General features: G+C 51.0%; 7 protein-coding genes and 2 long non-coding RNA genes across 14 annotated transcripts; 3 read left to right on the top strand and 6 right to left on the bottom strand.

The window, feature by feature from the left end:
- Positions 1-8,902: 8,902 nt before the first annotated feature.
- Prcd (photoreceptor disc component) lies at positions 8,903-9,884 on the bottom strand. Its single transcript, XM_090351503.1, has 3 exons — positions 9,811-9,884; positions 9,488-9,557; positions 8,903-9,013 (listed from the first exon to the last, which is right to left on the bottom strand). Exons 1-3 carry the CDS (start codon positions 9,882-9,884, stop codon positions 8,903-8,905), a joined length of 255 nt encoding a protein of 84 aa, XP_090207629.1.
- Positions 9,885-11,700: 1,816 nt separating this feature from the next.
- Positions 11,701-22,204, top strand: Cygb (cytoglobin). 2 transcript variants are annotated; one of them, XM_090350373.1, is made up of 4 exons: positions 11,701-12,143; positions 18,301-18,532; positions 18,659-18,833; positions 21,022-22,204. In XM_090350373.1, exons 1-3 carry the CDS (start codon positions 12,001-12,003, stop codon positions 18,824-18,826), a joined length of 543 nt encoding a protein of 180 aa, XP_090206499.1. In that variant the 5' UTR covers positions 11,701-12,000; the 3' UTR covers positions 18,827-18,833; positions 21,022-22,204. The 2 variants fall into 2 exon arrangements, with proteins under 2 accessions (XP_090206499.1, XP_090206498.1); XM_090350372.1 differs by having other exon boundaries at positions 11,702-12,143; positions 18,659-18,822.
- A 66-nt stretch (positions 22,205-22,270) lies between these two features.
- Positions 22,271-32,455, bottom strand: LOC150051441 (uncharacterized). Its single transcript, XR_016538326.1, has 3 exons — positions 32,123-32,455; positions 26,598-26,796; positions 22,271-22,340 (listed from the first exon to the last, which is right to left on the bottom strand). It is a non-coding gene; the product is annotated as an uncharacterized LOC150051441 (long non-coding RNA).
- A 13,805-nt stretch (positions 32,456-46,260) lies between these two features.
- Positions 46,261-57,363, top strand: Rhbdf2 (rhomboid 5 homolog 2). Its single transcript, XM_090350370.1, has 18 exons — positions 46,261-46,337; positions 48,534-48,696; positions 49,416-49,540; positions 49,982-50,177; positions 50,261-50,464; positions 51,002-51,130; positions 51,494-51,612; positions 51,730-51,933; positions 53,204-53,315; positions 53,511-53,585; positions 53,771-53,932; positions 54,200-54,309; positions 54,447-54,510; positions 54,604-54,698; positions 54,917-54,992; positions 55,130-55,230; positions 55,398-55,551; positions 56,199-57,363. Exons 2-18 carry the CDS (start codon positions 48,547-48,549, stop codon positions 56,616-56,618), a joined length of 2,496 nt encoding a protein of 831 aa, XP_090206496.1. The 5' UTR covers positions 46,261-46,337; positions 48,534-48,546; the 3' UTR covers positions 56,619-57,363.
- Positions 57,364-57,711: 348 nt separating this feature from the next.
- On the bottom strand, positions 57,712-60,134 carry Aanat (aralkylamine N-acetyltransferase). The gene is made up of 4 exons (XM_090350371.1): positions 60,102-60,134; positions 59,519-59,737; positions 58,892-59,046; positions 57,712-58,660 (listed from the first exon to the last, which is right to left on the bottom strand). The coding sequence occupies exons 2-4, from the start codon at positions 59,679-59,681 to the stop codon at positions 58,355-58,357; spliced, it is 624 nt and encodes a 207-aa protein (XP_090206497.1). The 5' UTR covers positions 59,682-59,737; positions 60,102-60,134; the 3' UTR covers positions 57,712-58,354.
- A 1,016-nt stretch (positions 60,135-61,150) lies between these two features.
- Positions 61,151-64,407, bottom strand: LOC150051438 (uncharacterized). Its single transcript, XR_016538325.1, has 3 exons — positions 64,355-64,407; positions 62,560-62,643; positions 61,151-61,270 (listed from the first exon to the last, which is right to left on the bottom strand). It is a non-coding gene; the product is annotated as an uncharacterized LOC150051438 (long non-coding RNA).
- Positions 64,408-68,923: 4,516 nt separating this feature from the next.
- Positions 68,924-118,852, top strand: Ube2o (ubiquitin conjugating enzyme E2 O). 3 transcript variants are annotated; one of them, XM_090350368.1, is made up of 18 exons: positions 68,924-69,383; positions 105,287-105,346; positions 105,469-105,579; positions 107,321-107,418; positions 107,807-107,870; positions 108,641-108,784; positions 109,128-109,237; positions 109,368-109,443; positions 109,769-110,259; positions 110,590-110,744; positions 110,904-111,016; positions 111,107-111,235; positions 112,046-112,135; positions 112,766-113,462; positions 113,728-113,864; positions 116,293-116,496; positions 116,582-116,639; positions 116,780-118,852. In XM_090350368.1, the coding sequence occupies exons 1-18, from the start codon at positions 68,961-68,963 to the stop codon at positions 117,448-117,450; spliced, it is 3,831 nt and encodes a 1,276-aa protein (XP_090206494.1). In that variant the 5' UTR covers positions 68,924-68,960; the 3' UTR covers positions 117,451-118,852. The 3 variants fall into 3 exon arrangements, with proteins under 3 accessions (XP_090206494.1, XP_090206493.1, XP_090206495.1); XM_090350367.1 differs by having other exon boundaries at positions 109,368-109,518; XM_090350369.1 differs by lacking the exon at positions 68,924-69,383 and adding an exon at positions 69,697-69,820 and having other exon boundaries at positions 109,368-109,518.
- Positions 118,853-119,627: 775 nt separating this feature from the next.
- Positions 119,628-121,891, bottom strand: Sphk1 (sphingosine kinase 1). The gene is made up of 5 exons (XM_090350366.1): positions 121,685-121,891; positions 121,217-121,369; positions 121,037-121,131; positions 120,838-120,953; positions 119,628-120,582 (listed from the first exon to the last, which is right to left on the bottom strand). The coding sequence occupies exons 1-5, from the start codon at positions 121,692-121,694 to the stop codon at positions 119,817-119,819; spliced, it is 1,140 nt and encodes a 379-aa protein (XP_090206492.1). The 5' UTR covers positions 121,695-121,891; the 3' UTR covers positions 119,628-119,816.
- On the bottom strand, positions 121,806-125,705 carry LOC150051435 (uncharacterized). 3 transcript variants are annotated; one of them, XM_090350364.1, is made up of 5 exons: positions 125,607-125,705; positions 124,494-124,556; positions 123,376-123,570; positions 123,144-123,299; positions 121,806-121,891 (listed from the first exon to the last, which is right to left on the bottom strand). In XM_090350364.1, exons 1-5 carry the CDS (start codon positions 125,609-125,611, stop codon positions 121,870-121,872), a joined length of 441 nt encoding a protein of 146 aa, XP_090206490.1. In that variant the 5' UTR covers positions 125,612-125,705; the 3' UTR covers positions 121,806-121,869. The 3 variants fall into 3 exon arrangements, with proteins under 3 accessions (XP_090206490.1, XP_090206488.1, XP_090206489.1); XM_090350362.1 differs by lacking the exon at positions 125,607-125,705 and adding an exon at positions 124,966-125,102; XM_090350363.1 differs by lacking the exon at positions 125,607-125,705 and adding an exon at positions 124,966-125,102 and having other exon boundaries at positions 123,144-123,296.
- Positions 125,706-136,305: the final 10,600 nt, after the last annotated feature.

Below are 136,305 nucleotides of genomic sequence, written 5' to 3'. Positions count from 1 at the left end.
AAAAATCCATATGAACATGAATCTTGGAAAAAAAGCTCCACTTCTGATTTTGTGTGTATGTGTGTGATTCACTGGAGAAAAGAGTCTCATGGCCTTTTCTACCCAGGAGGGCTTTAACTTCAGTCTTCAGATTTCAGCTTTTTGAGTAGCTTAGATTATAAGTATGAGCCCCCAGCCTAGCATGACACCTTTCTGTGGTGGGTGGTTTAGCACAATCCCTGCAACCACACCAGCCAGAAGCAGAGTCCCAGCTTGCTGCCACTTTGTACAAATGGCTTTACCTGTCTTTCAGTCTCCTCATTCTCATCTGTAAAATGAGGAGCTGACGAGCAGTCAAACCTCCCAGGACTGTTTTCAGACTGTGCAGTGCATGGCAAAAAGTAAGCAGTGTACCAATGGGAGCCCTTGTTCACACTGATTTCTAATTCCCACCCCCCAAGTTGTTTGTTGTTTTGTTTGTGCCAATACTGATCTTTGAACTCACGGCCTAGGTGCTGTCCCTTAGCTTTTACACCGAAGGCTCTACCACTTGAGCCAAGTAACACTTCTAGCTTTTTCTGAATGGCTTACTAGAGATGTGTCTCATGGACTTTGCTGCCTGGGCTGCTTTGAACCACTATCCTCGGATCTCAGTCTCCTGAGATGTGAGCCACCTGTATGGGTTTCTTTAATGGTCTGTGCTTTCTGGATACCATTGAAAGGTGCTTTCTTTCTCTTTGTTTTATTCAGGGATTCTGGTATGATGGAGTCTCAGTGTCTCCTCCTCACCCACGTGGCTGTCTCCCCTCTGAGCAGAGGCAGGTACCTGTTTCTCTTTCTCCTGGGGTCATTCTCCTGTGTGCTGCTCACATCAAGCGTCTGTCTCCTATAATTCTCAGTTTCTGACTGCTAGGTATTTTTTTAACCAGTCCTGGGACTTGAACCAGTCCTGGGAACTTGAGCACTGTCTTTGGGTTTTCTCAAAGGCTACCACTTGAGCCATAGCCCCAATTGCTGCTTTTTCTGTGTATGTGGTACCAAGGAATCAAACCTGGGTCTTCGTGCATGCTAGACAAGCACTCTACCACGAGGCCACACTCTTGGCCTAGAAGGTTTTCTTAATCCATTTTTATGTCCTTGCACATGGACACTCCATAAGTGGTTGTCACATGGACAGGGCTTCATCAGCACCTCCGGACGTAATCCATTTTAGTCTTGCTGGAAGAAAATCTCTTGGGTCCCTGGAGATAATCTGGTGCACCACTTCATTTTACCAGACCAACTGTTTCCTGTGGAGGTCATTAGTCTCTTCCATCTCAGTCCATGCAGGTTGTTGAGCGGGGAAACTGAGGGCCAAAGAGTAGAAGATCACATGAGCAAGTAACTCTTGACTGGCCAAGCCCAGTACCTGACACAGCATTTGTCATGATAGTCTCCCCTTCCTCCCCTCTCCATATTCATTCTTGCAAACCAGCAATCAAATAAATACTTTTCTTTTATTGTCTCATTTGCTTTTCTGAGGTAGGGTTATACTGTGTAGATTAGGCTGGCCTCAAATAAGTGATCCTCCTGTCTCAGCCTCCTGACTTCCAAGCCACTGTGTCTGGCTCATTCACTTCTTTGAATACTTAGTTCACATGACTTCTGTCTCTGAATATAATATTGTGTGTGAGTGAGTGAGTGTATGTGTGTGTGTGTGTTTCTCGTGGAAACAGGACTGGCAGTGCCCACCCTGGCTCCATATACTCTCAGAAAATCTTTTTCTTTTTGTTCTTAAACATTTTTAAGCTACTTTCTGATCGTAATCCCCACTAGGGGGCGCCTGTATCCTTCCAAGACAGTCCGTGGTCCTTGCAGACCAGGACTAGTTTCTAACCGTGGATCCCTCTGGAAGCTACCTCCTTGGGCTCTGCACCCTTCCCCCTGCAGACACAAACACATCAGAACAGCCTTCCTCCTCTCCAGCTGGCTGTTGGCCTTTCCTCACCCCAGGGTCCTGCCCCTGACAGAGGAAGGCAACAGAGTGGCAGTGACGGTGACTGAGAGTGAAAGCCTTGCTATCTGTCATCCCTTGCGCCACGGGCTGTCCCTTCCTCCTGAGTGGCACTGATGCATGCAAGGAGGCAGTGCTCCTCACTGGCTTTCAGGACCACAGTCGGCTGGCCTTGACTGAGTGTCCCCGATGAGAACAGTGGGGATGATTCCGGCTAGCCGCAAAGCCGGGGCGGGGCAGGCTCACAGTTCCCACTCCTGTAGCTCATACCTTGAATTTCCTCACAGCCATGGATGCCAGACTTGGGGCATCAGATTTCCCGGCTTCGCCCAGCTGTGAGAGTCCTTGAACAAGTCCCTGAACCTCTCTTGCTTTATTGGGTAAATGAGGATAAGGACAGTTCCTGCCTCATAAATGAGACAGTACTTATAAATAATGCACTGGGCACTGGGCCTAGCATGTAAGTATTTGGTACAGATTAGCCTTTATTAATAGTATTATTAATGTCATTATCATTGGATGAATGTAAGCTTCAGCATTACCATTCTGCCATTCTCCTTGTTCTGTGACTCATAAGGAAACATTACTCTCCTCTAGCTCAAGGCTTTGGCTTTTTCCTAGCAGTGAGCCCCCCGCCACACACACACAGAGGGCTACTGGGTCCTGAAGGACAAGTGGGGTACACTGCTCTTGGCTGTCTCAAATTAGACCCTTCTAGTCTTAGACCAGGGCCTCTGCAGCATGTACCTCACAGGATTGTCCCATGGCACATACTCCCCCAGATCCACATCTGTTATTGGGGGGGTGGGGACAGGACCAAAGCAGCTGTAGCAGCTGCTGCTGCCCGCCACCTAATTCATTCTCTGGTCATGTTCCAGTCTCTAGGAGAGACTGGCAGTGATCCGGAGTGGCAGCCACGGAGGCAGCAGACAGCAGCACCTCCTGCTCCGGCTGCTGCCCTTGCCGGCCCGCCTCGCAGCTCAGCTGGGCGGCAGCCCAGCCTTTTCCTTGTCACTCATCCTCTCCTCTCACCAGCCTAGTATTAGCATTCAGATGAGGGGGAAGCATCGGGACAGCCAGCGCCTGGCTTCTCCAGCAGCTAAGATTCACCAGGGAAGCACCGCTAACTAGAGAGAGGTGTTCAGGACAAGGCCCTCCTCGAAACTTACACACTAGTGGGTATCTGAAGCCGCCCTGTTGGTCCTCTCTGACCCAAGCCTGCTGGGTGTTCTCGCCCGGCCCAGCAGACCTGGTCTTCTGCCTTCATTTGTTTCAGATTTTCCCACTATGGTGTATGTGGAAAGAAGGGGCAGGGAGGACCTTGGGTGAGGAGGGAGCACACCATCTGCTCTCAGTCGACCATTGTGCAGTAAATTTGCATTTCCCACCGGGCTCCTCACGTAGAGCGGATGGAGCACTTCCAGGCGTGCTAGCACTTTCCACACAGGACCCACCCCTCACAACACCTCAGACAGGTAGCTATCCAACTACTGTCTCCATCTCATACGTAGAATAACAGATTCAGGGACACGCCATAACCTTCCCAAGGTCACCGAGGTGGCAGCAACGTCAAGATTCAGATGAGGGGCTCTGAGTCTGGACTCTGTTATTACATAAAAGCCTGCACCCCAGGCTAGCAGCAGCCCAGCTCTTCACCTCCACCCTGCCTCTCCAGCTGCCCCTAGCTTCCTGTCTACCAGGCTTCCTAGCATCTCTGCTCCATTTCCAAGTAGTGACTCTTGGGGTGGAAAAATGGGAAAGGAAAGGACTCGGCCTCCATATGAAATCATGCCAGGATTTAAGTGACCCCCCCCTTCAAAGGCCCCTCAAGCCCACCTTTACAGTCACCCTGTGGTGGGAGCTAGCAGCCAAGGAAGGGCGCCTGGGTCCTGGGATCCTTCTGGAGAAGTGTTCTCCGCAAAGCTGCAAATGTGCAGATTCTGCAGAGAGCCCAGGGGTGGGAGAGGCCCTGGGAATCAGCCGAGCGTGGGCTGGGTGTGGGGGGGAGGTGTAAACACAATCTGCTCCCTCCAAAGCCAGCCTGCTCCTTAGGGTAGAGAGCCCCCCCAGCCCACATGGCACCCCAGCTGCCAGAGCCCAGGCAACCCTCAAGCCCAGGCAGGCACATTGCCCCCCCCCACCTCTAGCAACCCCTTTCTTCTCTCCATCCCACCCTTCATCTGGAATGGCTGTAGTGGGGAGCCACTTTCTCCTGCATGGGAGCTGTCTGTACAGGACTGCTGCCCCAGAGAAGTGCCTCTGGGCTAGGAGCAGGTCTGGCCTGGTGCTGCTCCATGACCTTGGCCTGACAGTTCCTCAGACCATTAGAAGGAGGCGGGCAACTCAGAAATGGCAGAGAGCCGAGGAGGCAGCTCAGATGAGATGACAGGAACATGGAAAGCAGATTAAAGAATGAATGCAAAGTGGGGTCCCATGAGCAGTGCCGCTCTGGCCCTCGTCTGACAGCTCCATCACCAGAAAGGTTCATGCCTTCCCCGAGAGAGAAAGACAGGCTGACAGGAGCTGAGGCAGGTGGCCACGGCTCTCCTGGATGGGCTCAGATGGGTGCTCAGCTCTGGTGGATTCCTTCCCCTGGCACGACCTTCCCCTGCCTCCTCCCTGCCCTACTTTGAGAGGCTCCCACAGGGCTCCACCCCTGCAGGCTGCGGCCTCCTCCCCTGCCTCCGAGTGGGTTCCCTTAGCTCTTCTCCTCCACCTTGGATGTGGAGAGGCACTGGGTGCTGCTGACTACAGCACCAAGGACAAGAGCTAACCAGGCAGAGCTGGCACTGCTGGGCCAGCAGTGGGGGTGCTGGATGGGGAAGAGAGATGAGTGTGGAGAGCAGGGTGAAGATTAATGATTGGGAGACAGTTAGGAGCAGCTGCCTGCAGGGTCTGTGCCTGGATCTGGGAACAGAAACGGAAATCTGCTTTTATCTCTGCTCAGGATCAGGCAAGACTGTAAAGAGAAATGGCAGAGCAGCTGGGGGCAAAGGAAGCTGCCACTTCACTGACAAAAACAAGTGCCATGCTTCTTCCCACACACAACTGCCCCTTTAGAACACACACATACACACAGACACACACAGACACACACACACAGAGCACATCGGGAGAACAAGCTGGTGGCTCCTCTCCTCCAGCTGCAGGCAGACATGTCACAGACACAAGTGGCCTTCCTTATTGATAATTTCAACAAAGCCGCCAACAACAGGGGACTGAGAGAGGCAAATGCTGCAAGAACGGATGCCACCCTGGCAAACACCAGCACAGCTCCAGAGCACACGGAATAGTTCCTAAGTGAACGAGCACAGGTGGCTGGGTCAACAGAAGCCCTTTTCCATCATGCCCTTGCAAGCTGGGCTGGGCTCGAGAGCATCAGGTGGAGCCTTGGGCTCCTCACTTCATAGCTAGGTGGTACTGGCAAGCCGTTTGGCCTAACTGCTTTCTCATTCCTGAGGTGTGGGTATTACGGCCAGGTACAAGTGGCTCATGCCCGTCATCCTAGCTACTCAGGAGACTGCGATCTGAGCATCAACTTTCAAAGCCATCCCAAGCAGCAAAGTCTGTGGAGACTTTTTTTTTTCCCCTTTTGGGCCAGTCCTGGGACTGAAACTCAGGGCCTGTCCTTGGGTACTGTCCTTGGGCTTTCTCAAGGCTAGCTCTCTACCACTTGAGCCACAGCACCACTTCCAGCCTTTTATGTATATTTGGTACCCAGGAATTGAACCCAGGACTTCATGCATGCTAGGCAAGCACTCTACCACTAGTCCAAACTCCCAGCCCCTATGAGACTCTTTTCTCCAATTAACCACCAAAAAGCCAGAAGTGAAACTGTGGGTTCAGTCTTAAGCAAAAAAAGGACAGTGCCCAAGTCCTGAATACCATCACACATTAAAAAAAATGAAATGTGGGTCTCCATGGGTTACAGGGAGGATTGAATCCCACAATGAATGGAAACCAATCTGTTTCGTTGACCAGGAAACCTGTCTATTGGCTATCCTTTGGTTCTGGATCCTCTCATTCCCTGCTTACTCCTTCTTCTTTTCTAGTCTGCTGGGCTACTGCTGTAGTTAAGCCTGGAGACCCCAGAAAGCCCCTTTCTCTGCACCTTCTCCAGCTCAGCAGTCAGAGGAGACAGAGGAACACAGGGAAGGCACTCAGGAGCTCTGAGCGTCTCCCTTCTTCCTGTCAGCCCCAGCTGGGCTTTGCTCTGGAGCCCCACGGCCAAGGTCTGTCCAGAGGTTGAAGACCCCTAGCTTTTCAACTACTGCTGCTCCCATTCTTCTTACTGCTGCTCCTGGTCCTGCGACATCCTTCTGGGCTAGGAGGTGAAACAAAGCCAAAACAGATGGCACTTGCTCCTATGTCCAAGGAGCTCCTATGTCTAAGAGCTCCCCCTTAGAAGTCTCCAGCACTGCCCTGAGGCCCCAGTACAACCACCACCTCATCCCCAAGTCTGGAAAGTGTGTCAGGACCACACTTTGCCACTAGTTTTTAGGAAGCTCAAGACAAGAACTGAATGAATGAGTCCAGCCTCATGCTCAGCCTTCACCCTGACCATAGGAACTTGGAAGTGGCCTGTTCTCTCCTAGCTCCATGGCTAGGCCTTGTCTTTCTTCCTCTGTGTCCCCAGCCCTGCTCTCTACCCATCTGGGCCCCTGGCCCCATCCTACCTTCCTGTTCCAGCCAATCCCAGGTCCTGGAGCCGAGCCAGTCCTGGAGAGCTGAAGACTCACTTCAAAGGCTCTTTCTCTCTAGACAGAGGAAAGCACTGAAGTTGGAAGATGGAAGGACATGAAGGTTCTGTATTTCTGCTCTCTTCTTCCTCCTATCCCCCCCCCCCCACCTTAGGAATATGTAAGAACCGCTAGAAAGCCAGGCATGGTGGCTCACACCTGTAATCCTAACTACTCAGGAGGCAGAGATCTGAGGATTATGGTTCAAAGCCAGCCCGGCACTGAAGTCCAGGAGACTCTTATCTCCAGTTAATCATTTGAAAACTGAAGAGGCGATGTGGCTTAAGGGATAGCCTTGAGCTGAAGAGCTCAAGGACAATGCCGAGGCCCAGAGTTCAAGCCTACAACAGATTAAAAAAAAAAAAAAGAAACACTAGAATTCATGACTGTGAGGTTGGGGAACAGAAACCTCATCCCTGAGCCACCTAGCTAGCCCTCTGTGGCAGCTCCCCTCTATACTTGGATCCTCTCTGTCAAACCAATCTTTGCAGGAAACTGGATCCCAAAGAGTTAACAGACAACTGCTGCCTCTGGCTTAGGCACATCAAGCTAGGCCTGGCTAGCTAGAAGGGGCTTTCCTCTCCTACCAGGGAGGGTTACCTATTTAGGTGAACTAGGATAACTAGAAGTTAGGGGACCTCACATTAAATTGTCCTGTCCCTAAGTTTTCTCAACTCTTAACAAGTGACTTAAAAACACATATCCTGGGGCCAGAGGCATAGCCTAGTGATAGCATGCTCGCCTATCATGCACAAAGCCCTGGGTTCAATTCCCTGGGACTACATACACAGAAAAGGCCAGGAGTGGTGCTGTGGCTCAAGTGGCAAAGTGCTAGCCTTGAACAAAAAGTGTCCAAGGACAGTGCCCAGGCCCTGAGTTCAAGTCCTAGGACTGGAAAAAAAATGAAAACAAAAACAAAACAAACCTCTGAGGTGGTTGAGACTTCACAGTGAGTTACTATGTGAGAAACGGGGAGAGGGGGGAGAGAAATGCACTCACCAAGAATAAAACAGGCAGTTAGCACTTACTAAACAGTTACTCTGTGCCTTCCTCTAAATCTCAAAGCCACTCTGTTATCAACCGTAGTCCACAAGAAATAAAATGGGACTCAGAGCCAATGACTCACATCTGTAATCCTAACTATACAGGAGGCTGAGAGCTGAGGATCCAAGTGAAGAGACTGGTGCAGAAGAGTCCATGAAACTCTGTCTCCCAGATAACCAGCTAAAAGCAGGACTAGAGGCATGGCTTGAGGGATAAGTAGAACAGAACACCAGATGTGAACAAGAAAGTTGAGTGAGTGTACATGGCCCTGAGTTCAAACCTCTGTACTGCCAAGAACTTAAATGGAAAAAAAAAAGACAAAATGCCTACATAATTTGTCCAAACTCTCTCATAAAAAGGGAAACTTGGGCCAGACACTGGTGGCTCATACCTGTAGCCCTAGCTACTCAAGCTGAGATCTAAGGATCTCTAATAAACCACCAGGAAACTGGAAGTGGCGCTATGGCTCAAAGTGATAGAGTGCTAGCTTTGAGCTGAAGAGCTCAGGGATAGTGCCCAGGTCCTGAGTTCAAGCCCCACAAGCCAAAAAAAAAAAAAAAAAAAAAAAAAAAAAAAGAGGGGAACTGGGATTTAAAATCTGGCAACCAAATAATAGTGAAGACTGGTGATCATGGAATTGTCTTCTACTGGAGAAGTCCAGTGGTGATCCTTTCATGTGCCAGCCTGTTCAATTCATAGAAGCAGTCAGCCACTCTATGGCTAGTTCAACTAGTGGTGGCCTTAGGAAGGTGGGGGGGAGGGACAGAAATGCCTCTGCCTCCTACATGTGTCCAGGGCTTCCTATTGGGCCACACTCCGGCCTAGTCCTTTAGCTTCTATAACTTGAGCCACACATCCACTTCTAACTTTAAATTTTTCTTTTGGGGCGGGGTGATTAATTGGAGATAAGGACTTTCCTGCCTAGATTGGGTTTGAACTCAGCTCTCAGACTTCTGAGTAGAATTACAGATATGAGCCACTAGCACCTGGCTAAGAATATCTTTATACCTAGAAAACTTAGCAGACACTGTGTGACTTTTTTCAATGTTTTGATAAAGGGGCCTGGGCTCCCCAGTTACCAGAGGGCATTGGTTAGCAAATGACATCTACAAATGCCCACAAGTTTGCCCCCAAAGACCACATGGCTTCAGCCTAGGGAAGAGTTAACTTTGTGGCCACTGGAGACAGTGTCCTGCCCGCAGGGGCTGCCCAGCCAATGGCACTCGGTGCTGGTGATGTCATGCGCCTCCTGCGCCTTCTATTGGGGAGTGGACAGCAAATAGGGCAGGAGGCTCAGGCGGTGGAGCCCAGGCAGTTGGGGACGGAGGTAGGCAGAGGGGGGAGGGAAGGACAAGAACAGAAACGCACAGCAACACAAGAGCTGCTTCTACTGCCTCCTCTCTACTTCCCTGCGCCCTCCTACAGGAGTGCCTCCTGGGGACCCCCCACACACACTCACATTCGGAGAAGCAAAGCTGTCAGCCGGAGAAGGGGGGCTCAGGAGCTTCCATTCCTACCTGGTGAAAAATATTACCTAGCCTGCCTGCCATACAATGACTGGGTGACTAGGTTGAGGGCCAGGATATGGTGCACACATGTACTAGATCACACACACACATGCACACGCACGTGTGTATGCACACACACACACACACACACACACACACACACACACACACACAGAGTGATAGCTTCCTCCCCCCACCCCTGACCCTTTTCTCCTTCACCTGACCAAGGAAGAAGGCTGGAGGTCTGTGTCCAAGCTGCTGCCCATAACTGCAGCATCAGCTCGGCTGGGCTCCCTGTGGGAGGAAAGAGCAGGCAGGAAGAGCTGTGGCCAGGGCAGGGGCTTCCCACCGTAATGCCGCATTGGGTTGTGGGGCTGGAGGCTGCAGCCTAGGGCCCCCTACTCTGAGAGTGAACCTCTCCAGTTTCCCTTCAAATCCCCTTGTCCACCAGCGCAGCCGGACGTCCTGGCAGCCCCTGCCCATCTTCCTGCCCTGGCTGATTTCCTCCCACCTCCCAGCCCAATCCATAACACAGGCAGTTTCTCACGGTTGGACCCGGTTGGCAAATCGGCGACGCCAGAGCATGGCCAAAGTGCTGAGCAGGAAGAGGGTGGTACACATGGTTCAGCTGCCCCATCCCCTCAGGCCCAGTCTTCCCACAAGGGCACAGGCAGGCGAGGGGCCAGGATGGCCCCAGACAGCTCTTGCCTCTCCTGAGGCTCCTGCTTCAAGGATGGATTAAGAGGTGCTCAAGCTGATTAGGGGTTCAGCAGTCCTGACCTTGTGGAGACTGATTAGCCTCTGGGACCCAAGATCTCCTTTGTAGCCAAGACCTAGACTGTGGATCTGATTTCTGATGGTGCCCGGGCCTTGCCCACAGTGAGAGGCATACGGTGGGTGGTGGCCTGGGGCCATGAAGGGCACCTGCAGAGCCCCAGTAGCAAGTATCGGAAGCTTTAGGCAGGAATCAGGGCGTCTGAAAATACAGGTGCTCTGAGGGCGGTTCCCTGCCGGCTGCTGGGGCAACTGAGGTTAAGAGGCAGTGGAACAAAGATGTCACCCATGGCATCGCGGGAAAAGGGGAAGAAAGGGGAAAAACGTGGATGATGAAGCCCAAAGACAAAGGAAGCCAGAAAGTGAAAAGCTGGCTCAGCTCCATCTTCTGGACATCCCTTCCTGAACTTTTCTGATTCAACAGCTCCTTGGCAGAGAGAGCCTGAGGAAGAGGGGGGGGGGGGGGAGAGAGAGAGAAAGGACAGCATTTAAGTATGCATTCACCGAATAGGGATGAATTATAAATTTTATCTTATATAACCATATTATGTAATTTATATATAAATGATAAACTTAAGAATTATATACTAGATTACTGTAGGAATTGCATCCTTCCACTGTAAGACATAAAATCTGAGATGAACAGCAACAGAAAGATTTCTCTTTGTCTCTGCATCCTGGGTAGATCTCTTGGGCAGTTACTTTGGGGAAGTTTCTCCACCGGCTGAGTTTAGTGCCAGCAGAGATAAGATCTGTGATGTAAGCCCCTGCTTCCCCTCACTCCCACGGCCCCTCTCCCCACAGGACCCACAGAAGGCATACATTTTTCCTTCCCTAACTGGGGTGCGAGGCAGTGTCAGAGGCCTTCTGTCCTGCAATCTCATCAAGCACCTGAACCCTGAGCTCCAGGAAAGGCCCTGGGCTGGCTCTGGGCTGGTTCTTGCTGCTTCCCTTGGCTCTGCACTTGGAAACTGGGATTGGAAGCTGAAAGATCAAAGTTGAAGAGTGGCCCCGAGGCAATGCTCGGGACAAGTCTAGAGCAGGATGAGGATTATTCCTAAGGAGCCCTTGGGAGAGCCGGAGACACCCCGACTGTAGTGTGACAGCGGGGTCGGATTCTACGGGCCTGCACCCGGAATCCGGGACCCCGAGACTGAGCGCAGATGGAGACTTGGGTGGTGACTGAGATGTCCCCGAAGTCCTGCGTCTTCCAGAACACTTCCCGGGCCCCAGGTCTCCGCCTCGGCAGCTTCTGGGAGCGGCGCCTCGGCTCCGCAGCTGGGAGGCGCGGGAGCCCCGTTCCGCCGGCGGCGGGGATCGGCTTGGCCCCCTTCCCCTCTGGCGGATGTCCGGGAATGCTTGACTCAGTCTGTTCCCGGCCGTGTGCGCGGTGCACGGACGGACGGACCGCGCGCGCAGGGACCCAGCCCCGCGTCCCGAGCCGGCCGGGGCTCGCGTGACCCCCCGGAGACCCGCGCGAGGCCCCCGGAGACCCGCGCGCGCCCGAGCCACACCCACCCGCCCCTCCCGCCGGCCGCGCCGCCCCGCCCCGCCTTCACCTTGCCGGGACGCCCCGCCCACACTGAGCTGGGGGTTTGGGGCGCGCTTATTTATTTATTTTTGAACATTCATCCAACAGACCACATCCCCGCCCCTCGTCGCGGCCCCCGCCCCCTGCACATATAGCCTTGCGCACGCACGGCCGCGCACACAGACACGGACACACACTCGGCGCGCACACTCGCGGGGCCGCGCGCGCGCGCGCGCGCACACACACACACACACACACACACACACACTCACACACTCGCACACCCGGCGCGCACACGCGCTCCTTTGCCTCCCTCCCGCGCTCGGCCCCTCGCCCGCCCTCCGCGCACACAGCCGACCCCGCGCCCCGGCTCCCCGCGCCCCTCCGAGCCGAGCCGAGCCGAGCCGGGCCGGGCCGGGCTTGGAGCCGCTCATGGCGAAAGTGCCCGGCGAGATGGAGATTGAGCGCAGGGAGCGGAGCGAGGAGCTGTCCGAGGCGGAGAGGAAGGCGGTGCAGGCGACGTGGGCCCGGCTGTATGCCAACTGCGAGGACGTGGGGGTGGCCATCCTGGTGAGGTAGGTGTCGCCCCGGCCCGTGGGCCCAGGGCAGGGACGGCGGCAGCGGCTCACGGCAGAGGCGGGCTCGGCCCGGATCCGAGCTCTGGAGCCGGCCACCTCTCCGGCTGCGTCGGGGGTCGCATTGGGGTGAGTCCTTCCAGGCTCAAGGCTTGGGGCTCACCACGAACTAGAAAGCAGCTACCGGAGGGCACCCCGTCTCCCTCCCCTCCCTGGCCCCAGAGCTCACCCTGGCTCAGGACCCCAGGATTCCAGCCAGCCGGTCAGGCCAGATCCGGGGGGGTTCTTACATCACTGACAGGGGCTCTCATTTTTAGAGAGGTGAGGAAACAGACTCTGCCAAAAAGGGGCTCAAAGAACAGCAGTCTCCCTTCCAGTCTAACTTAGCTGCTGAGCAAAGAGCAGAAGAGATCGGGGGCAGAGTGAGGTCTAGCTCTCTCATGGCCCTTTCCTGCCTCGAGGGGTCATCCAGAAGACCAGGCGATGCACAGGTGAGTTCCATAATGGGAAGGAGAGAAACTTCAGGAAACAACGCCCTGTCCTGGGACTCCTTGGCTAAGGAGGAAACCGAGGGCCTCTGGCTTGAGGCTCATTCAGGCACTAATGTCCCCTAGGGCACCCCACCCAGGCCCCTGGGGTGCCCACTCCAGCTAAAGACCAACTACACGTGCTGGATGTGGGGTGCAGGAGGAGAGGCTGGGGCTCACTTCCTCAGCCTCTGTCCCAAGTGCAAGGAAGCTGGCAAATCTGGGGCTGATCAAGGGGGCCTGAGGGTGCAAGCATGGGGAGAAACTTCCCTGTGGAAGGGCTGCTACCACATGTCTGCCTCTAGTCCTGGACCAGCCTCTGATTTCCTTCTCCCTTCTTCCTTCTGCCTCCCCCCAAACCTGAACTCAGCATGGATGGGCCAGGATTCCAACTGAGAAACAGATTTGAGAGAAAAGAGTAAGACGCTCTCTGGGAGACTTGCTGAGGAAGGGGTGATAGGGAGTGAAGAGGTGGACTGGGACCTCAAAGCCTGAGACATTCAGGATGCGTTTGGCATTCCCACAAGCCCACAGACGCTGCTCTGTGTCAGCCTGTACCGCCCTCTGGGCTCGGATGCATCTGGGGGCACACATGGGTCACCAAGGAAATGAGGCAGCCGCCACAGAACCTTGAGATTTACCCTTTGCCAGTGAGGGGGATCCTGGGAATGGTGGGAAGGGAGTGGGTGGATCCTCTAGGGGAAGGCTGACTCTTGGGTCTGGGTTCTCTGAATGATTTTCTTTCTCCATCCTTTTCTGGTGGACCATTCCTACCAGGTCTGGCTGGGGGAGGCATTTATCAATCTTTCAAGTGCTTAGACCAAGAAGAATCAATGAATCAAAGCAGTGGCACTCACCTCTGGCTTTCTAATATCCTGACACCACCCCTGGTCAACCGGAGCCTGCTCAGGCCAACCTGGGCCAACCCTATCTCAGCCATACCCTGCTAGCTCCCCTGGCCACTGACTTCTCCTTGTCTTCTTCTGCTCTCTGCCTTGTGGCCTGTCTGGTGATAGGGGGTAAGGACAGGACCCATTAGCTCCTAATGGCCTCCCGGATCCCCAGATTCTATGTAGTCTAGACTTATCCTAGCTCCCCCCACACAGCATGTCCACCAGCCCAGAGTCTAGCCTTCTGACCATCACCACTACCCTGTGGACCTGCTGAGAAAGAGGAGGCAGGGCTCTTTCATCCTCCACCTTGGGAAGTGAGTGTTCCAGGCGGTAGGGAAGGAGGAGCTAATATGGGCCCAGGCAGACCCCACACCACTACTCCCTGCCAGGAAGGAGTCTGAGACACACCTCAACCCATCCTCCCTCCTGGTTGTAACTGCTGATACCTTCCCCCTCACACTCAGACAAGACTATTTCAGGCTCCTGGAAACCCAGATGTCTCTGGAAACTGAGAAACTCCCCATGGCTGGCTGCCTGGCTCCCTAGGCTTCTCCCTGGCAGCAGGATCCAGTCTGGGAGGGTCTGGAGGAAGCAGAGTGAAGCCAGGGTGATGGAGAGGGGCTGACAGGGCCGCTCCCCCCCCCACCCAGTCCCCCGGCTGAGAAGCACAGCTCTGGGATTGTCATTCTTGAGTCCCAACAAGGTGCTGGGTATTGAGGCAGCAGGCTTCCCTCACAGGCTCCTGCCCACCAGTAACTCCAGAGACTCTGGGAGAACCCATCAGAGCTTGGCTCCTTCGCGATCACTCGAGCAATGTGGGCATCAGGCCATAAGATGGGGATCCAGTGCCAACCTCAGGAGCCCATTTAGTAAGTGCTCAGCAGTGAGTCCTGTGACCATCCCAGTGGTGAAGTGGAACAGAATCCTGACTGCTCAGTTGTGGGGTGTGTGTGTGTGTGTGTGTACTGTGGTTTCAACACAAGGCCTGGGTGCTGTCCCTGAATTTTTTTCCTCATGACTACCAATTAAGCCAGTTTCTTGGTAGTTAATTGAAGAGAAGAGTCTCACAGTCTTTCCTGTCCAGGTTGACTTTGGATAGTGATCCTCAGATCTCAGCCTTCTGAGTAGGTGTGTGAGACACCGGGACCTGGCTAGGTTGAGGTAATTAAGAACAACAGGAAGGGCTGGGAGTTTGGCCTAGTGGTAGAGTACTTGCCTACCATGCACAAAGATCCGGGTTCAATTCCTCAGTACCACATACATAGAAAAAAATCCAGAAGTGGTGCTGAGGCTCAAGTGGTGGAGCTCTAGCCTTGAAAAAGTCCAAGGACAGTGCTCAGGCCCTGAGCTCAAGCCTAGGACTGGCAAAAAAAAAAAAGAGTAAAATAGTAAATCTGTTGTCTTGGTGGCAGTTTAAAAAGTCTTTAAAGAGGGACCAGGAGTTTGGCCTAGTGGTAGAGTGCTTGCCAAGCATGCGTGAAGACCTGGGTTCGATTCCTCAGTACTACATTCCTAGAAAAAAGCCAGAAGTGGTGCTGTGGTAGAGCTCTAGCCTTGAAAAAGCCCAAGGACAGTGCTCAGGCCCTGAGCCTACCAGGACTAGCAAAAACAAAACAAAACAAATAAACAAACAAAAAACAGTGAGAGATACTTTGCAAATCTGAACATATCCATTCAGCTCAGAAATCATTATTTGTAATCTAATTGTGACCCCCCCCCCAAAAAAAAAAGAAGTCTGAGGTGCTCACTTAAATCCAGATTGGATTTTTCCATTTTGGCAAATTTTTCCAATTTTCTCAGTAGACGAGTCTAGCACATTGGTAGACTTCCTCTGTCCTCGTGTGTCCACAGGAGTCCTCTAAGGCTCCTCCAGAACGTCAGCAAACAGGGAGGTCATGGAATGAGCCCACACTCACATCCAGCCTCCAGGAAGGGTCCTTCTTGTCTCCACATGGACTGTGCCCTGGCTACTGTGTGAACTTTGCCCAGCCAAAAGCAAGCAGCATGCCAGATGCTAGCCAGATGCCTGCTCTGCACCCGTTCAGCTCTCACATCTGAGCCCTGGCTAGAAGCACCGGCTCCACAGATTATCAGCTGGCTGCCGTTACAGTGGGAAAGGGGCAGCCAGACGAGCAGGAAGACCCAAAGGACAGGTCCAAGGCAGTCCATTGGGTGGTGACGCTTTGCTGGAGTCACACCATGTCTGCACGGGAGCCAGCCCCTGCAGAAGAGGAGGTGCCCATGTCACCACTCTGTATATCAGACTGTGAGGGAGGAGGCAAGGAAGGCCACATAGGTGGCACCAAAGGCTCTGAGGATACATCAGTGGTCCTGGCCAGCCCACCCAGTCAGGGAGGGACAGGTCTGCCTGGGGAGTGAGTCAGGAGGCATTCCACTGCATGGGAAGGAAGGCTGGCCAGGGGTTAGGGCGGCTTTTGAGCTGGGCCAGAGGTGACTCAGGGCTGGGGTCAAGTGGATGTGGATGTGGGTGAGAAATGAGTGGATAAGAAGCCTGGAAGGCTGAACCAAGTTTTGATTTGGACTCTGTGTGTGTGTGTGTGTGTGTGTGTGTGTGTGTGTGTGTGTGTGTGTGGCCTGGGCGCTGTCCCTGAGCTTTTTTTTTTTTTTGCTAACTCTCCACCACTTTGAGCCACAGCACCACTTCTGATTTATGAGTAGTTATTTAGAGATCAGAGTCTCACGGAGACTTTTCTGCCAAGGCTGGCTTCAAACCGCGATCCTTGGATCTCATCCTCCTGAGTAGCTAGGATGACAGGCCACAGGTGACAGGCACCAATTGCAACTTTAATTAACTCAACCAGTCAGTGTTTACTGCAGGCTGAGGAGATGAGCTGGTGGGGGTGGGGAGGACTGATTGAGCTTCTGTTTCATCTCTTCACTGGTTAAGTGACCTTAGGTAGGTCACCTGGCCTCCTAGGAAAGCTTTAACTTTACTGTAAGATGGAAATGCCTGTAATCCCAGCTACTCAGGAGACTGAGGCAGGAGGACTAAGAGTTAAGAGACCAACTGGGCAAAAAGTAGTGTGATCTTGTTTCAAAAACAAAACACAAGGGCTGGGGGTGAGGTTGAAGAGATTTAGTGCTTCTTGCCTAGCATGCTGGAAGTCTTGGGTTCAATTCTCAGTTCTGCCAAAAAAGAGAGAGAGACAGAGGGAAACAGAGACAGACAGAGAGAAAGAGAGAAAGACGAAGGGAAGGGAAGGGGGGAGGGAAGGGAAGGAGAGGGGAAAGGGAAAGTAAGGGAAGGGAAGGGAAGGAAAGGAGAGAGGGAGGGAAGGGAAGGGAGATTTACCAAGGCCTGCTTGTCTGGGGACACTGTGTTCAGCAGGACATGTAGTTTCTCATCTGTCTTCACAGCAACGTATGAGATAGGAACAGCAGGGCCCTTTTTGTGAATGACAATCTGAGGTTCAGCTAGGTTGAATAACAAATCAAGTGCAAATGTTGTATGGCTATAAACCACACTGAGACAGGAAGGATCTTTGTTGTCGTTGTCGGTCGGGTGACTTGAACTCCAGGTCTGGGCACGTCCCTGAGCTCTTCAGCTCAAGACTAGTGCTCTACCACTTGAGCCACAGCATCACGTCCAGTTTTCTGGTGGTTAATTGAAGATGAGTCTCACTTTCCTGCCCAGGCTGGCTTTGAACTGTGATCCTCAGATCTGAGTAGCTGGGATTATAGGTGTGAGCCACCAGTGCCTACTTTTTTTTTTTTTTTTGGCCAGTTCTGGGGCTTGAACTCAGGGCCTGCACACTGTTCTTAGATACTTTTTGCTCAGGGCTGGCACTCTGCCACTTGAGCCACAGCACCACTTCTGGCTTTTTCTGTGAATGTGGTTGGTACCAAGGAATTGAACCCAGGGCTTTGTGCATGTTACACAAGCACTCTAATTCTAGGTCAATCTCCCAGCCTCCCCCCCTTTTTTGATGCTGATCCCGAGACTTGAACCCAGGGCCTTCTCACTCTTAGCTTGTTCACTAAAGTTTAGCACTCTACCACTTGAGTCACATCTCCAATTGCAGCATTCTGCTGGTTAATTAGAAATGAAAGTCTTTTGGATTTGAGCCTCAGCTCAGTCTTCTGCAGAGCTGGGATTGCAGAAACCCAGCACCTGGTTTCCAGGAGACTCTTGTGAGCCCAGGAGTTCAAGGCCAGCCTGGGCAGCAGAGCAAGACACTGTCTGTAAAGGAAAAAGCAAACAAAAACCAGACAACTACCAAGAAAAACCCCACGAGTTGAATAACTGACCCACAATTCCAGAACCCAGGTTCTTGTGATCTCAGTGGAGACTAGAGCCAACCTGAAAGGGTGAATAAGGCTGAGAGAGAAGTCAAGACCAGGTTGAGACCTGGGAGAGGATGCGATGTCCTGCAGCTCAACCTGGCGGCACTGGCCAGTGGAGGCACATGGGTTTGAGAGGTAGGGTAGTGAAAAATAGTGAAAAGAATCCTTGGAGTGGCTGGGGATGTGGTAGAGTGCTTGCCTAGCATACATGAAGCCCTGGGTTTGGTTCCTCAGTACCACATACACAGGAGTGGCACTGTGGCTCCAGTGGTAGAGTGTTAGCCTTGAGCAAAAGAAGCTCAGGGACAGTGCCTGGGACCTGAGTTCAAGCCCAAAACTGGAGGGAAAAAGAATCATCAGGGTGAGGCTGGCTCCTGCTTTCCTCTCCTGGCCAGCCCCGCTTCTTCAGTGCCCCTCACCCTCTCTCACCAGGTTCTTTGTGAACTTCCCCTCGGCAAAGCAGTACTTCAGCCAGTTCAAACACATGGAGGAGCCCCTGGAGATGGAGCGAAGCCCTCAGCTGCGGAAGCATGCCTGCCGGGTCATGGGAGCCCTCAACACCGTGGTGGAGAATCTCCATGACCCTGACAAGGTGTCCTCTGTCCTGGCCCTGGTTGGCAAGGCCCACGCACTCAAGCACAAGGTGGAGCCAGTGTACTTCAAGGTAGGTAGCTGGACAGGCCCCACAGCCTGCTGGACTTCCCAGGCAGCCAGGGACCCCTGGGGTGAGGGGGGACAGAGGGAGGTGGGGCATCCAGGCGTTTAGTCCTCCTTCCTCCTTTTGCCCCAGATCCTCTCTGGGGTCATTCTGGAGGTGATCGCCGAGGAGTTTGCCAATGACTTCCCACCAGAGACACAGGGAGCCTGGGCCAAGCTTCGGGGCCTCATCTACAGCCACGTGACCGCTGCCTACAAGGAAGTGGGCTGGGTACAGCAGGTCCCCAACGCTGCCACGTGAGGAGGGGGTGAGGGCGGGCTGGGAAGCCCCCTGTTGTGTCCTTTCCCATCCCCTAGGCCTCCCATCTCTCTGGGGACCGGACCACCAGGGTAGAAAACTGGTAGGCTGGCTGACTTCAGAGCCTGACAAACTTTTAAGACTAAGCATCATTGGAGAAGTCCATGGGACTGGAGGCCAGCTCCTGCCCCAGCCCTTGCTTCCTCCCCAGGCAGAGCCATTCCTAGAGCAATGGAGGCTCCTGCCTGGCAGGAAGGCTCAGAGGCGGCCCAGGTCAGCTCCCACCACTTCCCCTGGGCCTTTAGTCATCTAATGCTGACCAGTGTCCCCGGCCACCCTCTGCCTCAGTGGAGCTGGGGCCAGGAGGATCACAAGGATGTGTACACACACATGCGTGCCAGGGTACATGGCTGTCACATGCCTGCTACCAGGGAGGTCGTTTGCACACTGACCTGAAGCCAGTTACAAGCTCTGGGGTCCTAGGAGGGTGGCCAGCCTCAGTTACCAGGGAAGCAGGCCCCCAGACACAGCAGCTGGGAACACTCGGCTCCCTGGGGCCCCCAAGGGTGGAGGCAGGGCTGGTGTAGGAAGGACAGGGCTTGCGGAGGCGGGAATGGGAGGCAGGGGTCAGCCAGCGGCTGGGACACACATAGTAGGGAAGTATTCCCAGCAGTTGCCCAGGAAAAGGCTGCTCTTCCTGGGCCCACCCCTCCCTTTGCCGGCCCAGGGAAGGAGGTCCCCCAGGGCAGGCGGTAGCCAGGACAGCCGGCCTTCCTGCCACTGACCCAACTGGTGGAGCTGCTGTCCCCTCCCCCCTCCCAGGAAAGCAGAGTTCCCAGGGCCGGCTGCAGCTGTGCAGATGTGCACAGCTGGGCCCTGGCCTGTCCCCAATGCAGACATGGATGGAAAGCAAGCAGAAGACTTTTACCTGCCAGAAGAAGGCACTGGGAAAGCTGGAGTTACCTACCCCTACCTCAGCCATCACCCCATGGGAGGGAAGACAGAAGAGGGGTACACTCTCCCTCCCACCCCTCCCCTCGGGCAGGCTTCCCTGCCCTGTGATGATTTTGTTTACAGCTGGGAGACAAGACTTCCTGCTTTTCGAGAAAAGGCTGTTTTACAAGGGCCTAGAGGGACTGGGGGGGGGAAGCTGGCGGGGTGAGCCCCAATGAATCAGAAACACATGGCTGTTGGCCCCCGCCCCCCACTTCTCCTGGACCTCAGGGACTTAGATCACCATGCCAAACCTCAAACATCAGGAAACCACCACCACACCCTTTGCCTTTCTACCCCGGGTGGACCAAATGGAGATAGGCAGCCTGTCATGGGGTTGTCCCCCACACCCCACATCCCAGAACCCTTTGCACTCAATGGGTGGGCTGGTGTTCCAGAGCTGTCTTAGAAGGTCCATCCAACTTCTCTTATCAGGGCTGTAGTACAGGCCAGACTCCAGTATTTACTCAGTCTCTGCTTCATGGTGTGTATCTCTGTGTGGGTGGAGGGGCTGTGGAGTAGGGGACCAAGAACAGGCAGCCAGTGAGTAACCACAAAGGGGCCCCCTGGGTGGCCAAGGGAGGGTCCTGACGTGAAGGGACAGAAAAGGATTTGTATAAAATACTTCTGTAGATTGTGTCACTCGATTCTGTCATGCAGGCGGGGAAAGCTGGCACCTCCACCTTTTAGGGGAACAGGTCTTGGATTCCGCAGTCTGCAGGGTGGCCTGAGGTCACACAGTGAGTTGTGGCAGACACCTTAGCTCTCACCTGTAATCCTAGGGATGCAGGAGGCTGAGATCTGAGGATGGCAGTTCAAAGTTAGCCAGGCAAGAAAGTCCATGAGACTCATTTCCAATTAACCACAAAAAAAAAAAAAAAAGGAAAAGAAAGAGCAGAAATGTAGCTGTGGCTCAAGTGGTAGAGCAGCAGGTTTGAACAATAAAGCTGAGGAACAGTGTCCAGGTGCTGACTTCAAGTCCCAGGGCTGGGGAGAGACAGACAGAGAGACAGAGAGACATAGGGAGACGGAGAGAGGGGGTTGAGAGGAGAGAGAGGAAAGAGGACATGAACTCGAGCCTAAGGGTTGCTACCATGCTGGGTGCCCTGCATCCCACCCCCAGGCCCCTCTCCCGGTGTCCCAGGGGCCTTGCTCTCCCTCTAGACCCCCATAACCTATGACTCCGTCTCCTATCTTGTCCACAGCCCACCCACCACGCTGCCCTCTTCCGGGCCATAGGACCCCTCCCAGCTACCCCCTCCCATGGCAGCACCTTGAGCAGAAGGCCAAGTTCTGAAGACCCTCCTTGACCCTCCATGTTGGGGTGCCAAGGAAGCTGGAGGAACCCCGAGTTGTCTTCCTGGAAGGAGGCCTGCGCTCCGCATGAGGCTCTGAGCTGCCGGGAGGCGGCGCTGGCTACCTGGATGTGGACCCCAGCTGGTGGGCAGACAGGCGGGTGGGGGGACCCTCCCGTCCTGCAGAGGGGTCCACTCTTAGCTTTTCTATTCACAGTGAGAGAGGGACCAAGCCAAGCGGCTGGCGGGAAGTGGAGTCTACAAGTCACTCTGGGAAAGAATCGGCCCACCAGCATGCTGGCCTCTGCCTCAGTATCTAGAGTTCCGCACACACATCTACCATAACTACAGATATATTCTATATACGATCGCTATAGAAATCTCTATACATATATATATATATACATACATAAATCTATCTATCACGTGTATCCGCAAGCTTGGAGGCCTTGCCTTCCCCCTCTGTGTGGGTGCGGTGGGGGGGGTCCTGGTTATGCCCTGGCGCTGACAGCTGAGTTCTATACAGGAGGAGAAAAATCATAGGACAAGCACCATATCAGGCTGGCTGGGCAGAAGAGTTGGGGTAACCCAGCTTGCAGGCCAAGTCCAGCCTACCCAAATCAGCTCCCTGCCCCCCCTCATTCCTGCCTTCTACCTCTAGGCAAAGAATGATTTAGCATTCCCACCCTTCCTTCCCCAAAGAGGCTGGGCTCATGGACTTGTCCTAGAACAGGCAAGGGCGAGGGCAGGCCCAGAGGCCCACAGTGCCCCCCCCACTGGATGACCATGTGTGTGTGTGGGTGCTGAGTTGGGAAGGCTGAAATGCCAGTCTCACTGCTCCCTGGCTGACAGCGCCAGGGTGAGTGCAGAGCCCGGGGCTCACCCCCTCTGCCCTCCTCTCCTCTCTACTCATCCACGTCAGCCTCCCTGGGGACCCCCCATGTGCACCCTTGGTCATATGATTGTCTTGAAGGAGGTTCTGCCTGCATCTCCTCCTGTCCCACCCTCCTGCAGCCCTCCTGTACACCTTTTGTAGTCTCAGATGTTTGTAACCAGACCCAGCTGTGTCATTAAACAGATCCGTCTTCGTGTACCCGAGTAGTCATTCCATGTCTCTCCTGCCACCTGCCATCCCCTCCACCCCAAGAGACCCCCTTACCTGTGTCTTAGTCATAGCATCTCAGGACCCATCTTTTAACTGGACTGAAGATTGCTATGGCGGCCCTCACCTGTAAGCCAGGAACAGAGGCTACAAATGAGAAACCCGGAGAAAAATCTGTCCTTATCAAACAAAATCAGGGTGTTTTTGAGATTTTTGTTCTGGAAGTTGCCTCCTCACAAGGCCAGATGACAGGAAGGAATCAGCTGAACACTGGAGACTCAGGCCTACAATCCTAGCTGCTTGGAAGGCTGAGATCTGAGGATGGAGGTTTGAAGCCAGCCTGGACAGGAAAGTCTGTGAGACTCCACTCCAATTAACACCCCTTCCCCCCAAAACACCCCAAAGCCAGAATCAGAGGCATGGCTCAAATGATAGAATGACAATCTTGAGTGCAAGAGCTAGGGGACAATGCTCAGGCCCTGAGTTCAAGCTCCAGTACTAAGAACAAAAGAAAGAAAGAAAAAAGAAAGAATACCAGGTGCTGGTGGTTTATACCTATAATCCTGCCTACTCAGGAGGCTTAGATCTGAGGATCGCAGTTCAAGGTCAGCCTGGGCAGGAAAGTCTCAGAGAGACTTGGCACTAATTAACCATCAGTAAACTGGAAATGGCTCTGTGGCTCAAAGTGGTAGAGTGCTAGGCATGAACAGAAAAACTCAGGAACAGGTGGGTGCTGGTGGCTCACACCAGTAATCCTAGCCACTCAGGAGGCTGAAATCTGAGTTCAAAGCCAGCCTGAGCATGAAAGTCTGTGAGTGTCTTATCTGCAGTTAACCAACAGAAAACTGGAAGTGTTGTGGTGGCTCAAAGTGGTAGAACGCTAGCTTTGAGCTGAAGAGCTCAGGGACAGTGCCCAGGCCCAGAATTCAAGTCCTGCAACCGACGAGAGAGCCAGAGAGAGAGAGAGAGAGAGAGAGAGAGAGAGAGAGAGAGAGAGAGAGAGAGAGAGAGAGAGAGAAAGAGAGAGAGAGGGAGAAGGAGATGGATATTAGTAGCTAATGACTATAATCCTAGCTATTCAGGAGGCTGAGACTTGGTCTCAGTTCAAAGCCAATCCCTGAAAGTCTGAGAGATTCATCTCCATTTAACCACCTAAAAAGCAGAACTTTTTAGGAGTGGAGTTATGGCTCAAAGTGGTAGAGTACTAGACTTACGCACAAAAGCTCAGGGACAGTGTTCAAGCTCCGAGTTCAAGCCCCATGACTGGTCCCTCCCTCACCCCGCCCCCCCCCCCAAAAAAGAAGAGAAAGGGAATCTGGAAAGAGAGAAACCCGGCTCTGTTTGAGTGTTGTAGCAAGAGTCAAGGACTGAACTTGACTTTCTAGATCTGAGCACTGACCTTGGGCAAATGAGGGGGGCAGGGGGACAACAGAGTGCAGAGCCTGCTCCAATGACATGTAGTACAACAGACCTGGAGTGCATAGTCTCCAGACCCCCTTTCCTAAGCCCTGGGGGACTAGGCTGGCCCAGCCCCCACCCCATGGAGGCGACAGTCAGTGGCAGCATCAAATCCCTAGGAGAGAGAAACAGGAAGCAGCCTCTGCCCCTGGGGAGGCTTGGGCTGCCTGGAAGGACTCAGCTGACACTGGAAAAGTCTTGTCTGGCTGACCCGTGAGCTTGAACTCCATCTGCGCCTTCATGGAATACTCCATGGAAATCCAAAGAATAAATAAATAGCCACGGCTCTTCGAAAGCAAGGCAAATACACAGGCCAAAGAGTCCATTGCAAACAGGAGGCGCCATGCAAGGCAGGGCTCCAGGCTCACTCAGGATCTATCACCTAACCTTTCTGAGCCTTAATGACTTCTAACTTAAGATGAGGCTTGCCCTGGAAGGCAGAGAGGAAGGAGCCCAGACATGTGCTCAGGGAAGTTGAGGAGGAGGAGAGCGGGTAGAATCCTGAGGGAGAAGAGGGGAGAATCAGGTCACTTCCGGAGACCAGGACAAAGCAGCAGCCTGGAGACTTTCTGAAGTTCTGGGCTCCATGGCCCCTTGGGGACTCAGGCAAAGCCAGAGCTGGGTGGTGCTCATTCAGCCACCGTGGAGGTGGTTGGTGGGGAATAGTCTCTGGGAAGTAAGATCCTCACCCCCTTTCACTCTGAGTGGCATGAGAATGGTGGTGGAAACTGGACCCACCCTGCAATATGGCCCTTTAGAATGACCCTCTCCTCCCCATCCCCTGGACCCCAGCTAAGGCTGCTGAGGGAGGATTGGTTCTGTGCTCTGTCTTCTCAGAACAACTGGGTCAGCTCCCCCTGGTGAGCTCTGCCTGAGAGCCATGGGGTGTCAGAAATGGGAGGGCCAGGAGGCTGAGGCACCGGGTGACACTGCCCAGTGTGCAGTCCCACAGCGCCCCCTGCGGGCCACAGGGCAAACATCCGGGTGTGCTCTGCCAGCCCCACCAACTTCACTTCTAAGGAACCTAAAGGACCCTAACCTGAGACAAAAACAACAAATGCACAGCTCTAACAGCCTAGGGAAATGTCCTCCCACGGTGCAAACCATGTGAAAAAAGCCAATAAAAGCTAGATTGTATTAAAGATGCATCCAGCAGAAGTGGTGGGATCAAGTCTATAATCTTATTTCAGAGACAGGAAGATCAAAAGTTCAAGGCTAGCTTTGAACACTGTCTCAAACAAGCAAACCCCATTTGTCTCCAATTAATCACCTGAAAACTGGAAGTGGTACTGTGGCTCAAGGGGTAGGGCCATAGCTGAAGAGCTTAGGGACAGTGCCCAAGCCCAGAATTCAAGTCCCATGACCCACAAAAAAAAAAAAAAAAAAGATTTTGAGTTTTTTGTTTTTATTTTTGTTTTTTTTTTTTTTGAGGGGGTGGGTTCATGGGACTTGAACTCTGGACCTGGGCACTATCCCTGAGCTCTTCAACTCAAGGCTACCCCCTACCCTTGAGCCAAGCCCCACTTTCCATTTTCTAGGGGTTCATTGGAGATAAGAGTCTTCAGGTTCTTTTGTGCCTGTGCTGGCTTTGAACCATGATCCTCAAGATCTCAGCCTCCCTAGTAGCTAGGATTATAGGTGTGAGCCGCTGGTGCCCAGGTAAATATTTTCCTCTTAGGTCTTAAGTCCTAAGGTAAGCACCGCACTGGATCCATTCCTGGTCCTGACACTGGGACTCAGAGCTGCTTTTCCCTCAGCCTTTTTAGTGCCTGGCTGGTACTCTACCATGTAAGCCACACCTCCAGTTCTGGCTTTTTGCTGGTTAACTGGAGATAAAAGTCTCAAAGTTTTATTTACACAAAATGAATCTAAACAAAGATTCTCAGATCTGAGCCCTCTGAGTAGCTAGGATTATAGCTACATAGGGCCAATATGTAACCCAGACTGGCCTGGAACTCATGCCTTGGCCACCCCAGTGCCAGGAGCCCAACCCTGTCACCAGGCCAGGCTTCCACTGCAGTTCTGCTTTTTGTATGAAACTCGAGATCTCCAGAGAAAACAAGACTGGGGTCTCAATCACTGAAACCAAGACCTGATGAGATCCTCCAGGAGCCAGTGTGGGGAGCCAATGGGCTCTAGGCCCGGGAGTGAAATGAAGGAGGGCTGGTGGAGGAGGCGGAGCAGGCAGAGGGAGGGACCAAGAGGCTGCAGGGGTGGTGTTTGCCAAGGCCACAGCCGGCAGTGTCAGTCAGTCCAGCTGCAGGTACAGAGCCAAAGGGACAGAGGGCAGGACAGTGCCTGGAGACCTGATGAGGTAGACTAGAGCTTCTGGAGCAGAGAGTAGGCTGTGGGAAAGGTCAGCTGGAGGCAGAGATAGAGCCGAAGAGCAGGTAGATGTGAGGGGAGGGCAAGGCATAGCCAGATGATCCCTCCAGTTTGGAGAGAGAGACAGACAGACAGACAGAGACAGAGAGAGAGAGAGAGAGAGAGAGAGAGAGAGAGAGAGAGAGAGAGAGAGAGAGAGAGAGAGAGAGAAGGAAAGAAGAAAAGAAAGAAGGAACCAGGCAGTTTATAATCCTAGTTCCTAGAAGGCTGAGATTGGGAGGCCAAAGGTTCAAGGGCAGCCTGGGCAGAAAAACTGACAAGACTCCATCTCAGTGAGAGAAGTTGGGCGTGGAAGTATGTGCCTGTCATCCTGCTATGACCAGAAGCAGAAGGTATAGGCAAACCAACATTCAGAAGCATGCTCAGAACAAAGTAGGACACTATCCCAGAAATAATTAATGTAACCAGGAGCTGGTAGTTGATGCCTATATTCTTGGCTACTACAGAGGCTGAGACCATTTGACACCAACCAGGCAGAAAAGTCTCGAGACTCTATCTTCAATTAACAAGCAAAAAAACCCAGGCTGGAAACATGGCTCACATGGTAAAGTGTCAGCTGGGAGCCAGAAGGCCCAGTGAGAGCATGAAGTTCTGAGTTTAGACCCCAATACCAGCAAGATCTTCATCACTATTGGATGCTAGCAGTCATCACAGTGAACAGTTGGGTGTGGTGGTACATGCCTGCAGTCCAGCCTTGGGAAGCAGAGGCAGGAAGACCAACAGTTCAAGGCTAGTCTGTGCTGTGACAGAAAAAAAGAAGAAGAATTACCACTGGGTGTGTTGCACTGGGAGACACTGGGAGACAGAGACATGCCCCTGAAGGCCCTGGGCCCGTGGAAACGAGAATGAGGCTACCCCAGGGCAGACAGTGGTAGCCTGCATCTCACACATGGGCCCAGAGAGGCAAGCTGAAGTTTGACCTTTGACTTTCCTCTTCCCTTGATGACTTGTACATGATGGAGAGACTCTCACAGAAAACAGTGACTTCCTACTCTTCTTCCTGAGATTCTTATCTCCAATTAACCATCAGAAAGCCAGTGCTTGGGGCCAGGAGTTTGGCCTAGTGATAAAGTGCTTGCCAAGCATGCACGAAGACCCGGGTTCGATTCCTTGGTACCACATACTTAGAAAAAGCCAGAAGTGGTGCTGAGGCTCAAGTGGTAGAGTTCTAACCTTGAGAAAAATCCAAGGACAGTGCTCAGGCCCTGAGCTCAAGCTCAGGACTGGCAAAAAAAAAAAAAAAAAAAAAAAAAAGCCAGTGCTTGTGGCTCAAGTGGTAGAGCACTAGCCTTAAGGAGCTCAGGGTCAGAGCCTAGGCCTCGCGTTCAAACCCCAGGAGCAGGACACACACACACACACACACACACACACACACACACACACACTTACCATGAATTTTACTGTCATCTTTATGCTGTGCAATGCATTTTGGCTGTGGAAGCCACACCACTGCACACGTTTTCTTTTGTAACCTGCATATCTGTGTCTCTGGGGATGATGGGCAGGCAACCAGTACCTAGCCACTGGTTGAGATGGGGTCTCATCAACTTGTTTGTTTAAGGCCTCAAACCACCATCCTCTAAGTTCTGCCTCCCAAGGAGGATCACAGGCTTGAGCTACTATACCCAGCTTTCACTGGCCTCGTCTCATGTCTGCTTGAATCATATTCTAGGGAAGCCAGCTCCATGAGGGTAGATTTGTCTGGAACCTGGTTGCCGCCCATGCCCTGAGGGTCCCCAGAGTACTGAGCTCATAGAGTGCCCAAGAATGATGGAGCCCTCACTGTGAGCCTCTCGGTCTCAGCCTGCACATGTCGTGCCCCAGTGGTCTTCTTTTACAACACACAGGTTCAAAGGTAAAATGATTCAGAATCTCAAGGTAAGGATGGCATAGGTAAGGTAGCCTTCTGAGCCTGGACGCCATCTAGGCGACACTGCAAGGCTGTGTCTGATCTGGACAGGAGTCATGGGGAACTGAATCCTGCCACCACACAAGCTAGCCTGGGAAGGGATTGCCCCCACCGAACCCACAGATGAGCTAGCCTGGGAATGGACTGGTCCCACCAAGCCTCAGGCCCAATCACTATCTCTCACTTAGCCTAAGAGAGACCTTGAGGACAAGGACCTGGCTAAGCCAGGAGGGGGTAGAGGAGTGTGGGGGGGGGGGTAGGGGGAGTAGAGGTGGGATGTGGGCAGTTCCCAGTCCCCACAATCCATGAGATCATAGCTGTGATGTTTTGGGGCTTTTTGTGGGAAACTCTTTCTCTAAACTAGCTGGCTATTTGAACTAGCTGTGGTGGGCAGGCAAGATGAATGCTTCTCTCTTCCCCTTGAGGCCTCAATTTTAAATGCACCACACTCGCTTTCTAAGTGCCTAATAAATATGTTCAGTGACTATGTGTCGATGTAAAAATAAAAATAAGCAAGAATTAAATTGAATGTGGGAATCACATTAAGATGCCTTTTTTTTGCCAATCCTGGGGCTTGAACTCAGGGTCTGGGTACTGTCCTTGAACACTTTTTGCCCAAGGCTCAGCACCTCTTGAGTTTAGTACCACTTCTGGCTTTTTCTGTGTATGTGATATGCGGAATTGAACCCATAGCTTCTGCATGATAGGTGAACACTCTACCACAGGGCTATGCTCCCAGGCCAAGATGTAATTTTTTGTGTGTGCCAATCCTGGGGCTTACACTCAGGGCTTAGGCACTGTCCCTGAGCTCTTTTGTTCAAGGCTAGAGTTCTGTCATTTTGAGCCATAGCTCCACTTCCAGCCTTTTGGAAGTTAATTGGAGACAAGAGTCTTACAGAATTTTCTGCTCAGGCTGGATTTAAGTAATGATCTTCAGATCTCCTCCTCCTCAGTAGCTAGGATTTTAAGTGTGAGCTGTCAATGTCCAGCCTAAAATCTATTTTTTAAATGCCTCAAGGTAGTTCTCTGGGTTTGGTGTGCGTTCCTCAAGAACACAGGCAGGAGTCTGCAGAAATGGAGTGCATCCTGGTCACTTACAGTCATTCACTCCTTTTGATGTTCAGGCTGTTAGCAATTGGCCAGTACAGGTCTTTCCGCTGGCTCTCGTGTCGTTGGAGCCTGACCTGATTAATCATTGACACCTCCTAGCTCCCTGGGGATTGCTTGCTAGTCAGACACAGAGATCCAACCCACGTTCCTTCAAGACTAGTGTGGTTGGCCAGTGGCTCACTGATTCTTGATATATTTTGTTTTCAGGTCCTATGGCTTGAACTCTGGGCCTGGGCACTCAAACTCAGTACTTGATGCTTTTGTTCATTGGCTGGTGCTCTACCAACTGAGCTATGCCTCTAATCCCAGGATCTCTTTTTTAGTTCTCCATATTGACCCTTGATCAGCTACACTGCCTTAGAAATACTTTCTCTCCTTAGTCCAGCAGGCTTCAGCATGCCTTTTATGGCACAAAAGCTTAAACTTCTATGCTTTCTGATATGTTATCTATGGACCCAAGGCATCTAGATGGTGGGGGGTCTCTACAGAGGCCCCAGTACCCCCAGTTAGGTCATTTGTATGACCTCATAAGCTAGTCTGTGGTAAGTCAGGGAGGAGTACCGAGCATTGAGCTACCTCTGAAACCAGTGTGCTTCCCCCAGGCCAGGCTGCTTTCTTGGGGTGACTGCCACCTCCAGGGTAGGGGGAAGGGGTAACAGTGGTGCCTGGGCTCTGAAGATTTGTCCAGCCAGGGCACAAGAGGTGATGGACCCTGCAACAATATTCAAGTCCACACCAAAGGAGGCATGTGCAACCCTGGCTGATAGGGAGGTGATGCAGGGGAGGTTGGCGAGGAAGAAGAGTATGTGCTAGGAACAGGCTGAGGGGAGGGGGAAGTGTGGAGATTACTTCAAGGTCACCTTGGGGGAGGACAAGGAACCCAGTGGACAGGGCTGAAAACTTTCTCAGGATTCCAGGAGTTTGATCACATCAGCTTTCGCCTCCTCTCTGGCCCTCTGGGATGCCCGACACTCCAAGTCTTCCCCTAGGAGGCAGACAGCTCTTGGAGTGCCCAGGGTCTTAAAGTGTACGAACATCTAGACAGATTGTCACTGGAATCCTGAGTTAGAGAGGAGCTGGAATCTTACTAAACACTGAAAAGCCTTCCTAAGAGTAAGCCTGTGCTCCCTCCCCCCCCCCCTCCCCCTAGTCCTGGGCTTGAGCTCAGGACCTGAGCACTGTCTTTGGACTTTCTCAAGACTAGAGCGCTACCACTTGAGCCTCAGCACCACTTCCAGCTTTTTTCTATATATGTGGTACCGAAGAACCAAACGCAGGGCCTCGTGGATGCAAGCCAAGAACTCTATCACTAGGCCAAACTCCTGGCCAAGCCTGTGCTTTTAACCAGAAATCCAGACTACTTGGTTTTCTGGTGGAGGGAAGGAGCAAGGAGACCTCAGGGTCACTTGATTAGACCGGGCTCCTCCGGGCTCCACCATGCAGTACCAAATGTGACCACCAGAGGGAAATGATGCACCACTGACACCACTGCTGCTGCCCTCTCCTGGAGGTTGGGCTTTACACCTAGGTCGTCTTACTTTGCCCTCTGGAGCCCCTGGGGTGAGGGGATGTCTGAGTACAAATGCAAGGAGGAGTGGGGGCCTGCCTGCCTTCCAGATGCTGATGCCCAGGGGCCTCCCCACACTCAATCAAATCCATGTATGGGTGGCTCCATACTGTTAATTCTAGCTCTTCAACAGGCTAAGATCTGAGAATGGAGGTTCAAAGCCAGCCTTGGCAGGAAAGCCATTGAGGCTCTTATCTTTAATTAAAAACACCAAAAAGCTAGATTTGGAGTGAGCTGTGACTTAAGTGGTAGAGTGCTAGCCTTGAGCAAAAAAGCCCAGGGACAGCTCCTCAGCCCTGAGTGTATTGTATTCCAGTACCACACCAAAAAAAAAAAAAAAAAAAAAAAAAGTTTTGTGGCTCTGTGTGTGTTGGATTTAAAATTAGGTACGTTATACTAAGCACAAATTTTGCTTTCTTCAGTTAATGTATCTTGAGATAATTCTATCAGCACTCAGAGAGCTGCTGCCTCCTTGTTTTTAACAGCAACTGGCGTCACCCACAAATGACAGCCCTGGTCTGTTTCTCCTCTCCTCCCCTCCCTTCCCTTCCTCTCCCTAACAGGGCTTGTACTAGGTAAGGCTGGGATCTGTATCCCTGCATCTACCAGGCTTGTCAGCATGCCATATTTCTTTTTCTTTTCCTTCCTTCCTTTTCTTTCCTTCCTTCCTTCCTTCCTTCCTTCTTTCTTTCTTTCTTTCTTTGCCAGTCCTGGGGCTTGAACTCAAGACCTGGGCACTATCCTTGAACAGTTTTGCTTAAGACTAGTGTTCTGCCACTTAAGCCACAGTACCACTTCCAGCTTTTTCTGTGTATGTGGTTGGTACGGAGGAAAGGAGCCCAGTGCTTCCTGAGTGCTAGGTGAGCCTCTACCGCTAGGCTATGCTCCTGGCCTAACCAAACCTTTCATAGGTTTCTGGAATAAATATTATTCTTCTAGGCATTTTCAGTGCCTTGCTTTAAATGATAAGCTACATGAGCTGGCACAAGCCTAGGAGTTAGAGTTAGTATATAGTATGCCACATTTCCATGGCCAGGTCCTTGACATCAGCTTAGAAAACATCCTGCATCTCCCCTCATGGGGGCTCTGACAGAGCTGACCTTGAAACTCCAGGAGTGAGAACACAACGTTTGCTCAAATTTAAAGTCAGATTGTTCCTGGCTTCTGTACAATCCCAAAGCTGCCTCAACTTTTGTTTTTTCTTTTCCACCATGGCAAGGAAGGATACTAATGGCATTCACTTCTTGGATGTGTGCCAGGGATTCAGCAGGCCAAAACGTTTCACACACACAGACACACAGACACAGACACACAGACACAGACACACACACACACACCCCGTAGACAGTCCTGTGGTCATGCCCAGGGAGGACAGCTGAGTCTAAAGAAGATTTTGAGGGATTTGTCCAAGGCCACAAAGGTGTTAACTAGCAGGGTGAGGATTTGAATCTCCACCTGTTTGTTGCTAACATCACCTTACCTGTGCTTCTCCTTGCATTTATGCATCAGCTGCATGGAAGGCTCCTAATCTGCAACTTGGCAAATTAGGATTAGACCAGGAACTGGGCCCTGGTATCTCCAATTAACGGTCAAAATACAGGAAGTGGAACTGTGGCTCAAATGGTAGAGCACCAATCGTGAATGGAAAAGGCTAAGGGCCAGCGCCCAGGCCTTGAGCTTAAGGGAAAAGGAGCTGAGAATGTGGGCGCTTGGAGGGAGGGAAGGGGAAGTTAGGTCACTTTTTCCTGAGGAGGGGGCGTTCCATCCTGGTGGCAGTTCAGACTTAAGTTAGGCTTCGTCAGGGGAGGAGAAGGGGAGGAGACCGGCGGGGGTCGATGGGGGAGGGGTTGGGAAACAGATCCGCTGAGACAGGCTCCTCGCTGGGCCTCCCGGGGGAAGCCGGCCAGGGGAGGCCAACTGAGCGGCCCCGCCCCGCCCCGCCCCGCCCACCAAGACCACGCCCACCACGCCCCGCCCCGTACGCACCCCGGGCCCCGCCCCCCGCCCAAGCCCGCCCCTCGCCGCCCAGCCCCGCTCCAGCCCCCACGCGCAGGTAGGGAAGAGGCGGAGCGTCCGCAGCGCCCGGGAAAAGCCACCGCCCCGCCGCTTGGCAGAGCCGCTCGGAGCTGCGTCCCGGGACCCAGGACCGGCGGGGAGGTGAGCGCGGTGGGATCCGACGCCAGGCCGCCGGCGCGGGGAGGGCGGCTGCCGGGTAGCCAGGCCGATTCCAAGTTTTCCCCAGCGTTTGCGCGGGGGGTGCGCGGTGCCCGCCTCGCCGAGCGCCCGGAGCGCCGGGTGCCCGCGTGGGCCCTCCGGGAGGCCGGGGCCGGACGCGGACGGCGCCCGCGAGGCCGCTGGACCCCGTCGTTCGGGCCTCGGCCCGGACTGGACGCCTGCGGGAGTCCCCGAGCCACGCTCTCCAGACGTGGGAAGGCTCTGCTGCCTGGGCATGTGAGCAAGAAGTCTTTAAAAACCAAACAAGTGCCCATCCTGCATGTTGCTTATTTCCTGGTATTGGTGTTTCCTGGAATTATTTGCTTTCTGACAGAAACCGTAACTGTTATCTGTACTGTTTGTGGTGTAAGGAGTATGGAATTTGTGTGGAAGGAGTTAAAAGAATAAACTGTTAATTGCCAGGTGCTAGCCCTGTTAGGGAGAGAAATCTTTATCAGTGGAGTTAGAAAAGGAATGAGACCCCCCCCCTTTTGAGTGGGAGCTCTCCACTAACTTTATCAACTTCTCCAACTGTATTTGCCAGCCACCCTTTCCCAGCCTTGCTCCAGCCGGCCGCTAATCCCGTCTGGACTGGGATAAGAACCTAGCAAAGTGCCGAGGAGAGAGTAACGGTATCTTTCCTGCTGAAGTAAATTGCCTTGAGGAAATCTCTGTGTATCTATTCGTTTCTGACAGCAAAGAGTCATGCATTTCTCACAAGCAGAAGTTGGAAGCTGAGGGAGAGAGAGACTGAGAGACTGCCCAAGGTAGAGGCCTGCAGTCCAGCCTGCAATTCAGAACCTCCTTTCTTTCTTTTTTTTTGGGGGGGGGAGCGGGCTCCAGGGAGACCCTGGTCTCAGAGGTTTGCATGTTGAGCTTCACCCAGGTGGAAACAGGTGCTGGGGGCCCAATGTAGGAGGGGGCAGTCTTACACCACCAGGTTGAACTGTAGCTCGGAAAGGGGATTCAGAAGTTCTGAGGTTTGGGGCTTGGGAAAGTTCCCCCCTCCCCCCACATATCCCACAGGGCTTAGGGTGAGATGTTGGGGGGGAGGGGAAATCCTATACGGTCTAGAGCCCTTCTGGAAACCAACCAGGTAACCCAGGTCTCTATCCCTGCCCAACAGATGAGAAACTAAGGGAGAAGTGTGAATGTAGGCTTACTGCTTGGAGGTGAGGAAATCAGATAGAAAGGGGGTGAATGGCTGTCTACCAATGGCTAGATTTAGGAACCTGGCTTGTGTGACATTTGCCAGAGGCAGTGTCTGTGTTAGGGGCTGTGTTCTAGCTTGCTGTAGGAAGCGATGCTTGCCTCACTTGAAGTAGTAGGGTTTTTGATTAGGAGGGAGGGAGGGAGGGGAAGGTGCTTTTGCTACCTAAGAATGTTGTTTTGATTTGGTGGTGGGCAGAGTCTCACCCTCCTTTTTCTGCTCTAGGTTAGCTCTTCCTCTGGAGCCACACCTCTACCTCTGGCACTTTGTTGGTTAACTGGAGATAGAATTTCTAGCCACACTTTCCTGCCCCTGCTAGCTTCAAATCACATCTTCAGATCACATCCTTCAGAGAAGCTAGGATTACAGGCATAGCCACAGGCACCCCTGCTGCCCTTGAATGTTTAACAATATCTAGAGTTATTTTGGATGTCACAGACTGAGAAAGAGGAGGGAGTGTTGCTGCTCTGGGCAGATAGTGGATAAAGGCCAGAGACACTGCTAAACATTATGCTGTGTATAGACTCAATCCCTGAAAAGAACTACCCTGCCCAAGAAGCTGATGGGGTTGTGTTGGCATTGAGAAACTACCAGAGTACCCGGTTCATGGAATAGCTTATTGATCGCTCCTTCCTGCCTCATTTGCCTCAGTGGTTATAGGAAGAACGTGGAGTAAACCTAAATGAGAGAAGTGAGGAGTTCTGCTTTAGTGCTGTGAGCCTGCCTCTTCCCTGCCTGGCCCCTGCTTGTCATCTCAGGCCTGGGACACCTCAGGCCTGGGGCACTTCACCCCAGGAACACCTGGGTCAAAGGATGAGCCAGAGCAGTCCTGGGTCTCAGATACACTGAAAGTTTTTTCATAGCTGGATGGCTGAGACCTGGGTACATGTGTGATATCTTGTGACCATGTGGAATTTTCCACACGTAACTCCTCCACCCAGAAAACAACATCCAAGGAATTCCCAGGGCCCCTATTTCCTCCTCACTGTGGCTTCCTTTTCTTCCCTCTTGCAGTCCCAGTGCCCTCAATGATGGTGAGCACCCTGGCCCACAGTGGGCTTGGCTGCTGGTGGATGAGGTGGATAAGGTAGCCTTGCTTGTGGCATGAGCTGAGCCACAGGAAGAGTCTGTGGTAGAAAATGTCTCAGAATGGTTGGGTGAGAGGATGTGACTTCTAGCTTTCTGGGATGAGGAGGGAGTAGCTGGTAGGGTGGAACAGGAATGGATGACACAGACACACCTACATGAGGGAGTCCAGGCCACCCCCAGATCTCCACTTCTTGAGGGTTCTGCTTGCTGCTTCATTGGCCTGGACCCACTCTTGTATCTGGATTACTTGTCTCGGAACCCTGGCCAAATAAGAGGGCAGATAAGAGCGTTGGGTTGTATAAAAAGACCTGAGTGAGCCAGGCACTGCTGGCTCACACCTGTCATTCTAGCTGCTCTGGAGGCTGAGATCTGAGGATTATGGTTTGAAATCAGCCCAGGCAAGAAAGTCCATGAGACTCTTATCTCCAGTTAACCACAGAAAGCTGGCAGTGGAACTGCGGCTCAAAGTGGAAGAGCAGTAGCTGAACAGAAGAACTCAAGAACAATGCCCAGGCCTTGAGTTCAAGCCCCATGACCCACTGCAACAAAAAGACTTCCCATCTTTACATTGAACAGAACTAGAAATAGTGTTCCCCAAGTCAGCCTCTTGATGCACAAGCCAAGTACCCAGGCCTGTGCAGGCTAGTTATCCCCAAAGCCTACTAAAAAGGCCATGTGTGTGACTCCTAGCATGCCTACATGTTCCTGAGCCACCACTGCAACTGACATGTCACACACACACACACACACACACACACACACACACACACACACACACGCTCACCCTGTTTCTCTGTCTTTGTCTCAGCTGGCCAGGAAGAGGACTTCCTCTGTAAAAGGAGGAACAAGTCACCCACAGATGTGCTGGAAGACCATTGGGTTCAGTAGTGTGTGTCTCCCCCACCCTCCTCCCCGGCCTGAACTCTAGAAAGTTCTATGGCCCCCAATGAAATTCTTATTTTACTTGTACAAACTGTTCCTCCGACAGACAGAGGAGAAGCCAGACAGACGTCAGAGCAGGAAGAGGTCAAGAGGCTTGCGCTGGGTACCTGATCCTATCTGAGTTATTTGGATGAGCCACTTAGCCCTTTTGCCTTCGCATGTCCGTCCCCCCACCCCCATCTCTATACCACCCACTTTGGAGTAGGCCTAGGTGTCACCCCAACGCCAGAGGGGCTTTCCAGAATGAGCTCATTCTGCATTGCAGGTCAGAAGCTGCTCCCAGTTTCCTTTCCATCCAGCTGAGCCAGGCTGGGGGAGGAGTGGCGTCACCATGTCACTGAATGAGTGCCAGCTGACCTCAGTAGTATGGTGTCTGGGAAGGGGACACGGCCAGGCCAAGAGAACTGTGTTCACTTGGAGTCACAGGAGGCGCCACCACCTGCCCCACTGTCAGGAAGGATATGGGTCTTCCCAGGACTTTCCCTGGGACCCCCCCCACCACCACTTGGTGGTGGTATAATAAGGAATACCCATCATACTCTTATCATCTTCAGGGAGGTGCAGAGGGCCGTCAGTCCTCTATCTTTAAATTTTTCCCGGGGAGGGGGAGCGGTGCTGAGTTTGTGACTTAATGGTAGAGTGCTTGCCTAGTATTCATGAAGCCCTGAGTTCAATTCCTCAGTACCACATAAGAAGAAAAAGCTGAAAGTGGTGCTGTGGCTCAAGTGGTAGAGCACTAGCCTTGAGCACAGAGAGGATCAAGGACAGAGCCCAGGCCTCCTGAGTTCAAGCCCCAGGACCAATACCCTTCTCCCCCCGCAAAAAAAAAAAAAAAAAAAAAATTATCCAGGGCCTAAGCACCAGTTCTTGTGGTTCAGTTGCTCTTGGGAGGCAGTTCCAGCCCCATCTGCCCCAGCCCCTCTGGGGTGATGATGTATGTGAGTCAATGGATATTGGCCTGGTCATGTGATGGCCTTGGTGACCACAAAAGGAGGGACACAGGGACTCCAAGCTCATAGTCTGGCAGGCAGTACTTAGTAGATGGAAGTCACCTAAACTGTCTGTGCCTCTGTTTCCCCACCTGTCTGGAGAAAGGCTGTGAGGTACAGGTGGCACACCACCTTCAGGCAGGCCTGGCTGTGGTGGGATAGGGTCTGGCTGTTGGTCTTATGAGCTGTTGGGGTAGAGGGGGTGCTGGATGAAGGCATGCATCCAGAGTGGCTAGACCCTAAAATGGCTGTGTCTGGGGGCAGAGGGGAGAACTTTTTGATTGATCTCCCAGCCTGTGTGACACAGATGGCACTGGATCACAGAGGGGCTGCCCCTCCCACCCAAGCTGTCAGCTTTTGTTTTTCTGTGCCTCCTTGGGTGGTCCTGGAACCTGGTCCCTTCCTCTCTAGAGAGGTCCTCCAGAGTTCTTGTGTGACCACTCAGAGGCCTAGAAGGGAAGGCTGGAGACCCTCAGTGGGAGTCTGAGTGGGAGCAGGACAGAAGCCTATCCCTTTGGGACATTATCAGGCAGAGCCCTTAAATGATAGCCGCCTCCCACCTGGGCCTCAACTAAATGAGATATTGCCAATTGGAGCCTGTGATAAGCTAAAAGGTTGTGGAAGCCTTCAGTGTTGACACCTCTGCTGGAGAGGTTGGGGTTCAGGAGCCAAAGGTCTTTCCACTTCTACTACTGAGCTACCACCCTAGGTGTGGCCTTTTTGCCTCTTGGCCCCTGAAGTTCCTGAAGGCCACACCAAGTGTGGGTTAAGAATGTAGGATGGAAGGTTGGAGGCCTGGCTCAGTTGGTAGAGGGCTAGCCAACGAGCGAAAGTGGTGGCATGTATTGAGCTCAAGTCTCTGTCTGGGACCAAATTGGGGGTGGGGGGAGAAGGGGAAGGAGGGAGGGAAGAAGAGAGGGAGGAAGAGAGCCAGGATTATAGCCTAGTGGTAGAGTGCTCACCTAGCATGCCTGAAGCCCTGGGTTCAATTCCTCAGTACCACATACTCAGAAAAAGCCAGAAGTGTGCTGTGGCTCAAGTGGTAGAGTGCTAGCCTTGAGCAAAACAGCTCAGGGAGCCAGGTGCAGGTGGCTCATCCTTGTGAACCTAGCTACTCAGGAGGCTGAGATCTGAAGATTGTGTTTCCCATCTGGGTAAGTCCATGAGAGTCTTAAATTCTATAAACCATCTCCCCTCCCCCACCACCTCACACACAAAAGAAAACCAGAAGTGGAGTTCTGGGTCTAGTGATAGCTCTAGCCTTAAGCAAAAAAGCTCAGGGACAGCACCCAGGCCCTGAGTTGAAATCCCAGGACTGACACTAAAAAAAAAAAAAATATCCAGGAATTTGGACTAGTAGAGTGCTTGCTTAGCATGCACAAAGACCCAGGTTCGATTCCTTGGTACCACATAGTTAGGAAGAGCAAGAAATGGTGCTGTGGCTCAAGTGGCAGAGTGCTAGCCTTGAGGGGAAAAAAAAGCCCAAGGACAGGGCTCAGACCCTGAGTTCAAGCCTCAGGACTGGAAAAAAATAGGAGGAGGAGGAGAAGAAGAAATCATAGGACTGTGGAGAGACCACAGCCCCACCTGACTTCCTACCTGACTTATCCTTCTGAGCCTCAGTTTCCCCACCTGTCAAGTAGAATTGTGTCACCTCTAGAGCACTGGACTAAGATGTAGAGGCCATGTGACCAGTGGTGGAACACCTTAGCCAGGGACAAAAGGAGCAGGAGCCTGCACTTGACATTGGTTGTTTTTCTTTTCTTTCTTTTTTTCTTGGGCACTGTCTCTGAGCTTTTCTTGCTCAAGGCTAGCATTCTATCACTTGAACCACAGTGCCACTTCTGGCTTTTTTTCTGTTTATGTGGTACTGAGGAATCAAACCCAGGGCTTCACGTATGCTAGGCAAACACTCTACGATTAAGTCACATTCCCAGCCCTTGACAGTGCTACATGCAGGATCTGCTACCACAGCTGGCTCTCTCTATGGTGGACATCACCTCATCACAGCTCAGGGAACCACTTACATTGGCACCGGCCTACAGCCTTCCAGTGGCCAGATGACCAAGCCAGATGCAATCCTTGTCTGTGGCCATCAGCCCCTCTCGCTCTCTCTCTTTTTTTTTCAGTCATGGGCTTGAGCCCAAGGCCTGAACACTGTCCTTGGATATTTCTCAAGGTCAGAGCTCTACCACTTGAGTCACAGCTCCACTTCAGACTTTTTCTATGTATGGGATACTAAGGAATCGAACCTGGGTCTTCATGCATACTAAAGCCTGTCTCATTCTTCAGTAAGAGAACACACAGCGTCCCAAAGTGAGGTGGCAGGCATGCAACCTGATCAGCCCAGCCCTCCTGGTGTGGGCTGTGTCCAAGTGCCCTGGCACCTACTGGGGCTTGGGCCAGTCCCTTCTGGGGAAGTGGGGAGCCCCAGGGCAGGATTCTGGGAAATCAGGTTTATTATTCCTTAATGAGTGTTTACAAGCTGAAAAGTGTTTGTGTGGCATATTCCCTCCTTGCCGGGGGCTCTAAGCAGACTGAAGCTGATCTGGGCCTCTGCAGGCCCTGGTCTGAGCGTGGAGGAGACACACCCAAGGTAACCTGTAGCTCCTTGCAGCTCTGGTCTTCACAGCCTGCCAGCTCAGGGCCTGTCTGGTTCAGTAACACAAGGCAAGGTGCTTTTCCTCAGTATGCTTGGTCCCTTAGCTGAGCCTCCACTGGGCTAGGCCTTTGCCAGTGAAGAGACAGATCTGAGGCCATTTATCAGGAAGCTATACATCTTATGCACAAAGCTCTGTGATACTGTCCACAATTGCACAGTAGTCAGGGTCCAGCCTTGTGATCCTGTTTTCCCCAAGCTGGGCGATGTTTTCACTCTCTGTAGCTAGGCCCTGAGGACATGGGTGGTATTAGATGGGTATTTGGGATGTACTATGCCCAAGACAGAACTCAGGCTATGTGCATAGGGATGTCAAAGAGCCAGTGGGTCCTCTCCACTCGTCCCCATGCTGTACCCCTAACTGGTCCCAGCTATTGGGAGCTGGGCCTCTCCTGCGCCTGAGAACTAGCAGAAAGCCAGTTCCCTAGAGATGCAGGTCTTCAGGATGAGTACTTCACAGCACACACCAAGCTGGTGTTGGTATGGTATGGCTTCCTCCTGTGTCCTGCGATGGAGCCTCCTTAGGAAGCCAGGCTACTGGGTAAGCATTTCGGGGTCTGGTCATATATTTGCTCTCTTTCCACTGCTCTAGCCCCCCTCGTTTACCTACCCCTGCTGCTATTTGCCAGGATTGGAAAGACATCTGTTGTCCACCTGGCCTGTTGTCACCAGGAGCTTCTGGGGTTGACATTTCCAGGGGTCTCAGTGACCATGTCTATCCAGCTGGTGAGACCTGGCTGGGTTCCCACTTCCCATGGTGTCTGCCCGTGGTATCTGGCCTCTGGAACACAGGGTTGACACCCCAGTTCTGCCCAGTCCCTGGACCAACTGAGGAGAAAGGATTTTCATTTGCTACCCCTACTGGCAAGTGGTTTTTGGAGAGCCCAGATGGAAAGGGCGGAAGGATCAGGGGTTGCTCTGCTCTAAGGACAGGACTTCCCCTCCCCCAGTGTATGGCTCAGCTTCATCCTGCTCTCATGGCACTGGAACCCACTGCCCGCTTCCTGTATCTGTGGCGGGCTGTGACCAGGCTGTGATGACTGAGCTGTTCCAACTGGGTCAAGAGAGCCCAGAGCCTGGAGTCTGCTGGGGAAAAGCTCAAAAATGTCAGCAGCTCTCTGGTTCTTTTTTTCTTTCCCCCCTTTGGTTCTAGTCCTGGGTCTTCAACTTGTGCTGTCTCTGAGCATCTTTATTCAAGGCTGGCACTCAGCCACTTGAGCCACAATTCTATTTCTGGCTTTTTGGTAGTTAATTGAAGTTTGAGACTCAGAGGCTGGGTGCCCGTGGCTCAGACCTGTAAATCCTAGTTACTCAGGAGACTGAAATCTGAAGATTTGGTTCAAAGCAAGCCTGGGCAGGAAAAGTCCATGAGACCCTTAAAGACTAGGTCTTTTTATCTTATGAACCGAGTTAGGGTCAGGCCCTGGGTGAGGAAAGAGAAAGCCCTGGGATCTGAGGAGGGATGTGCTGTTTCTGTCATCAGTGGTTACCAGGCAGCTCAGGTGCCAGAGAACAGTGCTGAATCTGTGTTGGTGATACCAGCTCCTGGCCTCTGGGAATGTGGATGCTTCCCCTATCATCTTCCCTGTTTTTTCCAGAGTGTCGCCAGGGCCTGTTGCTTCCTCTTGTACTTCCCTGTCTCTCCTGGGTCTTTCCAGGCCCTGTCCCCTGGCTGCCCAGCCTTCCTCTCTACCTAGAGCTCCATCCTTATTGTTCCTTGCCAGGGCCAGGGGGTGTGTAGCAGTGAATCACCTCTTCCATGGACCGTCCTTCCTGGCCATCAGGGCTAAAGTACTCCCTCAGACCAACAGAACTGGGATCTGCCTGGGGATTGTAGCAGGTCAGCACCCCCCCCCAACACTTCCTCTTTGCTGCTTTCTAAGCACCACCCTAGTTCCTAGCAGGGCCAGGGGAAGGGGCAAGTTTTGGTTTCTGTGGCTGGGAAGCAAAGAACAGAGCTACTTCTTTACCCCCTGCCCTTGCTGTGTCACAAGCCTGTGATCCAGCAGGACACTGACACAGAGAGCAGGCTGCCCACTGCCCCTGCCTACTGTCTACCCTGGAAGCTTAGCCACAGGGCCAGAACTAGACATTACTTCTTGCCAGGTCTGCTTTCTTTTTCTTTCTTTTTTTTTTTTTTTTTTTTGCCAGTCCTAGGCTTGAACTCAGGGCCTGGGCACTATTCTTGAGCTTTCTCAAAACTGTATCTGGTACCAAGGAATGCTAGGCAAGCACTCTACTGCTAGGCCAAACTCCCGGTCCGCCAGGTCTGCTTTCTTCACTTTTGCCATCCACATGACCTATGCCACTCACTCCTGATCATACTCAGAAGTGTCCTGTGGTCCCTACTTCTGGTCATCGCCAGAAGTGACTAGTGGTCTCCTCCTGTACTCTGTGTGGGGGAGGTGGCTGCTGACACCTGTCCAAGGGCCCTTCCTTTCTCTCTGTCCTCATTCCCAGCCACGCTTGTGCTTAGCCCTTGCCTGTTGGGGACCACGCTGCCATCTGCCTCAGCTGGTGGAGGCAGTGGTGTGGGAACTCATCTACCATCAGCAGGAACACGAGATCCTCCAGTTCTTGCCAGTGTAGGGCGCATTGGTGGTGGGCAGAGTGAGGGGGTGGGGACTCAGGCTCTATGGGCACAGGTGAAATGGCACTTAAGGCAGGCTGGGAGGGGACAGGAAGCTGGCCCTGTGTCAGAGTTTGGATTTCTGCCACCTGTGTGGTGGGGGAGGGCACCTACCATCCCAGCACCCTGCCTGGACTGGGCTTTAGCAGTGCTTGGGGGGGAGGGGGGCGTCCTGGGGTGGCTTGGCCTGGCCTACCCCAACCAGGCTTGGCTGGGAGTGCCTGACCCCGCCCTTTGTGGGGAAACCGGATTCTCTGGGCAGTGGCTGAGGTTTCTGAGTCTGCATTTCTGTGCGTCTGCCCCTGGCTGCCTGGGTGGGTGGTGGTTGCTGGAAGGCTGTCTGCAGAGGGGTGCTGACCCCAGGCAGCGATTATGGGGTACTCTGAGGTCCCAACACTGTATTTTACTTTTCTCTGGCATCTTCCCCACCCACAACCATACCAGGCACCACCCTGAAGAAAGAGTGAACACTCAGGGGGCCCCAAACTTTTCCTGGGTAGAGCTCCTCCCCCTAATCCAGGCCAGCTTCCAGTTTGGGCAGGTGGCTGTGGCCCTGGCCTGGGCCTGGCAGCCTGCCTCCCCCTCCCCACCTGTGGGCCAGCTGGGAAGACTGGCAGGCTTGAGGGTCTTAGAGAGCATGGCGTATGTGACTGTGGGCAGGAGGAAGCCAGCTCCCAGGATGTCACAATTTCCTCCACAGTGAACAAGCATTCCAGGGCAGGAGATGCGTGGTGGACAGGACTGCCAGGCCTCTGGTGCTTTCTCCCGCCTGGCCTCTGCCCCAGGCACCTGCCAACCTTCCCTCCTTCTCCAGCCCATACCCTCACTCTGAGGAAAAGGCCAGGCTTGTGGTCACCCATTCTCATGGTTTGCAGAGGTGAGCCCCTCCACTCCACAGGGGCATGTCTGGGTCCTCACCCTGTCCACCTCCCTGATTAACAGAAAGAGAGGCCAGCTTGATGATTTAAGTCTATAAACCTAGCTATTGGCGAGACTGAGATCGGGAGGATTATGGTTCAAAGCCAGCTTGGGCAAAAAGTTTATGAGACATCTTCCCTTCCCCGATCTCAGACAGTAGAAAGAGGACGGTCGTGGACATATCTATCTACCTGTCATCCCAGCAATGTGGGAAGTGTAACAGAACTGAGGGCTGGGCCCAGCCTGGCTATCTAAAACTTGAAGATTGTCAGCAGGAAGAAAAAAATAAAAGCAAAAAGGGTTGCGGGGACATGAAGCAAATGGTAGAGCTCTGCCTAGCAAGCAATAATAAGGTCCTGAGTTCAAAATCCAGTTTTATAAAACAAAAACCCAACACAGAGAAGGAAACTGAGGCACTGAGGAGAGGCCCTGAGCTCTCCTGGGGTTCCATGATGCTCTCTGCAGGTGATGGGAGCAGCCTTGTCCCTCACTAATCCTCCCCCCTCCTACAGTCAAAGGACTCTTTTGGGGGCCCCCAGGGTTGTCCTGGGCTATCCAGCATTTGCTCCTGTATCTTCTCTTCCCATCTGGAGACTGGCACTGGTGCCACCAGCGCAGAGAGGGTCCTCAGGGACATGACCTAGCCTCAGGATGGAGAGGGCTTGTTGGCCAGGGAGCTTGTGGGGGGAGGCGCGGGAACCCGCTGGGACCTCCTCTGCAGCCACCAGCATCCAGCTCTTCTGCCCAGGTTCTGCAGTAGGCAGGAAAGCACTGGGGAGCCCCACAGAAGGGACAGGACTTGGGTAAATGGCTTCTGCCCTGAGTCTATGTGGCCTGAGCACCCCAGCTGCATTTACTCCCACCTTCCCATTAGACTCATTTGATACCCCGAGCCACTCAGAGGATTCCGGCCCAGGCAGATAGATGGGAATCTGTGACAGCAGGGTAAGAGAGTGGTTGATTTTGGTGGTGACCAGGTAGGCTTCTAGGATGAGGTGGCCTTCCTTAAGGAGCAGAGGTATTTGGTCAGGCAGAAAAGAGGAGAGCCTGCCATGGTCCAGGGGTCAGTGGGGCTTTGGGAATCTCTAGCACTCAGCCTGTAGAACTGACCCTGAAGAGAGGGTCCAGTTTGGATTCCAGAAGGATTCTCCCTGCCGTGTAACCACAGCTAAACTGGAATCTGGTCTCTCCCATACCCTCACCTGCTTCTCTCCCCCTTGCTGCCAGTTTCCCAGGGTGATGGCTGCCCGATGCCCTCTCACTGTGCCCTGGTCCCAGAGGTGGCTGAGCTAAGAAGCTCCGTGTGAAGGCCCCAGGGGAGGCTGTTGCCTTGGAATGGTCCCCACAGGGTGTCTTCCTGCGACAGCCACCTGGAAAGAACTAAGCCTCCCCTGGGGCCTTGGTGTCTGGGAGGGTTTGGTGTCTGTACTCCCAGCACTTTTGATAAAGGCTCTTGGTCATCCTGCCTCAAAGAAGTGTAATGTCCTGGGGCCAGCTCTGCCTCAGTTACTCTCTTAGGAGTGTTTTCCCTATCTAGAACTCACTTGGGGTTGGAGCACTTTCAAACCCAAAGGCTGTGTATGTGTATGTGTATCCTGGGGCTTGAACTCAGCCTGAGCTGCTTTTGCTCAAGGCTAGCACACTGCTACTTGGCTTTTTCTGAGTAGTTTATTGGAGATAAGTCTCACCTTTCCTACTTGTGCTGTCTTTGAACCATGATCCTCAGATTTCAGTCCCCTGAGTAGCTGGGAACACCTGGGAACACCAATGGACTTGGATCCATTGCTGGGTGTGGTGGCTCACTCCCGTAATCCTAGCTATTCAGGAGGCTAAGATCTGAGAATGGAGGTTCAAAGCCAGCCCAGGCACTAAAAAGTCCCTTGAGACTCTTATCTCCAATTAACCACCAGAAAACTGGAAGTAGCATGCTGTGGCTCAAAGGGTAGGGCAATAGCCTTGAGCTGAAGAACTCAGGGACAGCACCCAGGCTTAGAGTTCAAGTCCTACAAATGACCAAAAAAAAAAAAAAAAAAGACTTGGATCCAGAAGGGGAAGAGTAAAGGGGCTCTGCCCATGGTTCCCTGGGGTAGCACTCCAGGCAGCCTCAGGCCTCGGCCACTGTTTCCTTCCTTTTGTATTTGACGTTGCCCCAGCTCCTTCAGAGGGGTCGTCCAGTCGCAGGTATACCCCAGCTTTAGGGGAGGAGGGTTCCTGCACCCCTTCCTGGCAGCCCTACCCCTCTGTTTCTCTCAACCAAACAGAAGCAATGGTAACTAGAAGGACCAAAGCATGTCGAGTCCCACAGGAGCCACTGGGGTAGGGGGCGCTGTGCTCTGCTGCGCCCCCAGTGTAGACCCTGTGCAGGACTTCCTATCAACCCAGGGGTGCTGCTGCTGAGTTCTCTTCACGGTGGCTGATCCTCAGTAGCTTTTCACTCAGTAAGTTAGGAATGAAAGCAGAATGGCCTCCATGCAGGACACTGCCTCACACATCAGTCTGGCTGTCATGGAAAGCAAACCGCAGTTGGAAGGCAGCCACCAATTCCTGGGCTTCCCAAGTGTCTCTGTTGATACGGAAACACAATAAAAAACTGGGGACTGTCTTGACTCCTGCCTGCCTCCCCAGAACCATGGGGGGTGAGGGAAGGAGATAAAGGCTGAGGCCCCTGGCCACCGAGGTGGGAGGTGCCAGGCCTAGCACCACAGGGGTCTTGCTCTGGCTCTCCTCTGGTCCCCCTTCTCAGAGACAGGTGCAATTAGTACCTTGTTTTAAAAAAAAAAATATATATATATATATATATTTTATTGTAATTAATAGGAGGGTTACATTATATTCGCCAGATAGAAGGTACATTACTTTTATTTATTTTTTTTTTGCACAGCCCTCAAGCTCATCCTTTCACAGGCTGACAGTGCTCGGGAGCCACCCGTCCAACAAGTGTCCACTGTCCATAGCTGAGCCTTGACTATGACAAGGTGAGGAGAAGAATATGCTCTAGACACCACCCAGCAACCAAGAAGCCACAGGCTGAGCTCTGAGTACAAGGTAGGAAAACCCAGCACTTGACTGGTTTGTTTAGTTATTTCCGGTATCTTGGGTTTTTTTCTTCTTCTTTTCCAGCCCTGGGGCTTGAACTCAGGGCCTGGGTGCTATTCCTGAATATTTTTACTCAAGGCTAGTGATCTACCACTTGAGCACAGCCCCACTTCCAGCTTTTGTTGTTGTTGTTTTGGTAGGTTATTGGAAATAAAAGTCTCTCATAAACTTTTCTGTTGTGGTTGGCTTTGAACCACTATCCTCTGATCTCAGCCTCCTATGTAGCAAAAATTATAGTCACAAACCACCGGTGCCCCAACTGTTAGTTGATTTACTGAGAGAGGAAAGGAGGGAAAGGACCAGGCAGGTCTCAAACTGGCAAACGCCCTCCCTCTGTGTCCTGAGGGCTGAGATTAAAGGTGTATACCACTATGCCCAGCTTGCTTATTTGTTATTTTTTTGACACATAGGTAGTGGTGGCCGCACTCTTCTGGAAGCATTAAGATGAACAATTCAGAGAGCCACAGGGACAGCCAGCCCAGCCATGGCTGGGGGCCACCAGGGAAATGGGGCTGCTCAGGTGCTCAGGTGGTGAGAGAGGGCAGCAGAGGGGTGGGAAGGGGCCACCATCTCTGCCACAGGATGATTAGGGGTGAGGGGTGAGGCTCAGCATCTCTAGAGACTCTAGGTGAGGTTTTCTTTTTTTTTTTTTTTTCTTTTTTCTGTCAGTGGGGTTTGAACTCTGGGCCTGGGCGTTGTCCCTGAGCTCTTCAGCTCTTGGCTACTGTCCTACTCCTGGAGCCACAGCACCACTTCCAGTTTTTTGATGGTTAATTGGAGATAAGAGTAACAAACTTTAATTCCCTGGCTGGCTTTAAATCATGATCCTCAGATCTCAGGCTCCTGAGTAGCTAGGATTACAGGAGTAAGCCACCCAGCCCAGCTGAGGTTTTCTTTTGAGCTACTGGGGCTGGAAGTCAGAGCCTACCACATGCAGGACAGGCTCCTCCACCGAGCTGTACCCTAGCTGTAGTGGTTGTTGGGTTTGAGTAGCTTTGTTGAGATCTAGTTCATATCAGCTATAGTCCATGCACCGAGCTCTTCGTAGAAACATCACCAGTGTTAGCATGTTCTCATCACGCCACAAAGGATCCTTCTGCCCACATCTTGCCCAACTATAAACAGCCCCAATCCATTTCTCTCAATCCCCACACCCCCAAATACGCAGCCCAGCACCCGCTGAAACCAGGCCTACTGTCCATGGCCTGGTAAAAGAGGAAGAAAAACTAAACCTACCCCAGGCTAGGAAGTAGAAGAAGCAGCTGTGAGGAAGAGGATAGACAGGGGCTGTCCCTCCCTTACTCCCTCCCTTCTCTCTCTCCTTCCCCCTGCTAACCCTCTTTGGTCTCTTCTCTGTTCTTTCCTTCCTTTTTTTTTTTTTGTGTGTGTGTGGGGGGGGGTGGGGGGGTCATGGAGCTTGAACTCTGGCCTGGGTGTTGTCCCTGAACTCTTCAGCTCTAGATCACCGCCCTAGCCTTGAGCCAAGCCCCATTTCCCATTTTCTAGAGGCTAATTGGAGATGAGTCTCAGGTCCTTTTATGCCTGGGTTGGCTTTGAACCTTGATCCTCAGATCTCAGCCTCTTGAGTAGCTAGGATATGGGCATGAGCCACCATGCCCAGCCCTTTCTTTCTTTCTTTTTTTTTTTGCTGGTCCTGGGGTTTGAACTCATGGCTGAGGTGCTGTCCCTGAGCTTCTTTTGTTCAAGGCAAGCATTCTACCACTGTAGCCACAGCACTACTTCTAGCTTTTTCTGAGGAGTTTATTGGAGATTAATGAAAGTCTCATGGACTTTTCTGCCTGGTCTGGCTTTGAACCATGATCCTTGGACCTCAGCCTCTTTTGTAGTTAGGATTCATGATGTGAGACACCAGTGCCTGGCCATGGTTTGGTTGTTGCCTGAAGCAGAGACAGAAAGTCTAGGATTCCTGACCCTTGCTGGTCTGGAGTATATGTGTAGGTCAGAAACAAACCTCAAGCTACTCCACCCAGCCTGGGTTTCAGTCCCTTCAGCTGGTTTGGCACCCATGTTGGGCAGGTTGGTTCTGGCCTTGGTTGGCTGCCTGCCTTGCTGCCAGGGTTCCCACACCCCTGGAGTCCTGCCCCCATCCTCTCATCTGTGCCGCCTTCCCTGTCTCCATTCCAGCCTTCTGCCCACCATGGCCTCAGCTGACAAGAATGGCGGGAGCCTGTCCTCCGTGTCCAGCAGCCGTCTGCAAAGCCGGAAGCCACCCAACCTGTCCATCACAATCCCTCCCCCTCCCCCTGAGACCCAGGCCCCCAATGAGCGGGACAGCATGCTGCCTGAGGTGAGGGCCTGCCCAGAGCTCACTGCTCTGCCACAGGCATCTCTTGATTCACTGCTATTTAAGTAGCCTCCATTCCACCCTCTCCCCTGTCTTCTTGGGCCCAGGATATGGCAAGGAGCAAGGCTGGGGGTTTGGAACTCCATTGCTGGGAGTGCTGCCTCCCCCTCCCCAAGAAAGGCAAGCCTGGGCCTGGCTGCCTCTGAGGGGCTGAGCAGGACACAGGGTCCTGCATTTCCACACACCCTTGCTGCAACTGGGCTGTCATGGAGGAGGGAATGAATGCATGTTTACAACCATCTGGATGCCTGCCCCATAAAGAGCTCATTGAGAGCAGGACCCAAGTAGCGTGAGCTTCCCACACAGCCCAGGACATAAAGGGGAGCTGTACTGGTGCCCCCCTCCCCCACAGCCCCCTCCCAGAGCTCCATAGAACGTAGGAAAAGCAGGCAACAAGGTCCTGCATAATGGAAAGTTCTGGATGCTGAGAACATGTTGAGGTTTGCTGGAGTCATCAGGAAATGTTTTTCATGCTGCAGGGTGGCTCCAGGGTAGAGCACTCGCCTAATATGTGTGCCACGCAGGCTCCAGCTCCACGATGAGTCAATGGATGAGTGGAGTGGAAAGAGAGGCTGAGATTGTCCTGGGGCTTTCCAGCTTGGGGTCACCTGCAGTCAGGGCTGTATGTCACCTCCCATCCTGTCCTCCCTGTCTCCCCACAGAGGCCCAAGAATCCAGCCTACTTGAAGAGTGTCAGCCTCCAGGAGCCACACGGACGGTGGCAGGATGGCACAGAGAAGCGCCCAGGCTTCCGCCGCCAGGCCTCTCTGTCCCAGAGTATCCGCAAGTGAGTGCTCCGTCCCCAGCCCAGCGACCTGGACACTCTCAGGGCCTGGACCCTGGGTCCCCGTTCTGCAAGTAGACAGGCATTCATGAGCCACAGCTCCCTACAGAGATAGAGTGTGAGAATCAAACAGCATGACATGGATGGGGAAACTGAGGCCCAAGGGTATGCACAACAAGTCTGAGCTGCATCAAGGCTGGCACTGGGCTCTTCCCCTCCTGCTCCAGCCTTCCGTTCCCCTCTGGTCCTCGATTCCCGCTGGGGCTTGGGAAGGTTTGATCCCCTCTCCTGGGGGCACAAGTACCCACTCAGTGCTCATGTCAGGCCAGGTGACATGCTCCCCCCTACCCCTTGCACACTCACACAACCCCCTGTCATGCATGCACACTCATGGGAGCCTGTGCAGCCACCTGCATGTGCCTACCCCCCCACTCTGCGCTGCAGGGGCACAGCCCAGTGGTTTGGCGTCAGTGGCGAATGGGAGGGCAAGCGCCAACACTGGCAGCGCCGCAGCCTGCACCACTGCAGCGTGCGCTATGGCCGGCTCAAGGCCTCGTGCCAGAAGGACCTGGAGCTCCCCAGCCAGGAGGTGCCCTCCTTCCAGGGCATCGAGTCTCCGAAATCCTGCAGGATGCCCAAGGTGGGCTTTCCCCAGGGGGCAGGAGGAGGCTGGGTAGCTCCCCTGAGGCCCAAGCCCTTCTCCTCACCCTCGGACTCTTCCAGATCGTGGATCCACTAGCCCGGGGTCGGGCCTTCCGCCACCCAGATGAGGTGGACCGTCCACATGCCCCTCACCCACCGCTGACCCCGGGGGTCCTGTCCCTGACCTCCTTCACCAGCGTCCGCTCGGGCTACTCCCACCTGCCCCGCCGCAAGAGGATGTCTGTGGCCCACATGAGCTTTCAGGCTGCTGCTGCCCTCCTCAAGGTGAGACCCTCCTCCCCAACTCTCCTCCTCCCCTCTTCCCCTCCATGCTTCTTGAATCCCCTGTGAGTGAGGCATGCAGGCTGCCCAGGCTGGTGGTGTTACCCGGAGGGGACCGATATTCAGCTGATCTCAAGAAATACTCTCCATGCTCAGTGAAGGGAACAGCCTGTGCAAAGGCCTGGAGGGGCAGCAGGGCACCTTGAGGAGGCCATCGTGACCGAGGCTTTGTGAAGAGGGATATGGGAGGAAGGGTGTGGAAATCGACTCAGGCAGGTAGGTAAGGGGCTGGTGTGCTTGGCCAAGAGGAGAAAGGTAGGGAAGTCTTGGAAGGGAGATGACTCCAAACATGGAGGCAGTTCAAGGCCAAGGGCGGCTGTACCCCATGTTGCCCTCCACTCCCCAGCAGTGTGCACCTCTCAGACACTCCGGGCTTCAGACAGGATCTTGCCCATCCCACCCACTAGGGAGCTGCCCCAGGGGCGGGGCTGTAGTCTCAGGATGCTAGTCCTGATGCCCGGGTCTCTGCCCCACACCCAGGGGCGTTCGGTACTGGATGCTGCTGGACAGCGGAGCCGGGTGGTGAAACGCAGCTTCGCCTACCCCAGCTTCCTGGAGGAGGATGCAGTGGATGGGGCAGACACCTTCGACTCCTCCTTTTTTAGTAAGGCAAGCATGGAGTATGGGCCCTTGGGACAGGGCGGGGTAGCCTGGGGTCCTTGAAGTATCCAAAGACCCCTTGGCCATTGATGGGATGGGGTGTCTTTGTGCCAGTCCTGAGACTTGAACTCAGGGCCCGGGCACTGTCTCTGAGCTCCTTTTACTCAAAGCTACAGGTCTACCACTTGAGCCACAGCTCTACTTCTGGCTTTTTCTGAGTAGTTTATTGAAGCTAAGACTCCCACAGACTTTCTTGCCCAGACTGGCTTCAAACCATGGTCCTCAGATCTCAACCTCTTGAGTAGCTAGGATTACAGGCCTGAGCCCCCAGCAGCCTGGCCTTACCCTATCTCTTTGGGTCCCTTACTCTAGGAAGAAATGAGCTCCATGCCTGATGATGTGTTCGAGTCTCCCCCACTATCTGCCAGCTACTTCCGAGGGGTCCCACACTCGGCCTCCCCCGTCTCCCCTGTGGGGATACAGCTCAATCTGTAAGCGTGTGGGAGTGGGTCCCACCGGGTGGGTCTCACCCTGCCCCTGCGGTGTACCTGGTGTGTGTGTTGGGATTTGAGAGAGTCATAGAACTAAGATGTACCATCTCTGGGCAGGAAGGACGGAGCCCGTGCTGCAGCCCCCACAACCCCTGCAGCCCGGCGGGGCACACGCATCGCCTCCAAAGTGAGGCACTTTGCCTTTGACCGAAAGAAGCGGCACTACGGCCTGGGCGTGGTGGGCAACTGGCTGAACCGCAGCTACCGCCGCAGTATCAGCAGTACCGTGCAGCGGCAGCTGGAGAGCTTCGACAGCCACCGGTGAGCCCCGAGGCATCTGGGACCTTCCAGAGACTCCCCCAGGCCCTCGCCCAGCCAGCCCCACACTCTCATTCCTGAGTTTGGAGGCATCCCGTGCTCCAGGAGCAGCAGCTGGGGAAGCACCCACAGGGGCCCGCTGCCTCCTCCTCTCCATCCAGCCTGCCAGGCTACCATTGCTCCAGGTGGTTCCAGATGGCAGTCAGTCAACCAAGGTTCACTGAGCACTCCCACACACAGGCCCTGGCATGGAGCCCCAAGAGAAGAAAGCAGGGAAGACAGGTGAAGGAGAGGGACAGTTAGAAACTTTGGGGTGGGGCTGGTATACCCAGGAGGCTGAGATCTGAGGATCGCAGTCCTAAGCCAGCCTGAACAAGAAAGTCTATGAGGCTCTTTTCACCAATTACAGAGAGCAAGAGAGAGAGAGAGAGAGAGAGAGAGAGAGAGAGAGAGAGAGAGAGAGAGAGAGAGAGAGAGCGCGCGCGCGCGCGCGCGCTGTAAGTGGAATGCTGTGGCGCAAGAACCTAGGCTCTGAGTTCAAACGTCAAGACAAGCCACCTGTGACTGAGGAGACGCTAGGGGAATTGCAGTGTTTGTGGAGGAAGACAGGGTGGGGTGAAGAGCTGGTTAGGAGGGGTGCTGGGCAGGATGGATGGGTAAAGGGGGTGGGGGGAGAATCTCCCAGGCAATGGATATGTCACAGGCCAAGGCCCTGGGGCCTGCAGGAATGTGTCTTGTTCCAGAAACGGCAAGGAGGGCCAAGAGGCAGGAGGGGTAGACTAGATAGAAGAGCCAGGCTTTGCAGTCAACAGCAGAGTGATTTTGGTATTCACCCCAAGGGCAGTGGGGTGAAATCCAAGCCAGAGACACTAGGGCATTCGTGGGCGGGGAGCTGCTAATGGGAGAATGGTGATTCAAGGCCAACCAGAGTCAAGTTTAAGAGACAACCCCCACCCCCTCCCGGCCGCTATCTCAATAAGAAAGGATGGTGGTGTAATTTGTCAACACAACTAGCCAGGAAGTGTAAGTAGCACCATAAGTCTAGGCCTACACTGGGAAAACAGTAAGCCAAAAGCAAAACAGGCTGGAGGTGTGGCTCAAGGGGTAGTATCTACAAAAAAAACCCTTCTTTTAAGTTTCTTTTGCTCTGGGATTGGGCAGACACATACCTGCAGTCCCAGGATGAGTTGGGATGAGTATAGGCAGAAAACATGTTGCTGAGTTAAGGCTAATGGCAGCTGCACTGACCCAAGGCCTCTGCCTCTGCCCACAGGCCCTACTTCACTTATTGGCTCACCTTCGTCCACGTTATCATCACCCTGCTGGTTATTTGCACCTATGGCATTGCGCCTGTGGGCTTCGCTCAGCACGTCACCACCCAGCTGGTGAGTCAAGCTCCCCCTCTAAGTCCTCAGTGTAACGGGTACCAACCCCCCTGCCCCCCAACCCAGCTTACACAGGAGATGCTTGGGCTCACAGTTTGGCCCTTTCCTGGAGGCTCTGCCATGGGGAGCCTGAGCCATCTCTATCTGCCCTTGCGCAGAGCTCAGCAGTTCCTCCCTCTTGCTGCCTCCTCACAGGTGCTGAGAAGCAAAGGCTTCTACGAGAGCGTCAAGTACATCCAACAGGAGAACTTCTGGGTTGGCCCCAGCTCGGTGAGGCCTGGTTAGGGGATGTGGTGGGAGCAAGGAGCCCTTGGGCCCTGTGCCCCACCCCGCTGGATGTGTGGGTGGCTCGCCCACCTGTGTCTCATCAGGACTGCCCAGACAGGGGAGGTGGACGGTCGTATCCTCTCCCCCAAGTCTGGGACTCTGCTTCACCAGCCCATCCTCACCTGCAGATTGACCTGATCCATCTGGGAGCCAAGTTCTCACCCTGTATCCGGAAGGACCAGCAAATCGAGCAGCTGGTGCAGCGGGAGCGAGAGCTGGAACGAGAATCAGGCTGCTGTGTGCAGAATGACCATTCCGGATGCATCCAGACCCAGAGGAAGGACTGCTCGGTGGGCAGTCCCCCTGCTCTGCCAGCCCTGCCTGGGGGAGGGGCCCTCTGAGGGCTGTGGCCTTCTCCTTCCTCCTCCCCATCCCACCCACACCAGGCCAGCATAGGAGAGCACTTTTGCCAAATGGCCACTGTCTTCCAATGGCCCAGGAGATCAAATGTAGGCCAGAGGCCCAGGGGCATGGGAAAGGTCCTCTTCTAGAGAGTCCCCTGACCTATGCCAGTGGGGTGATCTTGCCTGGCATGACTAGTTGTCTCTGCTTTCCAGGAAACGCTTGCCACTTTTGTCAAGTGGCAGGATGATACAGGGCCCCCCATGGACAAGTCTGATCTGGGCCAGAAGCGGACATCCGGGGCTGTGTGCCACCAGGACCCTAGGTACGGCCTAGAGCCACCTGAGGGCCTGGAGTGGCCCCTAGCCAGGTGCAGGGCTCCTAACTGGAGTGCCATGAGATGGTATGGCTGGCTGGGATGCCCCTGCCCCTCATTGTGCCCAATCTGACCTCTGCCCCCAGGACCTGCGAGGAGCCAGCCTCCAGTGGTGCCCACATCTGGCCCGATGACATCACCAAGTGGCCGGTAAGTGAGCATGCTCTGTGTGGGGGTTCCCAGGCAGAGGCGATGCGGGGGAAATCCCATCACTTGAGTTCCCCCCATTTCTGTTTCTTTCAGATCTGCACAGCAGAGGCCCGGAGCAACCACACCGGCATCCTGCACATCGACTGCGAGATCAAAGGCCGCCCCTGCTGTATTGGCACCAAGGGCAGGTGAGCCTGCCCTGAGCTCCAAGCTGCTGCAGCTTCCCAGAAAGGGCCCGGCCCTCCTTCCCCTGCTCAGGGACTGCCATGCTGCCAGCAGGAGAGGGAGGCTTATTCTCAGGCTGGTCCTTCATCCTGACTGCTTCAGCCAGGTTCTGGGCTTCCATCTGGGTGAGCAAGGGCCCCCCAGGACCCTGAAGCCCCCTCTTTCCTATCTTGTCTCCCAGCTGTGAGATCACCACTCGGGAGTACTGTGACTTCATGCATGGCTATTTCCACGAAGAGGCCACACTCTGTTCCCAGGTGTGGGTTGAGAATAAGGGCTGTTGGACCGGGCAGTGGGGCCCTGGGCTTCCCTTCCTTCCCATACCCGGGGCCTCAGACTTGGCCCGCTTCCTTGGCAGCACTGATGGCCAGTCTCTGCTCATCCCCTCACTCAGGTGCATTGCTTGGATAAGGTGTGTGGGCTGTTACCCTTCCTCAACCCAGAGGTCCCAGATCAGTTCTACAGGCTCTGGCTTTCTCTGTTCCTGCATGCTGGGTAAGTGGCTCCTCTCTGCCCCCATCCCTGGACCTGTGATGGCTGTCACCTGGACCCCAGGGCACAGCCAGTCCCATCTGCCTCCCATACCTGCCTCCCATGCCTTCCTGCCTGGCAAGAGGCCCAGGGCAGCTGTTCGTGGTTTACACCTTTGTCCCACCCCCCAGCGTGGTGCACTGCCTTGTATCTGTGGTCTTCCAAATGACCATCTTGAGAGACCTGGAGAAGCTGGCTGGCTGGCATCGAATCGCCATCATCTTCATCCTCAGTGGCATCACAGGCAACCTTGCCAGCGCCATCTTCCTCCCATACCGGGCAGAGGTAGGGCTTGGGGGGACAAGGAATGGAGGTGGGATGAGGTCCCCTCTTGAGCCTAAAGCTTTGAATCCCGTCTGGAGGGCTACTGTGTCTTACCCCACCAGCCCAGACCTGCCAAGGGGACACAGGGTCCCTCCCATGCCAGGCTCAATAGCAGATGGACAGCTAAGCTAGGGGCTTATTGCCCAGTCCCTTAATCCCCTGCAGGAGGGGACTGTGATCCTCTTGAGTCTTGTGATTCCCCCCCCATTCCCTCCTCACATGTCACCTCCAGAGATTTCCCAGAGCACTGGCCTTTTCTCCCCCATTCCTAATTCTGCCTGCTTGCATATTAAGATTGAGTCTTGTGAAAGTGCCAAGCATGAGTGTGCCGGACCTGCAGACATGGCAGCCCTCTGGTCTGTCCCTTCCCCCCTGGGTGCCACCTACTGGGGAGCAGACTTATTTCTGGTACTGAGTGTCTGGGTCTCTCGCACCTGGCCCAAACACATGGGTGCTCCCTTTTTACTGACAGGATAGATGTGCAGGCCTCTAGCTGCATCCCAGTGCCGGGCTTAGTTAGGTCCCCGGCCCTGCCTGGGAGACAGATCCTCCTGAGGCTGTTTCTTGACTGGTTCCTGGAGCTAAGGCATCTCCCCTCGCCACTGCAGGTAGGCCCAGCGGGCTCTCAGTTCGGCCTCCTCGCCTGCCTCTTTGTGGAGCTCTTCCAGAGCTGGCAGCTGCTAGAGCGGCCCTGGAAAGCCTTCTTCAACCTTTCGGCCATCTTGCTCTTCCTCTTCGTCTGCGGCCTCCTGCCCTGGATTGACAATATCGCCCACATCTTCGGCTTCCTCAGCGGCTTGCTGCTGGCCTTCGCCTTCCTGCCCTACATCACCTTCGGGACCAGCGACAAGTACCGCAAGCGAGCCCTCATCCTGGTGTCCCTGCTAGTCTTCGCTGGGCTCTTCGTCTCCCTGGTCCTCTGGCTCTACATCTACCCCATCAATTGGCCCTGGATTGAGTACCTCACCTGCTTTCCCTTCACCAGCCGCTTCTGCGAGAAGTACGAGCTGGACCAGGTGCTACACTGACTCTCCACCTGACCTGGCCAGGCCAGGCATGGATGATTCAGGGATGCTGCCTGCAGTGCCATCTGCCCTGTGCACCAGAGGCTCATGAGCAGAACCTCAGGTCCTTTCTGCCAGGCTGATGGGGTGAGACAGTTGGTAGGGGCAGGTTCCCCCAGGGGAGTGAAGTTTCCCTTTCTCACCCTGTGGGTTATTCCTGGCCCAGGCTAGGAGATACCCGGGACATTGCTTTCCTGAGGCTCCAGTCCCAAGCCTGCAGCAAGGAATGCCTCGGGGAGGGGAGGGGAGGGGAGGAAAACCCTCCTAGGGCCTTGGGCTGCTGCCTCTGCCAGGGCAGACCTCGCCAGACACACAGCTGCTCGCTCAGCTGTCCCCACACCTGGGGTCCCCCAGGCTCACCAGCACCTCCACCTCCCACTAGGGAGTCTGTTTTGGCCCCACTTCCTGCACTTGTGTCTTCTGGGCAGACCACTGTAGAGAGGCTTTGGCCACAGGCTGGTGACAGAGAATAAGCCAGGAGACATAACTAGATAAGGATACTAAGAGCCTTTGTATTAGCAGTCCACCCCTCAGCCCTCACTCTGGTGGCCTTTGGCCTCCTAGGCGACTCTGATGATGGGGCAACCTCATCATTTCTGTCTCACTCCAAGCTATTCCAGACCTGTTCTCTGGAGGCTGGGAGCTGGAAGCTCCGTCAGACCTAATGGTGTGTTTCTCCCTCTCCCTCCCTCCCCCCCCCTCTCCTCTCTCTTTCCCTCTCCCTGTCTCCCTCTCTCCCCCTTCTCTCTCCCCCTCCTTCTCCTCTCCTTTCTCAAAACCAGTTTATAAGCTAGGCATGGTGGCTCACACCTGTAATCCTAGCTACTCAGGAGGCTAAAATCTGAGGTTCGCAGTTCAAACTGGGCACTACAAAGCCCTTGAGATTTATCCCCAATTAATCACCAGAAAACTGGAAGTTGTGCCGTGGCTCAAAGGCTAGGGTGATAGCCTTGAGCTGAAGAATTCAGGGACAACACCCAGGGCAAGGGATAGGGCAGCAGCTTTGAGCTGAAGAGCTCAGGGACAATGCCCAGGCCCAGAGTTCAAGTTCCACAACTGACCAAAAAGGAAAATCTGGTTTATATTATGGTCCTATTTTTAAAAGGCAACGCTAATTTTGTACAGATGACGTGAAGTGTATTAAATGAGGTTCGTCAATGAAATGCTATTCGTCTGAGCCCTGGCGCTTTGGGGCATGAGGGCAGTGGTGAGGAGCTCGAGGTGATGGGAAGCTTTTTGGAGTGAGCAGGAGAAACCTTGAAGCATCTTTAGGCCCATGGGATCTTCCACCCCAAATGCTCTGCCAGTGCTTCAGTGCAGTGAGTGGCAGCCTTTCTCTGGGGGTCCCCCCAGCTAGAGGACAAGTCCACTTACTGTGTCTGACTCCACAAACCACACCATGCCAGTGAGCCACCAGAGCAGGGCTGGGGACATAACTGCTGTGGGCAGAAGAGCCAGGGTGGGGGCTGCTGGGGTGGCCAGGAGGGAAAAGAGGCCTGGGGGCCCAGGGGCAAGGGGGGACGTCCCCCTTCCACACTTCTTGCCCTGAGGCTGCCACTGTGGCGCAATCCCTGGACTGTCCCCCTCCTGTCTGTCTCTGATGTTAGGGGCCCAAGGGTGAGAAGGGTAGCTGTGAGTCTGGACACAGCACAACACAGGGAAGGGAGGGTGGATCTCCGTAGCCAGGTGCGCAGCCTGGCTCAGCAGCCGCTGTTCCTGCGCAGGGAGGTGTGGCCCTGCAGCGAGCACTGGAGCTCCACGAAGGTGAGGGGCCCCACGGTGACGGCGCACGGGCCCACGTTCTCAAAGCCGAACTTCTCATAGAAGGGTACCAAGTCATCCTCACACATGAGAACAACCCGGCGCACGGCCGGCTGGCCGCCCAGGTGGTGCAAGTAACGCCACAGCAGGACGGAGCCCTTGCCCTGCTGCCGGCAGGTGCCATGCACAGCTAGCACGTGCAGGTGGGCAGTGCGGCCTCCGGGCCGGTGCAGTGTCAGGGACTCCTGAGGGCCACAAAGGACAGGTGTCGAGATTACCTCCTGATGCCTGCCTTACCCCCTCACCCCCTATCACGCCACCCTGCACAGGCTGAGAGCCCATCCCCGGAATGCCCGCACTCAGATCACAGAGAGCTGGGTGAAGTTCTCTTGCTCCCGGAGGGGCCTGGGTGTCTGTGCCCTCTGGCCAGTCTATTCCAGAAGGAGCTGGATGTCACAGCCCTGCCCCGCCCTCACCTGGGTGAGTCTCTCCTTGTCCCAAAGTGAGCCAATGATGAAGGCTACAAGGCGACCCTCCTGGAACCACCCAAGGGACAGCTCTGGACACAGGGTCAGGAAGTGCCGGATCTCATCCAGGTGCAGGGGACAGGCGCCCGAGACAGAGATGAAGGCTGTGAAGAGGCGAAAGTATGGCCCGGGGTGGGGGGGGGGGCAGCTGGTTAGTGGCCTTTTGCTCACTGTCACTAGGATGTCCCCTTGCTGAGAAAGCAGGTGACTCAGAGCTGCAGCTAATCCCACGTTTTTTTTCTCCCAAGTCCTATAGCTCAAACTCTGGGCCTGGGCACTGTCCCTGAGCTCCTTTTGCTTAAAGCTAGCTCTCTCCCAACTTAAGCCACAGCATACTTCCAGCTAAGAGTCTCATGGACTCCTGTCCCGGCTGGCCTGAAACTGATATCCTCAGAGCGCAGCTTCCTGAGTAGCTAGGATTACAGGTGTGAGCCACTAGCACTCAGCTATCCCACCTTTTGGAACACACATAAGTGGTCTGGATTTGGGGGGACCTAGACCCCCAAGGATAAAAGACCCAGAAAAACAAGACAGCTTGGAACAGCCTTCCCTAGTGCCATCCACAGGGCTGCTCACCTTCCCGCTCGATCTCAAACACGCTGGTGGCATCATCAAGGGTCAGGCAGCGAAACTCGCTAGCAGGGAGTGTGTGTCGCCGGTGGCAGCTCGAGGACTCTGAGACCCCGGGGGACAAGCACAAGGCCTCAGGTTTCGGGAGGTAGATGCTCAGTGTGGACATGCTGGTTGTGGGTACCCCCGTGGGCACCCCAGCTTTGGAAGGACCTCAGCACCAATCTGTTAGAAGAGTGAGGGGCAGAGGCTGGTCTCATCTCCCAGGAGACAGCACATCTGGCCTCTTCTGGGGTGAGGCCAGCCCCCCAAAGTGATGGGTCTCTTGTCTAGGACCTGGTCTCCACAGCAGAGGCCAGGAACCACAGACACAGGTGCCACCTCCCCGAGAGACAACAGCTGAAGAGCAGACTCTAGTTCCACTGCTGTCTGGATGCAGATGAGCCTCAGGAGACTGCAGGGGTAAGCAAGGCTGCAGAACCCCAGTACCACCACACAAGGGGACAAGGGTGAAAGCGCTCAAGCTTCCACGGCAACCTCGGGCTCCTTGCTCCCCACAGCTGAGCACCATTGATGCCACTTGGCTGACCTGCCCACAGGGAGTCTTCCGGCTCTGTGTTGCTCTGTGTTGCGTGAGACAGTCTGACCAGCAGCAGTCTCTGCAAATTCCACCCTCAGTTGCAGCAGTCTCTGCAAATTCCACCCTCAGTTCTGGAGAGAAAGGCCTTTCATCAAAGTCAGTCCTTTGAGAGAGTCTCTAGATTTATGATGAGGGCCTGAGGCTGGATCAGGCCAGATGGGGGATGGGACTGGTTAGAGGGAGTCAGGGGTTGCAGAAGGTGGGGGAGGGGAGGGACAGCAAGGCACGGGCATGGAGAGGCCACGGGATACCCCGTGCTCCACTCCTGGCTCATCAGAGGTGTCATGTGGGACCTAGTGCCTGTCCTGTGACACTGTGCACATTCGCCAGTTCTTAGAGGCCATCCCTCCTTCTGCCTTCAAAGGCACTTTAAGAGCCCATGGCGGAGAGCCAGGGCCAGGGGCCCACTTACCAGGTCCGCTGAGGGGGGTCCCAGCATTCCATCTATAGTGCCAGTGGTCCCTGGGAGCTGTCCACAGGTTCCTGAGCAAGGAAAATTTGAGACAGTTGGAGCAGGTGTTCCCTAGCGGAGTCTGATGTGCACAGAAGTTTCTAATCCTCCAAACCTGCTTCCCTGTGTCCTGCCAGGCAGGATGATGCCAGCAGGGCTTGGCAGCTTCAGGCTCCGGTCCTGTCCTGCTGGGAGCAAACGTCAGCACTGGCACAGTGGATGGAGAGGGATTACCAGCAGCCAGCTGAGGCCCTGGGGTTTGGGGAGGAGGGCAGGTTAAGCCTCAGGGGTCTGACTCTAATCCTCGTGCTGTCCCTAACTGGTTGGGCATCAACAATCCTTCTGTCCTTCGGAGGCCAGCTTGCCCCTGCCACTAATGGTCCCTCCTGCCTAAGCTACTCAGGAGCCATGCTACCATTTATAGCCACGGGCCAAGGCCTGGGTAAGCAAGCTCCTGCAGCCCACACCCGGGCCCTGGTGCACAAGTGAAACCTCTTCTAACAGAGCTGAAAACCAAGGCTCAGTCCCAATCCTCCATGTACCTAGTCGAATGCTGGAAGAACAGGATGGTCCATCTCCAAAAGAACCAGCAAAGAGCTGGAGCTGGCTCAAGTAGTAGAGTGCCAGTGGATCAAGCAAGCTGAGACCGTGAGTTCAAACCCTGGTACTGAAATAAGAAAATCCAAAAGGAAAAAAAAACAGAGAGGTTCCTAGTAGCACTTTTTGTAAATATTCCAAACTGGAAACAACATAACATCAACAGCAACAAAAGGACTGTGGGATGTGTACAAAATGGCATATTAGGTGAACACTGGTAACTCATGCCTGTAATTCTAGCTACTCAGGAAGCTGAGATCTGAGGATCGTGGTTCAAAGCCAGTCCAGAGGACTGGGACTATGGCTGAGTGGTAGAGTGCTCACCAGCATGCATGAAGCCCTGGGTTTGATTCTTTAGGACCACATAAACAGAAAAGGCCAGAAGTGGCACTGACTCAAGTGGTAGAGTGATAGCCTTGAGCAAAAACAAACTCATGGACAGGACCCAGGCCCTGAGTCCAAGCCCCAGAACTGGCAAAAAAAAAAAAAAAAAAAAAAAAAAAGAAAAGAAAAGAAAAGAAAAAACGGAGGGGGGGGTGTTGTGTGTGTAGGGTGGTAGTCTTGAACTGAAGAGTTCAGAGACGGTGCCCAAGCCCAGAGTTCAAGTCCAATTGACCATCACAAAACCACCAAGAGTAGATCTCTGGCTCAAAATGCTCAGGAACAACTCCCAGGCCCCGAGTTTATGCCCTACAACTGTCCTGGGGCTTGAACTCAGTGCCTTGCATTCTCACTTGGCTTTTTTGTCCAAGGCTAACATCCTACTCTTTGAGCCATAGCTCCATTTCTGGCTTTTTCTTGGTTAATTGGAGATGAGACTGAATGGACTTGTTTGCATGCTTGCCTGGCTTTAAACTGCAAATCCTAAACGTCACCAATATTGGGGTCCTCTCAGCAAACTACCACAGTCAAATTTGTCTGACCAATAATATATGCTTTCTGAACAGAATGAACAGATTTAGCAAATAAAAATACAGATTTTAGTGAAATTTAAATTTCAAATAATAAAACTGTGTATATATGGTATGGGGCTTGAACTCAGGGTCTGGGTGCTGTCCCTGAGCTTTTCTGCTCAAGGCTAGCATGCTACCACTTGATCCACAGCTCAATTTTTTTTGGGGGGCAGTTAATTGGAGATAAGAATTTCCTAGACTTTCCTGCCCAGGCTAGCTGTGAATCTCAATTCTTAGCTTTTAGCCTCCCAGGTAGCTAGTATGATGGGCATAGAGGATTTGAACTCAACTATGGGTTGATAATGTCTTATGACATCATTTCTGCCCAGATTTGTGGAAATCATGATCCTTCCCTGCTTGGCCTCCCAAGTAGCTAGGATGGTAGGGATGAACCGCCAACACCCACCTCCACGTCCTATGTCCATGTCCCCTCTGTGACCCTCCTGTACCGTGGCAGGGATTCCAGCATCCAGCTGCTCACTGGGATTCTCTGGAAGGAAACAACAATTCCAACACCTGAGTCACCCCCAGGGATTCTGGTGTTCAAGTTCCAGGACTGGGGCTGAGAAGGTCCCTGGAGACTGGCACCAGCTTAGGCTGAGAACACTGCAAAGTGACTTTGCCTCTTGTTGGGCTCGTGTGTGTGTGTGTGTGTGTGTGTGTGTGTGTGTGTGTGTGTGTGTGTTTGTGTGTTTTGTGGGTTATGGATATGAACTTGAGGCCTAGGTACTGTCTCTGAAGTTTTTGCACTCAAGGCTAGGACCTGCACCATAGCTTAACTTGCAGCTTTGGGGTGATTAAATTGGAGAGTCTCATGGACTTTCCTGCCCAGGCTGGCTTTGAACCATGATTCTCAGATCTCAATCACCACCAGCACCGACTCTGTGTTCTTGAAGGAAGACAGTACCTCAGCCCCTATGTGCCTAGAACAGGGTCTAAGCACCTCTCCTCCCCTCCCCCCCCCCCCGCCTCTCCTTCTTCCCTTTTTTCTCAGTTGTGGGACTTGAACTCAGGGTCTATATGCTATCCCTGAGCTCTTTTGTTCAAGGCTAGCACTACCACTTTGAGCCATAGTGCCACTTTTGGTTTTCTGGTGGCTCATTGGCGATAAGAGTTTCATGGACTTTCCTGCCCTGGCTGGGTAGCACCTCGCATAAAGTCTATTTTACAAAGTAATGTAACGGGAGGAAAGGTTAGGTAGTTCTGGTGTAAGCATATGATGGGATATCATGCAGCCATTGAGAGCAGAATGCAGTGCTGACAGAGTTTGCAACTTGAAAAACTTGCTTAGTTTCTGAAAGACCCTGTGTTACCACAGACATGCTGTGAGTAGAGCTTTGGCAGTGTCTACTGTCTACTGATAGCTGGAGGAAGACACATTACTAAGGAGAAAAGTAAGGTCATGAGATAGTGGCAAGACACATCCCAGAGTCCACAGGACACGGCAGCCAGCATCAGCAAGTGACAGCACAAACAGAAAAAGGGTCTCAAATACTTTCCAACCAGGCTACCTCTTAGCCCCATTAAGACAGAGACTTAATGCTTTGGTCTAATTGGCCTCAGATAGAGATCCTCTTGCCTCTGCCTTCCCAGCAGGTGCAGTTACAGGTGTACACCACCACACCTGGCTTTTTTTTTTGCTGGTCCTGGGGCTTGAACTCAGGGCCTGAGCACTATCCTTGGGCTTTTTTCTCAAGGCTAGAGCTCTACCACTTGAGCCACAGCACCACTTCCACCTATTTTTCTTTTTTTTGCCAGTCCTGGGGCATGAATTCAGGGCCTGAGCCCTGTCCTTGGGCTTTTCTCTCAAGGCTAGCACTCTACCACTTTCTCAAGGATAATGCTCTACCACTTGAGCACCACTTCTGACTTTTTCTGTGTATGTGGTAACCAAGGAATTGAATCCAGGACTTTGTGCATACTGAGCAAGCACTCTACCACTCAGCCAAACTCTTGGCCCCCCACTTCCAGCTTTTTGCCAATTAAGTGGAAATAAGAATCTCACTGACTTTTCTTCCCTGGCTGATTTGGAATCTTGATCCTCAGATCTCAGCCTCCTCAATAGGTAGGATTACAGGTGTGAGCCACCAGTACCCTACCTGAACTTTTCTCCATGTGATTACTAATTTCAATTCATTAATGAGACCAAAATGACCTTTGTATGGGCAAAACAGCTCCACATAGCTTCCCTGTCTGCCCACCTTCTTGAGGAAGCCATCTGTCTCAAATGGTAGATAAGTGCCATCCTTCTCAGTAGGAGACTCAGAGCCCTGTGGATAGAACCCTGTGGTGAGTGGTACAACAGTTTCCCTGCTTCCAAACACTGCAAGCCTATTGGAGGACAGGTGTGTGGTAGGTGTTGGGGTGGACAGACCAAGGCCCACTTTGGGCCGTAGGCCTCCCTTCTCCCAGCTTCCCAGGCAGCATAGGCTGTTGATGGCTCCTGATGAATTCCTCTCTGAGGTCCTCACCCGACCTTCGTGTCCATCCAGTGTGAAGTCCATTCCACCTTTAAATCTCCTCCGGGGATGGGCAGAAGCTGTGGTTGAATGTCTCATCCTCCCCCTCACCATTCCCCACCCACACACACACCCTGTCTCTTCTGTGTCCCTATGTCAGGTTGTCATTTGGTGCCTGGAGATGGGATGCTGCCATCAAGCAGGATGAGGTTGCTGGAGGAGAAACTGGTCTGGGAGATGGCGAGTCCATTCTGTGTTTGGGGCTGGTTACATTTGAGAAGTGACCACAAGGTGGTGCTGAAGAGAGAGTGGACCCAAGCCCAGGGTGGCCTAGTTAAATGCAAAGCCTGATTGTTCTTTGAGAGGACTGGACAAATTTGATGTCCCTGACTCTGGATCTTCAGGAAGAAGGAATCAACCAGTCCTGAACTCTTTCTTTTGCTCAGTCTTGAGCTGTTCACAGCAGAAAGCTTTGTCTGGTGAAATGCAACCCATAGCCAGAGTAGGAGTGGCCAAGGATTGGCTGGTCTGGGTCTTGATCTTGAGTAAACCACATGGAGACATTGGGCAAGACCAGTGGTACTCCAAGAGCATCAGTACAAGGAGAAGGAGGCTCCTGAAGCAAGAGGGGCTCTTTGAACCCCAAGGGCCTTAGAAGTCTTGAGTGACTGGGCTGAAGCCTGGAAAGGCATTTCTCCATCCAGCCACAGGAGGGCGCAGGAACTCTCTAAAGCTATGCTTTTCCCTCTTCACGGTAGCCGAGGAAGGTCGGTCTTAGGTGCCTTCTGGAGCTCCTTAATATTTCCTCCAAGGTGGGAAAAGCTCCTTGGATCAGCTTGCGTATGGCTAGCATGGCTGCAGCTCCCCTAAAGAGCAATGGTGTCCCTTGAGCATTGTCCAAGGCTAGTTAAAAATAGAGAAGAGCCAGAGCCTGCTTCCCAGAAACCAGCATTTGTAGCTACTGGCTCTGGTAGACTCTGCCCCCCTGCCCTCTACAACCCCTCCCATGCCTGAATGCATGCATGCACAAGTGCAAACAGAAGGAAATGACTAGAATGGATTTGTGTCTGGCTGGCACATTGCTAAATAAGCAAAATTCTCCTACAAGAGAAGGTGTTTTGGTCAACAGAGTGAAGTCTCTTTCCTCTTCCAGCATAGTTGAAGTAGCCCCTGTGATTTCATGCAGGCACTGGATTCCTTGAGTCTTGTGTTGATAAAAACAGAGTGCATAATGCCAATAGGTATAATTATGACAAGAAACAAGTATGTGCAAATGTATGTGCAAAGGTCTGACACAGTGCCTGAGCAATAATGTGTTCGATAAATGTTAGGTTAGCCAGGCACTGGTGGCTCACACCTGTAATCCAGGGTGCTAAGATCTGAGGATCTTGGTTTGAAGCCATCCCAGGCATGAAAGTCCATAAAATTCTTATCTGCAATTAACCAGAAAACATGGGAAGTGGCTGGGCAAGGAGACTCACACCTGTAATCTTAGCTACTCAGGAGGCTGAGATCTGAGGATCTCGGTTCAATGCCAGTCCGGGCACTAAAAAGTCTGAGGGATTCTTATCTCCAATTAATCACCAGAAAACCGGAAGTGGTGCTATACTCAAGGAGTAGGGTGGTAGCCTTGAGCTGAAGAGCTCAGGACAATGCCCAAGCCCAAAGTTCAAGTCCCATGACCAACAACAACAAAAAAAGGAGGAAGTGGAACTCTGGCTCAAGTTGTGAAGGTCTGGCCTTGAGAAAAGAAAGCTCAGGGATAGCATCCAAACCCTGAGTTCCAGTCCATTCAATATGCCAAAAACAAAACAAACAAAATAAATGGTAGGTTATTAGAGGCCAAGGAGACCAGAGATCAGACTAAAGGGCGGGGGGGGGGGGGGACGGTGCAGGACAGATGATACCATCACAGTTGGGGGGGGAGAGAGTGAGGCTCTGGGCTTCAGAGCAATGATTCCTCTCAACCATTCTGCTCTGTGGTCTGGGATGGAGGACTATGATCTAAGAACCCAGATTTCTTCTAAGTTATATCCCAGTTCCCCTTCAGCTGTTAGCCCTGGTTTCTTCTATACTTAGTACATGAATATTATGACTTGGGTCCATAGACAACCTGCCCCAGCCCAATATTACGTCAATGCTCTATAAGCACTTGTTCTACTGCATCTTATGTACCCAGGCTACCATCTGTGCTCTGTACGTATCCTTTTAATCTTTCCATGGCTGAGTTCTATATTTCCAGAAGCCTAAGAGCAGGCTGTAACTTTTTTTTTTTTTTTGGTCAGTCCTGGAGCTTGAATTCTGGGCCTACATTGCAGTACTTGATCTTCTTTTTGCTTAAGACTAGCACTCTATTACTTAAGTCACAAAACTACTTTGGCTGGCTGTTTGTAAGTAGTTTATTGGAGATGAGTTTCATGGACTTTCCTACCTGGGCTCACATGAACCACTGGGGTGGTTGGCTTATGTTTTTTTTTTTTTCTGAAAGAGACTAAATATTATAATATCAAATCACTTCACTCATCTGTCATTGACAATTTGCGGAAAAATGTGGACTAAGAGATTAAGGCCAGGCCTCAAAGTTTCTTAATTTCTTTTTAGAAACCTATTCTGAGTCCTTCCTCTGAGAATATATCTAAATCTTTTGGAACTTACTTTGTTAGATTAGTAGAATTACTATTTATATCTTAAAATGGCAATATGAAGCAGATCACGAGTGTCATGGTATAACAGCTCTACCAGCCTAAAATTTAAACTAGGTAGGAGGAGAATTAAAGTATTGCAATTACGTTGTTTTGGTTTTTTTTTTTTTAATACGGCAGGCACTTCATTTAATCTTTGCAATTGCTCAGTGATACAGGTGCTGTCATATCAACCTGGTTTTACAGATCAGAAAATTGAAATAAAAATAAGTCAATGGGGGAGAGGAAATAGAGGGATGAATTTGGCCAAAGTGTATGTATGACATATGTGTATATATGGAAATATCACACCCCTTTGTACAGTTTGTATATGCTAATAAAATTAAAAAGAAGGAAATCGGTTATTTACCCATGCACATTTTTCATTTTTTCATTTTTTGTGTCAGAATTGGGGCTTGAACTGAGGGCCTAGGTGTTGTCCCTTAACTTTTCCACTCAAAGTGGACACTCTACCAAAGTGGAGCCAAAGCTCCACTTCTTAGGTTTTTTTTGTGTGTGTGTGTGATTCTCATGGACTTTCCTGCCCAGGTTGGCTTTGAACTGATATCCTTAGGTCTCAGCTTCCTGAGTAGCTATATGTGAGCCACAGTGCCTGGCTCTACTTTTGTAGATTATTAAGTAGCGGTGCCATAAATTGGAATCCATTGTTCCCAGTTTTAACTGCCTTGAACTCTACTTTATCTCATGCATAGTTCAGCTTTGGACTCAAGTTAAAGGGACTTAAATTCAAGCTATCTGGGCTCTGACATTTGCTTTTCTTTTCTTACCTTTCTCTGGTCCAATCCCTAAAGGGTCATGACCTTCTAAACTTCCCTTGGAGTTTCCCAATACAATGCCTTCTACACAGGTTCTATACATATCTATTATAGCTTTGTTTGCAAGCTGCCTAGGAGTTGCTTTTTTAGTTATTTAATATGTATTTGTTTTGTGAGCCTAACTAGATTGTAAACAGTTAAGGGAATAGGAGCCATACCTTTCTCCTTCAGTAAGCCCAGCAATGCCTCAGACCAGGCTGGGACGCCAAGAGTACTCATTAAAAATTGTTGACACGCCGGGATGCGGGTGGCTCAGGCCTGTAATACTAGCTATTCTGGAGGCTGAGATCTGAGGGTCAAGGTTAGAAGCCAGCAAGGCCCACAAATCCTGGAGACTCTTAAATTAACAAGCAAAAAGCCTGAATTTGGGGACGTGGCTCAAAGGGTAAAGCACTAACCTTGAGCAAAACAAAACAAAACCTGGGTTCAAGTCTCAGTACAAACACACACACGCGCGCACACACACACACGCAGCGTTGTTGGCCATATTGGCCACTCCCCTTTCCCTCGGTGACCACTCCACTTCTTCCCTCGGGTCTCCACCCCTTCCCACGCCCATCACTTTTATCTCCTTGGCTCCCACCTCTCCCTCCTGGGGTCCAGCCTCCACCTTGCAGCATCTTCAGCGTCCCCTAGCGACGGGGCGGTGGCTCCTAGCAACCGCATCCCGGTGCCCTGACGACGGCAGCACGTAGAGCCACGTCAGCGCGCCGGCGCCCCGCCCCCGCGCCGCTGGCCCCGCCTCCCCGCGCCTCGTCTGCCGCCGCCGCTGCCGCCGTCGCCGCCGCCGCCGCCGCTGCCACCGCCGCCCGAGACTCGCGCAGAGCAGTTATGGCGGATCCCGCAGCCCCCGAGCCCGCAGCTCCCGCTCCCGCGCAGGCCCCAGCCTCGGCTCCGGAGGCAGCCCCGGCTCAGGCCGCGACCCCAGCCCCGGCCTCCGTCCCGGCCTCCGCCCCAGACTCGGCCTCGGGGCTGTCCTCGGACTCCGGCCCTGAAGCCGGCTCGCAGCGCCTGCTGTTCTCTCACGACCTGGTGTCGGGCCGTTACCGCGGCTCGGTGCACTTCGGCCTGGTGCGCCTCATCCACGGCGAGGACTCGGACTCCGAGGGCGAGGAGGAAGGCCGCGGCAGCTCCGGCTGCTCCGAGGCTGGGGCCGCGGGCCACGAGGAGGGCCGGGCCAGCCCGCTGCGCCGCGGCTACGTGCGCGTCCAGTGGTACCCGGAGGGCGTCAAGCAGCACGTGAAGGAGACCAAGGTACGCGGCGGCCGGGCGGCCGGAGGCGGGGGGGCCGGGCTGAGCCGGCGAGGGGCGCCGGGGCGGGGCGGGGGCCCGGACCCCGGGCGTGGAGGCTCTGCCCGCAGTGATGCCACTGCAGTGGGCGCGGTGGAGGACGGCCTCCGCGGGGGGTGCGCTCCTTGCAAAGTCATTGCCCCAGCCTGGGCGCACCCGCCTGCGGGGCCCCGCCGGCCTGGAGACCGGGCCCCGGGTTCCCGGCGTGAGGGGGAGGGGATTGCGAGCCGCGCTCCGCCGCGGTATCGGCCCCCAGATGACGGTAGACGGAGCCCGAAGCCCGCGGGGACCTCCTCTGACTGCGAGGCGCGATCGGCATTACAACCAGTGCGGCGTTTGTCGCCGACCTCCGAGGAGCTGCGGTCTGCATTGTGCATCTGGAAAGACAGGCCTGGGCCCGGGTCCGTGCGGGGTGGGGGCTGTGAGCATTCCTAAAACAAAGATAGAGGTGGAAATCCCAGCCGGGTTTTTTTTCTTCTTCTTCCTCTTCTTCTTCTTCAAATAAAAGCTAGACTCCCGCAGGATGCTGGATGGTGAAGTAGCCCAACCTTTTTTGTTTTACCTCGAGGCCTCATCGTCATTGCTGCAGGGAAGTTTGGGAGTAAAATCTTAACGCGGGAGCCATGATATTACTAGTACTGGGTGGTGGTGGTGGGGGGGGTGACAGCTGCCGCCAAGGTGCGTTTCGACTGCTGGGGGGCGGGGGCGGGGGGGCGGGGGTTGGCATAGAACCGTTGGAAACCGACAGGGTTTTTCCTGATCTCAGGCTGTTGAGCAAACGTACTGCAGTCCTTTGGTGTTGGGATGAGGCTGGAGATTACAGTTTTGTAAAACACTGGGGTATATCGTCCTCACCCTGAAACCTTGAACCAAGGTTGCTTTGGCTTGTTTTTTGTTTTTTTGTTTTTGAGTGTGAATTCCTATCAGTGATTCACACACATTACACCTCTATCTCACACTGCTTTCCTTCCCCTCCCTGGCTTCTGCTCCTTCAAGAAAACACTTCTGGGTGTGAATCAGGACTGCGCTGAGATCCCCAGGAGGGGACCCGTCTGATTTTTCAGAGAGGGAATTATTTATTTACTTTGGTGGCATTGGATATTGAACCCCTCAGGGCCTTGGACATGTTCTAGGCCAGTGCTCTACTATTCAGCTACATCCCTAGCCCGTTTTGCTAAATTGCGGAGGCTGGCTTCAAACTTGAGATCCTCCTGCCTCACCTTCCCCAATTGCCAAAATTATAGGATGTGTACCACCATTCCCCTCAGAGGAGGCACTTGGATTTATATGGGTTAAACTTCAGTTACACTGGATTTAAATTTAGTTGTAGTTAATCTGGGTTTCTCATACTGTGAGACAAAAGGCGGTCAAGGGAATAGGGCTTCATGTCACATTACAGAGTGTCTAGTGAGAAAGTTTGGTCAAGGAAAGGTTCCACTCCTGAAAAGAGCCTGTGATCCTGGTAGTAGAAGTGACTGGTCTCTCTCAGCATGGTTTCTCTCACTAATCTGCATGTCTTCACAGCCACAAGTTCACACACAGCCCTCAGAGAAGTGCAAAGCAGGCAAGAACCTCTCTGCTTCAGAAAGAAAACTAGAAGTTCATTTGCAGTGTCTGGATCCCATCATATCTTGCCATAGAAGACTGTATTGTGTGTCTGGAATAGAATGTTATTGCTTCTTAAACTCTGGTCACGTCGTCTTTCTATGAGTTAAAAAAAAAATGATTTTTTACCACTCAGCTTCTGTAGAGGATGGTGGCTTTTGGAATGACCTTTGCACTGCAGTCTCCTGTCCCAGTAGTCAAGGTGGGCTTAGCTCGCTACTGGGACCTACCATCTTTAGCAGTTGTTCATGTTCTTTTTTACTTTTGTGGTTAATTTTTTTATACTTCGCTTTATTTATAGTTATTTTCTGCCCATCTGTCCTATCTTGTATAATTGTAGAAAGTTTGGCTTAAAAATCTATTTATGCTGAAAATATAGTGATCGTTCTGAGAAAGTAAATGATTCCCCATTGGGATCATTTTAATGTCCATTTAATGTTTCTCAGGCCCTGAAATATTTTTGTAGTTTTTATGTTCAGTTAGGAGGGTTATAAATCAGGCCTTAGTATTTATCTGTACTTTTTTGTGCGAGTCTTGCTGTGTAGCCTAGGCTGAGTGAAACTGGTTATGTCTGGGCAATCCTCTTGCTTCTGTCTTCCAACTGCTGGGGTTACTGGCATGACTTACCAGGCCTGGCTTAATACTTGTGTTTTAAGTTTTTAGTAAGTAAGTTTATAAAGAGAGATGAAGAGATGGACATAGCCAGCCCTACCCTTTTCCTGCTACCTCCTTGAAAATGAATATCAGAAATAAAGCCTGTTCTTTCATGAAGCTATGGAATGACCTGATCTGAGGCTCTCCCGAAGCCAGGATTAGGCTGTTTTAGGTTTAAACTGAAAGAAGCAAGTAGTCAGTGCTTCTTGCAGTCTCCTCTCCCCAATTTCCTGACTTTTTCAATCTGGTAGGCCATTTATTATTGACTGGCTACAGATCTCCTCCATGGAGGCTTATTCCTTCCCCGCTTCTGGTCACCCTTAGAGTTAAGGCTTTGGAATAAAGCCAGATGTTGACAGCATCTGCAACCTTCCTGAGCACCAGCCAGACATGGTGGATCTTTCTTTCTGGTGTCCACTGTCTATCCACATAAGTTCCGCTTTCCCTCTGAGGTGGCTGTATGTTTTATTTCTTTTGCTTTTACTTAGACACTTTTCTTTCTGTTTGCTGCCACATTCAGGGCCTCCTTAGGTTTGAGATATAATGTCTCAAAATGAAAGGTGTCTAGTTATCCTGCTTTTGTGAAGCTGTGTGGCCTGTGTGTGTGAAGCAGCCTGATCACAGGTCTCCTGGGAATTGGCTTTCTAGTTTATTTTTGGTTTTTACCAGGCCAGCATTTCCTTGGGGAAAGCTATTTAGGTGTAGCATCATAGCTTAAGAAGTTTGTCACTTTTTCAGGTGCCAGGCCCATTAAAAGCAATTGTTCTTAGTGATGTAATAGGAAGAAGTTATGTAAGGTTAACAAGATGCAGAAGTAAGTGCTTCTAAATTGCATTTTATTCAGATAGGATCACAGCTTGGAGACTCTTTTTTTTTTTTTTTTGCCAGTCCTGGGCTTGAGCTCAGGGCCTGAGCACTGTCCTTGGACTTTCTCAAGGCTAGAGCTCTACCACTTGAGCCTCAGCACCACTTCCGACTTTTTTCTGTGTATGTGGTACCGAGGAATCAAACCCGGGTCTTCATGCATGCTAGGCAAGCACTTTAACCACTAGGCCAAACTCCCGGCCCAGCTTGGAGACTCTTAACAGGTGTTTTGTGATTTTATTCTTTGTCCCTTTGTTTTCCCCCCATCTAACTCCAAGGCCTCAGTGCCACCTATCTGATCATTGCCTGACTCAAGGACACTTCAACCAGATAGGAATGTGTGTTTGGTACTCCAATTGAAAGTTGAAACCCTTGGGTGCTCTTCTGGCTGGCACCAGCTCTGAATGACCCTGGCCAAGTCACTGCTTTAATTTCTCTTGCAGCAATGAAATCTGTGGTCTGTCTTTTCTAGTCCCTGAAATGAGACTGCACAGATGGAACAGCCAGAAGTGTAGAGGAGTCAGGCCTGGAATAGCCACTGGTTATTTAGCAGAGGCTAATTGATGTGGGTTAAGCAGCCAGCCCTGTCCCATAGGACCTTGCTTCTCTGGAACACAAAAGAGGCACCTTAGGAAGCCAAGGGGGATGGGGGCAGTCATCAGCATGGGAATTCCTAATTATGTTGCAGGGATTTATGCATTTGGCTTTATTGAGCTCTTCTAGCAATACTCATGAACCTCATGCCTTTGTTACATGAGAAAAAAATCCAGTAGTGCATGCTTAAAGTACCACCTGGCAACCTCTAGGAGGGGGTGCAATGAATATATCCATAGATGAGGTATGTGTGCCTACCTGCTCACCAGCATCTGTAAGACCTTGAAGAGTAGAGTACTGCTTTTCTTTAAATAACAAGTTTATTGTTACTTATGTACTGTTTACTATGTGCCAGGCCCTACGTGCTTTATATGCTTTACTTATGCTACTAGCATAAACAGATTAGGTGCTGTAACAAATCCCTGTTTCAGGAGAGGAAGCTAAGGAACTTGCCCAGAATCCACGCCTCAGTGTAAGAACCTGAATTCAAGTTGAAGTAAGAGTCCTTTGTTCTCACTAGAGACTATGTAGAGTCAGGACTCATTCATAGCTCTTAGAACTTACAAAGCACGGTAGGCATAATCACACATAATCTCTAAATACCAAAAGTTTTGGTGGATGGAGTAGGAGGAGGCCAGTGTAGAGGTTGGAAGGGTGGAGCTGTGCTGTGAGGCGGGGGCGCAGGGGCCCCCCGGGGATAGCAGGTCCATGCTCCAGGAGGACTGCTGTTCTGGCACTGTGTGTTGCTGTGGTCCATACTTTTCATTCCTGAACCTCTTGGTCTCCCACTGAATAACTGTCCAAACCCTCTGTCTAAACACTAGAGAACCTTTGAATGCCCTAGTGTGTTGAATGAAAGCAACTCTAGCCTAGTTCCTTCTCCAGCATGGCCTACACTTCCACTTCTTGGTGCAATTGAGGGTGCAGACACTCAGGCAACTGGCTCAGAACTCTAGCTTGACCTCCTGTCTCCTCTGCTGCTTTGTCCTCTTATTGGGATTGCTGAGTCATGAATCACGGTGGAAGGATTCCTTGGAGAGAGGCTGAGTCCTTCCCCAATTCCAGTTTCTTTCCCTTTCTGTTGCCCTGTACTCTGCTGTGTTTGCTGTTTGCTTTAGGATGTTAAAGATCTTATATTCTCCCCATCTCCACTTCACTGTTTACATCTGTTTTTTTTTTTTTGCTGGGGGGGGGGCACTAGTCCTGATGCTGAACTTAGCTCAGGGCCTGGGTGTTGCGCCTGAAATCTTTTTTTTTGGGGGGGGGGGGCTTGAACTCTGGACCTGGGTGCTGACCTTGAGCTCTTCAGCTTAAGACTACTGCCTTACTCCTTGAGCCACAATACCACTTCCAGTTTTTCTGATGGTTAATTGGAGATAAGAGTCTCACAAACTTTTAGTGCCTGGGCTAGCCTTGAACCGCAATCCTCAGATCTCAGCCTCCTGAGTAGCTAGGAGTACAGACAGTAGCTAGGATTATAGGCATGAGCCACTGCACCTGTTCCTGAGCTTGTTTGCTCAAGGCTGATGCTCTACCACTTGAACCACCGCTTCACTTCCACCTTTTTGGTGGTTAATTGTAGATAAGAATTTGATGGGATTTCCTGCCCAGGTTAGCTTCAAACTATGATTTTTAGATCTCAGCCTCCTGAGTAGCTGGGATTACAGGTAGGAGCCACTAGTGCCTGGTTCTGCTTTCCATTTTTCATCTTCCTGCTTTTATCTCATCTCCTCTTTTTACAATGACACTATTGGGCCTCATTGATTCCACTGGAACCTGTTGTTAGAGGTCAGTACTTTAGCATTGCCATTCCAACAGCACAAGGCACATAATCAGTGTCTCCTGTCCTTGGTGCTCCTCTCAGAGGTGGGTCAGTACAACCTCTGGGGATTGTCACCCCAGTCCCCATGAACTGAGTTCTGATTCTGGTCCATAGAAACTTTTAGAGTTTTCTTGCCCAGGATTTAGCCTGCTTCTGAATGGGTGTGCCTCCTAGTTCAAATTAGTAATCGAGAAAGAAAGATTCTCAGTTCCCAAGGTTCTGTCACCTTTCCCTTTGGTTGGCTCCAGTGCTGCCACAGCCCTACTGTGGCTCTTAATGAGCAGGAGGGCCCCATTCAGAATGGCTCCTGCTCTGGCACCACAGCCTTGGGGGTCCTTTGGAGACCACCTGACCAGTGTGGTTGCAGAAAGCTTGCTGAAAATTTTGTAGCTCAGAGTAAAATTGTATAATTAATGGATAACTGCCTGAATTTATCTACTCCCAGATTGTTTGCCTTTTCAGTCAGACTGACCATTGAGTGGACACAAGTGACCAGGTCACCCCGAGGCCATGTAGGCACAAACAAGTATGCTGGGTCCTCCTAAAGCAAGATTGTGCAAAGCAATTTTCTGATTTAAATATTGTAGCAAATGATATACCATGCACATGTATGTATTTGGCAATAGGTATTGCAGTGAGTCTCTTTTTTGGTTGGGTTAAGTCTGGTAGGCTGTTTAGTTGGGGCAGATTTTTTTGTTTGATTGTTTGTTTTTTTGGCTAGTCCTGGGCATGACCTCAGTGCCTGAGCACTGTCTTTGGGCTTTCTCAAGGAGAGAGCTCTACCACTTGAGCCCCTTCCGGCTTTTTCTGTGTATGTGGTACCAAGGAATCAAACCCGGGTCTTTGTGCATGTTTGGCAAGCACTCTACCACTAGGCCAAACTCCTGGCTCAGTTTGTTGGCTTTTTGAGAGATCACAGCAGCATTTACTGTTTTGCCACTGAATTAGGGAAGGAGAGAGTGCCATGTCACTTTTGGTTCAAAGTGATAACATAGTTGTATCTGGAGGAAAACAGTCTGACTGGCAATTTAAAGGTAAAAATATTAAAATCCTGAGTCATAACTCAGTATCAGTCAACCATACCCAAGGATGAAAACTCCTTGCCTGCACTGACAGGAGATTTCCTGTAGGCATCTTGAAAAAGAGCTTCCTTCATTTGCATACTGCAAATGAGAGCTGGTCTTTCACCAGGCAACTTCCTTCTTGCTTTAATTCCTCTCCTTTCATTGTGGGAGCTACTGAAGCAAGCATGTAGGCTGGTAAAGCTGCCTCTTCCCTAGACTGCATTTGCTGGGCCCCTGACAAGCAGGTGGAAAGTATACTGACACACAAATATGTGTCTCCTGTGGTTCAGGGAGTATCAAGCCTGGCATATGCAGGGCTGGAAGCATTCTGTATTTGTCTGCTTCTGTTTAATTACTTAAGGGATTTTGAGGGCCCTGATGGTTGATGACATCATTTTTCTAGCCAAAGAAGAAAGTCTGCTATAGGGGCATCCAGCCAGTATGCTGGGAGTGTGGATACCTACTTCCATTTCTTAGTGATTTACTCCCCTCTTTTGCCTTCTGTCTGGCCTCCCACACTGGATATAATAGTCTCCCCAAGGTCACAGATGAAGAATTCTTGGCCACTGCATTTGCTCACATTGTCTCAGTCTTTGTCCTTCTCTGGACCTACTAGCCCTACTGTGGTCAACCATGTGTGCCCGCTGTCTGTCTCTCTCTCTCTGTCTCTCTCTCTCCCTCATCTCCCTCCCTCCTTTCTCTCTCTTCCTCCCCTCCCCCCCTCCCCCCCAGACAGTCCTGGGCTTTCAGGGCTTGGGCACGCTACTATTTGAGCCACAGATACTCTCTTAATGGAGATGTAACCTTCTGGGGTTCCACTATACATGATAGAAGCAGTGTTTTCTTTTTTGCCTTGTGTGTGTATGCATGCATACGTGTATGCTCATGTGCATATGTTGGTCCTGGGGCTTGGACAGAGGACCTAGGTGCTGTCTCTTGATTTTTTTTTTCTTCAAAGCTAGTACTCTACTGCCTGCCATACCTCCACTTCCAGCTTTTTTGATGGTTACTTGGAGATAAGACTCTCAAGCACTTTACTGCATCGGCTGACTTTGAAGCCTTCTACTCAGATCCTAGGTACTCTTTTTTCTTTTCCCTGTGTATGTGGCACTGAGGAATCAAACCCAGGGCTTCATGCATGTTAGTCACGCACACTACAACTAGGCCACACTCCCAGCCCCTTTCATTTTTTTTTTTTTAATTTTTTATTGCCAGTCTTCGGGCTTGTACTCAGGGCCTGGGCACTGTCCTTGAGCTTTCTCAAGGCTAGCCTTCTACCACCTGAGCCACACAGCACCACTTTCAGCTTTTTCTGTGTATGTGGCCCTGAGGAATTAAACCCAGGGCTTCATACATGCTAGGCATGCACTCTACCACTGTCCCTTCCATTTGTTTTGAGTTCACTTGGTCCCTGTATTTATTTATTTATTTATTTATTTATTTATTTATTTATTTATTTATTTTGCCAGTCCTGGGCTTGGGCTCAGGGTCTGAACACTGTCCTTGGACTTTCTCAAGGCTGGAGCTCTACCACTTGAGCCTCAGGACCACTTCTGGCTTTTTGCTATGTATGTGGTACCGAGGAATGGAACCCGGGTCTTCATGCATGCTAGGCAAGCACTCTACCACTAGGCCAAACTCCCGGCCCGGTCCCTGTATTTAAATGGATGCTACATTTGCATCACACTGTTGCCTTGGCAGATCCATCAGCTTCCTTCATCTTTATTCTTCCCATCCCAAGTCTATATGATGCAATATTTTTTTTTTTCTGTACAGGATTTGAACTCAAGTCCTCCTCCTTAACTAGGCTGGCACTCTGTCACTTGAGCCATGCCTCCAACCTGACTTTTTGCTGATTATTTTGGAGATGGAGTCTAGAACTTTTCTGCCTGGGCTGTTGCCAAACCATACTTCTTTGGATGGTAGCCTAACTAGATTAATAGATACCTGGTCCCAGTCTTCACTATGAAAACTTTCAAACATCCTGCAAAGTTGAAAGACTGGACCAGTGATTACTGATTGCTAGCAATGGTGAGTCACATGCCATATGCCTTTATCCATGTGTGTACAAATACATTTCTTGTTTTTTTTTTTCTTCTTTTTTTGGCAGTTCTGAGGCTTGAACTTGGGAACTGAACACTGTCCTTGAGTTTTCTCAAGGCTAGTACTTTACCACTTGAGCCAAAGCACCACTTTTGGCTTTTCTTGTATATGTGGTACCAAGGAATTCAACCTAGGCCTTCGAGGATACTAGGCAAGCACTCTGACACTAAGCCACATTTCCAGCCCCACCACTGCTTTTTTGAGTAGCCGCCTGTTTCCCGTGCATGTTTCCTTTCATGGTTGGTATTCTGCCTGCCAAGGCTGTTGTCTCTACAGCTAGTCCCTCCAGCCTAGCAACAGCATGAGGCTGACCTCTCAAGCGACTGTCAGGACCCAGCCTCTTCCTACCATAGGTTGTTCTTCAAGGCTCATTAACCTGCTGTCCTGATGCATCCCTCCGCTTTATTTGACTTCACCTGATCTGCCTGCTTTACCTTGGTTTGCTTATACCCTTCATGTTTCCTCTCCAGGGTTGGAAGTACCCTGATAAGCAAAGTAGCAAATTGGAAAACTTGTGTACATCAAGATTCTTGAGGAAGGGTCGGAGTTTGGCCTAGTGGTAGAGTGCCTTGCTTAGCATGCACGAAGGCCCGGGTTCAATTCCTCAGTATCTCATACATAGAAAAAAGCTGGATGTGGTGCTGTGGCTCAAGTGGTAGAGCTCTAACCTTGAGAAAGCCCAAGGACAGTGCTTAGGCCCTGAGTTTAAGGCTCAGAATTGGCAAAAAAAAAAAAAAAAAATTCTTGAGGAAATATTTGAATGAGTGACCAGAGCTTACTCCTTTATTTACTTAGAAGTATGTGTTAGTTTTTTTTTTATTTTTTAATTTTTCTGTGGTGCTGTGGATGGAACCCACAGCCTTAGACATGCTAAGCATAGAGCCATGACACCAGACTCCCAACTTCTAGAAACCTCTTCTGTGCTGGAGCTGACTTCCAGTCTATCCCTTCCTTACCCCTGGTAGTAAGTGGGTAGATTGGCCATATCATTTATTACCCAACCTGGTAAGTAAAGCACTATTTTTGAAAGGACTGTGAAAAAAATGACTCCAGGATTGACATAGGTTGGCATCTCAATGCCAGTAAAAGTAGATGAGTCAAAAGGCATCATACTGTAGTTTATTGTAGCATCTTCCATCACAAGGCTCCCAATTCTAGAAATACATTGTGCCAGACATGGAGTGGGGAGACCTGAGACTAAGAACTGATTAAATGACATCTCCCTGTCTGCCACTATTCTCGGTTATCTTCAGGGCCTGAGTACCAGTGCTCTGAACTATTGGGGAAAAGCCCTAGTTTGACACAGACAAGCTGAGTTCTTGTACCTGTAGTACCTCAAAACCTAGGTGGAAGCAATCTACCCTCTTGGTTTCTCGGCTGATCCAGCGGGGATAATTCATGTTGTTGGAAAGAGCCACTGGAATAACTCAATGGAAGCACTTGGCAGATCCACATGTGTGAGTTTTCTCAATGGTGATCAGTACTAGTCTTGCCTTCCTCTGTTGGAAATAGAATGCCATCCCACATGCAAATGACCCAAGGTGGTGGCTGTGGCTTGGAGTTCTGCCAGCATGGATATCCTGATGGAGGAATAGTCTGGGAGTACAGCCTGGAGTTGCAGCAGTTATGCTAGGCCTGTCACTCTGGAGGGCTCTAGAACCATGTGTAAAAAGTGGACATGACCATCAGCTTATCTCCAGTATTAGAGTATGTGTGGTGTGGGTAAGCATAAGACAAGTACTTTTCCACACTGATTTGCTTGTCTGCCGTGGGGACTCTCCGTAATGCAAGTTATTCTACCTTAGTCGCTGAGCTGAGAATCTGTAGGTCAGACAGACTCCTGGTGCTGCTGGCCAAGACTCCCCTCAGAATTGTACTGATGAGATCTTCACAACCCTATGGATGCCATTGGGGTCAGCCTTTTGTTAAAACCCTATGCCCTCCCCACTTTTAGTAGGTAATCAATTTAGGGTTTTTTTTTGTTTTTTTTTTGATGACTCCATAGACATAATGTTTTATTACATAGATTAATAAGTATCTATGACATATAAACCCTTAGCCTAATTTTAATTATGTTCTAAAATCTAAGTGCCAGTGATTGTATATAGAGATTCCCTTCTTGAATACTTGTTTGTTAAATGCATCATTTGAAATATGATGTAAAAATCAAGGTTAATAAATTCTTTAAGTGATACATAAAAAAGAAGAAAAGATAATGTATATATTATCATTCCACATACCCCAAAATAAAAACTAGTTCTACTGGAAGGGAACTATGAAATAATTATATATTCAATTTAGTTTTTGACAGTTCTGGGCTTGAACTCAGTGCCTGGGAGCTTGTTCCTGATCTTTTTAGGCTAGCGCTCTACCATTTGAGCCATAGCTCTACTTCCATTTTCTTGGTGGTTAATAGGAGATGAGAGTCTCATGGCCTGTCCTGCCCAGGTTGGTTCTGATCCTCAGATCTTAGCCTCCAGAGTAGCTAGGATTACAGACGTCAACAAACAATTTGATTTTTTTTCCCCTTCCCTTGATTTGTGTTTCTAGTAGTGCCAGAGTTAAATGAAACAGAAATGGTCAAAATGTAGGCTACAGAAGGGCAGGAAATTGATTAGGTGGTCCTAACAATCAGACAGTTATTTCTCTTTTCTCTTTCCCTGCCCATCAGTGCTAATTTTGGAATATTTATATTGACTTTACTTATTGAGCATCCTTATTTTGAAAAATCCAAAATCTAAATCCTCCACTATCCAATCCTTTTGTTGTTGTTGTTGGTGGTGGTGGTGGTGGTCATGGGATTTGAATTCTGGGCCTGGGCATTGTCCCTGAGCTCTTCAGCTCAAAGCTACCACCCTACCCCTTGAGCCACATCGCCATTTCTGGTTTTTTGGTGGCTAATAGGAGAGAAGAGTCTTGTCTCATGGACTTTAGTGGCCAGGCTGGCTTTGAGCCTTGATCCTCAGATCTTAGCCTCCTGAGTAGCTAGGATAACAGTCATGAGCTACCTCACCCAGCTATCCTATCCTTTTGTATGTTGCTACTTTGAATTTCAGAACACATAAAATTTTTGGATTAGGGTATTTAATAGCCAGTAGAGAATTGTGGCCGGGAGTGTAGCCTAGTGGTAGAGTGCTCACCTAGCATGCACGAAGCCCTGTGTTCGATTCCTCAGTATCATATAATATACACAAAAAAAGCCGGAAGTGGCATTGTGGCTCAGGTGGCAGAGCAAAAAGTGTCCAAGAATAGTGCCCAGGCCTTGAGTTCAAGCCCCAGGGCTGACAAAAAGTCAGCCGAGGCAGGTGGCTCACATCTGTAATCCTAGCTACTCAGGAGGTTGAGATGCTGGAGTTCAAGCCCCATGACCCCCCCCCCCCCCCGGAAAAAAAAAAAAAAACAAGCAAATAAAAAAAATGTTACTATGCTCACTCTAATCACACTCCCCACTACCTAACAGACTGTACAAATGGCTCAGATTCCAAAGGACTGTTTGCAGGTACCCAAGAGGGGTTTTAATTTGCAGTACTCCTATGTGTGTGGATTTCTATGTATATTTTCACTAAGCAGTGGATGCCTTAAAATCACAAAGAGCCTTGACCAGTATTGTAGAAGGCACCTTTCCAGAAACAGCATTGACACCTACAAGTTTGTTGCAATAAGGTGGCCCTTATTGCTAGTATCCCCAAAACTCCTTTGCAGTTAATGGGGTGTTCCCTTGCCTTCCTGGAGCCACAGGAATCAATATGATTGGTATTTTTTTTTCTTTTTTTCATTTTTTTCTGTTTTTGTTGCTCATAGGGCTTGAACTCTGGGCCTAGGTGTTGTCCCTGAGTTCTTTAGCTTAAGACTACCACCCTACCCCGTGAGCCATAGTGCTACTTTTGGTTTTCTGGTGGTTAATTTGAGGTAAGAGTCTCATGGTCTTTAGTGCCTGTGCTGGGTTTGAACCACGATCCTCAAATTTCAGCCTCCTGAGTAGCTAGGATTACAGGCAAGAGCCACCCACCCGGCTTCCTGATTGTATATGTAGTTAAAAAACACAGAGCAACAGTAACAGGAACGCCTCTGGCCTGTGACCTTGCTTAGATCATCTGGGTTCTAAGCCTTCTGCATTGCAGCAGGAATAAGAGGCTTGGAAGGGAAAGCTCTTCCTCTGCTGCCTGCCTATCTCTCTACCTCCTCCTTGACCCTTGTGGGAATTTCCTCAGTCCTGCAGTTGGTCAGCTCATTCTACATACTCTTAAAGTGTCCCTCATGCCCTGCTGTCTTCCTCTGACTTAGATTTGGTGGTGCTTCAGAGGCCTCCATAATCAAAGTCTTTCTGTAGCAGTTGTTTGTGTGTAGGACCTTTGCTCTTTTCAGGTGCAGTTGGGTCTGTATTTGACAATACAGGCCAAGCACTTACTTGGTTGCCATTCGTTTGCCTAAGAATCTGGCTTCGGTCCTATCTGCAGTGCTTCTGAATGAGAGGTTCAGAGGCAGAAACCTGTGTCAGGAATCTTTCTTCCTGTTTCAGAAAAGGAGTTTGACCAGAAGTCTGATGACTTGCCATCAGAGCTGTAGACTTGAATTCCTTTAACTGGTCTCCTTATGACCAATTAAATCGTTTTCAGTTTAAGTAATGGGACTTGCTTTGCATTTTTGCTTTATAACGTTGTTACATTTTTATGTCTGTAAGTCTCTCAGGATAAACTCCTAAATGAAATTACTGAGTACATTTACAGGACCTTTGATTCATTTTGCCTGTCTCCTGAAGAGTGTCACCTGTTTAGGATCCATTCTGGAATGCCTGCTCCCCTACCCTAGGGTGAGGATTTGTTGTGACATATGCAGGTCCCAGCTACTTGGCAGTATCTAGAGGGCTGCTACTTGGGTGCCCCCACATTGGGGGTGTTGTTTGTATTGCATGCTGGCTTATTGTGCCTGGGTGATGAAGCTCTTTGCACACAGGGAGGAGGAAGATGGGGCTCAGTGATGGGACATCTGCTCTAGCATGTTCATCCATAGCCTTCTAGAGCAGATGGCAGCAGGAGGGCAGGTAGCACTTTAGACGTGGGGTTGGAGTATATATGCAGACCAGTGATTGCTCTGATTGCTCAGTGTCTACTGATAGAAAAGACAGACTCCTGCCTGCCTGTTGGGGCTCCAAAGGCTGGCCTTTGACAGGCACTGAGCAGTCTGGTCAGTTGTAACTGTTAAGTGTGGGACAGTTGCTTTCTGCTGCTCTTTCCCTGTCCTATTTGAAGCCCCTACAGTAAACATGGTAGAAGGTTTAGGGAATGCTGTCCATAAGGCTGACAAGTGTGTGTGTGTGTGTGTGTGTGTGTGTGTGTGTGTGTGTGTGTGTGTGTGTAGGAAGGTATGGATGGGTGTGCATGAACTCAGGGCCTGGGCATTGTCTCTGAGCTCTTTAGCTAGCACTCTACCATTTGAGCTACAGCTCTACTTGCGGCTATTCTGATAACTCTAATAAGAGACTTTGGCAAGAGTCTCTCACAGATTTTTATATCTCAGCCTCCCGAGTAAGATTATAGACATGAGCCACTGGTACTTGGCTAATGCTGGCTTTATGGATTTATTTAGTTATTGACAATACCAGGGATTGAACTCAGGTACATGCCAAGGAATGCTCTACCACTGAGCTACCCTCCAGCCCTATTTTGTTTTGCTTTTTACTGTAAAAGTTTTCAAAATCCTTTTAACTTCTTTCCCTCCCCCACCCCCAAATCCTTGCGCTTGAACTCAGGGCCTAGCACTGCCCTGAGCTTTTTCAAGGCTAGGGCTCTATACCACTTGAGCCACAGCACTACTTCCAGCTTTTTTGTGTGTATGTGAGACTGAGGAATCCAACCCAGGGCTTCCTGCATGTGAGGCAAGCATTCTACCACTAGACTACACTCCCAGTCCCTTCTTTTTATCTTTTTTAAATACGTAGTACATAAAATCTGTAATTATAGACTGATTTTAAATTTTAATCCGTGTATATATTTGTATGTATTTGAGTAGATAATACATGTAAATGGCACATTGTGGTGTTGTCTTTTCTGTTTTGGTACTGAGGATCAAACCCAGGAAGTTGCACTTGCTAGGCAAGAACTTTGCCACTGAGCTACATCCCAGCCCTGGCACAATATTTAAAAAGTAAAAAAGAACCCGAAATGGTCAGGAACAAGTGGCACACACCTGTAATCCTAACTCCTCAGGAGGCTGAGATCTGAAGATTGAAGCTTATAGCCCGCCTGGGCAAGAAAGTCTTTGAGATTCTTATTTCCAGTTAACCAGCAAAAAGCTGGAAGTGAGTCATGGTTCTAGTGATAGAATATCAGCCTTGAGAGGAAAAAAAGCAAGTGAGAATACAAGGCCCCGTGTTCAAGCCCCAGTATTAGCACACAAGTGCACACAACTACATAGTATTTGTCTTTTTCTTATTTCTGCTTACCAAAGACATACACAATAACCAGGTCCAAAGTATGCATATTCTAAAGTGTGTGTGTGTGTGTGTGTGTGTGTGTGTGTGTGTGTGTGTGTGTGTGTTTTGTGCTAGTTCTGAAGCTTGAACTCGGAAGTGGCTCTGTATGGTTTTGTTTGTAACCATCCTAGTAAGTTCAGAATAGTCTTGTACTGTGATTTGATTTGCCTTGCCCCAGTGACTAGTGACAGCAAGCATCTTTTCATCTGTTTATTTGCCATTTGTGTGTCTGGAGAGATGTCTGTTCAAATCTTTGCCTGTTTTGAATTGGATTCTTGACCTGCTTACTGTACCATGTGCCTGAATCTTCTGTGTCCTGTCAAGTCAGATAAGTGGGTTGTATCTGTGGTAGGTGACCTATTTGTGCCATTAGGATTTGTGCAGGTGTCTCGCATTGATATTTAACTCCCTTTTCCATTGAAATACATTTTAAAAATTCAAGATCCGTAGAATTTGGGAGAGCATAAGTACCAGGTCTTTCCAGCAATGGAATTCTAGTTTTAAATCTGGGGCTCTGCAGCCGCTACACGATGAGAAAGAGGTTGTTAAACAGATTTTCTGGACGTTGTATGAACTGTGGTAATCCAGGCAAGGTCATACATACTATCTATGTCTCTTGAGACTGTGTAGTTAGAATTATGATACTTCTTTTACAGTAGGATGAACTATGTGTTGATGGACAGGGATGTACCTTGGTACAGTGCAGGCACTGCTCCTGCAACCTTGTCTAGATAGAGGTTGTAAACATCTATGCTGAGGCATGTGACAGGGTTCTTGCCCCTGAGCCTAAGAATGGGAGGGCTGAGTCTTCCCCACTGTGTCTTGACAATTGCTGCTTTTCAGCTCCTTCATCCCAGGTGTAAACAGGGTGGCAGTTTGCTGAGAGGCACATGTGTTGCTATTTATATTTTGTGACTTTCTCAGTGATTGTTTTTAGTTTAGCATTTAAGAATCTGATTTACTTTCGTGTGTTGATTACTCACGCCTGCCACATGACACTTACAAGAAGTCTCTTCCACCCAAAACCTGACTTTTTCTTGGATCTGGGCTGTTATGGTCAAATCTGTGAAAGTTAAAATTGTTGACATTTGAAATAAAAAACCATTTGTAGCAACAGTAGGAGATTCAGGTGTTGGGAAAGTCTAACAGATCCACATACTCTTCCCTGTTCACTGTTTCAAATCTCATAATAGCTCACTGGAATAGTCCACTGAAAATTAAACTGCTCTCTTCACTGAGTAGATGATATATAAACATAGAGTTTAAATTTATAATTTGTGATGCCTTGTTTTTGTTGACTTATTAGCTCTTCTCCTTTGTCTTCAAATATGTCCTATAATTATTTTTTCCATTAGTTGTAGGGCTTGAACTCTGGGCCTGGGCACTGTCCCCAAGCTCTTCAGCTCAGGCTAGCACTCTACCACTTGAGCCACAGAGCCACTTCCAGTTTTCTGGTGGTTACTTGGAGAGAAGAGTCTCACAGACTTTCATGCCTGGGCTGGCTTTGAACCACAATCTTCAGATCTCAGCCTCTTGAGTAGCTAGGATTACAGGCATGAGCCACCAGTACTCAGCTTGACTGTATTTTGCAAAAGTGAATTAAAAACCTCTGCTTGAGCTAGATGCTAATGGCTCATACTTATAATTCCAGCTACCCAGAAGGCTGAGATCTGAAGATCTCTGGAGCTAGTCAAAGCAGAAAAAGTCCATGAGACCAAGCAGTCCATGAGAGCACCAGGCTTTAAGTTTAAGCCCAGAGACTTGTACTTCCCAGCTGACGCTGGAGGATATTTTAAACATAGGAGATGTAAGTCTAGATACCATAAGAAGATCCCATCCTCCTCTTCACATACAAAAAATCTCTATTTGGCAGACTTTAGGTAACTAAGTAGATTGTTAAAGACTCAGAGGAAATAGAATAAAATCAACATCTAAAAGGTCTTTAAAGAGAGACAGGGGAAATGAAGAATATTAACATATTAAAAAAGTGCTTCCAGGGCTGGGAGTTTGGCCTAGTGGTAGAGTGCTTGTCTAGCATGCAGGAAGACCAGGGTTCAATTCCTCAGTACCACATACATAGAAAAAGCCAGAAGTGGTACTGTGGCTCAAGTGGTAGAGCTCTAGCCTTGAGAAAGCACAAGGACAGTACTCAACCTCTGAGTCTAAGCCCAAGACCGGCAAATAAAAAACCCCAAAAAATCCTTTCGGAATTTATAGTTATAAGTTGTAAAATGGAGACTGGACGGCCAGAAGCATGGCCTAGTGGTAGAGTTAAATAACATGGAGACTGGAGAATGTACTAACTGCACATTGTGAAATTCCAGAATGCCCATGAAGCTTCAAATAGAGAAAAAGGGGTCACATGCAAAGGATTAGGAGTGAAGTGGTAATGTGTTTTCCAGCCTCGAGGGGAAACCAGAATATAATAAAGTAGGTTTCAGTCCAGTAACATGATAAATGGAGCTGAAGTAGACCGTCTATGATCAGTTAGGAAATGCTATGCAAAATACAGCAGAAAGACTTAAATGTATAGCTGAATTTATGAGAGGGAAAAGGGGCTAGCAAACCAAAATCAAAGCAGAAACTTAAAGCAGAGTGGGCAGCTGCGTGCATGCGTGTGTGCGAGTGAGAGAGTGAGCGAGCGAGAAAATGATTCAAAAGTCACCCTTGTAGTAATAGCGGCTTAGGTTTTGATGAATATGCGAAGCATTACAACTGGAGTGGAAGTCCCCACGAAGGACCATTCCCTGGCAAAAGAGGTCCCAAAAATTTTCCCCTAGAGGCCAAAGATGGAGCAAGGGAGCCCGCCCTTGCACCACAGTTTAGCAGAGGTCTTCTGTGAGCAAGGGAACATCCAACATAGAAATCTGTATGCACTGTGACTGACCCCTTTGTTCAGGAGCCCCCAAACCAACACAGGCTGCTAATACTCTGAGCATCAGCAAAGGCAGTACTTTCTAGAGAGCCTTCCTCCGTGCTGGCCACTAGGAGCCCAGAATCCTGCAGATAATGACTTGGTCTGGGAAGTTCCCAAGCACACAAAAAGAATGCATATGAGTCAGCCATCAGAACTAACCATTAGAGTCCCAACATAAGGACTTCAAGTAGTAGAAGAGACAATATAATGTTAAAAGTGATTTAAGACTGAAGTTGAAATAAAAAGAAACGAGGGGCCTAGAGTTTGGCCTAGTAGTAGAGTGCTTGCCTAGCATGCACGAAGACTCAGGTTTAATTCCTTGGTACCACATACATAGAAAAAAAAAATGGTAGAATTGGTGCTGTGGCTCAAGTGGTAGTGCTTTAGCCTTGAGAAAGCCCAAGGACAGTGCTCAGGCCCTGAGTTCAAGGCCCAGGACTGGCAAAGAAAAACAAAAACAAACAAATAAAAAAACAAGACAATTCATTGAAGAAATATCTATCTATCTATTTATCTATCTATCTATCTATCTATCTATCTATCTATATTTAAAAGAACCAAATAGTAAGCCGGTGGCTCACACCTATAATGCTAGTTACTCAGGAGGCTGAGATCTGAGGATCACAGTTCAAAGCCAGCCCAAGCCCTAAAGAACATGAGACTCTTTTCTCCAATTAACCACCAAAAAACTGGAAGTGACACTGTGGCTCAAGTGGTAAAGTGCTAGCCTTGAACTGAGGAGCTTAGGGACATCACCCAGGCCCAAAGTGCAAGCCCCCCCCCCCAAAAAAAATCACACAAACCAGAAATTAGGAAACTAGGTCTGGAGAAGTTAACTGGAATTTTGCACAGATAGAGATGGTGCTTGGAGAAGTTAGAAATTTGGATAATAGAAGGGAGAACCTAGTGGGTGTCTTCTGGGAAAATTTGCCTCTGAAAGTCAGTTTGAGAGCAAAGGACTGATTATCCCTGGTTCTAGGAGGAAATGGCAAAGCACTAATAGGCCAGGCCACAAGTCTTCAACATGGTTTTCAGTAACCAACTTAAGTTAAAATTTGAAGGCCAAATAAAGACATTTCAAGAGAGAAAAAGAGTTCATTCATTAATAGCTCCTTACTGTAATATAGGCAGTGAGTAAAGGCAGGAAAGAGGAGAGGTACAGGCAGGCCTGGTGTGCAAAGACATTGGGTAGCTAGTAATGCCAGAGAAACATCACCTACAAATTATCGATCCTCAGTAATCTGGAGAGGCTACAAATTAAAATCCTGACAATTAGTAGGAATGAAAAATGATCTGAATGAATATATTCTAATGTCATTAAACTACTGAAAACAGGAGAGGGACTTAGTCAAGTAAATGTGTTGAAATTTGGTAACTCAAAAGAATTAAGATAAAATTTAAAACTAGGTCATTCTTCTAGAGGAAAGAACACCAAGAAAACGTGTAACAGAAAGCCCTGGAGGTAATAAAAAGGAATTTGCATGGCTCACAGAGAATATAAACAGATGAAATGAGCCAGTTAAGACACAGGTTCACAGATTCGAAGACAAGTAAATTTCTTGTGTGTGGGGGGGGGGGGGAAGAGAGGTGTTGGAGGCATGGCTCAGTTGGTAGACACCAGCCAGTGAGTGAAAATATTGGGTACTGATTTCCAGTCCCGGTCTTGTACCTTCAAAAAAAAAAAAATCAACATTCAGAGGAAATCCCATATCCGTGTAAGAGCAGAAACAAAAATTTCTCCTTAGATTGCAAAAAAGGGTTTATCTGAACCCTTTAGAGGCGTTTGGGAAAATGGTTCATCAGAGTACCCAAAACAAGGTTCAATGGCAGGAAAAGGTCCAGGTTAAAGAGGAAGATGGTATTCTACAGAAGAGAGCTCAAGAAAAAGATCCAGAAAACACCAGATTGAGTTGATGATTAGAAAAGGATGGCTGGTATTACACAGGACACAGAATTCCCAGGGCGCCATTGGATCAGTAGGGAGTAGTTCCGCCATTACTATGTACTCATATTTCAATTAGGACACACAACTGTTGGAGGGATAAAGGTGTGAGGGGCAGTGTGGTCAGGGAAGAGTCACAGTTTGAAAAGTAAGAGAGATAGCTGCTATTCCTTGCCCTTTCCTGCAGTCTTACTTTATAAAGTTATAAAGTTCACACGCAATCCTTTTGTCTCAACCTCCAGATGCTGAGATGACAGGCGTGCTCCTTCTCTGCTCCAAACTGGCATCATTGGTTTTCTGTAGATACCAGTCCCCACCAGCCCCCACTGTGTAGTCAGCCTTGGTAAAATAAACAACTTGCTTACCTCTGCAGACACCTTAGAATTGTGTGTCTGCTGTATTGTGTGTTTGTGCAGTGATTAGGCAGACTGGCCCTCTTGAGGCATGCTTGGTTGTGTTCAGGGCCCCTAGAAGTAGAGGTGCATCGCTTGGCTTTGCAAACATAACACTGAGTCTGCAGTATTAGGAGTCATGGTTCAGTATTAATATTTAAAACTCTGTTTCTTAAATTGGAATTCTACCTAGATTCCTGGAACTCAACCTCAAGTGTCAGTTAGCCATAAGATTGTTTTAAGGGTGCCCACAGTGCTGCATGTTACATCTCTTGATGATCCTTATCCTTTCCCTTCCTTCTTTTCTTTACTTTTTTTTTTTTTAATCATTTGTGGGACTTGAACTCTGGGCCTGGGCATTTGTTCCTGAGCTCTTCAGCTCAAGGCTAGCACTGTACCATTTGAGCCACACTTCTGGTTTTCTGGTGGTTAATTGGAGATAAGAGTCTCACAGACTTTAGTGTCCAGGCTGGCTTTGAATCAAAATCCTCAGATCTCAGCCTCCTGAATAACTAGGATTACAGGTGTAAGCCAGCACACCCAGTTTGGCCCTCCATTATTTTCATCACACTGTTTTTGTGTGACTCTTATGCAGACCAGGAAATCATAGTAGTCCAGTGGATTCGTTCCCACCCACACGCACCCCCCTCCCAATCTTTCACATGGCCTTTTTTCTTCTTCCTACCTCTTCCAGAAAAGACCTGTTTTTATCAAAGTCGCCACTGTGCAGATTGAGTCTTGAAACCGGAGCATGACAAGTAAAGAGAGGCGCCCGTTGGTCCCAGCCCCACCCCTTCAGGACCCTAAGGAAGGCACAGAATGAGGTTCTGAACATAGCACCGTGCGTGGTGTCCATACTGTAGGCTGCCAATGGGAGACTAGGACATTGGCCAGGGAGGTGTGCAAATGCTGTGCCTTTGGTGTACAGCCATTAGAGAGTGCCAAAGAGCAGCAGTGCCCTGCCCTAAGCAGTGCTGGTATAGTTGAGAGGGAGCTCGTACGCTAAAAAGCTGGCTGTAGCAGTCTTTTGTAAGACCTGGCTGCTCACCCGTATTTGAGGCTCCAGTGAGGGGCCGAGAAGAAGCAGCTGTGACCCCTCAGTGTCAATTGTCACCCAGAGACAGCTGCAGGTACCACTAAAACACTCTGGAATTGGCCTTACCCAACCAAGGGATTGCCTGCTAGTGGGAGCAGGACTTCTGAGCTCAGGCCCCTGGAGTGAAGGTGGCAGATCTTCCTTCTCCTGTGGTCTGGTCCATTGGTGGACCCTGTGCTATAGATTAACCCACGGTCACTTCCCTGCTTGTGTTTCAAATGTCCTTGGAGCTACCTTCCCGTCTGACCCCATTTTGAAGAGTCAGTTCTTCTGCATCCATCCCTCACCCAGCTCCTCTTCACCCTTTTCAGCCCTGTCTCTGAAGGAGTTCCACCTCATGCCTGGTTCCTGGATTGCCCTATTCCTCAGCCCAGGAGGCTTCTGTCCACACCTCCCTCTGGGGCCTCTGAACCAGAGTGGTGAAGCTCTGTGTTTCTGTGGACCCCAGTCTCTCAGGAGTATATTTTTTCTTGACACCCCCACGTAGGGGCTTTTTACTCAATGATCCTCAGGCCCAGAAACTTGTTGGGGGTGCTATAGGGAATAGCCTCCCCATCCCACCCTCTGTGTAGGCTCACAAGAGCCCATGTATCAGGCAGCCAGCAAGAGGCACAGAAACTGAAGGATAGGAAGGACATGAAGAGTAATTCCAGATAGGGCAATCAGAGAAGCCTTCCTGAAGAGGTGACAACCAAGCAAAGGCTTGGTGCTGTTGTATGGGTCCATGGCAAGCTGTGACTGTTCCCTGTGTCAGCTCAGGCTTCCCTTCACTCAGCATTTGTTCTCCTTCCCTGCTTTGGACTGTGCACCTTTCCTGATGTTCACTAGCATCTGACCTAGTAAATGACTTCACTACAGGGCAGCACTGTGTCTGCTGGGAACTCCCAGGTTCACATCAGAGGCCTTCTGCTCTGCTCATATTGAACAGTGTGTGTGTGTGTGTGTGTGTGTGTGTGTGTGTGTGTGTGTGTGTGTGTTGGGGCTCCTGTACATTACCTGCCTCTTAAGACAGTTGACTTTGAAATAGTTGGAAAAGTAGGAGAGCCCCGGTGGGCATGAGGGAGGCCCATGTCTCACGCTGTGCTTTGGGGGCTTAGCACTCTAGAAAAATCTCCAGGCTTTCACAGTAGGCCTAATTCTAACCCTAATTCTAGCCTCCCTTGTAGCCAGGACCTAGCAGAGCTCTGGAGATGCTGTTTCCATCTTCCTGCATGAGGGTATGTAGTCCTGGAACCATCGGGGACAGCTCTGTAGGAGACGTGAGAAAGGCTTTGATGTAGTCCAATGTTGCCTCCTGGTATTTTCAGGCTTGGTCCTGCTCTTTTGTTGAATCTGGCCCAGGTCTGGGAGACAGCCAGCCCAGGTGGGAGAGAGGAGAAAGCCATGGCAGTTATATTATTCCCTAGAGGACCAGCCCTCCTCACCAGGGGTGCTGATGTCTCTTGCTCAGTGTGAGCCCAGTGAAGCTGATTGCTCCCTCTCTCTGGTAGAGTAGAAGGAAGACATTCAGGCTGTGGTCTGTGCTGGCTTTAGTGAGGGTGACTGCAGTGTTTCCTCATGTGTATGATCCCCTTTTGCCACAAGCTGTCACTAAATTTGCAATGAGCCCATCCTATAGCTGTGCTCAGCTGTGGGACTTGTATGGTCGTTCCCCATTTGCCACCAGAGGAAGACAAAGGGCCTAGCTGGAGATGAGTGGGCATCTACCTGTTTCCAAGTAGATGCTGAATGATGGTCTTTCCCAGCATGCCATTCACCAGGGGCTGTAGCATATCTATGTTTAATTTTGTTGTAAACTTTGGCTTAGGTTGTAGGTACTTGATTCTGTACTGACCAGATTTTGGTAATGTTGGGAGTAAAAAAGAGAAGGCACAGGCCAGAGTTGGCATTGTAAGTTCAAGAGACTTGAGTAGTGAGATATCTGTGCCAACTCAGCAAGGTCAGCCTGTCCATGGCCTCTGTTGCCAGGGACATCAGTAGTAAGTATAGGCTGACTTTGAAGGCTATCAGGAATGTCAACAACTTGCCATTGATCTCAAGCTTTCCCCACACTCCTGTGTCCAGTTTGTCTTGGAAAGACATAGGGATGTGGGAAACTGGTATCGTTTTGTCATAGCTGTTTGGATAGGTTGTGAAGTCTGCCCATTCTTTACTGTGAATTCTTGACTGTTCATGTGATTGCTTGGTCACATGTAGGGGGAAAGTCGTACAGTTTTTCTTAGAAAATCCACTTGTTCAGGTAATCTGAACAAGTATTAAGGACAAAGAAGGGTGTGGGAGTCTAGGACTGCCACAGTAACATCAGCCCTTACCCATCCTCCTCTGGTGGGAGCCTGGACCCCTGGGAAGAAATAGTCTCACATCTTACAAATAGTTCTCGCATCTTATTTTTCACTACTTTTTCCTACCATATTTGCATTTTTAAAAATAGCAATGCTGAGTGAATCCTTTTCTATGTGTCTGCCTAGCAAGTCAGGATGATGCATTTTTGCAGAGTGCCTATTGATTAGTGACTGGTTCTCAGCATTTAGGAGCCTGCTGCTGCCCTGCTAGATAGGGTTGAGTCTCCCTGTCTGCAAGAGGGGGTGTGGTTCTTGCTGTCTGAAGATTACATCATTCTGTCGGTTCACAATGAGGGTAGGGGAGAAAGTGGTAGGAATACATTCCTGAGGACTGTCACCAAGGATTGGGGCAGGTAGTCTGCATCTTCCTGCCAGGTTATACACCCCTCTGCTTTGGTCTTTTTTAACAGGTAGGCAACGTCATACATTTCACATGCCTGTACCCTCCTGATCAGTAACTAAGCTCTAAAAATTGATCTGTCATAGCCACAGCAGGGGCTCAAGGAAGCTGCATTACCACTTGGGAGGCTTTAGGTGGACAAAATGGTATTCCCTAGCATGCTGGCAGACTCTGCTTTTTGTCACTGTGGCAGCAGCTGTCCAGGTCACCAACACCTCAGTCCTCACCATAGGTACGCAATAGGGCTGCACACTAGAAAAAAATCCCTTCTTGTTGTTACATGGCTTTGCTTACCTAATATATATATGAGGCCCAGGGTTCAACCCCAAAGAGAAACAAAACAGTCTTGTTTTTAAGGGTGGTGGTGATTGATATGAGAGATTGAACTTAGGACTTCTCCTTTTTGCTTGGCCTTTTCACTCCCAGCTAACACAGTACCACTTGACCATTCTTTGTCATTTTGTTGCTTAATTGGAGCTTCTCTGACTTTTCTGCCAAGGCTGGCTTTGAACTGTACTCCTCAGATCTCCTGAGACTTAAGTAGCTAGGATCACAGGTACGAGTCACTGCCACCTGGCATAGATTCCAAACTTTGCTCAGAGATTCATTTTAGTAGGGCTGGGATAAAAAAATCAGGAGAGAGGGGTGGGGGGAGAGTGTGTGTGTGTGTGTTTTCATGCATGTATGCATGCTGAAGCTTGAACTCAATCACACTCTTAATGTTCACAGTTGGTTCTGTACTTATTTGAGCCATGCCTCCAGTCCAGTGTTTTGCTAATAAATGGGAGATGGATCTCAAAGACTTTCTGCCTGCACTGGCTTTGAACCAGGATTTCCCAGGTCTCCACCTCCTGAGTGCTAGGGTTTACAGACATGAACCACTGGTCCTGGCTAGGATTCCGTGTTTTTGCCAGTTCTGGGGCTTGAACTGAGGGCCTGGACACTGTACCTGAGCTGCTTTTGCTCAATGCTAGCTCTCTAGCACTTGAGCCACAGTGCCACTTCTGACTCTTTTCTATTTATGTAGTACTGAAGAATTGAACCCAGGGCTTCATGAGTGCTAGGCAAACACTCTACCACTAAGCCATATTCCCAGCCGCATTCTGTGTTTTTTTGTTTTGTTTTGTTTTGTCAGTCGTGGGGCTTTGACTCTAGGTCTGGATGCTGTCCCGGAACTCTTCAGCTCAAGGCTGCCACCCTACTCCTTGAGTTTGAACCACTATGCCACTTCCAGTTTTCTAGTGGCTAATTAGAGATAAGAGTCTCACAGTCTTTAGTGCCCGGGTTAGCTTTTTTTTTTTTTTTTTTGGTGGGTCAGATTCATTTTAGTAGGACTGGGGTCCTGGTGCTTGAACTCAGGGCCTAAGTGCTATCCATGAGCTCTTCAAGGCTATTGCCCTACATCTGTAGCTACAGCCCTACTTCCCCTTTTCTAGTGATTAATTGGAACTGAGAGTCTCGAGGTCTTTAGTTTCTGGGCTAGCTTTGAACCTTAATCTCAGATCTCAGCCTTCTGAGTAGCTAGGATTACAGGTGTAAGCCACCACCCCTGCATTCTGTGTTTGTTTGTTTGTTTGTTTTTTGCTAGTCCTGGGCTTGAGCTCAAGGCCTGAGCACTATCCTTGGACTTTCTCAAGGCTAGAGCTCTACCACTTGAGCCTTAGCACCACTTCTGGCTTCTTTTTTTTTTTTTTTCTATGTATGTGGTACCGAGGAATTGAACCCGGGTCTTCGTGCATACTAGGCAAGCACTCTACTACTAGGCCAAACTCCTGGCCCCCATTCTGTGTTTTTAAAGAGCTTTCTTGGAAGCCAGGCTTGGTAGCACATACCTATGATTCTATCACTTGGGAATCTGAGACAGGATTATGAGTTCAAAGCCAACCCTAGCTTCATTGTACGTTCCAGGAAAGCCTATACATAGGGAGACCCTTTCTCATATTAAAACAAAACAAAGTCCTCTGGGGATTCTCTAAAACATATTCCAAGGTATCTTTTAGAGCAGCCTCCATTTTCATTGCTTCCTAGTCTTGATTTTTCTATACTAAGTCCAACGTTAGGCCCCTCTCTAGTTATATGGGGCTGTTCATTGGTTTCTACTAGTTGCCCTTCAAATATCAAACAACATTGTGTGTTTAGCCATAACCGTGTCCCTCTGATTGCTAGTTCTAAAACTTCAAGTAAATTCCATTTGTTACTCTTCAGGTCCTGTGTCCTCCTCCAGGCCTATGATGAGTTCCTTCATGGGACCAGAGAGTCCTCTGGAGGCCATGCATGCTTAGAGGAAGGATGTTTATGTATAATGTAATAGTAATCAGCAGAGGCCAAATCTTAGATGTCAGTGCTGGTTCCTGTGTACTAGTTGTTATCTGTCCCTTCTCATAGGGTCTCCTCCCTGGCATAGGACTGGGTGTAAGGTTGACTCCAGGGAAGGAAGCCCAGGAGCTCGAGCCTTGAGTCTCTGAGGGGAGACAAAACCTTACCTTCATTCTTTAAAGTTTTTTTTATTAGTACACATTATTTGTAAACTGGGGTTTTTGTTGTAATAGTTCCACACATATACAGTATGTCCCCTTCAAATGCACCCCTTCTCGTACCTTCTTAAGACAATTTCAACAGGAAACCTTTCTTAGGCCCAGCAGTGTCTGTGAAGTCCCCATGCTTATTTTCTCCCATTATTCTCACCTGGATCTGAAATGACCTTTCTGCCTATGGCGTATGGCCAGGGGATTTCTTTCTGTGGCTAAGTGCCCTTTGTAGCTCTTTGTACTGAAATGCATTGGTGTAGCCTCTGAAGACCTGCTTGGGTCACCTCTGCATGCCTGCTGATGCGCTGTAGTTCAGGCTCCATCTATAACCCATCAGTCACTAGGATAGGAGTGCCCACCTTGGTGGGGAATGCAAATCACTGATTACAGAAACAAGAGTTTGGTAATACTGTATGATTTCCTGAGGAGTTTCTTCACATCTCTCCTCTTATACCTCTAGAATTCCTTGAATTTACTAGTGAACCAAGTCGAGGTGTTCATTTCTACATTTGATGTCATTCTTTGTAACTTAATTTATGTGTATTTGGACTCTCCAGCTGAATTATTTGTTCTTAAGAAAAGAAGTTGGCCGGGAGTTTGGCCTAGTGGTAGAGTGCTTGCCTAGCATGCATGAAGACCTGGGTTCGATTCCTCGGTACCACATACATAGCAAAAAGCCAGAAGTGGTGCTGAGGCTCAAGTGGTAGAGTGCTAGCCTTGAGAAAATCCAAGGACAGTGCTCAAGCCCTGAGCCCAAGCCCAAGACTGGCAAAAAAAAAAAAAAAAAAAGAAAAGAAAAGAAGTTGTTCAGGGTCTTGTTCAGGCCATGCCCTGGTGCTTCAGTTCCTTCTCAAGCCATATGGACAGTCAGCTGTCATGCTTTAGGGATCTGCTGTAGTGTCTGCCCTAAATAGGAAGCCCACATATGAAGAGTAGAGGTGTGGCTAGAGGCCCTTGGAGACAGTCATTTTAGACATGAGCTCTGGTGCCAAAGCTGGAAGTGCTCATCCCTGTTGGCAGTGGGGTGTCTGTTCCCAAGGAAGTGATAAAGCATCCTCAGTATGTGCAACTAAGAGTGGCAGTGTTGTCTCCTAAGCAGAACCTGGTTCTTATGTGCCTCTGTATTCCGCAGTGTGTGGTGTCCAAGTCCTGCATTTGTAGAATTAGACAGATCCACCAGCGCCCAGCCTGTTCTACCTTTACTTTGTATTTCCCCAAGCTTTCTTCCTCCTGCCACCAAATGCTACTGCATCTGCAGAAAACAGCCCTGCTGCCTAGGCTTCCTGCTGGTCTCCAGCCAGGTACAGCACCTCATGGCCTTTCTCTCACATAACCGTCAGTTGGACTCAGTCCCCTGACAGCTGGCTGTCCTAGCCAGCTGAAATAGCCGCTGTATTTTGCAGCAGCGAGGCCATCATGCTGTATGGCTGGCTGATTTGTGGGCAGTCTACAGTGTGGGATCAGGCAGGTACTTGGGGAAAGGACTGCCCCAAGGGTTGAGCATGCTGGGGAAGAAGGAATCCTGTTGCTGAAGCCGTCTGGTAGGGTACAGGACCTGGCTAGCCTGCCTTCCCTTGCCTGCCATCTGAAATAGAAGTGTTTTCACTTGAGAATAAATGCTTAGATGTGATTTTTTTTTTGGGGGGCTTCTCCAGACTCAATGTACATTCCCTAATGCAAGGAGTAGGCAAGTGCTCTGCCACTCAGCTACATTCCCCAGCTTTGGTTTTGCCTTCTTGTCCTGAATCTGTAGGAAGCACTCAAGTTTATGACTGTAGAAGGCAGCCTCTGGAGCAGAGTTTGTAGTGTGTGTTAGCTAAGGGCACCACCATTTCTTCTCCTTCCTCCTCCCTTCCCAGACACAGGAGTCCCTCTGGCTATGTCTGTTTTGCTGCTGATTGCTAGATTATCAGGGCTCAGCCACATGGCAGTCAGCTGCCATGAGAAAGTTCTTACTTGGCACAGACTAGAATCTCTGAGGAGTCACATGGCCAATCTAGGCTGACCTAGAGTTAGGAAGACACTACAAGATCCATTTTCTGCCTAAGTGACATTCCAGGTGAGGCCATAATTGTGTATCTTTGTGTGAACATCTAGATACTAGTTGTGTCTTCACTTGAAGGTATTCATAGCTGAGGACAGGGGATGTCTTCCACTTTATTGACTGAAACCTTAGCCAGATAGAACCATTTGGTGGCCTGGTTACGGCTGCTGGGCAGACTGGTCAAGATGGACAGATTCAAACTTCTTTGGTGTTGTTGCCCAGAATAAACAGTTTATATCATGATTCAGGACATGTATACCATATATGCAACTGAAAAAGTTTTTTTTGTTTTTTTTGTTTCCCAAAACAATACTGTCTTTACTTCTCTTTTTTTCTCTAGTGCAAGTTGACCTTGTATTCCACTAAAGGGTCATAATACATGGTTTGAAAAAAAAAAACAAAAAACCTGATATAGGGCTGGGGTATGGCTCAATTGCAGAATTGTCTAGCCTAAGACCCTAGTAAAACCCTAGTATTACCAAAATCTAAAACATAAAAAAGAGCCAGGCACAGTAGCTCACGCCTGTAATCCTAACTACTCAGGAATCTGAGATCTGAGGATCGCAGTTCAAAGCCAGCCTAGGCACTAAAGTCCATGAGACTCTTATCTCCAATTAACCACTGGAAAATTGGAAGTGGCACTGTGGTTCAAGGGCTAGGGCTGTAGCCTTGAGCGAAAGAGCTCAGGGACAGCGTCCAGACCCAGAGTTCAAACCCTATGACCAGAAACAAAACAAAACAAAACAAAAAAATGAAAAAGAATCTACTCTAGGGACTCATCTATTCTGGGATTTCTAACAATGTTTTTGGAAGCCCATTAGAATGAATTTATATTAGGACCTTGATGCACTTTCTTTAGAGGATAAAGGGGAATCACCCTTTCTATACCTCATCTCTGCACCAAATCTATTTGTTTGAGGTCAATACTTAGGCTTGAACTCAAGAGCCTAAGCACTGTTCTCTTCAGCTTTTTCAGCAAAAGGCTAACACTCTATCCTTTGATCCACAGCTCCACTTCCAGCTTTTTGCTGGTTAATTAGAGATAAGAGTCTCATAGACTTTCCTGCCCGGGCTGGCTTCTAACAGTGGTCCTTAGATCTTAGCCTCTTGAGTAGATAGGACTATAGTATGAGCCACCAACACCTGGCTCTGTACCAAATTCTCATCTTGAAACTTTCCATTCTCTTGCTTCAGCTTCCTGAGTACTGGGAATTATGAGTGTGTGCTGCAGTGGAGGCCTTGGTGGTGGTGTACTGAGGATTAAGTTCAGGGCCTCACACTTGCTAGATAGACACTCTACCACTTGAGGTACACCTTTAGTTCTTTTTACATGGGCTGTTTTTCAGTAGGGTCTCTCTCCCTTTATGCTTAGACTTTCCTGGACTGTGATCCTTCTACTTCAGCATCCCTGTGTTGCTGGTAGTGACACACATGCACTATCTTGCCCACCTACTGGTTTATATGGAGTCTTCTGAACTTGTTTATGCCCAGCCTGGCCTTTAACCATAATCTCCCAGTCTTTGCTTCCCAAGTAACTCGGATTATAGGCTTGAGCCACCATGTTTGGCCCTTTACACATTTTTAAAAAATTGTATATTACTTAATTTTACATTTCTATTCTTGTCAAGTCCATAATGCATGAGAGGCATTGATACTCTAATGGATTTCTTGTCCAATGTCTTCTCCTGTTTCCCAGACTGAGATGGATTTCTCAGATAGGCAGCATGAAAAGTGTACCAGCAGTGAAACCCCTTCCTTGTGTTCTTGCCTGGCCACACTCATAGGTGCTGCTAAATTGTCCTGCAGTGAAGTGGGGCTGTAGACAGTGGGCAGGTTCCCAGATAGTTGGTACACCCATATCCCTTAAAGCCAGCAGCAGTAGAACTGTGTGGCCTTCTTATATCCTTGGTAGGAGTGAGAGAGGAGGGAGAAGGTCTGGGCAGAGTGGCAGAGCTCTGCATTAGATCAGGATGCCTTGCTGCCCCCACCCCCATGTCCCAAGTTGCCCCTCTGTCTTATTTTACTTTGTATTTCTAGACTCACCCTGGCTCAGACTTGTAGGCAGTGTCATTTTGCAGATTGCTGTTAGCCCTTGGAAAGCAGCATTGTTGAATTTAGAAACTTGCCATGCTGGACTAGCTTCATAATCTTTTTAGAGATCTGCTTCAGATCCTGACCTAGGTGAGCAGCTTCCTCCCAGTGTGCCCACTGGGCTTCCTGACATCCAAACTCTGGCTCCATTCCGGGAAGGTGAGCTTTCTTCTGTGAATATGAATTAAACCAGTGACACAGCGTGGGGCTGCAGGCAGGTTGACCTTGAAGTCCAGGGCATTATGCCTCTGTAGGTACTTGGCCTGCACTGGCTGTTTCTCGTGAGTTTAAGATCTCTCTTCTAGGGGGGCTGGGGGGAGGGTAATGGGTACCAAGACATGTGAAAGGTTATCAATGTAAGTGAATTAATGCACCTTCTATCTGGCAAATATCATGTAACCCTTTTATTAATTACAATAAAAAAATACTAAAAAAAAAAAAAAGATCTCTCTTCTGGTCTTATCTACCAGAAGAGAGGTGGTTTTCTTCACCTTAAGACTGAGGCTGGGAGCATGGCCTAGTGGTATAGAGTACCTACCTAGCATGCATGAAGCCCTGGGTTCTATTCCTCGGTACCACATACACAGAAAAAGTCAGACATGGTGCTGTGGCTCAAGTGGTAGAGAGCTAGCCTTAAGAAAGCCGAAGGACAGTGCCCAGTCCCTGAGTTCAAGTCCCAGGACTGGCAACAGCAACAACTCTTTTCTTCCTGTGGCCTTGTATGGTATTGGCCATGGTATCTTTGGTGGTTTCAGATATTGAAATCTATAAATATATATTTAGGCCTCACCTAAGTCTCCTGTGACTTTTACATAGCTCCTCCCCCCACCCTTTTTTTTTTTTTTTTTTTGGCATCCAGTTCTGGGGCTTGAACTCAAGGCCTGGACACTGTCCTTGGGCTTTCTCAAGACTAGTGCTCTACCACTTGAGCCACAGCACCACTTCCGGCTTCTGTAAATGTGGTGCTATGGAATTGAACCCAGGGCTTTGTGCATGTTAGGCAAGCACTAGACCACTAGACCACACTCCTGGCTCCAAATAATCTTAACCTCCCTCTTTTTTTGTCAGTTGTGAGTCTGGGCATTGTCTCTGATTTCTTCAGCTCAAGGCTAGCGCTCTACCACTTTGAGCCACAGCGCCACTTCTTGACACCTCCTTTGAATGATTACTGCAGGTTTTGATGCTAGTGATGGAGTCAACTGCCTCTTTTCTCCCCCCCCCCTCCCCGCCCTCGCCCTTCCCCCAGCAGCCAGCCCTAGGGCTACCACTCCTCCTATAGGGATGCAGGTTCAAACCAATTGTGAATCTCATTTAAGTGTCCTTCTATTTTCAACCTGTTAATCAGCTTTAGTTTGCCTTTTCTATTCTTGGAACTTTTTTTTTTGGCAGTGAATTTCAATTCTACTTTGCCCGTCAAGTTCAGTGTTATGAATGAGTGTTAGAAAAAAAGCAGCACAAACCTTAGGAGGTGGTGGTCCTCCCAGCAGGGTAGACCTTGGGTGAGCTCCTTTGGTTCAAGTGTGGCTAGGACAGAAGTAACCCATCACCCTACAGAATTCCCTTCTCCATCTTCAGCCATTTGGTTGCCTGCTTTCTCAAGCCTTTGGAGAATATCCAGCGCATTATATAATACCACCCAAGCATGTATCCACTCTGCTTCTCCCACTACCCTGGAGTGGGGGCTTAGTAAAGAGGGTCCAGTTTCCGCAGAGCTTGGCACATAGAAGGCAAGGCCACACAAAAGACTCATCTGTGACCAGAATGTCCTATTTCCAGAGAAAGCCGTAGAAGTTGAGGCTCTGGATCTCACCAGGCAGCCCTACATCCCTGTGCCATGTGTCTAAAGTAATTCATGTTCATTTCCAACCTCTATGACTCCTTCCCACAGAGAGCCACTGTTAGTTTTGCAGTCGTCTTCCTTGTGCTCTTCCTGTTTGGAAACTTGTACCTGTGCCTCACCTCTGCTCTTATACAAGTGGCAGTGGTTGAGAGAAGCAGTAACAATGCAAGTGGTTTAGAGAAGTAATAACAATGCAAGTTTTGTTTCAGGGCTTTAGCCCTTAGTTTTGCTTTAGAATCTTGATTTTTTTCTAGAGCTGATGTAGTGCCCCCTAGTGTTCACCTCCCTGTACTGTCTTACACTTGAAATGTTGGGTACCTGATGTTTTAGGAAGACAGAGAATTGGAAAGGCAAACTGCTTTAGGACTCTATTGACAATCTCAGCCAGAAGCCACCATAACATACCTTCCAAACATACCAGAAGCATTTGTTACTTTTTTTTTTCAGTCCTGGGCCTTGAACTCAGGGCTTGGGGACTGTCCTTGGGCTTTCTCACTTGAGCCACAGCACCATTTCTGGGCTTTTTCTATGTATGTGATATCAAGGAATTGAACCCAGGTCTTTGTGCATGCTAGGCAAGCACTCTACCACTAGGCTAAACTACTGGCCTCTAGATGACAGTCTTGATGTTAATATGAATCATCTTTTAGGTGCTTAGAAAACTGCCCAACATGTACTGAACTGGCTTATGCTGGTGCTAAGGGCAGAGAAGGCTTCCTCATTCCCGGAAGCATGGAACATCTTCCAGAATGTGGGTCATAAGGGCTCCAGGAAGCATGTAGGGATGAGAAGAGGACATTGGGAAGTCCTGTGCAGGAGAGCAGCACAAGGAGGCACACAGGAGTGTTTTAGGAAGAAACACCATGTAGGACAATGGAGACACTTTCCTGTTACACTTTCAGACACCTTGGTCTCTTCTGGAATTCCTGAAGGAAAGGGGTCTAAACAGCATGGTAGTTCTCATCCTCTCTCTGACATCTCCACCCTGTCCCCAGTATTGACAGAGTCCTGGAGAAATAGATTTCTTATCATGGAAGGATTAGAAGAGCCCTGAAGACAACTCCTGACATTACAGGCATAGGATCATACAAAGAGGCCAAGACCTTCCTAGAACATGGCTCCATTTACCCCAGGCCTCACAAGTTAGAAGCCTATACCTCAGCTTCTCTCCCCCTTTCCCTGGCTATCCCTTCCTGGCCAGATAAGCCTCACATCTCCACCAAAGACATAGTCTGCAGGTGGCTTTCTCATGGTCCCACTTCTCTTGGATTTCCCACACAGCAACATTTGATTCATGTGGCAGATTGGAGGACTCAGTAGGGGCTTATTGAAGTCTGAACGGAGGAAGGAGCGGAATGGGTTGAGGGAGCACAGCAAACCCATGTTCAGAGCAGAGGCCCAGTGGTTTGGCCTAGAGTACTCTTTGGGATTAGATTAGGGCATTGGCATCCCAACAATCCCCTACCAGAGGTGAGAGAGCTTGGCCTCTCACCAGAGCACTGGCATCAAGAAGTCCACCATGGGTAGCCTTGAGCTGAAGAGCTCAGGGACAGTGCCCAAGCCGAGTTCAAGCCCTATGACCCACAAAAAAAAAAAAAAGTCCATCGTGGGTTTATCCAATATGTGCTGATGGGTTCTACTAGAGCCACCCTTGTTTGCATGTAGAATTCAGAGTAGCTGCTTCTCAATATCTGGTTAACTACCTGGTTGAACCATGAGGCCATTGTCAGGTGGACCAGGCCTGTGGGGATTTCTGCACTGCTAGTTGATGGTGAGACCAGTGCTTCCCTTTGTTAAGTCACATCCTACTCCAGAGGTATTTTAGTTGTCATTGCCAAGATTTCAGAGAACTTAAACCAGCTTCTGCCCTATTCAGCATTCTCCCTCTATTCTTGTCACCCTGCCCCAGGGACTGAGGACTGAGACCATTGCTAAGGACTGTCAGGGCCATGGTGTGGAGTCTTAGATACAAAGGTGGGCAGTTTGCTGAGACCGCCCCATTGCTCTTGGTCAGTGAAGCACTACAGTAAAGTAGCCCAAGTTCAGGAACCCACGCTGACTTGGCTGTAAACTAGCTCCTGCCTGAGCTCAGGGGAGGGACACAGCTGAAAGTAGGAGGGGCAGCTGCTGGGGGTTCATAAAGGGACAAGTCAGATGCTTTTCCTTGGCCAGGCTCCTGAAGCACTGTCCTGAGACTTACTCAGCAGCCACAGTGTTCTGCAGCACTGTAGATAAGGAGCGGGCTGCATCTGGGAGCAGGGATGACCCAGATTAGAAGGTGGTATCTATGGATTGATAGCTAGGCTTCAGGGTGACCCAGCACAGCCTAGTGTCCTGCTCATTGCCTCAGTGCTCCTCAGCGCTGATTGGTTGGGGTCAAAGGGCAGGCACTTATACAGGTAGAAAAGGATTTAACTCATAGCAGAATGTCCTACGTGGAAGAGCCATGTTAAGCCTTGCACGAGAACAAGGCCTGCTGTGATCTTGCCCAGCAGTATTTTTCATATTTCATGAAACCTCCAGGAGCCCAGAGACAGGGACTGCAGGGGCACTAGGAGGCACACATTCTGTCTCTGGTTCTACATGCTGGGGAAATCATGTGCAATTACTTATTTTGGTTGGTTATGGGGCTTGAACTCCAGGGCCAGGGTGCTGTACCTGAGCTTTTTTGTGCAAGACAAATGCTCTACTACTTTGAGCCACAGCACCACTTCTAGACTAGTGTCTGGGCTGGCTTCATACTACAGTCCTCAGATCTCAGCCTCCTGAATAGCTAAGATTATAGATGTGAGCCGAACAGTGCTTATGTACTTGGTGGTATGGATGACACTTAGAAGAAGTTGAAAGAAAAATGTGTCCTGGGGCCGGGAGTGTGACATTGGTAGAGTGCATGCACGAAGACCTGGGTTCAATTCCTCGGTACCAAATGCACAGAAAAAGACAGAAGTGGTGCTGTGGCTTAAGTGGTAGAGTACTAGCCTTGAGGAATACCCAAGAATAGTGCTCAGGCTCTGAGTCTAAGCCCCAGGACTGGCAAAAAAACAAAAACCTGTGGTGGCTTCAGAAACTTCCTGTCATCCTGCATTTCCTTTTACAGCTGAAACTAGAAGACCGCTCTGTGGTGCCCCGAGATGTGGTCCGGCATATGCGTTCCTCGGTGAGTTCTGACCTGGCTCCTGTATTCTGTGTGCAGGGAACTGCCTGGCTTGGGGAGATGTAGGGTGGCCAGTGGATAAAGTTGGCTGTGGTGGCCTTGCCTGGACACTCTTCCTTCCCCAGGACAGTCAATGTGGCACAGTGATCGACGTCAACATTGACTGCGCCGTCAAGCTCATCGGCACAAACTGCATCATCTACCCGGTCAACAGCAAGGACCTCCAGCACATCTGGGTGAGGGCCTCTCCTTGCTGTTCTCAGGTTGGCCATGTGACTTTCATGCTGGGTCTTCCTGAGTCACGTGGGCCAGCTTGCTCCTAGCATTCTCCTTGTTGTCCTTGTGAGGGATCCATTTAAACACAAGGTCAGGATGTGTCCCTCGTCCAGCTCAGGCACAGGTCACAAGGGTAGTTGTCCTCAACTGTTTCCCTTTCTCCTATAACATTTCCTTTTAAAGTTTAAAAAATGTAAATTATTTTAAAAAAGTTACAAATTCTTGTGTCTCTGTCCCACTTACTCCTCCAGCTTTCTCAGCTGCTAACATTTCACTTCATTTGATCATAACCTACCTCTCTCCCTCCCTTCTTCCTCTTTCTCTTCTTCCTCTTCCTCCCTCCCTGCCTCCTCCTCCCTCTTTTCCCAGGCAGCTTCACTCTGCTCTTCCTTTCCGGAACCATCTAATAGTAAGCTGCATAAATGTCCCATCATCCCCAAACACTACAGTGTGTTTTCCAGAAAGGAGGACACACTCTCACAAAACGCACCCCCCCACACACACACACATTTAGCAGGAGCCCCTTCCTGCTTTTGTGGCTTTGCATGTCCCTCCCAACCTTTCTTTGTTGTTGTTACAATGAGACATTTCATGCTTATCCTTTACTTTTTTCTGGATCCAGTCCCAGAATCAGCCGCATTTTACAGGAGAATGGCATTTACTAAGATGGGGCCTGGGAGTTTAGCCTAGTGGTAGAGTGCTCACCCAGCATGCACAAAGAGGTGGTGCTGTGGCTCATGTGATAGAGCGCTAGCCTTGAGGAAAGCCCAAGGACAGTGCCCAGGTCCTAAGTTCAAGCCCCAGGACTGCCAAAAAAAAAAAAAAAATCTCAGATGGGTGCCAGTGGCTTGCACCTGTAACCTTGGCTACTCAGGTGGCTAAGATCTGATGCTCATGGTTCAAAGCCAGACTGGCCAGGAAATATTGTGAGAATCTCATCTCCAATTAACCAGAAAACCAGAAGTAGAGCTGTGGCTCAAGTGGCAGAGCACCAGACTTGAGCAAAAGAGCTCAGGGACAATGCCCAGGCCCTGAGTTCAAGCTCTACAACCAACCTCCAAATAAAAATAAATATCTAAGTTGTCACAGCTGGGTATATAATCCAGTGTAGAACACTTGCTTTGTAGGCATCAAGCCCTAGGTTTGAACTGCAAATCACAAAAGAAACCAAGTTCAAGACACTAGGGTAGACTAGGCCTTCTTAGGCTGATACTAGGTGTGTCATGCTCACGCGCCCATGCATTTTTGTCAGTGCCTACTCTACATGTGCATGAAGATTGTGTTCAACCTGACATCTTCAATTCCAGTGGAACACCTGGTTTTTCTGTCTTGACCTTTTCTGTTGCTGGGTATGTTCTGTACTCTGAGAAATAGCTCCCAATTTAGCTCTCAGTTGACCTCTTTATTTGTCCACATAGCTCACCTCTCACCTGTGAGCTGCTATCTCCTCTGCTTGTGGGAGACTCTCTCATCCCCTAGGCAACCTCCTTACACCCCTATCTCCTCACTTGAAGGGGGCTTGGAATATAGCTTAGAACTTCTGCAGAGGGCCTGCTCTAGCATTTGTTTGAGTCCAGTTGTTGACAGATCCAAACAAGCTGTTGAGAGCCATTCTCCCCTGTCTCTGTGAAGCAAAGAGGCTCCCATGCCTTGAGCACAGACAGTGTTAGCTCTCTCACTGCCCTTGTGCTTTGTCCACAGCCCTTTATGTATGGGGACTACATTGCCTATGACTGCTGGCTAGGGAAGGTCTACGACTTGAAGAACCAGATCATCTTGAAGCTATCCAATGGTGCCAGGTAGGCATCTCACCTCCAGGGAGCCATCAGCTCAAGAAGGGCAGCTTGGTGAAAGGCAGGGAGGAGGTATTTTCTCACTGCGCCTGTGAGGACAGGTTTGACCCAGTGTCAGATATTCTAGCCATCCAGAGCCTAACCCTATTGTGGCTTGTTTATCTACTATAGCCTAATTATCTTGCTGAGTTTCTGGTCTATCTTGGCTTGGTGAAATGTCTTCATTTAGGTGTCTGTGAGGGGCTGGTGCTGTGGTATAGCTGGGCACTCAGATAGGGCTCAGGGTCTTACACAGCACAGAGGCAGATGGGTTGTGTCATCTTGTCACTTTACTCACAACTGTTGAGTGTTCCTTGGGCCTCAGTGTAGACCAAGCCTCTGTTCTTGGTTTCAGGTGCTCCATGAACACAGAAGATGGTGCCAAGCTCTACGATGTCTGCCCACATGTCAGCGACTCAGTATGTATTCTTTAGCTGCATAGGAAGGAGAACTTCGAAACAGAGATCTCTGAGCTGGCCTGGGCTGAGCAAAGTGGGTTCCTAGGAAAGGGGTGAAGGGGTGTTAGGCACCAGAGTAGTTGGAGATATGTGTGTGGACTGAGAACATCAGAGCTTTCATGATATATCTGCTAGCACCTCTTATTCTTCAGACATAGAGGAACTTAGTCCACAGGAAACAGTGGCACAGTTCTACTTGGACACAGTTTGAACTGGGATGAGAGTTATTATATCTTTGGAGACCGTCCGCCACTCTCTACCCCAGTGTTGTGATCCCTGAGCAGACACACTGATGCTATATGAGAGCTTGTTAAGAACACAGAATTGGTTTGCAGCCACTATTTTTTTTTTTTTTTGGTGGTTTGTGGGACTTGAACTCTGGACTTGGGCGCTGTCCCTGAGCTCTTCAACTCAAGGCTACTGCCCTACCCTTTGAACCACAGCACCACTTCCAGTTTTCTAGTGATTAATTGGAGATAAGAGTCTTATGGGTTAGCTTTGAACCTTAATCCTCAGATCTCCGCCTCCTGAATAGCTAGAATTACAGGCGTGAGACACTACACCCCGCTTGCAGCCATATTTTAACATCTTCATTGTCAGTTTGTCCTTGTGTTGGCAACATGCAGCAGCTGGACAGGAGGCCATTGGGGGTAGGTTCCCATAGGTTGAGCTGGCGAGAAAGGCTCAGCCACAGAAGTCACAAGGACTATCCTCTCTTTTAAACTCTGCAGGGTCTCTTCTTTGATGATTCCTATGGCTTCTACCCAGGCCAGGTGCTCATCGGGCCTGCCAAAATCTTCTCCAGTGTGCAGTGGCTGTCAGGGGTCAAGCCAGTGCTCAGCACCAAGAGCAAGTTCCGAGTGGTGGTAGAGGAGGTGAGGGATCAGCGTGTTCCCCGGCTCTGCACCCTGTGATTTGAAAAGCTCCAAGGGTCAAGGGATCCCAAGCTGTTCATGGAGTGGTTGGCAGACAGATGTCCTTCCCACCTGTTCTGCACAGACTGAGCTGGGGAGGGCTGCGGGTGGCCCTAGCTGGGCTAGGGTGCTACAATGCGTCTGCATTCCGTGCTGCTGCACCAAGGTCTGCTCCCCATTCTGGAGGTTGCAGAGGGGGGAGCGGGGACGGGAGGGAAGTGGGGGGTGCACTATGAGCAGCTGGATAGGAGAATACTGGTGGAGTATTGCCCTCCTCAAGGTACCCCTGCCCTGCTGTCCCCAGGTGCAAGTTGTGGAGCTGAAAGTCACATGGATTACCAAGAGTTTCTGTCCAGGGGGCACAGACAGCGTCAGCCCCCCACCCTCTGTCATCACTCAGGAAAACCTAGGCAGGTAAGTGTGTCACCATTGCCAGAAGCCCATGTGGGGAGTGCCCCTGGGCTGTAGCCACAGATGTTCCAAGAGGCCCAAGAACCCTCTTGACTTGTATGAAGTCTAACCCAGCTCTGCTCCTCCCTCACAGGGTGAAGCGTCTTGGATGCTTTGACCATGCTCAGCGGCAGCTTGGGGAACGCTGTCTATATGTCTTCCCAGCCAAGGTAGAGCCGGCCAAGATTGCCTGGGAATGTCCAGAAAAAAACTGCGCCCAGGGGGAGGGCTCTATGGCCAAGAAGGTATGTCCTTGGAGTTGGGAGTTGGTGGGCATTTGAGGAACTGGCCTTGAGCCATTTCCATGGCCAGGAAATCACGGTCTGTACTGTAGGCCTGGGGGGTGCCAATCTTGAGGACCCCCTTGCTGGCTGCTTAGGTGTATATAGTTTAAATCCCCCAGACAGAGCTTGCCTGGAGCCCAGGCAACCCCAGGGTGAGGCCTGACTGCCTGTTGTGCTCCACAGCTCCCTGACTCTTGTTTCACCCTTGCAGGTGAAGCGCCTACTGAAGAAGCAGGTTGTGAGGATCATGTCTTGCTCCCCGGATACCCAGTGTTCCAGGGACCATGCCATGGAGGATCCAGGCAAGAAAGAGGAAGCCAATGCCAAGACTGAGACCATGCCTGCTAGCCCCCAGGAGCTCTCAGCCCCGAGGAGCCCCAACAGCTCAGCCAGCCCAGCTGAGATTCAAGTTGAGATTCCAGAGGAGACCCATGAGACAGCAGGTGAGCCGCTGCCCCCCTTCTTGCTGAAGGAGGGTGGAGATGACGGGCTACACTCAGCAGAGCAGGATGCAGATGATGAGGCTGCTGACGACACGGACGACACCAGCTCCGTGACCTCCTCTGCCAGCTCCACCACTTCCTCCCAGAGCGGCAGTGGTGCAGGTCGCAAAAAGAGCATTCCCTTATCCATCAAGAACCTAAAACGGAAACACAAAAGGAAGAAGAATAAAATCACTCGTGACTTCAAGCCAGGAGACAGGTAAGTTCAGGGTGTGTTCTTCCCAGCCTGAACTCAGCAGAGAGCCTGTCCCCTGGCTCACACATGTGTCAGGAGCCTTGTAAAAGCTCAGGGTGCCCTGCCCCTAGCCACATGCAGTGTCCAGAATACAGAAAAGGCTTGAGGGTAGAATGGTGGCTCTGGCCTTGTGCCTGGTCTTCTTAAGTCCTAGGTACTATCCTCAAAACTGGTGCTATTGGGTTGTAAATGAACTTTGCAGGCTCCAGAAACCACAAGTTGGGGAAGAGACAGGCAGGTGCCTGCCCTTTCCTCAACGCGGTTTTGCATGGTTTGCTTGGTGTGCACTTGCAGGGTGGCAGTAGAGGTGGTGACCACGATGACCTCGGCTGACGTCATGTGGCAGGATGGCTCTGTGGAGTGCAACATTCGTTCCAACGACCTCTTCCCAGTACACCATTTGGACAACAATGAGTTCTGCCCTGGAGACTTTGTGGTGGATAAGCGAGGTAGTGCCGGCAGTGGGGGAAGCCAGGCTGGGGAACTGGGGTACCTGGGTCAGAAAGAACCTGTTGAAGGGCTGGGAGAGGCCTGTGTGAGTTGAGATGTTACGGCAGGCTGGCACCAAGAGGGCTCCTAAACTAATCACGTCTCCCCTGCTTTTCTAGTCCAGAGCTGCCCAGATCCCGCCGTCTACGGAGTGGTGCAGTCTGGTGACCACATCGGCCGCACCTGCATGGTAAAATGGTTCAAGTTGCGGCCTAGTGGGGATGATGTGGAGGTGAGTGTGGAGCCCTTGTTACTTTCTTCGAGTGGGCTCTGGGGGTGGTTGGCTGGCCCCTGGCTCATGACAGCACATTCTGTGCCACAGCTCATTGGAGAAGAGGAAGATGTGAGTGTTTATGACATTGCTGACCACCCTGACTTCCGGTTTCGCACAACTGATATTGTCATTCGCATTGGCAACACTGAGGATGGGGCTCCACACAAGGAAGATGAGGTATTACCCCTAGACGTGTCTAGAAGCAGCCGCAGAGCCTGGAGCTGCCACCAGATGGCTCTAGTCCATAACACCTGAGAGTCCTCTGGGCTCAGGTAGCCTACAGTATTCCGACTTCCTTTTTTGTTGTTGTTGTTTTGCCAGTCCTGGGGCTTGAATTCAGGGTCTGGGCACTGTCCTTAAGCTTATTTTTCTCATGGCTAGCTCAATGGTAGAATCCCTTGGGCCACAGCACCACTTTGGGCTTTTTCTGTTTAAGTGATGCTGAGGAATTGAACTCAGGGCTTCATGCATGCCAAGCAGGCAAGCACTAGGATTTCTAGAGGAGCTCAGCTTCATCACGAGCCCATGAGGGAGAGCACACACAGCTACACAGTGGTGAAGTCAAGTACTGTTCTTTCCAACAGACCTGGAAAGAAAGGTTTCCAGGAAAACGTTAGGAGTGGGAGCTTGAGCTGGGCCTTCAAAGAAGAGGTGGGAGCTCTGTGAAAGTTCAGAGCAGATTCCAGGCAGGAGATGGTGAGCAAAAGACTAGAGACCGGAAGCCCTGTATTGGGAAGGGAAGAGTAGGGAAAGGTATGATATTTGTTGAGGCCAGAGCCATGCCCAGATTAGTGAGAGCTTGTGAAGAATGTGTTTGGCACTCAGTGTCAGAAAAAGGATAGCTGAATAACCTGCAGGTGCCAGTGTCCCTCAGTCCCAGAACCTCATCATGGAGGAACACCATGGCTGGAACTCCTTCAGAGGTACCTTTATCCTCCCCTCTCCCAGACAGCTGCCCCTGACTCTTTGCTTTTTTTTGCTTGACAGCCGTCAGTGGGCCAGGTGGCCCGCGTGGATGTCAGCAGCAAGGTGGAAGTGGTTTGGGCTGATAACTCAAAGACCATCATCCTGCCTCAGGTAAGACGGGCCAGGTCTGGCCATGGAGCTCACAGCTGATGGTCTCTGTCCATAAGGCAGGAACATTGCTCCAGCTCCATCCCTGAGGGTGGCTCTCTGGCCTGTGCCTACTGAGCCTGGAATGCAGGCTGTCCTGTTTACTGTGCTGAGAATGTGCAGGTTACTGCCGGGTGTGGGGGCTCATACCTATAATTCTAGCTATTCAGGAGGCTGACGGTACAAAACCACCCCGGGCACTAAAGTCTGTGAGACTCTTATCTCCAGTTAACCACTAGAAAACTGGAAGTGGCTCTATGGCTCAAGGGGTAGGGCAGTAGCCTTGAGCTGAAGATTCAGCTCAGGGACACAGTGCCCAGGCCGAGTTCAAGTCAGATGCTGACCCAGTACACAGATGAAAAAAAAAAGACCAGTAAAGGCTGCTGGCAAATCCTTGGGTCTAGGGAAAAGTTGGCCAGGGAGGAGGCTGCATCCCAAAGACCTGGCTACAAAGTTGAGAACAGAAAAGGGGAGAGTAGAATAGGGCCACCCGTGCCCCAGGAAGTCACCATCAGCTGGAAGGAGAGATACTCCTGAGCCCCTCCTAGTGGACAGGGTTCTATTCGTATCCCTCATACTCCTTTCTGCCCCCAGCACTTATACAACATTGAGTCTGAGATTGAAGAGTCTGACTATGACTCAGTAGAAGGCAGTACCAGTGGGGCATCCTCGGATGAGTGGGAGGATGACAGCGACAGCTGGGAGACAGACAACGGCTTGGTGGAAGATGAACATCCCAAGATAGAAGAGCCCCCCATCCCGGCCCCTGAGCAGCCAATGCTCCCTGAGGAGGACAAGGGGGTAGTCATCAGCGAAGAAGCTGCTACAGCTGCCATTCAAGGGGCAGTGGCCATGGCCGCACCCATGGCAGGACTGATGGAGAAGGCTGCAAAGGAGGGGCCACCCAAGAGTTTCCGGGAGCTGAAAGAGGCCATCAAGATCTTGGAGAGCCTGAAGAACATGACCGTGGAGCAGTTACTGACGGGCTCCCCCACCTCTCCCACTGTGGAGCCCGAAAAGCCAACGCGGGAGAAGAAGTTCCTGGATGATATCAAGAAGCTACAGGAGAACCTCAAGAAGACCCTGGACAACGTGGCTATCGCCGAGGAGGAGAAGATGGAGGCTGTACCTGACACAGAGCGCAAGGAGGACAAGCCTGAGGGACAGTCACCAGTCAAGGCTGAGTGGCCCAGCGAAACTCCTGTGCTCTGCCAGCAGTGTGGTGGCAAACCCGGTGTTACCTTCACCAGTGCCAAGGGCGAGGTTTTCTCAGTGCTGGAGTTTGCACCCTGTGAGTCAGCCCTGGCCCTCCCTCCCCCACCTCCCAAAGTCCTATGTGTGTCAGCACATCTGGAAGCCAAGCTGCTTTTCGCATCCCTGACCCCCTGCTGCTCAGCAGGTCATAGTCCTGATGCCTGAGCAGTGGGTGAGAGGTACCTAAGGGTTAACACAGCCACGGGGCTCCCTCCAGCCATGCTGTCCCAGCACAGCAGCCCTGTAGGCCTCTGGCTCTTTGGGCTCCCTGTTTGGGACTGACTGCTCTCTTTCTCCTCCAGCTAATCACTCTTTCAAGAAAATTGAGTTCCAGCCTCCAGAAGCCAAGAAGTTCTTCAGCACAGTGCGGAAGGAGATGGCACTGCTGGCTACCTCACTGCCTGATGGCATCATGGTCAAGACCTTTGAGGACAGGATGGCAAGTGTCTGGCTGGGGTTGGGTGTAGGCAGGCGCAGATGGGTTGTTGGGCAATCCAGAGTTGAACAGCCCCTGAGAAACCACCCACCTACTTCCATTTCCAGGGGCCAAGGGCCGGGGGCTGGGCAGCGACTGACACCCATGTAATCCCCTGGTTCTGCCTTTCCCTTCCTCCCTCCTTTTAAAAACTCACTTGAAGAGTCTGCCAGTACTGCTCCACTCTTCCCTCTTCTCTTCCTCTGCCTCCTTTAAAAAAAAAAAAAACAAAAAACTGGAAATTGAACTCGGGGCCTGTGCTAGGCAAATATTCAACCACTGAGCTATATCCCCAGCCCCCAACCCTTTTTAAACTTAATTATTATCATTATTTTGTGTGTAGGGGGGTCATGGGGCTTGAACTCGGTCAGGTGCTGTCCTTGAGCTCTTCAGCTCAAGGCTGATGCCATACCCTTGAGCCAAGCAAGCCCCACTTCCCATTTTCTAGAGGTTAATTGGAGATAGTCTCAGGTCCTTTTGTGCCCAGGCTGACTTTGAACCTTGATCCTCAGTGCTCAGCCTCCTGAGTAGCTAGGATTACAGGGGTGAGCTACCGCCCCTGGCAAAATTTAAATTTTTTTTTTTTTTTTTTTTTTTTTTTGGGCCAGTCCTGGGCTTGAGCTCAGGGCCTGAGCACTGTCCTTGGACTTTCTCAAGGTTAGAGCTCTACCACTTGAGCCTCAGCACCACTTCCGGCTTGTTTCTATGTATGTGGTACCAAGGAATCGAACCCGGGCCTTCGTGCATGCTAGGCAAGCACTTTAACCACTAAGCCAAACTCCCGGCCCCGCAAAACTTAATTTTTGAAAATTTGTTTGTGTGCTAAGACTGCTTTGCTTGCTCTTGGCTGGTGTGCCTCCACAATAAACTATCTCTCTACTTTCAGTTTGGCGGCTGCTTAACTGGAGATAACTGTCTCACTGGCTTTCCTGCCCAGTTTGGCTTTGAACTGCTCTCCTCATTCTTCACTTTGTAATACCTAGGATTATAGGCGGGAGCCACTAATGCCCTGCTTAAATTTTATTTTGAGACAGTGTCTACTTAAGATGTCTAAGCTGGCCTTGTAACTATGCAGATTTGGCTGGTCTTGAACTTGAGATCCTCCTGCCTTTGCCTCTTGAATAGTTGTACTTGCAAGTGTACCATACCCACCCTCTGAAAAACTAGAACTTTAGAGTTCATGTTGCCTGTGAGCAATCTTCACCTCCTTTTCCCCAAAATCCAAGGCCTTTCCTCCCTCCCAGCAGTTGTGACTATTGGGACTTCATATTCTCCTGTGTCACTGCTGTACATGGGGTTTTTGTACACTTGTTTATATACATGCCAACACACATGTGTGGCATTTGCAGATTCATATTGGCCCGGTAGCACATTGCATTTCTATGTTCTTTTGGGATAATTCTCAGCCCTCTCTTCAGAAGGCAGTGTGAGCATGGGAGAGCATGTTCTGTTGGCCAGCTCACTCAGCTGGCCTTAATCTGGCCCTAGCCCTGCAGAGAGTGACCAGAAGAAGGCAAATGCAGGGACTTAAAAGGGCAAGTCCATCCATTGGTCCCACAGCCAGCCAGGCCAGCAGAGCTGATTGATGTTGCTTGGGTTCTTAGCACCATTGTTTCTCTCAGATTGCTTTAGAAAATTCCAGCCTGGGGGCCAGGAGTGTAGCCGAGTGGTAGAGTGCTTGTCTAGCATGCAGCAAGCCCTGGGTTCAATGCCATGTTACCACATGCATAGAAGAGCTGGAAGTGGCGCTGTGGCTTAAGTGATTAGTGCTAGCCTTGACTAAAAAGTGTCCGAGGACAGTGCCCAAGCCTGAGTTCAAGTCCCAGGACTGGCAAAAAAAAAAAAAAAAGAAAAAGAAAATTCCAGCCTGTCTCAGCCCTGCAGAAGGGAAAAAAAAAAGGAAAATACTTTTCTATTGTAATTAATAGAAGGGTTGCATTATATTCTCCAGATAGAAGGTACATTATTTCACAAACATTGATACCCATTCTCATGTTTTTGTCCCCATTTCCCTCCCCCCAGCCTCTCCCAATATTTTTGTTTTCTGTTTTCCAAATCCCAGAGGCTTTTAGGGTTGTAACTGTGATCAGATACGCATAAGGGCACATTAACTTTGTGGCCGTCACTGTACATGCACAGTTGCACAGACATGTACACTCATACATATTCTAGAAGTCAGAGGTTGGGTCTCAGGACTTCACTTTACTTTAGTGGTCTCTCAGCCTTTGCCCTGGTTTTCAGATTCTTAATTGCTGGTCAGGAGACCACCACGCCCTTGTTCCTAAAGCAAGTGCAGAGATACCTAGCAGGTGCATCTCCACTGTTAGTCTCTGTGGGGTGCCCAGCTTGTTCTCCTCCCCCAATGCCAACCTCAGTCCTCCTTCCCTTCTAGGACCTTTTCTCAGCCCTAATCAAGGGCCCCACTCGAACCCCCTATGAGGATGGCCTTTACCTATTTGACATCCAGCTCCCCAATATCTACCCAGCCGTGCCACCCCACTTTTGCTACCTCTCCCAGTGCAGTGGCCGCCTGAACCCAAACTTGTACGACAATGGGAAGGTGTGCGTCAGCCTCCTGGGCACCTGGATTGGCAAGGTGAGGAGACAGTGCCGTCCACCGGGCAGTGGGGGGGTGGGGAGTGGGCACTGGGGCAGACCTGCTAATGCTACATGTGTTTCAGGGGACAGAGAGGTGGACGAGCAAATCTAGCCTTCTCCAGGTGCTCATCTCCATCCAAGGTGAGGCGAGGCAGGGCAGGGCTGGAGGTGGTGATGGGGACTAACTGAGGGCATGCTGGCTGGCTGGCGTCGTATAGGGGAAGGGCAGGCCTGACCTGGTAGACTTCCACCACCCACTAAGGAAGGGTGTCCTCCTCCAGGCCTGATCCTGGTAAATGAACCATACTACAATGAAGCCGGCTTTGACAGTGACCGGGGCCTGCAGGAAGGCTATGAGAACAGCCGCTGCTACAATGAGATGGCGCTGATCCGAGTGGTCCAGTCCATGACGCAGCTGGTGCGGCGGCCTCCCGAGGTCTTCGAGCAAGAGATCCGGCAGCACTTCAGTGCTGGCGGCTGGCGCCTGGTAAACCGTATTGAGTCATGGCTGGAAACCCACACCCTGCTCGAGAGGTCCCAGGCACTGCCCAATGGGGTTCCCAAGGATAGTAGCTCGCCAGAGCCACCCGCTGCAGCTGAGCTCTCAGACTCCGGCCGCGAAGAACCTGAGGATGGTGGACTGGCCCCTGGAGAGGCCTCCCAGGGCTCAGACTCAGAGGGTGGCGCCCAGGGCCCTGCCTCAACCAGTAGGGACCACACAGAGCAGACTTCAGAAACAGCGCCTGACGCATCAGTGCCACCCAGTGTCAAACCAAAGAAGCGGAGAAAGAGCTACCGGAGCTTCCTGCCTGAGAAGAGCGGCTACCCTGACATTGGCTTCCCCCTCTTTCCCCTCTCTAAAGGTTTCATCAAGAGCATCCGGGGTGTCCTGATGCAGTTCCGGGCAGCCCTGCTAGAGGCTGGCATGCCAGAGAGCACAGAGGACAAGTAGCCACTGGCCCTTGAAGCAGGAGCACCACTGTGGGAGAGGCTAGCTGCTGCCTGCTCACCCCTCCCCCCACTGGAATTACCCTTCTTCCCACCCTCTGTCTACTGCGATCCTCTTCCCAAGATGAGTTTGATGCTGAAGTGCAAGAAGTGTCCTAAGATGCTGCGTTCTGTTCTGAAGCGATCCTTCAACGAATGTCCCGGCACCTGCTCCCTCGCTGTCCCCTTCTCAGCTCAGAGGTCGGGTGCTCGGGGCCTGGCGCCGGGCTGCCTGGGCCTAGGGGCCTTGCACATGGGCAGGAGAGTGGATGTGCCTTGCATGAAGTGTGGGCTGCTCCTGCAATGCCCTGGTCCCTCCCAACATCTTCAGTTTGACTATAGCCTCCCATCCCCACCCCTGGTGGTCCTGCCGCCATCGCCACTGGTCCTCCCAGCCCTAGCATCAACACTACCCCATGGGAGCTGACCTCCTTGCCACATCATAGCCCGTAGGCCTGTTGAACTTACTCTCTAAGAGAGCTTGGGACCAGGCTAGTTCAGGATCATACCAGAGAGATAGTAGACCCTCATCCATTAACATGGAGTCAATGACAGGAAGCTGCTGGGAAAGAGATGGCTGCAGGTGCTTTTCTCTTTCCAGTGCTGGTGGAAGCAGGGGCCGCTCTGCCCAGGCCCACCAGTGCGACTGCCCACATCTACTCCCCACCAGCCTCATCTCACTTCGCCAAGATGGCAGAAGCAGCCACAGAGCCAAACGATACCCAGAGCCTCACCCCATTGGGTGGCTTGGCTGTTTCTGGTAAGGCCCTGGTCCTTGCTTCCAGACTTCGCAGGCACAGTCTAGAGGGAGGGAGGCGGCGGCAGCAGGACCCTTTCCCCCTTCTCCCTGGCCCAGAGGTTTACAAGTTTTCTAAGCTTTTGATAATGTGAAGCTCCAGGTTAAGAGGATGCTGTTGAGCACATTGCAGCTATGTAATTTCTGGTGTATGTATGTAATATTTAAGGTTGGAAAAAAATAAATCTCAAAAGCAAAGATATTAACTCTTATTAGAAAAAAAAAGGCAAAAAAAAAGCCAAAGCATGATGCGTCTTGTCAGCCTTAAGTGGGCTTCACACCTATGCTGTGCCAGGACCACCCAGGGTGCACAGCCTTGGGAAGGACAGAGCCGGACAGACTGCACGCACACCGGGAGCACTCACTCAGAGCCCAGAGTCTGTCTGGAGAACATCCGGGTCCCAGGTGCATCCCGGTGTGTCGCTCATGTGGAGATGGGAATGCCTACTGCTTACAATACCTGTATAAAGTGCTGTGTGATTAAACATTTTTTTACTTGCATTTTTTTTTTTTGGGTTGGCTCATTAACAAGACAAGGTGACACCACCATTAAACCTGCCTCTGCCATTTATCCTGGCTCTGTTGCCTTCTTCATATGCCAGGTCTCCCTATAGAGACCTGCTGACCTCTTGCCAGGGGATTTCCCCCCCCCCCCCCGCACCACACTGCCCTGTCACAATGCCTACCTCTCGTGGTAGTACTCTGGGAGGTGAGGACTGGTACTGTGGTGGGACTGGCCTCCTTGCCTCTGGGCTGAGCTCTATCCCTGGCTTGCAGTCTTGAAAAGCCAGTTGAGAGAGGGTCTACCTCAAGGCAGCTGTGGCCTGCGTGGCCCGTTCAGCTCCTTCTGAATGCCAGGGGAGCCGATATTTGGCATCTGCATCACCCACTGTCCCCATGTAGTCCTGCCTAGCACTCCTGCTGAGGATGGTGACAAGGGCAGAGACCCTTGATGAGCCCACACAGGGTGCCAGACTCCATTTTGAAAAAGGAAAGCTCTGCTTACTATGAGATTGACTTCTGAAATCTCTCTCTTGCTCCTTGGCAATTTTCCTCCAACATCGCAACACTATGGGGTCCAAGGACAGAAGCAGGAAGGAATGCAGAGCCTTGGTCTCCCTTCTAGGATGGGCATTTGGCCAAACTGAGGCCTCTTCAGGCTACAGGCCATCTGATTATCAGCACAAAAGAAGGTTGTGCTGTGTGCTCACAGTGGCCGTTTGCCATGCCTTGTCCACTCCAGGGGCATCATTAACGTTAAATCCCACAGCCCTTGCTGATATGGGACCCCACTTCTCCCCAGGCCCCAGGACAGGACCAACAAGCTGAAAATTTCATTTTATTTGTGTTGAATAGCGGAGGAGGGAAGGAAGGAAGGCGGCAGGGGAGGCTCCACAGGCACCCGGCCCAGCTTGCAAGGGCCCCTACTCCCACCCTCTGCAGGAACTGTGGACAGGCCCTGCTTTCCTGGGGCAGGGGAGAGGACCCCAGTATCAGCCTAGCTGTGGGAGACAAAGGCACAGTGAAGCCCTAAATCACAAGGGCTTTTCTGGAGGTGGTCTCTGCTGAGGCTCCCCACAGCCACTGACCATCCAGAAGTAGTCTGGGTGTACCTGGCCCTGCACGGGCTCGCTGGCCATCAGCTCCCCATCCACAGTAAACACGCCACTCCGATCCTTGGGCTCCAGGCGGAAGGCCACCACAGGGACATGCACCAGGTAGGGACAGTTATACTCCATGTGCTTGCCCTTCTGCATGGCCAGGAAGAGACGCAGCAGCATGGACCTCGACACGCCTGCCCGCACATAGAAGAGGTGCATAACGCCAGCTGCACAGCGGCCCATGGGTGCTGCAAACATCTCACTGCCCAGGTGGCTGTGCAGCAGTACCAGTACCAGCACAAAGTCCTGCTCAGGCACCACAGTCCAGTGGGAGGGCACCGGCTCCTCCAGAGGAACGAGCTGTGTGTCCCCAGGACCCTTCTTCGATGCCAGCTTGGAGGAGGCCGGTAACACAGAGACAGCACTTCCTACTGGAAGATAGGCCAGTTGGCCCCGGTAGACACGAAGGGTTGCCAGGCGCAAAAAAGTACCCACTGTGAAGCGCAACTCTCCAAGGCGCCGGTACTTCTCACTGTCCAGGTCCACATCAGCAACGAAGCCCCAGGCCAGGCTGAGCACAGAGTAGAGATGCAGCCCTGAGGCGGTGTGCAGGGAAAGCAGGTTCATGGGTGACAGGAGCCTGCCACACAGCAGCTGTGTGCAGTTGATCAGGAGATCTTCGTTGGTCACCTGCTCAAAGCTGCAGAGGAAAAAGTCAGGTGGTCAAGGCAGAAGCCCCCATGCCTCATCCTCTTTCTCTTTTTTTGGGGGGGGAGGTGTGGAGAGGGGAGGAGTCAAAGTCATGCATGGTGGTCCCCAGGGAGCTAGTGGGCTAATCACAGAGCAGATGGAAACACAGCTGGAAGAGAGCCCCAGAACTGAGGGTGAGGCTCTAGGGAGGAGTGTAGAGGACATGGAGGGGAAACTGAGGTCCACTCTGGCCCTGAGCTCTCACCCAGCATAGTGGTTGATGGACGCTGCCAGGGCATTGCCAGAGCCTCCCGGGAGGGTACACAGGGGCTTCTGGATGGCGGTCTCCCAGTCTGGCCGGTCCATGAGCCCATTCACCACCTGTTATGGGAGTGCGCTTCAGCCTCCAGAAACTTCCAGATCCACCCCCACTAGGCCAACCAACCTACAAGCCTGGGCCCCACCTCATGTATCAGGCCGTCCCCAGACATGACAGCCAATGCGTCCCAGCGGCCCAGGTCCTCAGTGTGCACCAGCTCCCGCGCGTGGTTTGGCCGCTCTAGGGGAAGATAGGGTTCAAGATCCTGCTCTGGAGGAGAGGTGGATGCTCCCAGCATCCCTGGGGCGGGGAGAGGGGTCCTCACCCGTGAGCATCAGCGTGAAGGAGACCTGGGCCTCGGCCAGAAGGGGCTGCACGCGGCTGTGGAAGAGCTGCAGGGCCTTGCCCTTGCCTCCACGAGGGTTCAGCAGCACCAGCACGTGGCAGGGCCTGGGCAGCAGGCCCCGGGGGGCGCCGGCTGGAAAACAAACCCTAGATGGTCACGTCCTCCGCCCGCCACCAGGGGGCCCAGGAGAGTATAGCGAGGGTGCTGGGGTGGAAATGCAGAGCTCGCAACATTCTGGAGCTGACTGTGTAGAGCCGGCCAGAGGAAGGAGCATCCTGTGGGGGAGGCCCGGGTGGGACGCTGCGCCCCTGACACCTCTTTCCTTGCTGACGTCTTGGGGATAAAGGTTTCTCTCCCGCGTCCCTTCTCACTTGTTCCATCTTTTTTTTGGTGGTGGGGGGTGGGGAGGGATCCCCTGCAGGCCTACCCAGTCAGGTCCCCACAAACCTGAATCCATAGCCTGGCCCCTCGACTCCGGCTGCCAGGGGTCTGTCAGTGCTGTTCCGCTGCTGCTCTCGGCAATTGCACCTCCTGCCTTCGGTTCCTTATCGGTGCTGCCCAGGAGGGCGTCGCGGGTCTGGCGGCGGGGCTCGCCCTCCCCACCCGAAGCCAGGGCCGAGGGGGCAGCCGCGTCATTCCTTGCGGCGGCCAGATCTGGGGGACAGAAAGAGACAGCTCTTGTGGGGAGGGGGCGCCCAGCCGGATCCCAGGACCTCGAGAGGGGGAGTTGAGAGCAAGTGAGTTCTCAAAAGCCAGTGGGCCGGGGACATGGTTTGTTCAAAGAGAACCGTGTTCTGATGACACCGATGAACGGACCGCGCCCGTACTTTCCCGAAAGGGGGCTTTCCTCTTTGAGGCCCCGAGTTCCGGCCGACGGCTGAGTCAGAGCCCCGTGGCTCTCCATCTGACCCGCGCCTCACCCGGCAGGGCTGCCGGAGGAAAGAGCATCCAGTTGTGCAAAAATCCTGGAGCTGACATTGCAAGGCACTGAGCTGGGGGGGGGGGGAAGATTTGCACCCTGACCAGCGCCGCGCGCTCTGCCGCGTGCTGGGGTCGCCCGTGAGCCAGCCGGGCCAGGCTGCGGGTTCGCGCGCCACTCTGCCGGGAGCAGAGCCGGAGCGGCAGCTGCCGCCTGTCCTGCCCAAGCGTGAGTGGCCCAGTTCCCCGGGCCTGGAGCGGGCGGGCCGCTCAGGAGCCGCCAGCCGCGGGAGGGCAGGGCGGACGGCGCTACCCAGTGGGTCCGGTTTGCTGGTTTGCTGGGGGTGGTGCCAATGTCATTCCCAAAAGAGACTTGTGGGGAGGGGCGCAGCTGGCAGCAGGTTCAGCCCCGCGAGACAATGGAGGCTCCGGGCCGGCGTGGACCCCCAACCCGGGGTTCGTTCTCTCGGTTCCAAACTTTTTGCTCAACTTCACCGCGTGGCGCCGCTCGCCCCTCGATTTCTGGGCTCACGAGAGTGGAACCGGCGCTCCGCGTGATGCCGGCCCCTGCCCGCCCACCAGTCCACCCCGAGTCTCAGCCACCACCCAGCGCGGTCGGCGCCCACGAGCGGCTCGGACACGCGGAGGCGCTGCGCTGAGTCGCGGGACGCGCGTTCCCGCCGCTCGTAGCCGCTCGCGCGAAGACCCGGCTGCGGGAGCAGCGGCGGCGCGCGGGGCGCGCAATCCCAGGCCCGGCCACAAGCCGCGCGCTGTAGGCGCAGCTCCCGGGCACGCGAAGGTGAGCGCGCGCGGCACAGGCCGCGGTTCCCGGACTCAGCGAACTCGGCCGGGTGCGGGAGGTGTGAGTGGGCGTCGGGAGCGCGCGCCTCAGAGCTCTAAGAGAACCCAGGGCGCTGCCGCCCATTCGAGCCCTCTTGCCCCGGACCGCGCCTGACCTGGCGCCCCTCTCCAGGTTGGGATGTCTCACCTGCCTCCCAAGGGCTCCCCTTTTTCTTCCTCGCCTGCTTTCGCGGAGTGGGTTGCTTTTAGCTCACCGGACCACCCAGCACCTGGCCAGAGGCAGCCTGTCCCGCCGTCCCCGACGGGGCTGGATTGGCTGCGGGCTTGAACCCGAGGCACGCTGCTGTCCGGAGAACGAGCCTGGTCAGCACCCTCAAAAGTTGAATCCTTTCCCCTCAGGGGACACCAGCGAGGCTCACCTGGGCCGGAGGGGCTGCCTGTAGCCGGGGGTCTCTTTCTCCCGCTCCCTGCTCGCCGGAGAGGAGACCGGCGGTGTGGACAGGCCGAGGGCCCAGGCCCGGCTTAGGGAGGCCGGCATGGGGGGCGTGGCCCCGCCGCCCCCCGCCCCTCGAGCGGGCTCCGCGGGACCAGGGCAGCGCGCGCAGGAGTTTTCACTGAAGGGGATGCGAAGGTGTGCGCGTGCGCGTGTGCGCGTGCTCGCACAGGTGACCTGAACTTGTCGGTGCCCAACTCGAGTTAAATTCCTGGAAGGTTATTTGCGGAGGGTGGGAAGGAAGGAGATGCTAAGACCGCCCGGGTGACCTGACCAGGTAGGGACAGAGCTTTTAACAAACAATGGTGGTTTTTTTATTTAAAAAAATAATAAAAAGATCACCCCCTGCCAGAAGCTGACGCGGCCCGGGCCCTGGCTGCGGAGGGCTCGCGCGCGCCCCCGCCCCCCGCCTCTCTACTCCTCGCTTCTCCAAGTCCCGAGGAGGCGGGCCCAGACGCCCGGCTCGCCTCCGCAGGGTCTTCCCTCCCCGTTTGCTACCACTTTGGGGGTTCCCGAGGGGGATGAGAGGCGCTGGCTGGAACTGGCGATCCCTGCATCCGCGGCGCGCCGAGACAGCCCGAGCCGGGTCCCGAGCCGGGTCCCGAGCGTCCCGCGCGCGCGTTCCGAGGTGACTCAGCGGCCGCGCTCCCGAGTGGAGAAACTCCCGGAAACCTGGAACTACGGGAGGAGTGGGCGGGGGTATCCACGCGACGCGCGTTCGCGGAGGCCGGGCTCTGACCCCCCTCCCCCGCCACACCCCAGGAATCCGGCGCGGGGGGGGGACGAGGCAGCGCCGCAGCCGCAGTGCCGCGGTCGCGCGCGGCGGGGACGAGCGGCGGGGGCCGGGGGGGGGGTGGGGTCCGCGCGGGGACTGCGAGTCAGACCCGCCCGCCGCATCCTCTCCCCGTCCGCTCTCCTCCAGAGATAGCTAGGACCCTTGTCTGGACTTGGGGCGCCTAGAAGATCTTGCTCCTCCGGATCTCCGCCTTGGAGAGGGCTGGCTGCGGACACCCCCACCGACGCCTCTCTTTTTGGCTCTCTTACTCCGGAAGATTTTTCCATCCAGAGGCCCAGAGATCCGCGGTTGCTCTTGCTGCAGAGGGGAAACTGAGGCACAGGGAAGGGAAAAATCTGGTTTGCGTGAGTTTATTGTTTGTAAAGCTGGTCTGGAGCGGGACCCCCCCCCCTTGTATCCCTGTGTCCCATGCTGGAGCCCCCTCGAGTCTGCAGGGCGGGGCTGACTGCAGCTGGTGGACTCTATCCCTTGGCCTCCAGGGCCAGAAACCCTCCAGAAGCTTGGGAAAGCCCCCAGTGGGATGGAGGTGAAGGGCAGAGCCCTCTGCCCTGGTTCCAGCCGGTTCCAGTCTGCACAATGACTGCTCTGTGCTCCTGTGCCTCACCCCCCTGGCCCCTCTTCTCCAGGCCTCTACTGTAACCCATCCCATTCTTGTCATTCATCCCCCCACTCCGGGTGCCTTTTCCAGACTCCTTTCCCTTTCTGCTTTGAGAAGCTCACCCATCCGCGTCCTTAGTCCAAGAGAAGGGATTGGATGGAAGCAGGCCACTCTGCATTTGACACTTGGGATATGTCAGACCAATTCCCACTGAGCTGAGAAAAAGCAAAGCCCAGGGCCCTCCCCCATGGCTTGCCACAGGGCCCTGCCTGACTCCTGCTTCTCTCTTTCCTTCACTGTTCTGGTAAGCTGATCCAAGGGGAAGTAGCTCCAAGGCTTTCTCAGACTTTACACCCACCCCACCCCAGATCCTGTTAACCAGCTGCTTCCAGCAATGCCCAACTGGCACCAGGATTGGGCCATGACCAAGGCTAGACACCTGTCAAACAGGTGAAAGAAACTTTTCTCCTCTACTGTCCATCTCCTGTCCTAGGCAACCTCCCCAGGGAGACAGACCTGACAGACAGACCTGAGATTTTTTTTTTCTTTTTTTCAGAGAAAGCAAGCATTACTCAGATCTGGCTTCAGCTCCCTGAACACTTGGAGTTGAGGCTATCAGTGTGTGTGTGTGTGTGTGTGTGTGTGTGTGTGTGTGTGCACGTGCACATGCCAGTGACCGTACTGGAACTTGAACTCAGGGCCTGGCACTCTGTCTTAATTTTTTCACTTAAGGCTGGAGCTCTACCACTTGAGCCGTGCATACCTCATACCTTCATTTCCAGATTTTTGTTGGTTGATTGGAGATAAGAGCCCCTCCGACTGACTTTCCTGTGTGGACTGGCATTGAACAGTGATTCCATCCTCCTGGGTGAGCCACCAACACTGGACACGCTGACCTGCCTTTTATTAGGCAAAGATTTCTGCCACCTCACTCTTCTCTGAAGTGTCTTCTCTAGGTGGTTTCAGCTCCACAGCTGCAGGGTCACCTGGCTTCGAGCTCCTTCTGTCATCCTAGGCCTCCTGTCTGGGAGTAAGGAGAGAAAAAAGGTAAAGGAGGTGTCTGCAGTCTCAGCACTTGTTTGGCCTCGGGTGTGGCTTCCATTCTGAGAGTTTCTTGGTTGCTCTCTGTAGGTTAACTATGCCAGGTATTTAGGGTGCTGCTGGCCCCATATGGAGATCAGGAGAGAAGACTTGTCATGCAGGATTCTGGCTGGTGTCAGAATCCCAGCAGGTGTGCGGGTGGCCTTGGCTGTATCCCTTGTGTGGATCTCCTTGTCTTCAAAGGTTCCCTTTGCTAAGGATCAGCCTCTGCCTTTCCCAGGCCCTCACCTGCACTCCTGTTGACTCTGCCTGAAATTGTGTCATTAGAATTTCAGAACATTCTCAATATGCACACCTACAGTCCATACACGCTCTATTTTAACCACCTGCCTGGCACCTGGAAGCCTTTGTTTGGGTTTCTTGTTGTCTCAAACAACACATATGAACAATGTCTCAATATGAACAGTGTCTTAATCCCATGTGTCAGCAAGACTGTGAAGAAATATCTGTCCCAGGCCTTGCCTGGCTCCTGCTGGTCATGTGACATTCTTTTGCATCCCTTGACTTGATGATGCATCTCATCTTGACCCCTGTCCGCCTCCAGGTGCCATCTCTAGACTAACACATGTTTGTTTGTTTGTTTTGCCAGTCCTGGGCTTGAGCTCAGGGCCTGAGCACTGTCCTTGGACTTTCTCAAGGCTAGAGCTCTACCACTTGAGCCTCAGCACCACTTCCGGCTTTTTTCTATGCATGTGGTACCGAGGAATCGAACCCGGGTCTTCGTGCATGCTAGGCAAGCACTCAACCACAAGGCCAAACTCCCGGCCCCTAACACATGTTTTTTAGACTTGAATGAGATCTGTATTATCTTCTATAGGCTCACACTTCTTCCTTTGACTGAGATGAAAAAACTGGAAGTGATTAAGACCCTAATGTAAATCAGCATTTGTGTTCAAGGAAAAATGTCACAATAGTTGCTATTGTGTGTGTATGTGTGTGTGTGTGTATGTGTGTGTGTGTATGTATGTGCGCGTGCTTGTGCGTGTGTGTATGTATGTGCGCGTGCTTGTGCATGCTTATACCAGCATTAGAACCTGGGCACTGTTCTTTAGCTTTTTCATTCAAAGTTGGTTCTCTACCACTTAAGCCAGTTTTTTGGTGATTAATTGGGATGTTGGCTCATGCCTCTATCCCTAGCTACTCAGATCTGAGGACCAAGGTTCAAAGCCAGCTCAGGCACAAAAAATAACCTGAAACTCCTATCTCTAATTAACCTCTAAAAACAGGAAGAAGGCTTGGCTTGAGAGTAGGGTAGGGTGATAGACTTGAGCTGAAGAGGTTAGGGACAACGCCCAGGCCCAAGGATAGGGTGGTAGCCTTGAACTGAAGAGCTCAGGAACTGTACCCAGGTGGATTAAGACCTATGACCCACAAAAAAAAAGTCTAGTGGAGGTGCTGGGAGTTTGGCCTAGTGGTAGAGTGCCCGCCTAGCATGCATGAAGCTCTAGGTTCGATTCCTTGGTACCACATACACAGAAAAAGCTGGAAGTAGTGCTGTGGCTCAAGTAGCAGAGCTCTAGCCTTGAGTAAAAAGGGTTCAAGGACAGTGTCTAGGCTCTGAGTTCAAGTTCCAGGACTGGCAGAAAAAATAAATCAAGTGGACTTTCCTGCCCAGTCTGATTTTGAACTGTGATCCTCACATCTCAGCTTCCTGAGTAACTACAATTTCAGGCGTGAGCCATCGGCACTAGCTGAAAGAGGGAATTAGTACAATTGGTGTTGGTGCTCGGGCAGAAGTAAGAAGAGGATGTGTGGAAGCCAGGTGTGTACAGTCTATTGGGAAGCATTTTTATGTCTGCTGGCAGTCAGGAGTCCACACTGTTTCCATTACCTTGACCTTCAGATCCTGGCTTCTACCTTGTCCTGTGGCATCTCTGGCTTCCTGAGCAGATGGATTTGTTCCCCAGTCCTTGGAAGAGCAAAGCTGATTTGTTGGATAGTTATTTCACTACCTACTGCTGTACAAACTTAGCATGCAAATGTAATAACCTACATTTCTGGAGATCAGAATCTACCAAGGACTCATCAGGCTACAGAGTCCCATCTTTTCTCCCTTCTAGAGACCACTGAATTCCTTTGTTCAGGGTCCCATGCCTCAAACCTCAATACTAGCCTCTTCAAATCCTATGTCTTCAAATCTTCAAGTCTTACTTTCTAATTGTCACACCTCCTTCTCTGATACTGGCTCTCTCCCTGTCCCTTTTTTTTAATAGTGTCTTGGGGCTTAAACTCAGAACCTTCAACTTGCTAACTGGTACTTCTTGAGCCACACATTCAACCCTGACTTTTTGCTAGTTATTTTAGAGATGGAATATACCACTTTCCAGCCTGGGGTTTTGATCCTCCAGATCTCAGCCTCCTGAGTAGCTAGGGTTACAGGTGTGAGCCACTGGCACTCAGCTTCTTTCCTTAGATTACATCGACCACGGCTAGATGACTCAGGACAATCTCTCATCTCTAAGACTCAATCACATCTTCAAAGTCCCTTCAGCCATATAACATAACAACATATCCATCCTTAGGACCTAGCAAATTATCACATGGAGGGCCAGGAGTTTGGTCTATGGGTAGATTGCTTGCCTAGCACGCACGAAGACCTGGGTTTGATTCCTCGGTACCACATACATAGAAAAAAAGCCAGAAGTGGTGCTGAGACTCAAGTGGTGGAGCTCTAGCCTTGAGAAAGTCCAAGAACAGTGTTCAAGCCCTGAGCTCAAGCCCAGGACTGGCAAAAAAAAAAAAAATATGACACAGACATCTTCAGGGGCCGTTATTTCACTAAGATGGGAGAGGAAAAAGTAGGTGGGATACTGTGCCCTTAGCTTGGCTCTAGAAGCTTCTTTTCCAATTCCTCCTTTCTCTCCTAGCTCTACCCAAAGGACCACAGCCAAACAAGAGACCTCTCCCATGTCAGCATTTGTGGGGCGGAACTGAAAACCCCCTGGCTGGGAATGAGGCATGATCCTGTATTCCCTGTGGTCTTTGGTTCATCTAGCCCAAAGAAAATTGGTTTCTATTTCTGAAAATTACCCAAGAGGGAGAAATCTGCATTTTTGCTAAACATAGTAATTACCGGATTGCAAAACCTCAACTTTCACCTGAGAAAGGGCTTGGAAGTGGACCAGCCTGCCCATTTTCAGCCTGGCAGAATTCCTCACAATGCTCTGCAGAGAGGGCCTGGCCCCTGGGCACTGCCCGTGCTATCAATGGGAGCATGTGGCCCTGCTCACTCCTGTCATCTGGCCTTGCTGCTGCTGCTCTGTGATGCAGCTGGACCAGGCTGACTACACTGGTCAGTGGCAACAGTTACTCGTGGCAGACACTCCGTGGACTTCCACCCATGTCAGCTCCCAGGTGGGCTCAAAGCAGTCTCTGGCCTGGCCTCATTCGAGCCCTAATCCACATGGTGGATTCTCATGGTAGAATAGCTATGTCTCCCTCTGCGCAGGCCACTACAAGGATCATGGAGATCTCACCTTCCAGGCAAAGAAGCTAATGCTGTTCCCAGGGGAAGAAGGGGCAGACCTGGCCCCTCAGCTCACAGGCAGGGAAGTACAGCTCATTAAAAAAACAAACAACAAAAAAAAAACACCTCTTTTTTTAATGTTTTGTGCTGGCACTGGAGCTTGAAGTTGGGACCAGAACATTATCTTTTAGTTTTTTCACTCACGGCTAGGGCTTAACCTCTTGAGGCACAGCTCCACCTCTAGCTTTTAGAGATAAGAATCAAGAACTTTTCTGCCCAGGCTGTGTTAAACCAAGATCCTCAGACCTTAGCCCCTTGTGGAGCTGGAATGATAGATGTGAGCCACGAGCACCAAGCTGCCTTTGTCTCTGGGCAAGCGAGCCCTGAGCAGGGAGACTCAGGGGCTGGGTGTGAGCACTGGTTTCCAAGGACTTTATATTTTGAATGTTTTCCACTCTCAAAAACTAAAATGTATTTTTGGGTGATTCCCAAAACAAACAGACAGTGGGTTGGATGTGGCCCCCGGCCAGACTGCCGTTGTATACGAATGGTCTGCGGCTATTTCTACTGCCTGAGATGGACTCTGTGCTGAGGGACGTGAATCCCTGCCACTGGGGACTCCATGGCCTCCCTCTTGAATTCAAACCTGCAGCCACTCAGGCTTCCTCCTTTAAAGCCAATTCCTGGGGCTTGGGAGCAAAGGAGGAGCCTGTTTCACCAGGCTAGAAAAGACATGGAGCCTGCTTCCTCCTGCTCATTACTGACATCTGAAAATAGAACGTTCCCTTCCCTGGAGGTTGGCCTCCTGAAGGTCAAACCCTTGCATTCTTTGCAGATGCAGTCTGGTAATTTAAGTAATGATCATGCTGCTGGGCGTGGACAGCTGGGACCTGGGAGGGGTGCCCCAGACCAGGGTGCCTTAGCCCAGTGACACATGGATTGGGGGGTAGCCTTCGAGTGGCAGGGAATGAGTCTGGAGTTTCCGGGTCTCATAGCCAGTTGTTTTAGAGTCTCTCCCACCACCAAGGGCTGGGCCTGGCCTGGTGAGGATAAGTTAAAAGGGCATTTCTCCTTCGAGGCACTGTCACAGGGTCCCTGCACATAAATCTGATCATCCTTAGTTCAAAACTAAACCGAACAGGCAGCTGAGTGATTATCTGGGTGTTGAGAGGAGGCTGTACTTTTTTCTTCCTTCAGTCCTAGGGCTTGGATTCACAGCTTTTTTGCGCAAAGCTAAGGCTCTACCACTTTGAGCCACAGCTCTACTTCCAGTTTGGGGTGATTAATTGGACTTTTCTGTCTTGGCTGGTTTTGAACTGAGATCCTCAGATCTCAGCCTCCTAAATAGTTAGGATTACAGGTGTGAGCCACCAGCACCCAGCCTGAATTTTGTTTTTGTGGGGGGAGGAATAGGTCATGGGGCTTGAACTCTGAGCCTGGGTACTGCTGTCCCTGAGCTCTTCAGCTACAGGCTACCGCCCAGCTCCTGAAGCCACCGCACCACTCAGTCTTTAGTGGTCTTTAGTGACTGGGCTGGCTTTGAACCTTGATCCTTAGATCTCAGCCTTCTGAATAGCTAGGATTACAGGTGTGAGCTACCACTCCTGGCGCCAGCGTGAATTTTTTTTTTTTTTTTTGCAAGTCGTGAGCTTGAGCTCAGGGCCTGAGCACTGTCCTTGGATTTTCTCAAGGCTAGAACTCTACCACTTGAGCCTCAGCACCATTTCCGGCTTTTTTCTATGTATGTGGTACCGAGGAATCGAACCCGGGTCTTCATGCATGCTAGACAAGCACTCTATCACGAGGCAAAACTCCAGGCCCCCAGCCTGAATTTTTTAAATGTCTCTGATAGTAAAAAGTTTTCAGGGCCAGCAGTTTGGCTTAGTGATACAGTGCTTGCCAAGCATGCACAAAGACCCAGGTTCTATTCCTTGGTACCACATATGTAGAAAAGCTACTGACCAAAAAACGTTTTCAGGCTGATTTGAGGGGAAAAAACCTATTTAAATATAAAATAATCATCAAAGTATACACACATATATTAATATACATGCCATATTTGTGTTTATATATGTATATTATGGGAGTTGTCTACAGGCAACTGGAAAACATGTTTTATTTATCCTCTTTTTTTCCCCCTGCTAGAACTAGAACTTGAATTCACAGCCTGAACACCATCCCTTAGCTTTTTTGCTCCAGGATGGCCCTCTGCCACTTGAGCTACAGCTCCACTTCTGAAATTAGTTCATTAGAGATAAGACTCTCACAGACTTTCCTACCCAGCCTGGCTTTGAACCTCGATCCTCAGCTCTCAACTTCCTGAGTAGCTAGGATTACAGGTATGAGCCACCAGCACCCAGGTAGTTTCGTTTTTCTTTGCAACCTAAAACTGCAATCAGGAAGGGTCTGCACCCGTCCAGAAATCCAGGAGTATCGCTCATGGCTGGTTCACCTCTCCTGTTGGGGTCCCTCTGGTACTGGCACCAGAGCCCTAGGGGAAGGAGTCTGGATACAGAAATGTAGACAAGCAGGGAAGGACACCTTCCTTCCAAGTCCAGAGAACGGAAGATGTTCCTAACAGAGTTAAAAAGATACGCTCTTAGTCTTCCTGACTCTGCATGGCCTGGAAAAATCCATAGCATCAGAATCTGGCATTTGCAAACAAGCACAAACTATTTTCAGTTCCACTTGGCATGTGATGTCTCTAACTCTTCGGTTGTTTTCAGATTGAGAGTTTTGGGTTCTTTAAGGGGAAACTGGAGAAAGATGATGGGGTAAGGGCGGGAGCTGGGAGGCCAGGCTCTTCTGCTCCTCTGGTTCTTGGCAGGCACCAGTGTTGGTCCTAAGGAAGAAACCACAACAGGAATCTCTCCACCTGTTTGCAGCCTTCAATATACAGGAGCCACAGCAGTGGGGACAGTGGAACTGGGAGGCAGGGGGACAAAGCAAGCCCCACTACATGAAGGACACTCTAGTGGCTGAGATCTCAGCCATGTTTAATGGGCTGGGGTTCTGGGGTGCAAGGGCAAGGGTCTAATTCAGATTCCACATCAGACCCTTGAATGTTGTGTGGGGGGGTTGTTTTTGCCCATCCTGAGCCTGAATTCAGGGTCTGGCTGCTGTCCTGAGTTTTTGTTGCTCAAGGCTAATGCTCTGTTACTTGAACCACAGCTCCACTTCTGGCTTTTCTGGGAGGTGATTAACTGGAGATAAGAGTCTCACAAGCTCTCCAGCCCAGGCTGGCTTGGAACCATGATTCTTAGATCTCAGTCTCCTGAGTAGCTGAGATTACAGGCATAACCCACTGGTGCCCGGCATATTATGTGTTTTACATGTTTATAGTTTAGGACAGATATGAGAAACTAAGGAATACCAACTAGTCCTTGAGAAAAATTAATTAATTTATTTTTGCTGGTCTTGAGGCTTGAACTCAGGGCCTAGGCATTGTCCTTAAGCTTTCTCAAGGCTAGTGCTCTACCACTTGAACCACAGTACCACTTCTGGCTGCTTTCGTATGTATGTGGTATCAAGGAATCAAACCTAGGGCTTCCTGGATGTGAGGTGAGCAATCTACCACTAGGCCACATTCCTGGTCCCTTTATTTTGTTTGGCCTCCAACTTGTGATCCTCCTTGTCTCGGCCTCTTGAGTGCTGGGATTATGAGTGTGAGTTATATTCCTATGTCTTGCTCAAGAAAAAAGACTTTTTAAAATGAAAGACTTGAGAGCTGGTGCTCAGTGGCTCACGCCCAAGGGGGCTGGGAGTTTGGCCTAGTGGTAGAGTGCTTGCCTAGCATGCACGAAGCCTTAGGTTTGATTCCTCGGTACCACATACACAAAAAAAGCTAGAAGTGGTGCTCTGGTTCAAGTGGTACAGTTCTAGCCTTGAGAAAGCCCGACAGTGCCTAGGCCCTGAGTTCAAGCCCCAGGACTGGCAAAAACAAACAAAAAACTCACTCAAGGGTCTTCATGGCACTGTTTGATTCTCAATGACAAGATGCTAGAATCAGCTCAAATGTCAGTGACTGGACAGGTAATATAGGGTGGCACATTCATACAATGGAATGTGATCTGGTCGTGTTGCTGATCAGCTTTCCATTGCTATTCCAACTAAAACGACCTGTTTATAGAGAATAAAGGTTTGTAGAGACCTCAGTCCCTGACTGGTTGGCCCCGTTGCTTCTGGCTTCTGGTGGAAGGTCATGATGGGAGCATGGGCAGAGGGAGACCCTCCTGGTAAGTAGAAGCTCCTCTAGATCTAAAAATCCCATGCCCTAAGTAGGGTTTTTCTGTTGTTTTCTTTTTTCTTTAGTGATTTTAGTCTTGCACTATCGCTTGAGCTATGTCCCCAGCCCTTTATACTCATTATTTTTCCCTCCAATAGGGCCTCCCCATTTTTGCCAAGGGCTGGCCTGGACTTTGAGCCTGATATTTATGTATCCAGCATAGTTGGGGTGAGAGGTGAACACCATCACACCCTACTTTATTGGTTGAGATGGAGTCCTGCAAAGCCTTTTGTCTGGGCAGCCTCCGCTGCTGCTGGGGTGACAAGCATGCACTATCATAACAAATTATTGGTTGAGACAGGGTCTCAGGAACGTTTTGCCCAGGCTGGCATCAATCAGGAGCCTTCTGATTCCAATCTCCCAAAAAGCTAGGATTACAATCATGAGCCTTTATGCCCTGCTCCTTGGTGGATTTTGTAATCCTCACCAGACAGCAGCAGTGGCAGCCAGGAGCAGGGTCAGGCCCTCTGGAGTCATAGCACTCTTTGGATGCTGTACCCTCCAGGATTACTGCACTGATGTTACAACTCTTGGGTCCTGGGTGTCAAGATCTTTAGCCCTTGAAAGCCACGAGGAAAGCTATAGCTCTTTCGGGCCTCTCTCCCACTGACCACCGCCTGCCTGCAGTTACTCTTTTTCTGGCTCTTGATAGTCTTATCTTCTTTTAAGCCTGAGCTCTCTACTTTCTCTCTACTTTCATTAGTTTTTCTCTGCCCCTCATCCTGTGTGTGTGTGTGTGTGTGTCTGTGTGTGCATACCCATAGTTCTACTTTTATCAGTCTTTCTCTGTCCCTTATCTTGTGTGTGTGCGTGCACGTGCGCACACATGCGCCTATCAGTAGTAGAGCTTGAACTCAGGGTCTGGGCACTGTCACCTAGCTTTTTCATTCAAAGCTGGGACTATATCACTCTACTAGGGTTCTGGTGGTTCACTGGAGATAGTCTCATAATGTTCATACCTGGGTTGGCTTTGAACGATGAACCTCAGATTTCAGCCTCCTGAGTAGCTAAGATTCAAGTATGAGCCACCAGTACCAGGCTCCTTTTTTCCCTGACTGCTGCCATTTGTCACTGAAGCAGAACCAGAGTGGTGGGCTGCCTTTCCACTGCTTCATCTTTCCAGCTCTACTAATGATCAAAAGTAGGCAGGCGGGTATGTGTCTGGCTCTGGTGTAGAGCACTTACCTGGCAAGTGTGAGGCCCTGAGTTCAATCTCCAATAAAAAAAAATTAAAAAATTAAATAAAAAAAAAAGAAAGAAAGCTTTTACCAGGTTTGATGTTGCAATACCAGAATGACTCACAAATGCAGCCAAACTGTCTCCTTATATAGCTAGAAAACAGGTTACAATAGTGTCTGTACTCTCATGCAAATGAAGAACTGTGTGTGCACCAATCACAGGCCATTGTTGGGCTGCCAGGGGAGGGGCTCCTCTTCTAGCCTGGGTGAAAATGGCTAGCCTCTGTCTGCACATTCATGCAAATGAAGGATTGCTTTCATACCAATCACAGGCTCCTGTTGGGCAGCCTGGGGAGGAGCTCTCTTCCGGCCTGGGTAGAAATGGCTTTAGGGCTTCGAGTTCACCCAAAACTATGATGGTAAAAATCTGACACAAATTGAAATGTCATGGCTAGGATACTGCCTTCAGGAGCCTGAGGTGTGCTTTAATAATAGGTAGCTGAGGGCTGGGAGTTTGGCCTAGTGGTAGAGGGCTTGCCTAGCATGCACGAAGACCCGGGTTCAATTCCTCAGTACCACATACATAGAAAAAAGCCAGAAGTGGTGCTGAGGCTCAACTGGTAGAGCTCTAGTCTTGAGAAAGTCCAAGGACAGTGCTCAGGCCCTGAGCTCAAGCCCAGGACTAGCATTAAAAAAAAAAATAATAATAATAGGTAGCTGAGGTTGTAGTATAGCTTCAACGGTGTACAGAGGGTTCAAAGCTGTCCAGGCTCACATGAGGACATCCCTGATGGCTATTTGGCTGAATAGACAGCCAGGAAACTAGGAAACCATGTAACTGTCATTTAGGAGTCAAAACTTCATGGATTTATGAACCAATACATCTGTATTATATTATTATTATTACTACTATTACTATTATTATTATTTTTGCCAGTCCTGGGCTTGAGCTCAGGGCCCAAACACTGTCCTTGGACTTTTTCAAGGCTAGAGCTCTACCACTTGAGCCACATCCCCACTTCTGGCTTTTTTCTATGTATGTGGTACCAAGGAATCAAACCCAGGTCTTCGTGCATGCTAGGTAAGCCCTCTACCACTAGGCCACACTCCGGGCCCAACCTGTATTGATTATAGTAAAAGAAATATAATACAGCCTAAACATTCCTCTAGCCTCTTGCCAATTCCTGTCCAACACCAAGGGTGATTTAATATATTTGAAGAGATTTAATTTTAAAATTATTTGAATATTGGTTTAAAATAAGGATAGCCTTGAACTGTGATCCTCTCATCTCTTCTCTCCAAGTAGGAAGAATTACAGAAACAGGGCACTGCATAAAACACCTTCCCTCAATTTTTACTGTAAAAATGTCCTTAGCTCAAGGTCCTGAAGGATTTTTCCAGTTTTCTATCATTGCTTTAAGGATTTGCAAGC

Source organism: Megascapheus bottae, chromosome 17, assembly GCF_031878675.1.
Source record: "Megascapheus bottae isolate mThoBot1 chromosome 17, mThoBot2.hap1, whole genome shotgun sequence".
Classification (NCBI taxonomy): Eukaryota; Metazoa; Chordata; class Mammalia; order Rodentia; family Geomyidae; genus Megascapheus; species Megascapheus bottae.
This window is presented reverse-complemented; position numbering and strand designations above follow the sequence as displayed.

Bases quoted from the DNA above. Each gene is read 5' to 3' on its own strand.
- Ube2o (XM_090350367.1), top strand. From the start codon at position 68,961: ATGGCGGATCCCGCAGCCCCCGAGCCCGCAGCTCCCGCTCCCGCGCAG. The intron at 110,260-110,589 runs GTAAGTTCAGGG...GTGCACTTGCAG, and splicing joins GACTTCAAGCCAGGAGACAG to GGTGGCAGTAGAGGTGGTGA. The intron at 112,136-112,765 runs GTAAGACGGGCC...TTCTGCCCCCAG, and splicing joins AGACCATCATCCTGCCTCAG to CACTTATACAACATTGAGTC.
- Prcd (XM_090351503.1), bottom strand. From the start codon at position 9,884: ATGTGTACCACCCTCTTCCTGCTCAGCACTTTGGCCATGCTCTGGCGT. The intron at 9,558-9,810 runs GTGAGAAACTGC...TTCCTCCCACAG, and splicing joins TTTGCCAACCGGGTCCAACC to GGAGCCCAGCCGAGCTGATG. The intron at 9,014-9,487 runs GTCAGGTGAAGG...ACTCCCCAATAG, and splicing joins ACCTCCAGCCTTCTTCCTTG to AAGGCGCAGGAGGCGCATGA.
- Rhbdf2 (XM_090350370.1), top strand. From the start codon at position 48,547: ATGGCCTCAGCTGACAAGAATGGCGGGAGCCTGTCCTCCGTGTCCAGC. The intron at 49,541-49,981 runs GTGAGTGCTCCG...TCTGCGCTGCAG, and splicing joins CTGTCCCAGAGTATCCGCAA to GGGCACAGCCCAGTGGTTTG. The intron at 53,586-53,770 runs GTGAGGCCTGGT...CCTCACCTGCAG, and splicing joins TCTGGGTTGGCCCCAGCTCG to ATTGACCTGATCCATCTGGG.
- Sphk1 (XM_090350366.1), bottom strand. The intron at 121,132-121,216 runs GTGAGGACCCCT...ATCTTCCCCTAG, and splicing joins CTTCACGCTGATGCTCACGG to AGCGGCCAAACCACGCGCGG. The intron at 120,954-121,036 runs GTGGGGCCCAGG...CTCCCATAACAG, and splicing joins GGGACGGCCTGATACATGAG to GTGGTGAATGGGCTCATGGA.
- Cygb (XM_090350372.1), top strand. From the start codon at position 12,001: ATGGCGAAAGTGCCCGGCGAGATGGAGATTGAGCGCAGGGAGCGGAGC. The intron at 12,144-18,300 runs GTAGGTGTCGCC...CTCTCTCACCAG, and splicing joins GGGGTGGCCATCCTGGTGAG to GTTCTTTGTGAACTTCCCCT. The intron at 18,533-18,658 runs GTAGGTAGCTGG...CTTTTGCCCCAG, and splicing joins TGGAGCCAGTGTACTTCAAG to ATCCTCTCTGGGGTCATTCT.
- Aanat (XM_090350371.1), bottom strand. From the start codon at position 59,681: ATGTCCACACTGAGCATCTACCTCCCGAAACCTGAGGCCTTGTGCTTG. The intron at 59,047-59,518 runs GTGAGCAGCCCT...GCCTCTTCACAG, and splicing joins GTTTGAGATCGAGCGGGAAG to CCTTCATCTCTGTCTCGGGC. The intron at 58,661-58,891 runs GTGAGGGCGGGG...TGTGGCCCTCAG, and splicing joins ACAAGGAGAGACTCACCCAG to GAGTCCCTGACACTGCACCG.
- LOC150051435 (XM_090350362.1), bottom strand. From the start codon at position 125,021: ATGCAGAGTGGCCTGCTTCCATCCAATCCCTTCTCTTGGACTAAGGAC. The intron at 124,557-124,965 runs GTGAGCTTCTCA...CCTGTGCCTCAG, and splicing joins TGGACTAAGGACGCGGATGG to TTTCCCCTCTGCAGCAAGAG. The intron at 121,892-123,143 runs GTGAGACATCCC...TCTGTCCCCCAG, and splicing joins GGGGAGCCCTTGGGAGGCAG to ATCTGGCCGCCGCAAGGAAT.